This window comes from Amia ocellicauda, chromosome 14 (genome assembly GCF_036373705.1).
Source record: "Amia ocellicauda isolate fAmiCal2 chromosome 14, fAmiCal2.hap1, whole genome shotgun sequence".
Taxonomy (NCBI): domain Eukaryota; kingdom Metazoa; phylum Chordata; class Actinopteri; order Amiiformes; family Amiidae; genus Amia; species Amia ocellicauda.
Window position 1 is genome coordinate 8,957,396 of NC_089863.1, and position 144,179 is coordinate 9,101,574.

At 44.4% G+C, this 144,179-nt stretch overlaps 11 protein-coding genes across 16 annotated transcripts; 5 read left to right on the forward strand and 6 right to left on the reverse strand.

Annotated features, from left to right (window-relative positions):
- Window positions 1–8,585: 8,585 nt before the first annotated feature.
- slc22a17 (solute carrier family 22 member 17) lies at window positions 8,586–16,405 on the reverse strand. Its single transcript, XM_066722840.1, has 10 exons — window positions 15,987–16,405; window positions 14,846–15,623; window positions 14,083–14,186; window positions 13,725–13,879; window positions 12,969–13,134; window positions 10,726–10,856; window positions 10,317–10,434; window positions 9,962–10,185; window positions 9,559–9,670; window positions 8,586–9,302 (listed from the first exon to the last, which is right to left on the reverse strand). The coding sequence occupies exons 2-10, from the start codon at window positions 15,437–15,439 to the stop codon at window positions 9,026–9,028; spliced, it is 1,881 nt and encodes a 626-aa protein (XP_066578937.1). The 5' UTR covers window positions 15,440–15,623; window positions 15,987–16,405; the 3' UTR covers window positions 8,586–9,025.
- A 474-nt stretch (window positions 16,406–16,879) lies between these two features.
- Window positions 16,880–29,343, reverse strand: tm9sf1 (transmembrane 9 superfamily member 1). 2 transcript variants are annotated; one of them, XM_066722837.1, is made up of 9 exons: window positions 28,956–29,343; window positions 28,252–28,469; window positions 21,680–21,811; window positions 20,475–20,597; window positions 19,948–20,291; window positions 19,429–19,583; window positions 19,156–19,341; window positions 18,551–18,824; window positions 16,880–17,953 (listed from the first exon to the last, which is right to left on the reverse strand). In XM_066722837.1, the coding sequence occupies exons 1-9, from the start codon at window positions 29,185–29,187 to the stop codon at window positions 17,560–17,562; spliced, it is 2,058 nt and encodes a 685-aa protein (XP_066578934.1). In that variant the 5' UTR covers window positions 29,188–29,343; the 3' UTR covers window positions 16,880–17,559. The 2 variants fall into 2 exon arrangements, with proteins under 2 accessions (XP_066578934.1, XP_066578935.1); XM_066722838.1 differs by having other exon boundaries at window positions 28,839–28,971.
- Window positions 29,344–29,371: 28 nt separating this feature from the next.
- fen1 (flap structure-specific endonuclease 1) lies at window positions 29,372–34,127 on the forward strand. Of its 2 annotated transcripts, none has more exons than XM_066722842.1 (12): window positions 29,372–29,503; window positions 30,605–30,725; window positions 31,076–31,178; window positions 31,276–31,378; window positions 31,563–31,626; window positions 31,759–31,868; window positions 31,962–32,098; window positions 32,602–32,668; window positions 32,812–32,943; window positions 33,030–33,181; window positions 33,446–33,560; window positions 33,709–34,127. In XM_066722842.1, the coding sequence occupies exons 2-12, from the start codon at window positions 30,644–30,646 to the stop codon at window positions 33,784–33,786; spliced, it is 1,143 nt and encodes a 380-aa protein (XP_066578939.1). In that variant the 5' UTR covers window positions 29,372–29,503; window positions 30,605–30,643; the 3' UTR covers window positions 33,787–34,127. The 2 variants fall into 2 exon arrangements, with proteins under 2 accessions (XP_066578939.1, XP_066578938.1); XM_066722841.1 differs by lacking the exon at window positions 29,372–29,503 and adding an exon at window positions 30,242–30,495.
- Window positions 34,046–42,005, reverse strand: pck2 (phosphoenolpyruvate carboxykinase 2 (mitochondrial)). Its single transcript, XM_066722839.1, has 10 exons — window positions 41,679–42,005; window positions 38,893–39,105; window positions 38,410–38,594; window positions 38,104–38,307; window positions 37,406–37,593; window positions 37,101–37,263; window positions 35,583–35,801; window positions 35,362–35,499; window positions 35,141–35,236; window positions 34,046–35,037 (listed from the first exon to the last, which is right to left on the reverse strand). The coding sequence occupies exons 1-10, from the start codon at window positions 41,708–41,710 to the stop codon at window positions 34,559–34,561; spliced, it is 1,917 nt and encodes a 638-aa protein (XP_066578936.1). The 5' UTR covers window positions 41,711–42,005; the 3' UTR covers window positions 34,046–34,558.
- A 3,508-nt stretch (window positions 42,006–45,513) lies between these two features.
- psme1 (proteasome activator subunit 1) lies at window positions 45,514–54,395 on the forward strand. The gene is made up of 11 exons (XM_066722847.1): window positions 45,514–45,830; window positions 48,601–48,633; window positions 48,741–48,803; window positions 50,480–50,584; window positions 50,683–50,740; window positions 50,853–50,950; window positions 51,062–51,130; window positions 53,255–53,322; window positions 53,521–53,575; window positions 53,916–54,002; window positions 54,166–54,395. Exons 1-11 carry the CDS (start codon window positions 45,792–45,794, stop codon window positions 54,244–54,246), a joined length of 756 nt encoding a protein of 251 aa, XP_066578944.1. The 5' UTR covers window positions 45,514–45,791; the 3' UTR covers window positions 54,247–54,395.
- Window positions 54,396–55,354: 959 nt separating this feature from the next.
- fitm1 (fat storage inducing transmembrane protein 1) lies at window positions 55,355–57,927 on the reverse strand. Its single transcript, XM_066722846.1, has 2 exons — window positions 57,260–57,927; window positions 55,355–56,387 (listed from the first exon to the last, which is right to left on the reverse strand). The coding sequence occupies exons 1-2, from the start codon at window positions 57,436–57,438 to the stop codon at window positions 55,610–55,612; spliced, it is 957 nt and encodes a 318-aa protein (XP_066578943.1). The 5' UTR covers window positions 57,439–57,927; the 3' UTR covers window positions 55,355–55,609.
- A 929-nt stretch (window positions 57,928–58,856) lies between these two features.
- On the reverse strand, window positions 58,857–65,375 carry dcaf11 (ddb1 and cul4 associated factor 11). The gene is made up of 15 exons (XM_066722848.1): window positions 65,181–65,375; window positions 62,497–62,756; window positions 62,267–62,391; window positions 61,931–62,049; window positions 61,709–61,773; window positions 61,366–61,466; window positions 61,094–61,240; window positions 60,941–60,995; window positions 60,773–60,841; window positions 60,592–60,649; window positions 60,309–60,494; window positions 60,012–60,165; window positions 59,757–59,909; window positions 59,544–59,650; window positions 58,857–59,318 (listed from the first exon to the last, which is right to left on the reverse strand). Exons 2-15 carry the CDS (start codon window positions 62,745–62,747, stop codon window positions 59,178–59,180), a joined length of 1,731 nt encoding a protein of 576 aa, XP_066578945.1. The 5' UTR covers window positions 62,748–62,756; window positions 65,181–65,375; the 3' UTR covers window positions 58,857–59,177.
- A 1,286-nt stretch (window positions 65,376–66,661) lies between these two features.
- On the forward strand, window positions 66,662–76,352 carry LOC136768579 (probable N-acetyltransferase CML1). Of its 2 annotated transcripts, XM_066722849.1 has the most exons (3): window positions 66,662–67,680; window positions 70,725–71,010; window positions 75,436–76,352. In XM_066722849.1, coding segments are annotated over exons 2-3 (777 nt in total). In that variant the 5' UTR covers window positions 66,662–67,680; window positions 70,725–71,009; the 3' UTR covers window positions 76,212–76,352. The 2 variants fall into 2 exon arrangements, with proteins under 2 accessions (XP_066578946.1, XP_066578947.1); XM_066722850.1 differs by lacking the exons at window positions 66,662–67,680; window positions 70,725–71,010 and adding an exon at window positions 74,758–75,300.
- A 5,814-nt stretch (window positions 76,353–82,166) lies between these two features.
- On the forward strand, window positions 82,167–88,358 carry LOC136768580 (N-acetyltransferase 8-like). Of its 2 annotated transcripts, none has more exons than XM_066722851.1 (3): window positions 82,167–82,527; window positions 85,665–85,808; window positions 85,998–88,358. In XM_066722851.1, coding segments are annotated over exons 2-3 (777 nt in total). In that variant the 5' UTR covers window positions 82,167–82,527; window positions 85,665–85,807; the 3' UTR covers window positions 86,774–88,358. The 2 variants fall into 2 exon arrangements, with proteins under 2 accessions (XP_066578948.1, XP_066578949.1); XM_066722852.1 differs by lacking the exon at window positions 82,167–82,527 and adding an exon at window positions 82,801–83,113.
- A 2,937-nt stretch (window positions 88,359–91,295) lies between these two features.
- LOC136768010 (N-acetyltransferase 8-like) lies at window positions 91,296–95,893 on the forward strand. The gene is made up of 2 exons (XM_066722070.1): window positions 91,296–91,518; window positions 94,603–95,893. Coding segments are annotated over exons 1-2 (777 nt in total). The 5' UTR covers window positions 91,296–91,517; the 3' UTR covers window positions 95,379–95,893.
- A 9,872-nt stretch (window positions 95,894–105,765) lies between these two features.
- Window positions 105,766–107,940, reverse strand: thtpa (thiamine triphosphatase). 2 transcript variants are annotated; one of them, XM_066722855.1, is made up of 4 exons: window positions 107,329–107,940; window positions 106,940–107,025; window positions 106,138–106,749; window positions 105,766–106,048 (listed from the first exon to the last, which is right to left on the reverse strand). In XM_066722855.1, the coding sequence occupies exons 2-4, from the start codon at window positions 107,007–107,009 to the stop codon at window positions 105,948–105,950; spliced, it is 783 nt and encodes a 260-aa protein (XP_066578952.1). In that variant the 5' UTR covers window positions 107,010–107,025; window positions 107,329–107,940; the 3' UTR covers window positions 105,766–105,947. The 2 variants fall into 2 exon arrangements, with proteins under 2 accessions (XP_066578952.1, XP_066578950.1); XM_066722853.1 differs by having other exon boundaries at window positions 106,138–106,752.
- Between the last annotated feature and the right edge of the window lie 36,239 nt (window positions 107,941–144,179).

The following is a 144,179-nucleotide window of genomic DNA, read 5'->3' on the forward strand; positions in this document are numbered from 1 at the left end:
TATTCACTCTCACTGACACACTGACACACTCGTATTCACTCACACTGACACACTCGTATTCACTCACACTGACGCACTGACACACTCGTATTCACTCTCACTGACAGACTCATATTGACTCACTGACTCACTCGTATTCACTCACACTGACGCACTGACACACTCGCATTCACTCACACTGACACACTGACTCACTCGTATTCACTCACACTGACGCACTGACACACTTGTATTCACTCACACTGACACACTCGTATTCACTCACACTGACACACTCGTATTCACTCACTGACGCACTGACACACTCGTATTCACTCTCACTGACAGACACTCATATTGACTCACTGACTCACTCGTATTCACTCACACTGACACACTCGTATTCACTCACACTGACATACTCGTATTCACTCACACTGAAACACTCGTATTCACTCACACTGACGCACTGACACACTCGTATTCACTCTCACTGACACACTCATATTCACTCACACTGACGCACTGACTCACTCGTATTCATTCACACTGACAGACACTCATATTGACTCACTGACTCACTCGTATTCATTCACACTGACGCACTGACACACTCGTATTCACTCACACTGACGCACTGACACACTCGTATTCACTCTCACTGACACACTCATATTGACTCACTGACTCACTCGTATTCATTCACACTGACGCACTGACACACTCGTATTCACTCACACTGACACACTCGTATTCACTCACACTGACGCACTGACACACTCGTATTCACTCTCACTGACAGACACTCATATTGACTCACTGACTCACTCGTATTCATTCACACTGACGCACTGACACACTCGTATTCACTCACACTGACACACTCGTATTCACTCACACTGACGCACTGACACTCGTATTCACTCACACTGACACATTCGTATTCACTCACACTGACACACTGACGCACTGACACACTCGTATTCACTCTCACTGACAGACACTCATATTGACTCACTGACTCACTCGTATTCACTCACACTGACGCACTGACACACTCGTATTCACTCTCACTGACACACTGACACACTCGTATTCACTCACACTGACACACTCGTATTCACTCACACTGACGCACTGACACACTCGTATTCACTCTCACTGACACACTGACACACTCGTATTCACTCACACTGACACACTCGTATTCACTCACACTGACGCACTGACACACTCGTATTCACTCTCACTGACAGACTCATATTGACTCACTGACTCACTCGTATTCACTCACACTGACGCACTGACACACTCGCATTCACTCACACTGACACACTGACTCACTCGTATTCACTCACACTGACGCACTGACACACTTGTATTCACTCACACTGACACACTCGTATTCACTCACACTGACACACTCGTATTCACTCACTGACGCACTGACACACTCGTATTCACTCTCATTGACAGACACTCATATTGACTCACTGACTCACTCGTATTCACTCACACTGACGCACTGACACACTCGTATTCACTCTCACTGACAGACACTCATATTGACTCACTGACTCACTCGTATTCACTCACACTGACACACTCGTATTCACTCACACTGACATACTCGTATTCACTCACACTGACGCACTGACACACTCGTATTCACTCTCACTGACGCACTGACTCACTCGTATTCATTCACACTGACAGACACTCATATTGACTCACTGACTCACTCGTATTCATTCACACTGACGCACTGACACACTCGTATTCACTCACACTGACACACTGACACACTCGTATTCACTCTCACTGACACACTCATATTCACTCAAACTGACGCACTGACTCACTCGTATTCACTCACACTGACAGACACTCATATTGACACACTGACTCACTCGTATTCACTCACACTGACGCACTGACACACTTGTATTCACTCTCACTGACAGACACTCGTATTCACTCACACTGACGCACTGACACACTTGTATTCACTCTCACTGACAGACACTCGTATTCACTCACACTGACACACTCGTATTCACTCTCACTAACAGACACTCATATTGACTCACTGACTCACTCGTATTCACTCACACTGACGCACTGACACACTCGTATTCACTCACACTGACACACTGACACACTCGTATTCACTCACACTGACACTGACGCACTGACACACTCGTATTCACTCTCACTGACAGACACTCATATTGACTCACTGACTCACTCGTATTCACTCACACTGACAGACACTCGTAATCACTCACACTGACGCACTGACACACTCGTATTCACTCACACTGACACACTCGTAATCACTCACACTGACGCACTGACACACTCGTATTCACTCACACTGACACACTCGTATTCACTCACACTGACACACACTGATTCTCACTCATATTCACTCACTGACAGACACTCGTATTTACTCACACTGACACACACTGACTCTCACTCATATTCACACACTGACACACTCGTATTCACTCACACTGACACCCTCGTATTCACTCACAGTGACTCACACTCGTATTCACTCACACTGACACACTGACACACTCGTATTCACTCACACTGACACACTGACACCCTCGTATTCACTCACACTGACACACACTGACTCTCACTCATATTCACTCACTGACAGACACTCGTAATCACTCACACTGACGCACTGACACACTCGTATTCACTCACACTGACACACTCGTATTCACTCACACTGACTCACACTCGTATTCACTCACACTGACACACACTGATTCTCACTCATATTCACTCACTGACAGACACTCGTATTTACTCACACTGACACACACTGACTCTCACTCATATTCACACACTGACACACTCGTATTCACTCACACTGACACACTGACACACTCGTATTCACTCACACTGACACACTGACACCCTCGTATTCACTCACAGTGACTCACACTCGTATTCACTCACACTGACACACTGACACACTCGTATTCACTCACACTGACATACTGACACCCTCGTATTCACTCACAGTGACTCACACTCGTATTCACTCACACTGACACACTGACACACTCGTATTCACTCACACTAACACACTCGTATTCACTCTCACTGACACACTCATATTCACTCACACTGACGCACTGACTCACTCGTATTCATTCACACTGACAGACACTCATATTGACTCACTGACTCACTCGTATTCATTCACACTGACGCACTGACACACTCGTATTCACTCACACTGACACACTCGTATTCACTCTCACTGACACACTCATATTCACTCAAACTGACGCACTGACTCACTCGTATTCACTCACACTGACAGACACTCATATTGACACACTGACTCACTCGTATTCACTCACACTGACGCACTGACACACTTGTATTCACTCTCACTGACAGACACTCGTATTCACTCACACTGACGCACTGACACACTTGTATTCACTCTCACTGACAGACACTCGTATTCACTCACACTGACACACTCGTATTCACTCTCACTGACAGACACTCATATTGACTCACTGACTCACTCGTATTCACTCACACTGACGCACTGACACACTCGTATTCACTCACACTGACACACTGACACACTCGTATTCACTCACACTGACACTGACGCACTGACACACTCGTATTCACTCTCACTGACAGACACTCATATTGACTCACTGACTCACTCGTATTCACTCACACTGACAGACACTCGTAATCACTCACACTGACGCACTGACACACTCGTATTCACTCACACTGACGCACTGACACACTCGTATTCACTCACACTGACACACTCGTATTCACTCACACTGACACACACTGATTCTCACTCATATTCACTCACTGACAGACACTCGTATTCACTCACACTGACACACTCGTATTCACTCACACTGACACCCTCGTATTCACTCACAGTGACTCACACTCGTATTCACTCACACTGACACACTGACACACTCGTATTCACTCACACTGACACCCTCGTATTCACTCACACTGACACACACTGACTCTCACTCATATTCACTCACTGACAGACACTCGTAATCACTCACACTGACGCACTGACACACTCGTATTCACTTACACTGACACACTCGTATTCACTCACACTGACTCACACTCGTATTCACTCACACTGACACACACTGATTCTCACTCATATTCACTCACTGACAGACACTCGTATTTACTCACACTGACACACACTGACTCTCACTCATATTCACACACTCGTATTCACTCACACTGACACACTGACACACTCGTATTCACTCACACTGACACACTGACACCCTCGTATTCACTCACAGTGACTCACACTCGTATTCACTCACACTGACACACTGACACACTCGTATTCACTCACACTGACATACTGACACCCTCGTATTCACTCACAGTGACTCACACTCGTATTCACTCACACTGACACACTCGTATTCACTCACACTGACACACTCGTATTTACTCACACTGACACACACTGACTCTCACTCATATTCACACACTGACACACTCGTATTCACTCACACTGACACACTCGTATTCACTCACACTGACACCCTCGTATTCACTCACAGTGACTCACACTCGTATTCACTCACACTGACACACTGACACACTCGTATTCACTCACACTGACACACTGACACCCTCGTATTCACTCACACTGACACACACTGACTCTCACTCATATTCACTCACTGACAGACACTCGTAATCACTCACACTGACGCACTGACACACTCGTATTCACTCACACTGACACACTCGTATTCACTCACACTGACTCACACTCGTATTCACTCACACTGACACACACTGATTCTCACTCATATTCACTCACTGACAGACACTCGTATTTACTCACACTGACACACACTGACTCTCACTCATATTCACACACTCGTATTCACTCACACTGACACACTGACACACTCGTATTCACTCACACTGACACACTGACACCCTCGTATTCACTCACAGTGACTCACACTCGTATTCACTCACACTGACACACTGACACACTCGTATTCACTCACACTGACATACTGACACCCTCGTATTCACTCACAGTGACTCACACTCGTATTCACTCACACTGACACACTCGTATTCACTCACACTAACACACTCGTATTCACTCACACTGACTCTCACTCATATTCACTCACACTGACACACACTGACTCTCACTCATATTCACTCACTGACAGACACTCGTATTCACTCACACTGACACACTGACACCCTCGTATTCACTCACACTGACACACTGACACACTCGTATTCACTCACACTGACACACTGACGCACTGACACACTCGTATTCACTCACACCGACACACTGACACCCTCGTATTCACTCACACTGACTCACACTGATTCTCACTCATATTCACTCACTGACAGACACTCGTATTTACTCACACTGACACACTGACACACACTGATTCTCACTCATATTCACTCACTGACAGACACTCGTATTCACTCACACTGACACACTGACACACACTGATTCTCACTCATATTCACTCACTGACAGACACTCGTATTTACTCACACTGACACACACTGACTCTCACTCATATTCACACACTGACACACTCGTATTCACTCACACTGACACACTGACACACTCGTATTCACTCACACTGACACACTGACACCCTCGTATTCACTCACAGTGACTCACACTCGTATTCACTCACACTGACACACTGACACACTCGTATTCACTCACACTGACACACTGACACCCTCGTATTCACTCACAGTGACTCACACTCGTATTCACTCACACTGACACACTGACACACTCGTATTCACTCACACTGACACACTGACACACTCGTATTCACTCACACTGACACACACTGACTCTCTCATATTCACTCACTGACAGACACTCGTATTCACTCACACTGACACACTGACACCCTCGTATTCACTCACACTGACACACTGACACACTCGTATTCACTCACACTGACACACTGACGCACTGACACACTCGTATTCACTCACACCGACACACTGACACCCTCGTATTCACTCACACTGACTCACACTGATTCTCACTCATATTCACTCACTGACAGACACTCGTATTTACTCACACTGACACACACTGATTCTCACTCATATTCACTCACTGACAGACACTCGTATTTACTCACACTGACACACACTGACTCTCACTCATATTCACACACTGACACACTCGTATTCACTCACACTGACACACTGACACACTCGTATTCACTCACACTGACACACTGACACCCTCGTATTCACTCACAGTGACTCACACTCGTATTCACTCACACTGACACACTCGTATTCACTCACACTAACACACTCGTATTCACTCACACTGACTCTCACTCATATTCACTCACACTGACACACACTGACTCTCACTCATATTCACTCACTGACAGACACTCGTATTCACTCACACTGACACACTGACACCCTCGTATTCACTCACACTGACACACTGACACACTCGTATTCACTCACACTGACACACTGACGCACTGACACACTCGTATTCACTCACACCGACACACTGACACCCTCGTATTCACTCACACTGACTCACACTGATTCTCACTCATATTCACTCACTGACAGACACTCGTATTTACTCACACTGACACACACTGACTCTCACTCATATTCACTCACTGACAGACACTCGTATTTACTCACACTGACACACACTGATTCTCACTCATATTCACTCACTGACAGACACTCGTATTCACTCACACTGACACACTGACACCCTCGTATTCACTCACACTGACACACTGACACACTCGTATTCACTCACACTGACACACTGACGCACTGACACACTCGTATTCACTCACACCGACACACTGACACCCTCGTATTCACTCACACTGATTCTCACTCATATTCACTCACTGACAGACACTCGTATTTACTCACACTGACACACACTGACTCTCACTCATATTCACTCACTGACAGACACTCGTATTCACTCACACTGACACACTGACACACACTGATTCTCACTCATATTCACTCACTGACAGACACTCGTATTCACTCACACTGACACACTGACACCCTCGTATTCACTCACACTGACACACTCATATTCACTCACACACTCCTGGCCTGGTGAGGGATGAGGAAGCTCAGTGAAGTCTCTGTCTGCTGTGCTGTGGGGAGAGTCAGTGTCATTGTGGCCATGGGGTCACACACACACACACACACACACACTGACACACAGAGGGAAGTTCTGTGATGTCTCTGCCCAGGTGACCACAGGGGGATCCCTGGTCCGTGATCCCTTCACACAGACACCCCAATCCCTTCTGATCCCTCTCAGAGAACCCACACTGAGAAGGAGAGAGAGAGAGAGAGGTAGGCACTACAGAGCTGCAACAATGGGGAACGAGGGGATCAGTAATGTGGAAAATGGGCAGTGGAACAGGGTCACTACTCACTGAAGTACACTGGTGTGGGTGTGTGTGTGTGTTCCTGGGGGGGAAGTTCTCTCTCTCTATGGGTATTCCTGTAGGGTTGGGGTTGTTAAGGGTGGTGCAGCTCAGGGGATAATGAGGCTCCGGTCTGATTAACGATCAGTGACAGCTGGGGTCCAGATTCGGCTGCCTGTCTATCACAGCAGCTATCTTGATCACTTTCCCTCTCTCTCTCTCTCTCTCCCTCCCTCCCTCCCTCCCTATTTCCCTGTACCAGTTTCTGACTTGTTATCACTCTCCTTATTCCCCCCATCTCTTTCCTGTCATTCTCACTGCCTTCTGCTGCACTCTTTATTATTGATTTCTTCATTTCTTCGCTCTACGACTTGTTTACACAAGCAGCATTTGAAAGCATTACAAAATTACTCTTGCCCCACTGTTCTCATCCACCGTCTGTCTTTCACAGGAGCAAACTGACATCGATACAGACAGACTGAGAGACGTTCACACGGCACAGAGAGAGGGGGAGCTGGGGGGGGTAGACAAAGAAGGAGAGCGACAGTGAGATAAATAGAGAGGATATTTAAAGAAACAATGACAGCTGAGTAACACGTGGCGTTCCGGACATACTGTAGCGCTGACACAATCACACACACACACACACATACATACCAATACACAAACACACACACAGAGACACAGACACTGTCACACACTTTGATAAACTTAGTAACATCAATACACACACACACTCGAGATAAATAAACATATTTTAAGCGATACACAGGTATATACATGGATACATAAACACTGATATACATACTCCCATAACAGAAACACACACACACTGATTCGCGGCACTACAGTACCTGATCCAGTTGGCAGGGCGGGGAACTACGCCCACTGGTGGTGACACTGGCTGTGGTACAATAACACACAAACCCATAGCAGTGTTGTGTCCATTGCCCTAATGTGGACACAGCTGGTAACTGCAGCAGATCGCTGGAGAGCAGTGAACGCAACAAGGACAGCGGTAGACTGATAGATAGAGACACTGACTGACAGACAGATAAGGAACGACTGACCGACCAGAACTGGGTTTTCTACAGATTTTTATTGTCATTTTCAAATCAGTTGAGAATCAGTAACATTGTAACTACACCCCTGTCACACGCCTCCATCACAGAATTATATTATTATTATTATTATCAATATTATTATTACTATTATCTCCATCCTCATCAATATTATGCTGATGGATGCTGCTGCTCTCGCTGTGAGGAGGGACAGAAACTGTCTGCGAGAGAGGGGGAGGAAGCAGTGACAGAGTGAGGAAGCAGAGAGAGAGGAGGGAGGAGAGAGGGAGGAAGCAGAGGGAGAGAGCAGATGGAGAGGAAGGAGTGAGAAGGAGGAGAGGTGGAGAAGGGGTCATGGGCGTGACCAATATGAGAAGGGTACGGAGAAAATAGAGAAAGAGAGAGAGGACCTCTCTATCTCTCTGCCTCTTCCCCCCCCTCACTCTCTCCCCCTCTCTCTCAGATGGAGGGGTTGGGGGTGGACAGCAGGGGCACGTTGTCCTTCCTGCGGCGGCCCAGCGGGGGGCGCCGGTACGCCTCCCCGTCCGCCAGCGTCTCGGGCAGCGGCTTCCTCTTGCTCTCGGGCAGCAGCAGGATGGAGAGGACACAGAGCAGCGCCAGGGACGAGTAAACCACGTGGTGCAGGAAGTAGCCGTAGTGGTTGTGCAGGTCCATGAAGGGGGCGCTGAGACGGCCCACCCAACCCAGCGCCACCACCACCCCCACGCCACAGCCCCTGGGAGAGAGAGGGAGAGATTAGTACACAAACACACACAGAGAGGGAGAGAGAGAGAGGGAGGGGGAGAGATTAATACACTAACACACTGACAGAGAGAGGGAGATGGAGAGAGCGAGAGTGAGAGAGGGAGAGCGGTTAATGTACTGACACACTCACTGACTGCAGGAGAAATAAAGGCACAAAGAGACAGAGAGGAGGAGGAGGAGGAAGAGAGAAAGGGAGAGGGGGATGATGGGAAGAGAGGGGGCAGTACCGGATGACTGTGGGGACGATCTCGGCGGTGAAGAAGATGCAGAGCGACGCTGCAGCCTGAGAGGAGAAGAGCCCCAGCACTGAGAACACCGTGATGGCTGCCTCACTGAGGTCTGAGAGAGAGAGAGAGAGAGAAGGGAGTAAACGATGCAGTAAATGACTGCATTCACACTGCAGTGAGAATCACACTGTAGTTCATAAAAGCAGCCACAGGAGGGCAGGATAGGGCAGTGGATTGTGTGCACTGTAATACATTAACACGACCACCAGGTGGGGCTATTCAACCTGCAGGAGTTTGAGAGACAGACTAAAATGTTACACTGTAAAACTAAACACTTACACTGTAACACACACACATACATTCACATGCACACACATACACACTCACTCTCACACGCACTCACACTCGATGAGGCCCAGCAGGATGAGGGAGGCCAGGCCCGTCATGGTCATGGCGAGGAGCAGGATGCCACGGCGTCCGCAGCGGTCCACGGTGACACACAGCACAGCGCAGGCCAAGCCCCCCGTGCCGCTCGACACCAGCCAGGACCAGTAGAGGCTGGGGGGGGTGCCTCGGACGTCACCGCGGAAAGAAGTGTAGCAGCGATGGATGCCGTGAGAGATGAACCTGAGAGGAGGAAAAGAGAGACGGGGTTCATATATGAGGACTGGATAGAGATAGAGAGAGAGAGAGAGTTTCTGTGTGAGTGTGTGTGTGTGTGTGTGTGTGTGTGTGTGAGTGAGGAGAGAGGTACTGACGAGGTGAATCCCAGCACGCAGATGTTCTTGGCGATGTTCCTGCAGTGCAGCAGCTCCCTCATCCCCAGCCATGGGGCACCGCGGGATGCCGGCTCGAACAGCGACACGGAGTCCAGCTCTGGAATGACAACAGTGTCACCGTTACACAACAACTACAGTGTCGCTGATACAACACTGTGCCACTGCTACACAACAACTACAGTGTCATTACTACAAACACCACCATGTCACTGCTACACAACAATTAGAGTCTCTACTGCACAATTAGTGTCACCGCTACAACACCGTGACACTGCTACAACAACAACTACAGTGTCACTGCGAAACAACAAGTGTCACTGCTAAACAACAGCTACTGTGTCACTGCTACGCAATAACTACAGTGTCACTGCATGACAACACATCTGACCTGTGAAGTTGTCTTCCTCCCTCTCTCTCTCTCTTTCCCTTTCTCTCCGCTCGGTGAAGGAGTGCACGTCGGGCTGCTGCCGGCCGGAGAGCAGTAGCCAGCGGGGAGACTCTGGAAACACCCCAGGAACCCTGAGAGAGAGAGATGTGAGGGGTCACTACCGACTGATTTATGTCCCTGATTTATTCAGGACAGGACAGCAGGAAGTGCAGCTCTCCATCTACCTCTCTAGTTAGAGCTCATCTGGATACTGTGGACAGTTCTGGGCTCCACACTTCAAGAAAGATATCGCTGCTCTAGAGGCAGTTCAGAGGAGAGCAACCAGACTTATTCCAGGTCTGAAGGGAAAGTCCTACTGAGAGACTGAGGAACTGAACCTTTTCACCCTGGAACAGAGGAGACTACGTGGGGACTTGATCCAAGTCTTCAAAATCATGAAAGGCATCGACCACATCAAACCAAAGGAGCTTTTCCAGATCAGCAGGGACACACGGATGTGTCCAGTGATTTTGAAGTTGAAAACTTGGGAACATTCAAAAATAGACTCGATAGGATCCTTGGATCAATTATGCTCCGTTTCCACTGGCCACGTTTAGCTGCACCTCAGCGTGGCCGTGCCGTGCCGGGGGGTTTCCACTGGGGCTCAGCTGCACCTCCGCCTGTGCCGGACCAGTTTCAGGAGCGCAGTTTCGTATATCGTATCGGCTGAGTCCCACACAGGTCCGGTCGGTACTGTGACGTCCTGACGCAACGCCACTGCTTTTGGAAATTGTAACTACAGTGATGGCGGCCGCTCTTGATGGGAGAGATGCGCTAGAAACTTTTCACAAGAAGGAATGTGTGTGTTTACCTTGGGAAAATGTTTCATCTGGAGCAGTTATTAATGCACGCTGGAAAAGTGCCACACAGGATTAATTGCTAGGCACAGAAAGACATTTAAGAGTGTTTGAAAAGATCGCAAAATCCTGCCAGAGAAAGGACTGCAGGACTGCAATACAATGTGCCCTGACGAAATACATTGCTTTTTTTTATAAATACATGCAAACATGAAATATTCGTCCTGGATTTACATTAAATGTCCCGATGTCTTGTAAATTCTCTCAAAATTATTTAAATGACATGGTTTTTAGCTTCCCCCTGTTTACACTCCATTAAAACTATTAAAATGTTTGAAACAGAGGGTCATTTTTATGTGATCAATCGCGTGTATTCGTAATCGTATATTTTAATTATATTTGTAATCCCTCATTATCGCTATAACTCTATGTTAATGGTAATCCAAATATAGACGCTTTACCGACTGCAGAAATACAAACCCTACAACCTCACAAAACTTAGCGATTAATACAGCTGATCATTACGGTGTCAATGTTTTTTTTAAAGGAATCCCATTCACAATAAAAGCTGATGCCCCATGATGTTATTGATGTGATTTTTATTTTGCACATTTATGAAGCTGCAGTTACACAGAGAAAACATGCTGACACTGAATCTGTGAAAAAACTGTTCAGTAAGTTATGGATGCCAGAGTGTTGTAGCCGTATTTATATACACATGTATGAGTTTTGCTTAAGAAACTGGCTGTGACTGTCATACTGTATATTTCATGATATAGATATGTAGTTTAAACCCAGCACACTGTATTTAATAATGCAACGCAGCTCATTCTCCCACAGATAAATAATAATGGACAATATGTAGGATTACTTACATTAGTATTGTCAATGTTAATCGGATGATACAGGGAGAAGCAACACGGTTATTTACGATGCGCTGGTAAACAAAATAAACATGCAATTTTAAGTGATGTCATTTGTTTTATATATTGTTTCAATGTGTCCCTGTTTCTACTTTTGAATATCTGGTATAACTTATACTATAAGACTGTTAGATATGGTAAAAACATTTCAGCCCAAAGTGTACTGCACTGTAATGTTACCGGTATTTAACCTCCAGTTTAAAACACTAAATCCCAGAGTGCCGAGTGTCCAGATGCGGTTTGACCTTCGTGTCTCAGTCTCTTCCCAGGGCAGCCGGACCCGCGACACTGAGTGGAAACGCTGCGGGACAGTGTAGGTGCGCAGACACAGCACGGCCGCGCTGAGGGGCAGCTGAACTGGCCAGTGGAAACGGGGTATCAGTTATTAATGGACACCAAACGAGCACGATGGGTCGAATGGCCTCCTCTCGTTTGGACACTTTCTCATGTTCTCCAGATATATATGTATAAATCTCTCTCTCACCCGTAGCTCAGGAACAGGGCGAGGGGGGCAGTGATCGCCCCCTGCAGGCCCCTCCAGGACTGGCACCCCAGAGCCACGCCTAGCAACAGGAACTCCCCGGCAACCATCACCAGCCCTGCTGCCATGGTGACCATCAGCCTGAGTGAGGGGTCACACAGCTCCACACCTGTCAATCAAACACACAGCTCCACACCTGTCAATCAAACACACAGCGCTGTCCCCGAAACACACACCCCACTCTCCAGCTTCCTCCGCCTCTCTCGCTATCCATCTCCCTTCCCCATACTCTCCTTCTCTCTTGCTCTCCCTCACTCCTTCCCTCCCTCCCTCTCACTCTGTGCCTCCCTCAGGCTGTACCTCCATCGATCCTTCCCTCACCCTTTCTATGCCTCCCCCCCTCACTCTGTGCCTCCCTCACTCTCTGCCTGCCTCATGTGCTCCCTCGCTCCCCCTCACTCCCTCTGTGCCTCCCTTGCTCCATCAATCACTCTGTCTCCCTCCCTCCCTCGCTCTCTGCCTGCCTCCCTCCATCCATCCCTCTCTCTTCCTCCATCCATCCCTCCCTCCATCAATCCCTCTCCCTCTGTGCCTCCCTCACTGCCTCCATCCATCCATCCGTCCGTCTCTCTCTGTGTGTCCGTCTCCCTCCCTCTCTTGCTCTATGCCTCCCTCTCCCTCTGTGGCTCCCTCCATCCATCCATCACTCTCCCTCTGTGCCTCCCTCTTTCCCTCTTGCTCTCCCCCTCTCCCACTCACGAGTGATGTACAGGGTTAGGTAGGCCCCAGCAGTGGCAGCGGCGAGCAGGAAGCGAGTGATGATGAAGATGGAGGGCGAGGGGGCGACGCACACGAGCACCCCGAACACGGCGGAGAGAGAGAGGGAGGAGAGGAGGGCCTTGAGCCGGCCACAGCTGAAAGACAGGGGGAGGGAGGGAGGGAGGGAGAGAGAGAGAGAGAGAGAGAGAGAGAGAGGTTAGTGTTCAGAGTATTTTAATCAGGGTGAATACGCTTCAGGGCATCTGCTAATAAATAATAATAATAATAATAATAATAATAATAATAAATAAAACAGTCACTGCTGTGCTCATACAGTCAGGAACCCCCCCACCCTCACCGGTCAGCAGTGTATCCCAGCAGCAGGCAGCCAGTCAGGACCCCCAGCATGAAGCACACCTCCTCCACCGGCACCATCCAGTAGCGCTCACACACCAGGTCCCACTAAGAGAGAGAGAGGGAGGGATGGAGAGAGGGAGAGAATTTTATTTTTATTGTATCTCTAATTGCTTTGGCAATACTTGTGTAAACATATCTTGCCAATAAAGCTCATTTTGAATTTGAATTTGAATTTGAGAGCAGGAGAGGGGAAAGAGAAAGAGGGAGAGGGTAAAGAGTGAGAGGGGGTAGGGGGGGAGGGAGAAGCCATTCATCAGGTCCCACCGAGAGGGGACCGGGCCTCACTGTCAGACACCACCCTGCTCAAACACCACCTTGCAATAGTGTACAGTGTGTAAATGTGTGGGGTACATCTCAGTGTACAGTGTGCAACAGTGTATGTTAGTGTGCAGTGTGTATCAATGTGAGACAGTGTGAATATCTGACATTTGCAGTGTGTGCAGTGAGATGCAGTGTCAGTGTGTTGCAGTGTGTGAGTGTATCAGTGTGCTGCAGTGTGTGACAGTGTATCAGTGTGTGTAGTGAATCAGTGTGTTAGTGTGCTGCAGTATGTGACAGTGAATTGTTGTGTATCAGTGAGATGCAGTGTCAGTGTGTTGCAATGTGTGACAGTGTATAGGTGTGTGACAGTGTGTCGCTCCTCTATCGCGCCTACGGTCACCCTCGTCTCATCACGGTATACTCGAGTGATTGTTCAGCGGTACCTCGGTGACCATGTTGTCACGCAGCCCCTCGGTGCGGTTGTAGACCCAGCCCCTCTGGCAGGCGACGGGCAGGGTGGGCGGCGCGGCGGGGGTGCCGTTCTGGAACGGGTACTGCTGGCACTGGGAGAGCGCGCCCCCCTCGCCGGGCAGGGACATGTTGAGCAGCTGGGGCAGGGGCAGCGGGCGCAGGGCGGGCGCCAGTGCGGCGGGAGGCGGCAGGGCGCAGCGGTGCGGGGGGGCGCGGGTCAGCAGCGTGTCGGAGGACAGGATGAAGGAGAGGAAGAGGCAGGGCAGCAGGGTCAGGGCCAGCAGGAGGCGCTGCCGGCGCCGGCCAAGGGACAGGACCACCCACTCCGCACGAGGGCAGGGAGGAGAGGAAGAGGAGGAGGAAGAAGAGGGTGGAGGGGGAGGAGGAGGTGGCGCCAGGGACGGTGAAGGCCGGGGGGCGGCATCCGGGAGTGAGGAGGACGAGGAGGAGGAAGGAGGGATGGGCCGGGGGGGCGCAGGAGCAGGAGGAGGAGAGGGAGAGGGAGCTGGCAGGGGGCTGGGGGAGTCCAGGCTGGGGCTGGGGAGGGAGTCCGAGAGAGAAGACATGTCCCTGAGGGAGGGGGGAGAGAGAGAGTGCAGTTTGTGTGTGTGTGTGTGTGTGTGTGCGCGTCACACTGTGAGAGTGTGTTTCTGCTCAGTGCAGAGAGGAGGAGGGAGAGAGAAAGACGGTCCGAGTCTCAGCCCCCTCCCTCCCTCTCTCCCTCCGTCCAGCGCCCAGCAGAGAGAGAATCTGTGAAAGAGAGAGAGACTCAGTATTCACCTGTCTCTGCCTAACCAACCACACAACGCAATGCACAACACAGTGCACCACTCCACATGATACAACTACACACGATACACCAGTCACAACAAAAGGCACAGCTCCACACACAACACTGCATAGCACATAACACATAACATGACCATGCAAATAGTACAATACACACACAGACCTCAGTACACATATAAACCACCACACATACACAACCAGCAACACAGACACACAGACACACAAACTTCTATAAGCACAGCCACAAACTTATCAACACACCGACACACACACAGAAACTCATTCCCAGTCTGACTGACAGATTGACACACAGCCCTGTCCTACCTGCTGCGGATGGGAGCCGCTGCGCCGTGCGGCCGGGCAGGGGGGTGCTGTGCACCGGCCGGGGAGGGACCCCCCACCCCCCTCGCCTCTCCGCGCTCCGGAGCGGACTGTGCTGTCCTAAGGCAGGGGCTCAGGAGGACATCTTCGCCGCATCTCTTTCTGCCTTTTCTCCGCCTCTCTTGGCCTTGGAATCGGCGGATCGACCGGGGTCGGAGTCCCCAACCGGGACAGACACACCGTCAGGATCCGAGACCGGCCGCGACAGGACCCCCCACTCCGCGTCTCCGTGTCTCGTCTCCGGGAGCCGGTCCGGTGCTTGCTAGGTTCTGGTTGCTCGGGCCCAATGTTTTTGTCTGCCGACAGTAAAAGCAGGTTGCGAATATATACGGCCGCCGAGCTCTTTAAAGGGGAGGGCGCTGGATGAAGTGGTTGGCTGGCAGTGGGAGGAAGGGACGGAGAGAGGGGGGTGAGAGAGAGAAGGGGATGGCACAGACAGACTGAAAGAAGTGAAATTAAAAGCTATGATAAATAATAGTATTATTATTAATAATAATAATAATAATAATAATAATAATACAACATGAGAGTTAGACAGTATGCGTCTTTGCTTTAAGACGAATTCGGAAACACTCGGGATTCCAGAACACGGAAAGGTGGGACAGTTCGGGCATTCTCGGAAAAATAACACGAATTTCCTTCACTTCTCCGACAAGGGCTCGGGAACGCTCGGCCTTTCATCTGTGTCGACCTTCGGACAGACTCGGATTTCTTCGGAAACAGTGGCGTGTCGTGACATCACCTTCCCGCAGGTACACCCGCAGCGCTTGGCCACACGGGGGAGACAGAGGCGCTGTACTACACAATTATTCAACAATAAAAAAAATACAATTGGATTCAATTAACTGTAGAGATTTATTTAAAGGATTATTTATAACTGTCCCCTCTTCCCCCCCCCTCTTCAATCATCTATTAACTTATGGCACAGTAGTGTCAGTTCGGGACTGACAGACCCCTATCCATCACCACACTGATGTACTGTAAGAAAAAGGACCCACTTTATTGAAAACAGCCTGTATATTTACATCAGTAAAGTCACTGCTAGTCGATGGAAGTTGAGAATTGTACACAGTGTTGCGCCCCCTACCCACCCGCCCGGACCCCGACACTGACTGACTGACACTCCCACACACCCTCACCCACTCACAAACACTGACACTCTCACTCACAAACCCACTGACACTCTCACTCACCCACTCACAAACACACTGACACACCCCATCTCCAACACCCTCCTCTCCCACACACTCTCTGTCCGTCTGTCCGTCCATCCCTCTCTCTCGCTCCCCCGTCCCCCTCCCTCTCTAGATTTTTCAATTAACTGCTAATAAAGTGCAGTTAAAAGTAAAAGTCTCCCCTCCCCCACTCTCTTGGCTCCAGCCACAGATGCAGCAGGAACTTCTCCATCTCCGTCTTTTTCCATAACTCTAAATCCCCTCCCCTTCTTTGCTGCTTCTGCTCCTCCTCCTCTCCATCCCTCCCTCTCTCCCCCAGGTCCGCTCTCCTCTCCCCCCCATCAGTCCATCTTGAGGTTGCGGTAGATGTAGCGGATGAAGGCCAGGGAGGCGTAGAAGGACACGGTGCCGAGCATCAGCGTGAACACCAGCGCGGTGAGGAAGGAGTAGCCGAAGAACTCGGCGCCCTGCACCAGGCCGCTCATGCTGGAGCGGTGCCGGTAGTAGAACAGGCAGTACAGGAAGATGAAGAGGCCGGTGGAGCCGGTGCTCAGCACGCTGCGCCACCACCAGCGGTGGTCCTCACCCGACAGCAAGAAGTAGGTGAGCGCCACGGAGATGCAGGCGCCCACGGACAGCAGGATGGCGAACACCACCAGCAGGATGCCGTACAGGGTGTAGTGCTCCCGGCCCCACACCGTGGCAAAGATGTAGTACAGCTCCACGGAGATGGCACTGAGGCGCGGGGGGGAAAGGGGAAAGAGATCAATACAGGCACGGTGATGTCATTGTTCTCTGTGACACGTTTCTACGGTTCCATTCTGCGCTCGTTCAGTGTTGTTTTCACATTTGCAGTTTTGTCAAAATTATTTTTGACTCTTTTCTGACCGACAAAGCATAGATCAGGCATCCTAGATTATCATCAGCACGATCGATCTCCATTCTCATCACACACGGCCCCCAGGAGGGGGAGAGTGTAAAACGTGGCTTAACACTAGAAGCGCCGAGCCGGTCAATTTGACCGATTTGGTTATTACAATTTTAATTAATCTGTGTTCCTAAATACACTGCGCATACCCATTCATGACGCAGGTGTAGAAAGTTTAGTCTTACATGTACAAGTTGTATTTCTGCACTCTCGAATTTTGACTATCAATTCACTCCATACATCTCTCTCCTGAACACAGAATAATCTGGGAATTTAATATCAATACAGTGTGTGATCACAATATACTGATTGACTGACTGACTGACTGTATGCTACAGCACAAACACACCCTTAGGCCCCCCTCTTTCCCTCCCTCCCTCTGTCCCTCTCTCCATCTCTCTCACCTGAAGGGCAGAAAGCCCCCGATGGCCATGTGCACGGCCGTGTGTTTGTACCAGGGCTGCGCCGGCACCTGGCGGGGGATGTTGCGGGTGCGGCAGGGCGCCTGGAATGGCCCGGCCCGGTTCTTGCCCAGGATGCCCCCGATCACGGCCAGTGGGAAGCCCACCAGTGCCCACACCGCCAGCAGCAGCAGCACAGTGGTGACGGGCAGGGCCTGCGTGGAGCCACTCAGCCAGTGAACGGTGTTCACCACACTCCACGTCACGAACAGGGGGCCTGAGAGAGGGAGAGGAGGGTCAACAGACTGACAGAGAGAGAGACACAGAGACCAAGCGAGACACCCACACAGAGACCGAGCGAGACACCCACACAGAGAGACCGAGCGAGACACCCACACAGAGAGACCGAGCGAGACACCCACACAGAGAGACCGAGCGAGACACCCACACAGAGAGACCGAGCGAGACACCCGCAGAGACACCGAGCGAGACACCCGCAGAGACACAGAGCGAGACACCCGCAGAGACACAGAGCGAGACACCCGCAGAGACACAGAGCGAGACACCCGCAGAGACACCGAGCAGTCCAGTGCGGGGCTGTACAGTACCTGAGAAGAGGCTGGAGGTGAGGATGATGTTCCAGACCCAGCGCTGGCCCTCGATCTGCCGGTAGAAGTTGGAGGACACGTAGCCGGCCACACCGCTGGTCAGGGCGTACAGCGCGATGGCCGCCGAGTTGATGGCACCGTGGCGGTGGACGTTAAACATGCCCAGTAGCGCCATGACAATGATCGCTGTGGGAAGAAGACAACAGGACAGAACCAGTCAGCCCCTGGACAGGCTGCAGTGAGAGAGAGTGTGAAAGAGGAGAGTGCGCTCACCAGTGGCCAGAGTGAGGAACTGCGCCCCCACACCCAGCACGGCGCACAGCAGGCTGCGGTGGGGGGGGAAGCGGAACACGTCGGTGTGGATGATCTTCCAGCCGTTGTCGCCCTGATCCACGTCGTCGCAGCCCGCCTCCTCCTCCACATTGTACCTGGCATGCGGGGCAGAGGTGGGTCAGTATAGACCAGGACTGCTTTCATCTCTCCACTCCCTCTCCCGCCCACTCTCCGCCTCTCCCTCCAACCTCCCGCTTTTCCATGTAAATGTGTGAAACTGGATTAGTGCTTGGGAGGGATATGGGAATGTGGTACCTGGTATATACATATACACAGACACACTATACTTACACAATAGGTATATATTTATTGAGTAATTGATAATGACATTTGACTGATGTTAAATGCTGTTCTTTCCACACTCCCTCCTTCCTTCCTTCCTCCCTCCCTCTCCTCTTCCAACACACCCTCTCCCCACACTCCCTCTCCTCCCTCCTCTTCCCACCCTCCCTCTCTCACCGAGCAAAGTCGTTCTTCAGGACCCTCATCAGGATGATGATGACGAAGCCCAGCAGCAGCACCACCAGCACCAGGGAGTTGATGATGGACAGCCAGTGGATCTCCAGGGTCTTGGGGAAGAAGCTGTAGTCCCGCAGCCTCTCGGCCCGCCGGGCAGCCGGCAGGGAGCTCTCGAACCAGCGCACGCTGTAGGTGTGCATGACAGCCAGGCCCCGCCCACCATCCGTCCCGCCGCCCCCGGCCTCCAGCGGCACGGGCTTCACGTCACGCACCGACACGTTGGCGAACACTACCGCCTCGCCACTGTACTCGATGTTGAAGTCCAGGTGCGTCCACAGGCCCACCTGAGAGAGGGAGGAAGAGGAGGGAGGTGGAGAGAAGGGGAGAGAGGGTGGAGGGGGAGGCGATGGGGTCAGTGGTGCTATATGAAAAGTATGATTCCTTAATGGAATGCATGGTGTCCCTCTGCCTCCACCTAGTGGTCCAGCAGCAGTATTATAGCATGTGTCCCAGGCGGTCTGTGGCACCTTGTGGCTGTGTGGCAGGAAGCCGCTCTCCTCCATGTATCCCACGAAGCCCCAGATGGGGATCTCATCCAGAACGAACTCGAAATAATACAGCTCCTCCACGGCCTCCCTCAATTGCTCCACCTGAGAGAGAGAGAGAGAGAGAGAGAGAGAGAGAGAGACGGTGTATCAGACAGTCAATATTAACCCCCCAACAACCTCTCTCTATCTGTCAAACTGGTTTTATTGTCCTGACAGGAGGATGGTTTCCAAAACCGGGAGAAAATTCCAGGCCCAGGTTTTTGGAGTTTAAAATTCATAAACCCAGGGTCCCCGGGGCACCCGGGCTTGAAGCCAAATTATTTAATAGGCATATAAATGGAAAAAAATATCCATATGGAAACAAAATTAAATAAATAAAAAACACTAAGATCACTCTAAACTTTTCCGATTGCGCCTCTCTCTTTCGCTTCACCCTGTCACACACTGTTAGACACATCAAACGTATGTCTGAACTCCTCAAATCTTACTTTTTCACCCTTCTTTTATTGATTAAACTAGAACCCCTGGCCATATCAAGGAAATACTACATAAGTAAAATAATAAATGCCATTTTTGTGGAGCTGAAATTAAACACAAACTCAGTTATACTGCATTATTATTATTATTTATTTATTCACATAGTTATTATGTATAGATCATTTGTATAAACTGAAGTGACCTTGTAGAACCCCCAGCTGTTTGTAATACCTTGTTTGCATACTTTTTGCATTTGGCTGATTGGCCATGCACTTCTTGTAGGAAGTAGAACCAAACCAAGCTTGGATCGCAACATTTTTCTTGAACTCCTTGTATTTTGCAACGGTGCTCAATTAAATTGTAGGTTTTGCCGCCAGGTTACTGAATGAACATCATTCTTCTCACCAAATGAAAAAATACATGAAAGCATACAAGAGTGCACTGTTGCACTGTGCACGTAAGTATGTTTTTTGTTTGGTTTTTTTCCCCCGTCAACCCCGGTTTTAAACCCATGTCAAACCCAGGCTTGTGGGTTTGAGAAATCGTCCGGGTTGGAAACACTAGACGGGAGTGATCCAGTGTTGCCAAAGCATTTAAGCAACACAGCGGTTAATTTCATATAATATTAATAACAGACAACATTAATGCAATGACATGATATAATACCCCCCTCCCCCTTAACACAATCCCACTCTCTCTCTCAGTACCTCAGTGTCGGTGAGTGTGAGTTGGCACAGAGTGCGTCTCTCAGTGTTCTGTCTGAAGTGGATCTCATAGAGACTCTCGGCCATGCGGTCCCCATCCAGCACCTCCCCCAAGCTCAGCGACTTGTGATGCACCTGACAAACACAAGTACATGGTCACACAACTGCACAGTCAAACCACAACACCAGCACAGAGTCACACAACTGCACAGTCACACCACAACACCAGCACAGTCACACAACTGCACAGTCAAACCACAACACCAGCACAGAGTCACACAACTGCACAGTCAAACCACAACACCAGCACAGAGTCACACAACTGCAGTCACACAACACCAGCACAGAGTCACACAACTGCACAGTCACACCACAACACCAGCACAGTCACACAACTGCACAGTCAAACCACAACACCAGCACAGAGTCACACAACTGCACAGTCAAACCACAACACCAGCACAGAGTCACACAACTGCAGTCACACAACACCAGCACAGAGTCACACAACTGCACAGTCAAACCACAACACCAGCACAGTCACACAACTGCACAGTCAAACCACAACACCAGCACAGAGTCACACAACTGCACAGTCAAACCACAACACCAGCACAGAGTCACACAACTGCACAGTCACACAACACCAGCACAGAGTCACACAACTGCACAGTCAAACCACAACACCAGCACAGAGTCACACAACTGCACAGTCACACAACACCAGCACAGAGTCAAACAACTGCACAGTCAAACCACAACACCAGCACAGTGTCACACAACTGCACAGTCACACAACACCAGTACAGAGTCACACAACTGCACAGTCACACAACACCAGCACAGTGTCACACAACTGCACAGTCAAACCACAACACCAGCACAGTGTCACACAACTGCACAGTCAAACCACAACACCAGCACAGTCACACAACTGCACAGTCAAACCACAACACCAGCACAGTCACACAACTGCACAGTCAAACCACAACACCAGCACAGTCACACAACTGCACAGTCAAACCACAACACCAGCACAGAGTCACACAACTGCAGTCACACCACAACACCACCACAGTGTCACACAACTGCACATTCAAACCACAACACCAGCACAGAGTCACACAACTGCAGTCAAACCACAACACCAGCACAGAGTCACAACACCAGCGCAGAGTCACACAACTGCAGTCAAACCACAACACCAGCACAGTCACACAACTGCACAGTCAAACCACAACACCAGCACAGTGTCACACAACTGCACAGTCAAACCACAACACCAGCACAGTCACACAACTGCACAGTCAAACCACAACACCAGCACAGTCACACAACTGCACAGTCAAACCACAACACCAGCACAGTCACACAACTGCACAGTCAAACCACAACACCAGCACAGAGTCACACAACTGCAGTCACACCACAACACCACCACAGTGTCACACAACTGCACATTCAAACCACAACACCAGCACAGAGTCACACAACTGCAGTCAAACCACAACACCAGCACAGAGTCACAACACCAGCGCAGAGTCACACAACTGCAGTCAAACCACAACACCAGCAGAGTCACACAACTGCACAGTCAAACCACAACACCAGCACAGTCACACAACTGCAGTCAAACCACAACACCAGCAGAGTCACACAACTGCACAGTCAAACCACAACACCAGCACAGAGTCACACAACTGCAGTCACACAACACCAGCACAGAGTCACACAACTGCAGTCAAACCACAACACCAGCACAGAGTCACACAACTGCAGTCACACAACACCAGCACAGTCACACAACTGCACAGTCAAACCACAACACCAGCACAGAGTCACACAACTGCACAGTCAAACCACAACACCAGCAGAGAGCCACAACACCAGCACAGAGCCACACAACTGCACAGTCAAACTACAACACCAGCACAGAGTCACACAACTGCACAGTCACACCACAACACCAGCACAGTCACACAACTGCACAGTCAAACCACAACACCAGCACAGAGTCACACAACTGCAGTCAAACCACAACACAAGCACAGTCACACCACCACAGTGTCACACAACTGCACATTCAAACCACAACACCAGCACAGAGTCACACAACTGCAGTCAAACCACAACACCAGCACAGAGTCACACAACTGCAGTCACACAACACCAGTACAGAGTCACACAACTGCACAGTCAAACCACAACACCAGCACAGAGTCACACAACTGCACAGTCAAACCACAACACCAGCACAGAGTCACACAACTGCACCTTCAAACCACAACACCAGCACAGTCACACAACTGCACAGTCAAACCACAACACCAGCACAGAGTCACACAACTGCACAGTCACACAACACCAGCACAGAGTCACACAACTGCACAGTCAAACCACAACACCAGCACAGAGTCACACAACTGCACAGTCACACAACACCAGCACAGAGTCAAACAACTGCACAGTCAAACCACAACACCAGCACAGTGTCACACAACTGCACAGTCACACAACACCAGTACAGAGTCACACAACTGCACAGTCACACAACACCAGCACAGTGTCACACAACTGCACAGTCAAACCACAACACCAGCACAGTGTCACACAACTGCACAGTCAAACCACAACACCAGCACAGTCACACAACTGCACAGTCAAACCACAACACCAGCACAGTCACACAACTGCACAGTCAAACCACAACACCAGCACAGTCACACAACTGCACAGTCAAACCACAACACCAGCACAGAGTCACACAACTGCAGTCACACCACAACACCACCACAGTGTCACACAACTGCACATTCAAACCACAACACCAGCACAGAGTCACACAACTGCAGTCAAACCACAACACCAGCACAGAGTCACAACACCAGCGCAGAGTCACACAACTGCACAGTGAAACCATAACACCAGCACAGAGTCAAACAACTGCAGTCACACCACAACACCAGCACAGTGTCACACAACTGCACAGTCAAACCACAACATCAGCACAGTGTCACACAACTGCAGTCAAACCACAACACCAGCACAGAGTCACACAACTGCAGTCACACCACAACACCAGCAGTGTCACACAACTGCACAGTCAAACCACAACACCAGCACAGAGCCACAATACCAGCACAGAGTCACACAACTGCAGTCAAACCACAACACCAGCAGAGTCACACAACTGCACAGTCAAACCACAACACCAGCACAGAGTCACACAACTGCAGTCACACAACACCAGCACAGAGTCACACAACTGCAGTCAAACCACAACACCAGCACAGAGTCACACAACTGCAGTCACACAACACCAGCACAGTCACACAACTGCACAGTCAAACCACAACACCAGCACAGAGTCACACAACTGCAGTCACACCACAACACAAGCAGTGTCACACAACTGCACAGTCAAACCACAACACCAGCACAGAGTCACACAACTGCACAGTCAAACCACAAGACCAGCAGAGTCACACAACTGCACATTCAAACCACAACACCAGCACAGTGTCACACAACTGCAGTCAAACCACAACACCAGCACAGAGTCACACAACTGCACAGTCAAACCACAACACCAGCACAGTGTCACACAACTGCACATTCAAACCACACCAGCACAGAGTCACAAAACTGCACAGTCAAACCACAACACCAGCACAGAGTCACACAACTGCACAGTCAAACCACAACACCAGCACAGAGTCACACAACTGCAGTCACACAACACCAGCACAGTGTCACACAACTGCACAGTCAAACCATAACACCAGCACAGAGTCACACAACTGCACAGTCACACAACACCAGCACAGTCACACAACTGCACAGTCAAACCACAACACCAGCACATAGTCACACAACTGCACAGTCAAACCATAACACCAGCACAGTCACACAACACCAGCACAGAGTCACACAACTGCAGTCAAACCACAACACCAGCACAGAGTCACACAACTGCACAGTCAAACCACAACACCAGCACAGAGTCACACAACTGCAGTCACACCACAACACCAGCACAGTGTCACACAACTGCAGTCAAATCACAACACCAGCACAGAGTCACACAACTGCAGTCACACCACAACACCAGCAGTGTCACACAACTGCACAGTCAAACCACAACACCAGCACAGAGCCACAATACCAGCACAGAGCCACACAACTGCACAGTCAAACCATAACACCAGCACAGTCACACAACACCAGCACAGGGTCACACAACTGCACAGTCAAACTACAACACCAGCACAGTGTCACACAACTGCACAGTCAAACCACAACACCAGCGCAGTGTCACACAACTGCACAGTCAAACCACAACACCAGCACAGTGTCCCACAACTGCAGTCAAACCACAACACCAGCACAGAGCCACAACACCAGCGCAGAGTCACACAACTGCAGTCAAACCACAACACCAGCAGAGTCACACAACTGCACAGTCAAACCACAGCACCAGCACAGAGCCACAACACCAGCACAGAGTCACACAACTGCACAGTCAAACCACAACACCAGCACAGAATCACACAACTGCAGTCACACCACAACACCAGCACAGTGTCACACAACTGCACAGTCAAACCACAACACCAGCACAGTGTCACACAACTGCACAGTGAAACCATAACACCAGCACAGAGTCAAACAACTGCAGTCACACCACAACACCAGCACAGTGTCACACAACTGCACAGTCAAACCACAACACCAGCACAGTGTCACACAACTGCAGTCAAACCACAACACCAGCACAGAGTCACACAACTGCAGTCACACCACAACACCAGCAGTGTCACACAACTGCACAGTCAAACCACAACACCAGCACAGAGCCACAATACCAGCACAGAGCCACACAACTGCAGTCACACCACAACACCAGCACAGAGTCACACAACTGCACAGTCAAACCACAACACCAGCACAGTGTCACACAACTGCACAGTCAAACCACAACACCAGCACAGAGTCACACAACTGCACAGTCAAACCACAACACCAGCACAGAGTCACACAACTGCACAGTCAAACCACAACACCAGCACAGAGTCACACAACTGCAGTCACACAACACCAGCACAGAGTCACACAACTGCACAGTCAAACCACAACACCAGCACAGTCACACAACTGCAGTCACACAACACCAGCACAGAGTCACACAACTGCACAGTCAAACCACAACAATAGCAGTGTCACACAACTGCACATTCAAACCACAACACCAGCACAGAGTCACACAACTGCAGTCACACCACAACACCAGCACAGTGTCACACAACTGCACAGTCAAACCACAACACCAGCACAGAGCCACAATACCAGCACAGAGCCACACAACTGCAGTCACACTACAACACCAGCACAGAGTCACACAACTGCACAGTCAAACTACAACACCAGCACAGTGTCACACAACTGCACAGTCACACCACAACACCAGCACAGAGTCACACAACTGCACAGTCACACCACAACACCAGCACAGAGTCACACAACTGCACATTCAAACCACAACACCAGCACAGAGTCACACAACTGCAGTCACACCACAACACCAGCACAGAGCCACAACACCAGCGCAGTCACACAACTGCACAGTCAAACCACAACACCAGCACAGAGTCACACAACTGCACAGTCAAACCACAACACCAGCACAGAATCACACAACTGCAGTCAAACCACAACACCAGCACAGTGTCACACAACTGCACATTCAAACCACAACACCAGCACAGAGTCACACAACTGCACAGTCAAACCACAACACCAGCACAGTCACACAACTGCAGTCAAACCATAACACCAGCAGTGTCACACAACTGCACATTCAAACCACAACACCAGCACAGAGTCACAACACCAGCACAGAGTCACACAACTGCAGTCACACCACAACACCAGCACAGTGTCACACAACTGCACAGTCAAACCACAACACCAGCACAGAGCCACAATACCAGCACAGAGCCACACAACTGCAGTCACACCACAACACCAGCACAGAGTCACACAACTGCACAGTCAAACTACAACACCAGCACAGTGTCACACAACTGCACAGTCAAACCACAACACCAGCACAGAGTCACACAACTGCACAGTCAAACCACAACACCAGCACAGAGTCACACAACTGCACAGTCACACCACAACACCAGCGCAGAGTCACACAACTGCACAGTCAAACCACAACACCAGCACAGTCACACAACTGCAGTCAAACCACAACACCAGCACAGAGTCACACAACTGCACAGTCAAACCACAACACCGGCACAGAGTCACACAGTCACACCACAATTACTTCAGCATCCTCAAAACCTTGTGTGGGAGATGGTATGTGGGTGGATAGTGTGTGTGTGTGTGTGTGTGTGTAGGAACAGCACATGTGGACAGTGTGTGGGTGGACGATGTGTGAGGACATTGGGTGTGTGCGGACAGCGTGTGTGCAGATGGTGGGTTTGTGGGGACAGCGGCAGTGGGGACGGCAGGTGCGCGGGGACAACTGGTGGGTGGACAGCGTATAGGCGGACGGCGGGTCTGACCTCCTTGGGCCGGCACACGGGCAGGGTGTAGTAGTGGTAGGTCTCCTGGGGGTTGTGGTACGGCCCGACCTTGTTGACATACAGAGTCACGGGGTCACCGGTGCGATAGGTAGCCCCACCGCTGCCCAGGGGCAGGAGCAGGAGCCCCCCAGTCACGACACACCACCACAGTCCCCCGCCAGCCAGTCGCAGGCCCTGCCTCGTCAACATGACAACCTCTGAGGAGAGAGAGAGAGAGAGAGAGAGAGAGAGAGAGAGAGAGTGTTAAAACACACTGACTGACTGGGCAATACAGTACATTACCACTGCTCGGGAAGAGAGAATGGGGGGTAAAGAGGGATGGATAGAAAGAGGGAAAGGGAAAAAGAGAGAGAAAGAGAGGGGCAGGTTGTGGAGAATGTGGTTGAACTAGTTCTGCAGGCAGACACCCCACACACACTCATATTAACACACAGATACAATGTGTTTGTCTGTGTCTCTGTGTTAATTACTGCATAATTACAGACAAACACACACTGAAAGGGACACACATATAGTAGCACAACGTCATACACAACGAACTCACAGGACAAAGACTGGAATCATACCAGAGTATTTCCTTATTGCTCCCTCGCTCCCTCCCTCCCTCTCTGTCTCTCTCTGTCTCTCTCTCTCTCTCTCTCCTCAGGTATGTAAATGTGTGCTGCGTGTTTACATATCAATACCCTGCAGCTCCAGCTCCTGGACGAGCGATAAAAGTGAGAGCTGTCCCGCCGCAGCCGCCTCCCGCTCCCGGGGCGGTCCGTGTGCGATGCCGGAGAAGGGATCCCCGTGTCCGGCTACAACTATCTCTCCCAGCCCGACAGAGACCTCTCCGGCGGCGGCGGCGGCCCAGTCCTGCGTCCACTTTTTTTGTATGTTAATGATGTATATATGTGACTGTGTATATCTCCACATATAGATATCCCCTTCTGAGTCGGTGGCTTGGTTCTCGTCCCGGGGAAGCGAGAGCCCGGACTGCAGGAAATCCGTCCCGGTACTGCGACGTGTGCTCCGGCTGCAGAGAAGCGGGCCACCGCTCCGGTTCAGGCGCTGCTAGGGACACCTACTCCACGTCAACTTCCAAACAAACACCCCGACGGCAGTTCCGGGGTGGGCGGGGCTCCGGCGCTGACAGACCGCGTTGGAAGAGGCCACGCCCCCTGTAGCAGAGCGGCCATCTTGAGTGATAATAAAGTCACTATACCCCAGACACACAAACATGACACGAAAGGTAGCCTGTGAATCTAAATGCGAGATATAGAAAGATATAATAACCCGGAAATCCTGTTTACCGAGGCATACGCTTCTTAAAAAGTGTTTAGAAAATATCTAAGATAAATACTTCTAATCCTAGTATACATATAATTGTCTCCAAATAGTTTCACACCTTTCTAGAAGTGTAAGTTCAATGTATCATTATAAGACTTATATATCCTGTATTAAGTTTTACATTATTGCCCATATTTATAGAAAATTAGCGACCTATATCACATACAAGCCATATTATATATTAATTCATATTTGTATTATATAGTATTATAATGGACATCAAATAATCTGCGAGACAATTAGTCTGTATGTGACAACTAATACTATGTACTGCCTTAATTAATATATTGCCCTTATCTAAATATGAGATATGCATTAGACAGCTTACATATTTTGAGTGTTATCATATGTTTGCTATTGATTTTAGTTTGATCTCATGCAACTGAGTTGTGCAGTGTGTGTGTGTTTGTCACGACACAAACAGTGTGTCAAAGTTTAAACGCTCTCCCAGATGGCAGGCAGCCTCCGGGCCATTACACCTGCATCGCGTAGGCCCGCTCAATCAAACCCCGAGCCGCGGCTCTCGATGGTGCACGGCCATCGATTTCCCCACATCGATGACTTCTCCCTGGCAGGGGCAAAAGCAATCGATCCAGACCGACGGATAGCCCGCACTTGTCGGGTGTCTGACTCGACTGTAGACTGGTGATGCCTAGTTGGCCGGTTTCGCGCGAAATAACCCCATCGTGCTGTGTTGAGCGGTTTGCAGAGGATAAAACTTCCGTGCAACACAGACAGACAGACACACGACTGCAGTATTATTGATAATAATACATTAAAACGCTTCTGCCGGTTGAAATATCCTACAGCGAGGGAGAGAGATCTGTGATCAGCACTTAGTAAACATTTATCAGAGAGAGAGACGGTGGCCGAGGTGATCCGAAAAGTGCGGAGGTACTTCGTGTGTGGTGTGTGTGTGTGTTGTGTCATCTTTCTGGCTCCACATCTCGTCTGACAGTTGTTGTTGTTGTTGTTGTTGTGGTTGTTGTGGTGGTGGTGGTAGGAGACATTGCGGCTGCTGGGCTGTTCTTGAGCGCTTGCCATGGGAATTCACGGGCTGGCCAAGCTGATTGCGGACCAGGCGCCCGGGGCCATCAAGGAGAACGACTTCAAGAGCTACTTCGGTAATACTGTCATCATTATCATAGTATTATAGTTATATACAGCTCTGGACATTTTTTTTCTTTAATCAGCATCTCTACATGTATGGCAGCCATTCCATTCCATTCATATTTGTATTTGGAATTTGGGAGACATGTTGTCAGAAGTTTATAGAATAAAACAAATGTTCATTTTACCCAAACACATACCTATAAATAGTAAAACCAGAGAAACTGATCAAATTGAGAGACCTCTGCAAAAGTTTCCAGAGCTGTAGGCCTATATGTATTTGTATTGTTATTGTTTGTCAGTGAAGGTAAAAGGTTGTGTACAGTGTGTCAATTCTTCTCTGCTCTCTCTCTCTCTCTCTCAGGTCGTAAGATCGCTATTGATGCCTCCATGAGTATCTATCAGTTCCTGATCGCTGTGCGGCAGGACGGCAACGTGCTTCAGAACGAGGATGGAGAGACGACCAGGTATCCTGTCTCTCACCGCCTGACACACACTGCTGTGAAGGGTTCATGTACTGTAGTGAAGTCAGTGTATCATTGTATCCATCTCTCTCTCTTTCAGTCACCTGATGGGGATGTTCTACAGGACCATTCGGATGCTGGAGAGCGGGATCAAGCCGGTGTACGTGTTTGACGGGAAGCCACCGCAGCTCAAATCAGGAGAGGTCAGGGTCACTGCTTTGTTGATCTGTCTCTCTTTGTCTGTGTACCAATAGATACTGTTTATTTGGTTAAGTATTTCACATTTTACAAAATTAAAAACAATTCCAATTTTAATACCAATAGATAGTGTACCAATAGATAGATATAGCAATCACCCTCTCTTTTTCTCTCTCTGTCTCTATCCAGTTAGTGAAACGAGGGGAGAGGAGAGCCGAGGCAGAGAAGCTGTTGGCTCAGGCCCAGGAAGCAGGTAATGGACTGCAGCACAGTGCATTATGGGTGGCAGAATTATGACACAGGGCGCTGTGGGTCCCGGGACTGTGCAGCAGAGTCATGCTGTCAGGTGACTGGTGTAGCAGCGGTGTGTGTTTTGTGTTTGCAGGGGAGCAGGAGAACATCGAGAAGTTCAACAAGCGGCTGGTGAAGGTCACTCCGCAGCACAACGCAGAGTGCAAGGCCCTGCTGACTCTGATGGGGGTGCCCTACGTCGAGGTACTGAGTCTGTTACACTAAAACACTGATTATCCGACCGCTGGGGTGGGTGGGTGTGTGGTCAGGGCAGTGACCGACCCGTGTCTCTCTCAGGCGCCCTGCGAGGCGGAGGCCAGCTGCGCGGCGCTGGTCCGGGCGGGGAAGGTGTTCGCCACAGCAACCGAAGACATGGACGGGCTGACCTTCGGCACCACGGTGATGCTGAGACACCTGACCGCCAGCGAGGCCAAGTAACCCATCAGTTCCCTCTTTCTGTCAGCTCTTATCTATCGTCTATACCAGGGGTTTTCAAACCGGTCCTGGAGTACCCCCTGCCCTGCTGGTTTTTGTTCCAACCTAGGTCTTAATTACTTAATTGACTGGCATATTGCTTTGTTAGGTCAATTAAGGATTCAATTAAGCAATTAAGACCTCAGTTGGAACAAAAACCAGCAGGGCAGGGGCTACTCCCGGACTGGTTTGAAAACCCCTGGTCTATAACTTTCGGCTATTATGTATACTGTACAATACAAGTAATGGTATATACTGTACACCGGGGGTCCCCAATAGGTCGATCGCGAGCTACCAGTCTCTGGGGGGCTGGCCAAACGATTTAGAAAATGCAAGCAAAATAGCGGCTCCCCCCGAACCCAGAAGAAAGTACTGTCAGCAGAGATCCTTACACAGAGTAGCTCTCTCGTGATAAGAAAGGTTTGGGGACCCCTGGTGTTCACGGACTGTAACTCTTCCTCAGGAAGTTGCCGATCCAGGAGTTCCATTTCAACCGTATCTTGGAGGAAATGGGGCTGACGCACGAACAGGTACAGTCCCTCTGTCCCTCTCTTTCCCTCTCTCTCCTCCGTGCACGGTGAAGGAGCTGTGTTGTACTGTCCCCTCTCTGTGTGTCGTTGCCCCTGTCTCCGTGACACGACTGTGTTGCTGACCCGCTCTGTGCGTCTCTCAGTTTATAGACCTGTGTATCCTGCTGGGCTGCGATTACTGTGGCACCATCAAGGGCATCGGGCCCAAGAGAGCCATGGACCTGATCCGGCAGCACCGCTCCATCGAGGAGATCCTGGATAACATCGACCTGGCCGTAAGCACAGCCTGCAGCACGGCAGTCATAGTAGTGGTGTTGTGTGTTGCAGTGTGTTAGTGTTGCTGTGGTTGTGTGTTGTGCAGAAGCACCCTGTGCCCGAGGGCTGGCTGTTTCGAGAGGCGCGCGCCCTGTTCCTGAAGCCCGAGGTGGTGGACTGCGACACCGTGGACCTGCGCTGGACCGAGCCGGACCAGGAGGGACTGGTGCAGTTCATGTGCAATGAGAAGAACTTCAGGTGCGGAGAGACACTGAGGGACACAGAGAGAGAGAGAAAGACACACAGTGAGGAAACAGACACACTGGGAGGAGAGAGATGCACACTGAGGGACAGAGACACACTGAGGGACACAGAGAGAGAGAGAGACCCTGAGGACACAGACACTGAGGGACACAGAGAGAGAGAGAGACACTGAGGACACTGTGTTAGAAGTGTTGTGGTATTTTTTGCAAATGGATGTGATACTGATGCTGTGTTGTGTGTTCTTTTGTGCGTATACAGTGAGGACAGGATCAGGAATGGCTGTAAGAAGATCCTGAAGAGCCGTCAGGGCAGCACACAGGGCCGGCTGGACACCTTCTTCAGCGTGACTGGCTCCCTATCCTCCAAGCGCAAGGTACACACACACACTCACAAACCCTCTCCCCCTCAACCCCACACAGACAACACACTTCCTGTCCTCCAAACGCCAGGTACTCTCCCACTCAACCACCCACACATACACACGCCGTCTTGTACTGACTCACTTCCCTCTCTTTTCTCAGGAGCCCGAGATCAAAGGATCGGCCAAGAAGAAGCAGAAGACAAGTGCGACTCCGGGGAAGATGAAGAGGGGCAAATAGAGAGTGGGGCAACACAGGGAGATTAATTCAGGGGGATGGGATGGGATGGGGTGTGTGGGGCAGAGAAATGTACAAACAACAGAGTGGGAGGGAGAGAGTGGGAGAGACTGAGATGCAGCTGGTGATGCCCAGTGACTCTTAGTGTTTGTTTCTTTTAATGAAATAAAGAGATTTTGATAATCTGAGCCTGGATTCCATTAATCACATGACTCTTGTGTGTGTGTGAGTGAGTGCTGAGGCTTTTCAAAGACACGCAGACTGTAGTTTAGTCTTTATTTGGATGTTGTTACAGCAAACTGTCCTTCATGTTTAAAAACAAAATTAAACAAATCTCAAAATCACCTGCAATAAAGCTTTTCATTTTTTGGTATGGTTTCTAAACAAAAAAAAAAAAGCCTTTGGTTCTACTATTGCCTCCTGAGCCAATCATAAGACTGGGATTGCCCAGGTCCCTGAGCTCTGGACCAATCAGCGTCCAGTCTTCCCTGGCTGGGCGGGGCTCGCAAAGCCGAGACCTAATCAATGTGGCCGACCGACCAAGATGGCTGCCGCACGTACTCGCTACCAAATAAAGAGTAAAGCCCTGCAGTGTGGCTCCTGAGCGATCACCTGTAAACTGATGCTCCATACACGATTCCTTGCATAGATACATTAAGGCACTAGTGAGGACTCCCTCCCCAGCCCGTCCCTGTCCCATCTCGTTACTGTCCTGTAGTGTCTGTCGGTCAGTCCCTCCAATTCATCCCCCCTCCCCCCGGTTTCTCTCTCTTTCTCAGTCCCTCATGGCCTTCACTCTCTCCTCCAGGCCCCTCAGCTCCTCCTCTACGGGGCCAGGTAGGTCCTCGCCCACCTGCTGGGTGAGGTACTGCCGGACCTCCGCCGCCTCCTTCTCCCAGAAGCCCCGGGGCAGGGAGAAGAGCGCGGCCATGTCCACGGGCTGGGGCAGGCCGGACAGGTCCAGGGCGCCCTCCGCCGGCAGCCAGCCCACTGCGCTGCTTGCCGCGCCGCCAGCCGAGCCCTCCTGCTCCCCGCAGCGCTGGAAGATCCACTTCAGCACGCGGGCGTTCTCACCGAACCCGGGCCACAGGAAGCCGCCAGTCGCCGTGTCGCGGCGGAACCAGTTGACGTGGAAGATGCGGGGCAGCCGGCGCCCGGGTGTGGCGGCCATGGACAGCCAGTGCGACAGGTAGTGGCCGAAGTTGTAGCCGAAGAACGGGCGCATGGCGAAGGGGTCGTGCATGATGACCTTGCCTGCAGAAAGAGGGAAGAGAGGGGTCAGTCTGGAGTACGGGACAAAAACACAGCACTGGGAGAGTCAGTCAGTTGGACAGCGGTCAGTAGGTCAGTCTCTTACCCTTGTGCTCAGCGGCCGCAGTGGACTCTGACCTCATGGCAGCGCCAACGAAAACACCATGACGCCAACTAAACGACTCGTACACCAGAGGAACACCTGAGAGAGGGAGAGAAAGAGAGTTAGAGACAAGGACAGACAGACAGTGATAAACAGACAGAGACAGATGTCCAGTGTGTCAGAGACAGGGACGGACAGACAACGATAAACAGACAGAGCCCCACCTTCAGGCCGGCGTCCCCCAAAGATGATGGCGTCGATGGGCACACCCTCGGGACTCTCCCACTGCGGGTCCATGCTGGGGCACTGGGCCGCCGGGGCACAGAACCGCGAGTTGGGGTGGGCACAGAGCCGGGAATCACCTGCGGGCATCAGCACAGTTGGCATCACACACTGCTCAGTCTTACTCGCTGCACCGCAGCATCACACAGTACAGCGCAGTCACCTAGTTTCCAGGGCTGGCCCAGCCAGTCGGTGAGGGTGACCCCGGGGGCCGGGATCTGGTCGATGCCCTCCCACCACACTCCGCCATCGCTGGTCTCCCCCACGTTGGTGAAGATGGTGTTGCTCTGGATGGTGGCCATGGCGTTAGGGTTGGTCTTCATGGAGGTGCCGGGGGCCACGCCGAAAAAGCCATTCTCTGGATTGATCGCCCGCAGACGCCCTGAGAGGAGGAAGGGTTTCACAAGAAGAACAGTTCAAGACATGGACAGAGACGGTTAACTATCTGCTGCCAGACGTGGCCATAAGGCCACTGAGGAAATACTTCTCTTTCAGAAGAGAGATGTGCACTGGACTTGAGACAGACAGGGAAGAGATCAGATACATTGTGTTGAAACATATAATCTCAAATGCCGTGTGCGATCACGAAGAAATTAGTTTTATTAGCAGCATGGAGTGAAATTCACGGCAAGAAACAATGACTGATACAGTTAATATCCGAGTGCATTAAACACTGTGATTTCACAGACCGGTACAGCACCTGACTAGTTACAATAAACTGAAGGATAATAACCGGATCGTAGCAGCCGACGTTATTAATATTTTATGAACAGCTGGCCGGTGTTTCAGGGTGTGTTTTGTGAATGGTGTGCAGGTCTGTTGAGCCCCGCAGAGACTATCAGTGTGAAGGCGAACACGATTTAGTTAACGTGTGTCCATTTACAAGTTAAATAAATGAATACATAAATACAGCAGATCTGGGTTTCCCTCTAAAACATTAAGGACTGGTTTAATAAATGCGTCCATAAACGCCATGACTGAGACACGCGCTTTAGTTCAATCAAAGCTGCTATATTGTATCCGGATGATTAATGTGAAACGTGTGTGTTTTGTTTCACCTGTAACTTGCCCTGGTTAAGGACGTCTGAGAAGTAAATTATAAATAATACGGCAAATAGTATAATTTGCAGTTACAAATCTGTAGAAAGTGTAATAAAAGGGAGTCACGTTGTCCCGTTTAAAATATACTAGCACAAATGATGACGATAATAATAATACTAAATAGCAAATATATATTGTTATTGTTGCACATGGAAACGTTTTCTTACGGTAAAGTAATGCATGTCTGAATATAATGTTGTCTATACATGTGTAGCTCTTCCTAATATCTCTTAACAGAAACGTGTATTTATTACTCTGTTTACAATCATGTAAAGCAGAAAGAATAAAACAGACACAGAAGTCTTCTCCTCGTCAGGCTCTATCGCTCGTAGTGTTGCTCTCTGTTTCCATTTTTAAAACGAAACACAAACCAAACCCACAGTCGCTGCTCCTCCCATAAGAGGGACGGACTTCACAACGGCCTGGTTTTACAAAAAAAGCTCTGGGACTACGGCACGGCATGACATGACATAACATGACACTTAAGCCAGTGGAACTAAAGCAATAGAGAGAGAAAGAGAGGGGCAGAGAGAGAGAAAGGGACACAGAGAGAGAGAGAGAAGGGGAGTGGGTGATCTACCCTGGCTGTCGAACTTCATCCAGGCGATGTCGTCGCCCACGCACTCCACCTTCCAGCCGGGCAGCGCTGGCTGCATCATGGCCAGGTTGGTCTTGCCGCAGGCGCTGGGGAAGGCCGCCGCCACGTAGCGCTTCTCTCCCGCTGGGCTCGTCAGGCCCAAGATCTGCACACAGGGGCTGCGTTACTTGCCAGGCAGGGTGCCAGCATGTCAGTCAGCACGTCAGACAGTGTGCCAGTCAGTGCGTCAGTCTGTCGGTGCGTGTGTCAGTCAGTGTGTCGGTCTCGGTCCGCTCGGTCTCGCTGACCAGCATGTGCTCCGCCAGCCAGCCCTCATCCCTGGCGATGGTGGAGGCGATGCGCAGGGCGAAGCACTTCTTCCCCAGCAGGGAGTTGCCGCCGTACCCGCTGCCGTAGGACTCGATTTGCCGCGCCGAGGGCAGGTGGGCCACCAGCGTCCGGGCCGGGTCACATGGCCACGAGCTCACCAGAGGGGCTGCAGTGGGGGAGAGGAACACACCGAGCTGACAGGCATGTACAGGTACCGACATACTCACACTCACACACTCACAGAGGAATACAGAGAATACAATCAATGTATCAGTCAGTCAGTGTGTGTCTCAGTGTCTCAGTGTACTGGACTGTGCTTCTCAGCAGGTCAGTGTACTGGACAGTGCGTCTCACTGGGTCAGTGTACTGGACAAGCGTGTCTCACTGGGTCAGGGTACTGGACTGCGTGTCTCACTGGGTCAGGGTACTGGACTGCGCGTCTCACTGGGTCAGGGTACTGGACAAGCGTGTCTCACTGGGTCAGGGTACTGGACAAGCGTGTCTCACTGGGTCAGGGTACTGGACAAGCGTGTCTCACTGGGTCAGGGTACTGGACTGCGCGTCTCACTGGGTCAGGGTACTGGACAGTGTGTCTCACTGGGTCAGGGTATGGCATCAGCCAGTGTGTTAGTGCACTGGTCCAGTACAGTGGACAGTTTCAGCTGGTCAGTCTGACCTTTCAGCGGCAGAGGTCGCCCCACGGAGTGCAGGCAGCGCACGAAGTCCCCGTCAGCCAGCCGCTCCATGACCTCTGGCCCCATGCGGGTCATGATACCCATGCTAGCCACCACATAGGGCGAGTCTGTGAGCTGCACGCCCAGCTTCGCCAGCGGAGAGCCAACGGGACCCATGCTGAAGGGAATCACATACATCTTCCTCCCTGTTGGAGAGAGAGAGAGAGAGGAGGGTTATTACAAACATTATCACTGCATTGACACAGAGAGAGAGAGAGAGAGAGAGAGAGACTTGAGGGAGCGCTCACCTGCCATGCAGCCGGGGAAGCGCTCTGCCCTGGCCTTGGCGAACTCGCTCTCGCTCATCCAGTTGCCCAGCTGGCTCTTGGCGCCCGCTGCTGTCGGAGGCAGGGCATCACGCTGCTGCGGCGTCACCATCACAGTCTTACTCTCCACACGAGCCACATCCTTGGGGTCTGTACGAGCCAGCCAGCTGGGGAGGGTAGAGGAGAGAGGGTCAGGAGGTGGGATGACAATACAGATCGACTGACTGAACATTCACCGACACACAGAGACACACACAGATGCACACAGGGACATGGAGACATACACAGGGACACAGGGAGACACAGAGACACCGGTATAAAACCAGAGACACACAGGGACATAGGGACATACACAGAGATACACACAGGGACACGGAGGCACACAGAGACACCTGCAAACAGACAGAGACACACACAGGGACACTGTAGTGACATAGGGAGACACACAGGGTCACAGAGACTGACCAGTTGTTGTATTTCCTCAGTCTCCTGATCACTCCGTCTCTCTCCAAGACGCCTAGGATCTCGGCTGTCTCCTCGGGCTTCCCGGTCATCACGGAGATGCCCGCTGGCCGGCACATCTCCACGGCCCCGCCCACATACTCCTGCACGGAGCGAGGGAGCGAGGAGAGAGAGAGCGAGAGACAGCGTACACCCCCCCCACCCAGAGCCCAGTGCCTGAGAGAGAGAGAGAGAGAGAGAGAGAGAGAGAGAGGTGTTGGGTTAATATAGACAGTGTTGTCATTGTTCTGTGACCCATCTCTCTCCTGAACACAGAGTATAATCTGGGAATTTAATATCAATACAGTGATCACAATCTTAACACCGATACACTGACTTTCGGACTAGACACTGCAGTACAATAACAATACACTGACGGAAAGAGAAGAAGAAAGAGGGGGATGGAGGGAGACAGGGGGGGGGGGGGGGTCAGTGAGTGCCGTTAAGGGGCAGGGGAGGGGGCTGATGTACACAATCCAGGTCACATTGCTGGCATTACTGCTGTGTTGTTGTAGCTTTTATGTGGTTGTTGCGTTCATTTTTGTGGTTATTGCATTTATTATTACGGTTGTTGTGGTTGTGGCATTTGTTTTTGGGGTTGCGGTCTCTGCAGGGGTAACTGTGTGTGGGAGTGCAGGGTGACTCTGCTAGTGCTGATCGGCTGAGTGCAACAGGTGATCAACACAGCTCGGACTGTCACTCCCCCAGAAAGCATGTCAGGAATGAACAGAACGGAACAGAGAGAGAGAGGTAGCGGGGGAGGGTGGATCTCTGCATGACTCTTCACCCAGTTTCCCTGACAGAGCAGCAAGGCACACTGGCTGAACCAGCTCACACCCTCCCTTCCTCTCTCTCTCTCTCTCTCATGTTCCTGGTGACTTTTGCCCTATCCTGTTCTGAGGAACTGTATGAAGGCACATCCCCAATGCCCTGGCCAATCACAGAGCACCGCCCCGGGACACGCCCACCACCCTCTCTCCCCCCCGACACAAAAAAAAAAAAAACACTGATTTACACACGTACGACATGCACTCTCACTCACACGTAGGCACACACTAACAAAAAACACAATCACTTTGAGAGAGAGAGATTGAACATTGAATTGCACCACAACGCACAACATGTCCAGTGTTTTTGCACTACAGTGGTGTGTCAGTCAGTCGCTGTGTCAGGCCCAGTCAGTGTGTCAGGCCCAGTCAGTGTGTCAGGCCCAGTCAGTGTGTCAGGCTCAGTCAGTGTGTCAGGCTCAGTCAGTGTGTCAGGCCCAGTCATTCGGTGTGGTGGTGCCGGGAGACAGTCAGGTGACAGACAGCGAACACGTTGCTAGGATGCCTGCGGCCCGCTGCCATAGTGCCCTGTAACCCGACACCCAGAGTTTCCAGACTGACCTGCAACACACACTGAGCATTGCATCATGGAGAGAGGGGGCTGTGTGCTTCTCATTTACTGCACATTTGTACGGTACACTCTGTTACACGGCACTGCAACACAGTACACACACTCTAGTCTACAACACATGGCACTACAACACTATACACTCTGAAATACAATAAAATGTTATACTATACTGCAATCCACCACCACATTATTATACTACACTGCAATAAACTGCACTATACTACTGTACAATACACTACACTGCACTATACTACAGACAGTACCATGCATTACATTAAATAAATATAGGTCAGTGAGCGAGTCGTCCGTGGAGACTGGGCCAGAGGTGAAGAGTCAACTAATTAGTGAAAGTGTGCCACATCACACACACACACACACACACACACACACACACACACAGTGATAGACACTGTGTACACATTACACACACTGTGCAAACTCTGCTATCCTACTGAACACACAATACACTGTGCAAACCGCAGACACACACAGCGTATATCCTGTACAAATGGCACACACACACACAACTCATATCCTGTACAAACTGCACACACACAGCGTATACACTGCAAACTGCACACACATAGCTCATACCATGTACAAATTACACATACACAGCATATACCTTGTACAAACTACACACACACACAGCGTATACACTGCACAAACAATACACTGCAAACTGCACACACAGCTCATACCCTGTATGTACCCTACACACTATAAACACTACACACTATAAATACTGCATACACACTGTACAATACACTACAACCAAACAGTACACACTATATCCTACACACGCTGTACACAGATGTGACAAGGAGCACCCAACTCCCTATACACACACTATACTACACCACAGTGCACTACACACACTGTACACTACACACTACACTACACACAGTGCACTACACACTCTATACTACACAGTACACTACACACTGCACACTACACTACACACTACGTACACTATACTACACACACTGCACACTACACTACACACAGTGCACTACACACACAGTACACTACACACTGCACACTACACACACTATACTACACACACTGCACACTACACTACACACAGTGCACTACACACACAGTACACTACACACTGCACACACTATACTACACACCACACAGTGCACTACACACACAGTACACTACACACTGCACACTACACACACTACACACTACACACACTATACTACACACACTGCACACACTGTACACTACACACACTATACTACACACACTGCACACTACACTACACACAGTGCGCTACACACTGCACACTACACTCACTACACAAACTACACACACACTACACACCGCGCCCGGGCGGGACTCACCTCCGGGACAGCGCGGACAGACAGGCAGACATCGCCGCAGAGCCGCCTGTCACTCACCGCCGCTGGCCGTCTGGATGTGCGGTAAGGTCTGCGGCGGCGACACACCGTGCAAAACTGCAGACAGATGTTGTTATTAAGATTATGATTAATTATTCTTATTGTAAAGGCGAGATTGCTACAGTATTAATAATACCGCTAATAATAACAAGCGCAACAGTAACTAGTTAGTGAAAACAACCCGAGAGAGAGACACTGGGTGGCTGGCAGACTTCTCTCTCCTCTCATCCCTCTCTCTCTCTCTCTCCTTCCCTCCTTCTCTTATTGCTCGACGTGAACTTTGACTCTCAGTCTCTGCTCGGAAAGAGAAAGTAGTCCCCCTGCGGGCAGAGCACACCCCGACCAGGAAGCACCGCAGGCGGCCGCCGGGGGGGGGGTCGCCGTGTGTCTTCCGCGTCCATTGTGTTATAATTATTTTTTATTAATTTTGACATTGTTCGTCTCGTTATGATTATGGATAAAAATGCTGATTCCTGGTCGCTTATTGAAACGGACACAGTCAGCACTTCTCGCTGAAGCGCGGGGCGCAGGGATACCTCCAGGTGACGTGTGTTTCGGTGGCAGCGGCGCTCGCCAGGACCGGTCGGCCGGGACCGCTTGCTAATTTGAATACTGGGCGGGAACGGAGGCCAGTGAGCGCCACGTGTTTCTATATATATAGCTGTAATGCAGAGACTTAACAGGGCAATTAAATAGTAACAGGAATGATGATACCACGCCGGTCTGTGCCAGCAGCGCCCACAGTGTTCAGCACAGCGCCGGTATAGCAGGATGTCTGAGCCCTGATATTGGTCCAGTCCAATCATTAACTGCAGTATTACAGTCCAGTCCAATCAGTGACTGCAGCAGTAGAGTCCAGTCCAGTCAAGTCAGTGACTCTGCAGCAGTCCAGTGTAGTCCAGTTAGTGACAACAGTTCAGTAAGAAGTCTGCTAAAGGCATACACATACATACGTATATATATATATTTATATGCTCAGCAAAAAAAGAAATGTCCTCTCACTTTCAACTGCTTTTATTTTCAGCAAACTTAACATATTTCTAAGACATAAACTGAACATGTTTCACAGACATGTGACTGACAGAAATGGAATAATGTGTCCCTGAACAAAGGGGGGTCAAAATCAAAAGTAACAGTCAGTATCTGGTGTGGCCACCAGCTGCATTAAGTCCTGCAGCGCATCTCCTCCTCATGGACTGACCCAGATCTGCCAGTTCTTGCTGTGAGATGTTACCCCACTCTTCCACCAAGGCACTTGCAAGTTCCCAGACATTTCTGGGGGGAATGGCCCTAGCCCTCACCCTCCGATCCAACAGGTCCCAGACGTGCTCAATGGGATTGAGATCCGGGCTCCTAGCTGGCCATGGCAGAACACTGACATTCCTGTCTTGCAGTAAATCGCGTCCAGCGAAGGCGGGTTTGTGCCCAGAGGCGACGTTGTTGCAGGTGATGTCTGGTAAAGACCTGCCTTACAACAGGCCTACAAGCCCTCAGTCCAGCCTCTCAGCCTATTGCACACAGTCTGAGCACTGATGGAGGGATTGTGCGTTCCTGGTGTGACTCTGGCAGTTGTTGTTGCCATCCTGTACCTGTACCAGGTGTGATATTCCGATGTACTGATCCTGTGCAGGTGTTGTTACACGTGGTTTGCCACTGCAAGGACGATCAGCTGTCCTTCCTGTCCCTCTTTCTTAGGCGTCTCACAGTACGGACATTGCAATTTATTGCCCTGGCCACATCTGCAGTCCTCATGCCTCCTTGCAGCATGCCTAAGGCACGTTCACGCAGATGAGTAGGGACCCTGGCCATCTTTCTTTTGGTGTTTTTCAGAGTCAGTAGAAAGTTCTCTTTAGTGTCCTAAGTTTTTATAACTGTGACCTTAATTGCCTACCATCTGTAAGCTGTTGGTGTCTTAATGACTGTTCCACAGGTCCATTAATTGTTTATGGTTCATTGAACAAGCATGGAAAACATTGTTTAAACCCTTTACAATAAAGATCTGTAAAGTTATTTGGATTTTTACAAAATTATCTGTAAAATACAGTGTCCTGAAAAGGGACATTTATTTTTTTACTGAGTTATATATATATATGATATATATACATTACTGTGCTGTAATAACATAAGTGTATCTGAGTGGGTGTTTAATAACAGGCCTGTGAAGGAGAGGACACACATAATGCACATAGATAGCATTACGCAAGAGAGGGGGAGGGAAGGAGAGATACATTCGGTTAAACTTCACCCCCAAGATTACAATAGTGCTTAGATCAGCACTCACACACTATTGCAACAAATACACAATCACCGCCACTATACACACACAGGTCTCACTCTTTCTCATACTCTCTCTCTCTCTCTCACACACAGCATGCCAGACTGGATTGGTCTCTAATGAGTCATTAATTAACCCCCCCGCCCCCCCAGTGTGATAGGCAGGGGTCAGAGTCGACAAAAACAATGGCACCTTTGGCCTTTGAACTCCAGAATCAGAATGTCATTATCTGGCAGGAAAAAAGAGGAGCTAGCAATTTATAACAAAACAAGAAGCATGGATGTGGAGAGGGGCAGAGAAAGAGAAAGAGCACAAGGAGGCCTGATTGTTGAACGTTTAAAATTGATTATATACTTTTCTGTGTGTGTCTGTGTGTATGATTCTGTGTGTCTCTACGTGTGTGTGTGTGAGTGTGTATCTCTGTGAGTGTGTGTTTGTGCAAGAATGCGAACAGTAGGTGTGAGTGAGTAAGTGCATAGGCAGACTGGCCATCGGGCAATTCCAGAAGGGCTGGTCAATTTTTTAGTTTGGTGGACTGGTTGATTCTTGTGTGTGCCAGCCTCTACCCCCTTCCTGCTCTCCTCAGTGAGGGTTAAAGTCCAGGGACAATTTTTGGTCCCAGTCCGCCCCTGAGTTTGTGTCTCTGTGCGTGCCTGTGTGTGTGAGACTGATTGTGTCTCTGTGTGTCCTTGTGTGTGTGAGAGAGACTGATTGTGTCTCTGTGAGTTCCTGTGTGTGCCTGTGGCTGTCTGTGTGTCTCTCTGTACTTCCACTTACTGTACAGACTGAAATGACAACGTCATACTCCCATAACCTCAGATACCCACTGCAACAACAATAAAAATAATCACAAGATTTATTTAAACGTGATTTATGTAAATATATTTACTGCTACCTTATTAAATATGTAAATTGGTGTTAAATAATATGCAGAATAAAAAGAAAGAAATACCTGCACACTTACTACAGCTCCAAAAAATAAAAAATATTTATTTAGCCCGTGCTTCACATGTTTTTATGACAACATTTCCATCTACCAGAGATCATCAGGATATAGAAATAATAAGCAGCCCACATATGCTGAATGTTAACGTGTCCTTCCTGCAGTTTCTGGCTGTGACACTCAGTCAGTGGACTCTGTTCAGGGTTTATATCAGGGCAGTATATCGGGGACCGCTAGAGGGCGCCCCGTCTCCAGCTGGAGCTCGCCGCTGTCGGGGGCAGTTTTAATCAGCCCCGGGGAGGGACTGAGTGGGCTATTGAGAACAGTACAGTACAGTACAGTACAGGAAACGGGTTGGGGATGAATACGGGTGTGTCACAACAAAATGAGCAGTAGCACTAGTTAGAAACTTCTCTGTTCTCCATTGTTCCGTAACACACTACAATCACAACACTCTTAGCGAGGTGCTTGCTGGGAGTTGTAGTTCTTTCGACCCGCTCCACCGCGGCCGGCCCTGCCTCGGAGACTACAGCTCCCGGCAGGCTGTGCGGCGCTAGGGGGCGGGGAGCCGCCAGCACCGGGGAGATTCCCCATAACTCCGGCCGTTTCACACTGTGACTGCTTTTAATTTTACTTTCAATTTCGCTTTTGCACCGAGAGGAAGAAAGCAGGCCCCGACATCTCGCTCCCCGCATCCCTGCGCCCCGCCTCGCACACCGCAGCGCAGCCGACCCCTGCAAGGGACCCGCAGACAGACAGGCTCAGTCGTGACAGCAGCGACACAGACAGAGACAGAGCCGGCATAAGTTGTGACAAAGTCCCTTCGACAGGCGCGACGATGACTACGCTGGAAATGAGACCCGAGGCCAAGAAACAGGTGAAACACACATTTGCACTACCACCACTACTACTACTAGTCTACTACTACTTCTACTGCAACTACTAGTTCTACTACTATTGATTTGTTTATTGTTTTTTATATTGTTATACTGTTGTAGAGATGCAACAGTGCGTCATGTTCAGTGTTTAAAAGATGGACAAGGGAAGGAGTGAGAGACAGGCAAGGAGACGCAGAGAGAGGCAGTGGGAGGGAGTCAAAAAGAGAGAGAGAGGCAGGGAGACACAGAGAGAGGCAGAGGGAGGGAGTCAAAAAGAGAGAGAGAGGCAGGGAGACACAGAGAGAGGCAGAGGGAGGGAGTCAAAAAGAGAGAGAGGCAAGGAGACACAAAGAGAGGCAGAGGGAGGGAGTCAAAAAGAGAGAGAGAGGCAGGGAGACACAGAGAGAGGCAGAGGGAGGGAGTCAAAAAGAGAGAGAGAGGCAGGGAGACACAGAGAGAGGCAGAGGGAGGGAGTCAAAAAGAGAGAGAGGCAGGGAGACACAGAGAGAGGCAGAGGGAGGGAGTCAAAAAGAGAGAGAGGCAGGGAGACGCAAAGAGAGGCAGAGGGAGGGAGTCAAAAAGAGAGAGAGAGGCAGGGAGACGCAAAGAGAGGCAGAGGGAGGGGGTCAAAAAGAGAGAGAGGCAGGGAGACGCAAAGAGAGGCAGAGGGAGGGAGCCAAAAAGAGAGAGAGGCAGGGAGACGCAAAGAGAGGCAGAGGGAGGGAGTCAAAAAGAGAGAGAGGCAGGGAGACACAGAGAGAGGCAGAGGGAGGGAGTCAAAAAGAGAGAGAGGCAGGGAGACGCAAAGAGAGGCAGAGGGAGGGAGTCAAAAAGAGAGAGGCAGGGAGACGCAAAGAGAGGCAGAGGGAGGGGGTCAAAAAGAGAGAGAGAGGCAGGGAGACGCAAAGAGAGGCAGAGGGAGGGAGTCAAAAAGAGAGAGGCAGGGAGACGCAAAGAGAGGCAGAGGGAGGGGGTCAAAAAGAGAGAGAGAGGCAGGGAGACACAGAGAGAGGCAGAGGGAGGGAGTCAAAAAGAGAGAGAGAGGCAGGGAGACACAAAGAGAGGCAGAGGGAGGGAGTCAAAAAGAGAGAGAGAGGCAGGGAGACGCAAAGAGAGGCAGAGGGAGTCAAAAAGAGAGAGAGGCAGGGAGACACAGAGAGAGGCAGAGGGAGGGAGTCAAAAAGAGAGAGAGGCAGGGAGACGCAAAGAGAGGCAGAGGGAGGGAGTCAAAAAGAGAGAGGCAGGGAGACGCAAAGAGAGGCAGAGGGAGGGGGTCAAAAAGAGAGAGGCAGGGAGACGCAAAGAGAGGCAGAGGGAGGGGGTCAAAAAGAGAGAGAGAGGCAGGGAGACGCAAAGAGAGGCAGAGGGAGGGAGTCAAAAAGAGAGAGAGAGGCAGGGAGACGCAAAGAGAGGCAGAGGGAGGGAGTCAAAAAGAGAGAGAGAGGCAGGGAGACGCAAAGAGAGGCAGAGGGAGGGGGTCAAAAAGAGAGAGAGGCAGGGAGACGCAAAGAGAGGCAGAGGGAGGGAGCCAAAAAGAGAGAGAGAGGCAGGGAGACGCAAAGAGAGGCAGAGGGAGGGAGTCAAAAAGAGAGAGAGAGGCAGGGAGACGCAAAGAGAGGCAGAGGGAGGGAGTCAAAAAGAGAGAGAGGCAGGGAGACGCAAAGAGAGGCAGAGGGAGGGAGTCAAAAAGAGAGAGAGAGGCAGGGAGACGCAAAGAGAGGCAGAGGGAGGGAGTCAAAAAGAGAGAGAGAGGCAGGGAGACGCAAAGAGAGGCAGAGGGAGGGAGTCAAAAAGAGAGAGAGAGGCAGGGAGACAGAGAGAGGCAGAGGGAGGGAGTCAAAAAGAGAGAGAGGCAGGGAGACACAGAGAGAGGCAGAGGGAGGGAGTCAAAAAGAGAGAGGCAGGGAGACGCAAAGAGAGGCAGAGGGAGGGAGTCAAAAAGAGAGAGGCAGGGAGACGCAAAGAGAGGCAGAGGGAGGGAGTCAAAAAGAGAGAGAGAGGCAGGGAGACACAGAGAGAGGCAGAGGGAGGGAGTCAAAAAGAGAGAGAGGCAGGGAGATGCAAAGAGAGGCAGAGGGAGGGAGTCAAAAAGAGAGAGAGAGGCAGGGAGACGCAAAGAGAGGCAGAGGGAGGGGGTCAAAAAGAGAGAGAGGCAGGGAGACGCAAAGAGAGGCAGAGGGAGGGAGCCAAAAAGAGAGAGAGAGGCAGGGAGACGCAAAGAGAGGCAGAGGGAGGGAGTCAAAAAGACAGAGAGGCAGGGAGACGCAAAGAGAGGCAGAGGGAGGGAGACGCAAAGAGAGGCAGAGGGAGGGAGTCAAAAAGAGAGAGAGGCAGGGAGACACAGAGAGAGGCAGAGGGAGGGAGTCAAAAAGAGAGAGAGGCAGGGAGACACAGAGAGAGGCAGAGGGAGGGAGACGCAAAGAGAGGCAGAGGGAGGGAGTCAAAAAGAGAGAGAGGCAGGGAGATGCAAAGAGAGGCAGAGGGAGGGAGTCAAAAAGAGAGAGAGAGGCAGGGAGACGCAAAGAGAGGCAGAGGGAGGGAGTCAAAAAGAGAGAGAGAGATGCAGTGTTGGGAGCTCTGCTGTAACCTAACTCTCTCCCTCTCTGGCTCTCTCAGTGAAGTGTGAATAACACCTGTCACAACAACACAACACTGGGGGAATGAGAGAGAGAGAGAGAGAGAGAGAGAGAGAGAGAGAGAGAGGTGTGTGTGTGTGTCAGACGCAGGCTGTGTAGCTCTGATTGTCACTGATCGTTCTGTGTGTTTCAGGTGGACGCCTTCTGCAAACAGCTCAGCAAAGAGGTGAGTGACTGAGTGTGTTGAGCGCGGCTGCTGAATCGATGTGTGTCGAGTTGTGCTGTTGTACTGATGTCGTGTATTGATCGTTAATTGTCTGTCGGCTCTTCCAGGCGGAGACCCTCGTTGCCTCTTTCTTCCCTCAGAAGATCGCAGAGATGGAGGAACTGCTACAGGTACAGAGAGAGAGAGGGGACAGAGGGATAAGGATGGATGGAGAGGGATGGAGGAATAGGGATGGAGAGGGTTGGAGAAAGGGACGGAGGGATAGGGATGGAGAAAAAGGGATGGAGAGGGACAGGGATGACGAAGCACAGAGGGATGGAGGGATAGGGATGACGAAGCACAGGGACGGATGGATAGGGATGGAGAGAGGGACAGGGATGGAGAACGGGACAGAGGGATGGAGGAATAGGGATGGAGAGGGTTGGAGAAAGGGACGGAGGGATAGGGATGGAGAAAAAGGGATGGAGAGGGACAGGGATGACGAAGCACAGAGGGACGGAGGGATAGGGATGACGAAGCACAGGGACGGATGGATAGGGATGGAGAACGGGACAGAGGGATGGAGGAATAGGGATGGAGAGGGTTGGAGAAAGGGATGGAGAAAAAGGGATAGAGGGATGGAGAGGGACAGGGATGACGAAGCACAGAGGGACGGAGGGATAGGGATGGAGACGGACAGAGGGATGGAGAGGGACAGTGATGGAGAAAGGGACAGGGATGAAGAAGCACAGAGGGATGAAGGGATAGGGATGGAGAGGGACGGAGGGATGGAGGAATAGGGATGGAGAGGGTTGGAGAAAGGGACGGAGGGATAGGGATGGAGAAAAAGGGATAGAGGGATGGAGAGGGACAGGGATGACGAAGCACAGAGGGACGGAGGGATAGGGATGGAGAAAGAGGGATGGATAGGGATGGAGAGCGGGACAGGGATGGAGGAATAGGGATGGTGAGGGTTGGAGAAAGGAATGGAGGGATAGGGATGTAGACAGGGACAGAGGGATGGAGAGGGACAGTGATGGAGAAAGGGACAGGGATGAAGAAGCACAGAGGGATGAAGGGATAGGGATGGAGAGAGGGACAGGGATGACGAAGCACAGAGGGACGGAGGGATAGGGATGGAGAAAGAGGGATGGATAGGGATGGAGAGAGGGACAGGGATAGCGATGGAGAGAGGGACAGGGATGCATAGAGGGTTGGAGTAAGAGGGATAGGGATGGAGGCAGGGACAGAGGGATGGAGACGGAGGGATGGAGGCAGGGACAGAGGGATGGAGAGAGAGGGATGGGTGGAGATGTACAGCAGTGTACTTGCACAGTAGAGTCCTGTATTATCAGTGCATTGCGCTGTATGCAGTTTTACTGTGCAGTTTACTATACTGTGGCCCTGCACTGCATGATCTATATTGTCATTATAGTACACTGTAGTGTAGCAATGAACGCTGCAGCTCCCACAGGGTCTCAGTGTTTCTGTTTACATTTGCCATTAACGATATGTTTACGATATCACTTGGTCAACAATTTCGGCCAATCGGAGCTCTTCTAAGGGGACTCGCCAGGCGTCAGCCAATCAGCGACAGCCTTTTGTGAATGTTTCTCTTCACTGTGATGTGCGTTGCCTGCCTATTAATGGTTTAATATGTTCTTACCACGTTATAACTGCGTGTTTAACGTTTTTTGGGAGAAAAGGCTCAACTACCGATTGTCTTGAAAGTAATTAAGCCTTAAACATGTATTTCCTATATTCGATTAACGACCATTTCAATTAAGTTCAGTTAGGCTATTATCGCTACCCGCCGGACCACGGTCCTGTAACGCTGGCCTGTGTTGCTGTGTGTCCTCCCGTCCAGGAGGAGGCACTGAATGTGAAGGACCTGTCGTCTCTGAAGGCTGAGCTGGACATCCCCATCCCCGACCCGGCCAAGGAGGAGCTGAAGAGGAAGAAGAAGGAGGAGGTTGGGCTCCATCTTTTCAGTCGTCCACACCTGTATCAACATACCAGTCACCCTCTCCCTCTCTGTGTCTCATTGCTGTTTCTCTGTTCTTCCTTCAGAAGGAAGCGAAGGAGGGAAAGGACGAGAAGAAGAAGGATAAGGACGAGGAAGACGAGGGTGAGGAGCAGTAACCCTGTGGTGGCTGTGGATGAAGGCCTGTGTGTTGAGCTGTGTAACAGAGTTGCGGTGGTGTAACCGTGTTGTTGTTGTTGTGTGGTGGTGAGTGCAGGCCCGCCCTGCGGCCCGGTGAGCTGCAATGCCAAAGTGGAGTCCCTGCTGAAAAGAGTGAAGCCAGAGATTCAGACGCTGAAGGAGAAGCTCAACACGGTCAGTCTCTTAACACACTGATCACTGTGCTGAACACTGACTGACACACCATCTCCCACGACCTTTCCTTACTCTCCATCTCCCACACTCGCACCCCTCTCTCTCTCTCAGGTATCTATGTGGGTGCAGCTCCAGATCCCCAAGATTGAGGATGGCAACAACTTTGGTGTCGCTGTGCAGGTCAGTGTGTGTGTGTGCAGTGCTGTGCAGTGCTGTGTGTGTGTGTGTGCAGTGCTGTGCAGTGCTGTGTGTGTGTGTGTGCAGTGCTGTGCAGTGCTGTGTGTGTGTGTGTGCAGTGCTGTGCGTGAGTGCAGTGCTGTGTGTGTGTGTGTGCAGTGCAGTGCAGTGTGTGTGTGAGTGCAGTGCAGTGTGTGTGTGAGTGCAGTGCAGTGTGTGTGTGAGTGCAGTGCAGTGCAGTGCAGTGTGTGTGTGAGTGCAGTGTGTGTGTGAGTGCAGTGCAGTGTGTGTGTGAGTGCAGTGTGTGTGTGAGTGCAGTGCAGTGTGTGTGTGAGTGCAGTGTGTGTGTGTGTGAGTGCAGTGTGTGTGTGAGTGCAGTGCAGTGTGTGTGAGTGCAGTGCAGTGCAGTGTGTGTGTGAGTGCAGTGCAGTGTGTGTGTGTGAGTGCAGTGCAGTGTGTGTGTGAGTGCAGTGCAGTGCAGTGTGTGTGTGAGTGCAGTGCAGTGTGTGTGTGTGAGTGCAGTGCAGTGTGTGTGTGTGTGTGTGCAGTGCAGTGCAGTGCAGTGTGTGAGTGCAGTGCAGTGTGTGTGTGGTGCGGTGCTGTGTGAGTGCAGTGCAGTGTGTGTGTGTGTGCAGTGCAGTGCAGTGTGTGTGAGTGCAGTGCAGTGTGTGTGTGAGTGCAGTGTGTGTGTGAGTGCGGTGCAGTGCAGTGTGAGTGCAGTGCAGTGTGTGTGTGTGCAGTGCAGTGCAGTGCAGTGCAGTGCAGTGTGTGTGTGGTGCGGTGCTGTGTGTGAGTGCAGTGCAGTGTGTGTGTGAGTGCAGTGTGTGTGTGTGTGAGTGCAGTGCGGTGCTGTGTGTGTGCAGTGCAGTGCAGTGTGTGAGTGCAGTGTGTGTGTGGTGCGGTGCTGTGTGTGAGTGCAGTGCAGTGTGTGTGTGAGTGCAGTGTGTGTGTGTGTGAGTGCAGTGCAGTGTGTGTGTGAGTGCGGTGCAGTGCAGTGTGTGTGTGAGTGCAGTGCAGTGTGTGTGTGTGTGCAGTGCAGTGCAGTGTGTGTGTGTGTGAGTGCAGTGCAGTGTGTGTGAGTGCAGTGTGTGTGTGGTGCGGTGCTGTGTGTGTGCAGTGCAGTGTGTGTGTGAGTGCAGTGCAGTGTGTGTGTGAGTGCGGTGCAGTGCAGTGTGTGTGTGAGTGCAGTGCAGTGTGTGTGTGTGTGCAGTGCAGTGCAGTGTGTGTGTGTGTGAGTGCAGTGCAGTGTGTGTGAGTGCAGTGTGTGTGTGAGTGCGGTGCAGTGTGTGTGTGAGTGCAGTGCAGTGTGTGTGTGTGCAGTGCAGTGTGTGTGTGTGTGAGTGCAGTGCAGTGTGTGTGAGTGCAGTGTGTGTGTGGTGCGGTGCGGTGCTGTGTGTGTGCAGTGCAGTGCAGTGTGTGAGTGCAGTGTGTGTGTGGTGCGGTGCTGTGTGTGAGTGCAGTGCAGTGTGTGTGTGAGTGCAGTGCAGTGTGTGTGTGAGTGCGGTGCAGTGCAGTGTGTGTGTGAGTGCAGTGCAGTGTGTGTGTGTGTGCAGTGCAGTGCAGTGTGTGTGTGTGTGAGTGCAGTGCAGTGTGTGTGAGTGCAGTGTGTGTGTGAGTGCGGTGCAGTGTGTGTGTGAGTGCAGTGCAGTGTGTGTGTGTGCAGTGCAGTGTGTGTGCAGTGCAGTGCAGTGCAGTGTGTGTGTGTGAGTGCAGTGCAGTGTGTGTGTGTGTGAGTTCAGTGCAGTGCAGTGTGTGTGTGAGTGCAGTGCAGTGTGTGTGTGTGTGCAGTGCAGTGTGTGTGTGAGTGCGGTGCAGTGCAGTGTGTGTGTGAGTGCAGTGCAGTGTGTGTGTGTGTGTGAGTGCAGTGCAGTGTGTGTGTGAGTGCAGTGCAGTGTGTGTGTGAGTGCGGTGCAGTGTGTGTGTGTGTGTGTGTGTGTGTGAGTGCAGTGCAGTGTGTGTGTGTGTGTGCAGTGCAGTGCAGTGCAGTGCAGTGCTGTGCAGTGCTGTGGGTGTGAGTGCAGTGCAGTGCAGTGTGTGAGTGCAGTGCAGTGCTGTGTGTGCAGTGCAGTGTGTGTGTGGTGCGGTGCAGTGCAGTGTGTGTGTATTAACAGTGTGTTTGTGTTTCAGGAGAAGGTGTTTGAGCTGATGACTGGCACTCGCACAAAGATCGAGGCGTTCCAGACACAGATAAACAAGTAAGTACACAGAGCACTACACAACTCACAAAACCCTGCACGGCACACACAACACTGCACAACATTCACAACAAACAAAGCACACAATACTACACAACACACTACTCCTAATATTTAATAACACATATTATAGTCAGTAATAACAATAACGCTAACATTAAAAGCAGGAACAGTAATGTGTGTGTTTGTGTGTTTCAGGTATTTCAGTGAGAGAGGAGACGCCGTCGCCAAGGCCTCCAAACAGACGCATGTGGTGTGTGTCTGTGTGTCTATCTTTGTGTGTGTCTGTGCGTGTGTGTGTGTGTGTGTGTGTGTATGTGTCTGTCTGTGTGTCTGTTTGTTTGCAGTGTGCGACTGTTGTTTAGCTGTGTGTTTTCAGTACAGTGTTTTCCAGTACATGTGACAGTAGTTGTGTTGCACCGTGTATGAGGGTGTTGCTGTGCTGTTGCAGTTGCAGTGTGTGTGACTGTGTCTTGCAGTGTATGTGAGTGTTTTGTGTTGCAGTGTTTTCCTTTACATGTGACTGCAGTTGTGTTGTTGTCATGCTGTTGCAGAGTGTGTGACTGTAGGGTTGTGTTGCTGTGTTGTTGCAGGGGGACTACAGGCAGCTGGTGCACGAGCTGGACCAGAACCAGTACTGCGAGATCCGCATCATGGTGCTGGAGATCAGGAACACCTACGTGAGTCCGCGGTCATCTGCAGTTCCCCTCGGAGCCTGATCAGCGAGGGGGCGCTGTTTCTCACCATTACATATTATTGTTTTTCCTACATCCCATCTCGTTAGTGTGATGATGATGCTGTATTCCGTCATGCGCTGTGATGTAATGGTGTCTCTCCCCGCAGGCGGTGCTCTATGACATCATCAGCAAGAACTTCGACAAGATCAAGAAACCCAGAGGAGACTCCAAAGCCCTCATCTACTGAGACCCGGACGCACCGATGCCCTGACTGACGCACTGACTGACCGACTGACACCCTGACTGACCGGCTAATAGAAGCTCATAGACAGACTGTAGCGTATGGCTTGACTCGATCCACTTCCCATAAATTTACAATAAAACGAATTCACCACACTGTGCGTCAGCGTGGTCACTGTGTAGTTTCAAACAAGTTATCTCGACCAGTCATTTATTTTTACAAGCACACAGTTTATGTAGGTATTGATTTTACTCGCATGAAACATGTTAACCTTCCAGTAAAGCGCCTTACTCATAATAAACTGTATGCTTGTGTCAGAAATCGCAAATAGTGTAAACCCCTTGATGAATATACCCTGGTGTTCAGTTACATTAAAAACTATACTGAAAGTAGGAAATACTAAAGACACCGGAACACAGTAACCTTAACATTTGGGTTAACTATAATAGAAAGACTGCCTTCTACAGTTCAGAGTTTGTGTCAACATTATATATTTTTCGGTACGTAATAATAATAATGTTAATAATAAGTAAATTGCATCAAACTTGCAGAGTTTGTGTGAAGCTGCGTACTAAATGGGATGATCTTTGCTGCGCTGCTTTCAGTTTATTGCAATTGACCCATTAAGCATAATAAAAAATGTATAATAATCAAAACTTGCCTTATTGGTTAAATGATCCCGGAGATTGCTCGTTCCTCTGTGATTTACCAGTTTTCAGTTGTGTTGCATTAACCCTTTATTGGTGTGCTGGCATGCTACAGTATTCAAAAGCAATGTGATTGTAACGTGACGAACCTTCGAAGGTTTGTAAGAACCTCTGAAGGTCTGGAGACCGAACGTTCAAACCTTCAGAGACAGCCCTAGTAGTGTGTGTGTGTGTGTGTGTTCAGTGTGTACGGTGTTTAGTGTGTAGTGTGTACTATGTTGATGGTGGACTGTGCAGTGTGAGCAGTATTCAGTGTACTGGTCATTGTCGTGTGTTGAGTGTGTAGTGTGTTGAGTGTGCACAGCGCAGTTTGTTCAGTTTGTACTGTGCAGTGTGTATAGTGTGTTCAGTTTGTACTGTGCAGTGTGTACAGTGTAGTGTGCAGTGCAAACAGCTGTGAGGCAGGGTTGCTGCTGTATCCATACTTTATTGCAGATGCTCAGTGCTACAATCAGTGGTCAATAATCGATCAGAGACAGCGGCAGAACACAGACTGGACTGGACCCCCTGTCCCTGTCCCCAAGTCCCTATGTGCCCCTGTCCCTCCGTCCCTCTGTCCCTGCCCCCATCCCTCTTCAGTCCCTCTGCTCCTCCCTCCCGCTCTCCCTTCCACCTCCTCCTCTCCATCTCTCTCCCTCTCCCACCCCCCACTCCCCCATCTCTCAATCTGGGATAAACAGTCCCACTCCGGGCCGGCCGGGGCAGAGCCAGCCTGGGGTCTGGCGGAACCAGCCCTGGTACAGCGCCCGCCAGGCCAGGCAGCCCAGCGCACCGCCCAGCAGCTGGGAGGGGAAGGAGGGCCGGTAGGCCAGCAGGCACAGCAGCAGGAACAGCCACAGCAGCAGGAGGGTGACGCAGAGCAGGAACAGCAGCCGCAGGGGGCCGCACACGCCCACCGAGCCCAGCGCCGACCACACCCGGGCCACGGGTGACCCGACCGCCGCCCCGTCCCTCTCCGGCCCCGCCCGCCCCCCCGCCAGGGCCAGGTAGGGGGCGAACACGGCCATCTCTTCGGCCAGCAGGAGGCAGCACAGCACCAACAGGAAGGTCTCGTCCGACACCTCGTACCCGCGCCACTGCAGCCCAGCACCCACGCAGCCCGCCTTGCCCTGGCCCTCCCGCAGCAGCAGCAGCGTGGGGGGCTCCGGCTGGGGGGCCGCCGAGGAGGAGCGGAAGTCCGAGCCCAGCCCCAGCCCCGCCAGAGAGGAGGCGGCGGGGTCAGAGGAGGAGGGCGGCGCCAGCGGCTGGTAGCAGCTGCCCGTGGCGTTTTCCAGCACCGCCAGGCCCCGGCGCACCCCCCACCACAGCGCCGCGGCCACGGCCAGCCGGGACAGGTGGCGCAGGGACAGGGACGGGCGGCCCCGGCAGCTGTAGGACAGGAGTAGCACGAAGGAGCCACACAGGACACAGGTCCAGCCGCAGCCCGAGCTCAGAAACGCACTGAGAGAGAGGGGGGGGAGGGAGAGAGAAGGATGGAGAGGGAGAGATGGAGATGGAGATGGAGGGGGAGATGGGGGTAGAGAGATGGAGAGGGAGAGGGAGATGGAGAAGGAAGGAAGGAGGGAGGGAGGGAGTAAGGTGGAGAAGAAGGAGGGAAAGAAGGAATGGAGGTATAAGGAGGTAGGAGAGAGAGAGGGAGGGAGGGGGAGCAGAAAGGAGGGAGAAGAAGAAGGTGGGATAGATTGAGCAGGAGAAGGAGGGAGAGCGAGGGGGAGAAGAAGGATGGAGAGGGAGGCAGTAGAGAGGGAAAGGGGGAGAAGGAAGTAGGGAGAGAGGGAGGGAGGGGAGAGATGGAGTGGGAGAAGGAAAGGGAGGAGGAGGGGTCAAGAAAGAGGGAGGGGAGAAGAAGGAGGGATAGAGGGAAGGAGGAATGGAGGTATAAGGAGGGAGGCAGTAGAGAGAGGTGGAGAAGGAAAGAGGGAGGGGAAAGATGGAGGGGGAGAAGGAAGTAGGGAGAGAGGGAGGGAGGGAGGGAGGGAGGGAGGGGAGAGATGGAGTGGGAGAAGGAAAGGGAGGAGGAGGGGTGAAGAAAGAGGGAGGGGAGAAGAAGGAGGGATAGAGGGAAGGAGGAATGGAGGTATAAGGAGGGAGGCAGTAGAGAGAGGTGGAGAAGGAAAGAGGGAGGGGAAAGATGGAGGGGGAGAATGAAAGAGGGAGGGAGGGAGGAGAAAGAGGGAGGGAGGGGGAGATAGAGGGAGGGGGGTTGAGGGAAGGAGAGAGGGGTAGAGGGATGGAGAGAGGGAGACAGTCAGGCAGTGTGTCAGTCAGTCAGAGAGTCAGGGTGTCCGTGTGTCCGGGTGTCGGTGACTCACCGGTACAGGTAATGCCTCTTGTTGGCGAACACGCTGTGCTGAGACGCCCACAGGCTCAGCGCCGGGCCCAGCAGAACCAGCGCCGACAGCATCAGGTGGAAGTGCCGGCGGAAGGACGCATGGCCAAGGAGGTAGGCGGCTCCGTCCGTCACCAGCGCCAGAACCGTGTACAGAATCATCCGGACTGGACTGGAGTGCAGCACTTCACCAGTCTATTACACTGCGCCGGCCCGGCCCGGCTCTGTGCTGCCCAGTAGCGATCCAGCGAGAACAAGCCCAGTGTGAGCGGTTTGGCGGGGATCCAGTGAAGATCGAGGGAGAATTCTCTCTCTCTCTCTCTGTCTCACGTTCTGTCTATACCATGCAGACTCTCAAGCGTCCTGTGAGAGCAGAGGGCTCTCTGTGTCTCTGCCTCTCTCCGTCAATCCCTCTCTCTGTTTACCACCTTGCCCTTGACCACCCCTCCCTCTCTCCCTCTTTTTTCCCCCTTTTTCTCTACTTCTCTTTCTCTCTCTCCCTCCTTGTACCAAATAATGCACAGAAGTTTCTAATGACGTTTAGGAAAGGACACGCTCTCGCTCTCTCTCTCTCTCTCTCTCTCTCTCTGTCCGACACTGAGGAAGTTATTAAAAGTAATATGTAACCCTCCCTCTCTCTCTCGCTCTATCTCTCTCTCAGGGGGAGTTACAGAAAAAGACACATGCTCAGGCCCCTGCCCCCTCTGCCCGTCCCTCCGCTCCTCTGTTAAAAGTTCAGAGGTCAGAGGTGGGTGGGGGGGTGGACACTGAACCACACAGAAATCACAACACACACACTGTGCTCTGATACTTTACTGTATTATACTGCACTACACGTACTGTAAAGCACTGTGCTGTGCCGACACAGTGAGTATAGTGCACAGTACACACTTTACTGTAGTATACCACACTATACCAGACTTGCTGTTGTATGGTAATATTATACTGTAGTGTAATATACTGGAGTCTACTGTAGTACACAACACTGGGCCCAGTGAGAGTACTGTAGTATACTGTGCTGTATGTAGTATTTTAGTATATTGCACTATATTGAATTTAGTGGTGTACAATACTGTACTGTAATATATTGTAATATACTGCACTGTAGTGCAATATACTGTATTGTACTATAATATACTGTATTGTAGTGTAATATACTGTACTATTTTGTATTATATTTCACAGTACTGTCCACCTGTAGCTGTAACTGTAGCTTTAAACATTGACCCCCTCCTCTCGCTCTCCCTAATCCCCAGATCGACTGTACCTCCTTCCCTCTCTCTCTCTCCATTCTTAGGCACACAGCTGTCTGTCCTGGCCTCTGTCTCTGTCAATCACCCCCTCTCTCCCTCTGTTCTAGCTCACAGCACTGTCCGTCATCTCAATCCTCACATTCCCGTCGTTCCTCCACACACTCCCCCTCCCTCTCTCTCTATCCCCCTTCTCTCCACTGTCACAATGCATACTGAATTGGAGCTGCAGTTCCCATTTCTGCCTGTGCCATACGAGGGGCGCTGTTTCTCCCACACCATATTGGCAGTGTATGAATGATATTGTTTATTGACAAAGCCCACAAGGAATTTCTTGTCAATTTTATTATTATTGTACAACTGAACACACTGACCCCCGATACACACACTCACATACACACATTCACACTGACACGCGCACACACATTCACACACTTACGCAACCTCTTATACCCACCCACCCCCAGATACACGCTCCAACACTGCCCCTCCCCACTCTGAATATTAATTTGAAGAATTTACACCTTTACAAAATAATAAGAACAATAATAATAATGATGTTGAAGATGATGACGGTGATCATTTTGATGGGCAGAAAAGCGGAGAAGAGGAGGAGAAAGCTGCCTCCAGGACTCTCTCTCGCTCTTTCCTTCACTCCACCGTCCCCTCCTCCCCACACTCCTCCTCTTCAGGTTTCACCCCTCTCTCTCTCTCCCGCTCCCTCTCACTCTCTCGCTCCTCGTCGAAAAGGTGACTCTGTCGGTGCTCCCAGAGTCTCACCCCTCCATCCCACTGAGGGAGAGAGAGAGAGAGGGAGGAGAGAGAGAGAGAGTATTAACAATTACAAAAAACAGTACAGACACACACTACAGTACAGTAGACACACAGTACAGTATGCTACAACACAAACAGTGCAGACAGACACACAGGCACAGACAGACGGAAGAACAGACACCCAGACAGACGGACAGGCAGACAAACAGACAGACAGGCAGGCAGGCAGGCAGACAGACTCACAGAGCTGCTGACAATGCTGTCCTCGTATGGGTGCCAGCTGACGTCCCTCACACAAGCGTCGTGGTCCGACAGCCGAGACACCACACAGCCCGTCAGCACATCATAGACTGGGAGAGACAGAGAGAGGGGTTAATATACACAGACACTCTCTCACTCACACACACAGAGAAACTCCTCTCTCGCTCTCTCTCGCTCTCTCTCTCATGGACTCACTGACGACCCGGCCCGTGGAGCAGCCGGTGTAGATGTATCTCTGGCCGGTGCTGAACTCCGGGGAGAAGCGGCATCGGATCAGAGTGTGCAGGACCCCGTGGCCCCGGTACGTCATCACGGACGTGTCCCCCGCCAGCTTGTGCCTCTTCAGAGCTGAGGGGGGGGGTGGGGGGAGAGAGAGACGGCATGTGAGGAGTGTCTCTTGAGGTGCGGATCGGGGTCCGTCTCAGCGCCGGGCCCCCCGGCCCCGCTCACCTCTCTGGGGGACCTGCTGCCAGCGGTAGTCCCAGTTCTGCTGCGTGACGGCGAGCCGTGAGGCTGCCAGCCCCTCCTTGGGCGAGAAGCGCCGCACGTCCCAAAGCTTGATGGACTGGTCCTTCGAGTTACTGATCAGGTACCGGCCATCTCCCTGACAAAGGGGACACAGGTTCAGTGTGTCAGTCAGTCAGTGTGTCAGTCAGTCTCTCAGTCAGTCAGTGTGTCAGTCAGTCCGTCAGTCAGTGTGTCAGTCAGTAAGTCAATCATTCAGTCAATCAGTCAGTGTGTCAGTACCTTGCTGTGGATGAAGGTCAGCCCATCCCTGTGTCCGGCCAGCTGTCCCACAGGCTGAGGCCTGTCCTCCCTCAGCGTGCGTCTGTCCCAGACTTTACAGAGCGCGTCGTCGCTGCCTGACAGCACGATCTGACACGAGCTGTCGGCAAACTGCACTGCGTTCACATCGTCCTCGTGAGCGTCAATCTGAGAGAGAAAAAGAAGGGGTGCGGGGTAAATACACACCCTGACTGACAATGAAAGAGAAAATAATAATAACAATGTCGATCATAATAATAAATACCTTCAGTGTTCGTTTGTTCTGTTCGCGGTCGAATACGTAGAGACAGCCGTCATTCGCCCTGAGAGAGGGAGTTGTTTTTAAAACCACATGTAGATACACACACACTCTCACACACAGACACACACACTCACACAGATACACACTATCACACTTACACACACCCACACACTCACTTACTCACCCCCCTAGAATCTCTCGTCCATCTGACGACACTGTCAGAGAGAACACACAGAACCGCCTCTCATCTGGACTGAGAGAGAGAGAGAGCGAGAGAGGGAGAGAGGTGTTAATCTACACTGCTGTTACTATCAGCGTTACTAACGATCGATCAGTGTCGCCAGATACTCACTTGAGGTCGAGGGCAGTGTGTGTCTCACTGTCTCCATCCACGCTGCACAGGTGAACTGAGAGAGAGAGAGAGTGAGGGGTTGTCAAAGAAAGCGAGTGGCACAAAGAGACAGGCATCCTCCCTCTCTCCCTCCCTCCTTCCCTCCTCCCTTACTGTAGTCAGACCAGCTGGAGTAGAGGAGGGCCGAGCGGTCGGGGGTGAAGGTGGCGTCCAGCACACTCCAGCCCACGTCCCGCGCCTTCACTGTGCGCACCAGCCGGAACCGGCCCGCCCCGGTGTCGTACAGGCGCACGTTCTGATCTGAGGGAGAGGGAGGGAGATGGGGAAGAGGTTAATACAGAGATACACTACAGTAGAAAGAGAGAGAGATGGGGAAGAGGTTAATACAGAGATACACTACAGTAGAAAGAGAGAGAGAGACTGACCCTGGCAGGCAGACAGGAAGAGCTGGCCATCCTCAGAGTAGACGCCACAGAACGCCTTCTGGTGGAAAACCTCCTTGTGGGTCACCTGGTTGGGCAGGAAGCTGCAGCAACACAGAGGCAGTGTCAACCACAGTGAGCATGACAATAACCGCCATCTTGACAAGAAGAACGACAACCATAAAAAATAACCACCGAGTGTGTCACGTTGGGTAGTGCGGTGCTGTGCTCTTCTGCAGTGTGGTGTTCGGTTATATGGTACCGTTGTGCGGTTCGGTGCGTCGTGGTGTTCGGTCATGTGGTACTGTTGTAGTGTTTGCTGTGTCGTGCCATGTTGTGTACTCACTGTGCACGGATGTTGCTGCACTCTCCATGGGAGAAACTGGTGCCCCGACAGCGACCGCGCTCCCTCTGAAACACAACCACATGATCACAACTACACAATCGCCCAACCGCACAACCACAGCCGCACGACCTCGCTTTGGTACAGTTACGACATCGCACGACCACAAACACAAAGCTACACCGCCTGTTCTTCCCCCTCAGCCCCTGCCCTCTGACCTCTCACCTCCTGCAGCATCTGTGCGAAGCTGGGCATGCCCTTTGACCCAGAGGAGGCGGTGGCCAATAGGATCTGAGTCTTAATCTCACTACTGTCGACATCCTGTGTGTCAGGATGAGCGTCCACTGAGAGAGAGAGAGAGAGAGAGAGGGAGAGAGAAAGAGATGGGGGGAGGGGGGGGAGGGAGGGAGAGAGAGAGGGAGGGAGGGAGGGGGACGGAGGGAGGGAGAGAAGGAGAGAGAGAGGGAGAGAGAGATGGAAAGGGAGTGAGAGGGAGATGGTAAACATAAATACTTGGACAGACCCAGACAGAAGCTGCTCTGTGATTGGTCAGATAGGTACCGGGGGGATTGTAGCGGTCTCCTAGACGACCCTCCCAGGCACCGTCGCTGTCATCGTCAGAGTCCGAATACGATTGGACGAGCTGCACTCTGGCCCCGCCCCCATGGACCAGTCGCACCTGTCCCCTCCAGTCAGAGAGAGAGAGAGAGAGGGACACACCCACTAAACACCATGGCAAACAGTGTATCAGTACATCAGTCAGTGTGTCGGTGTGTCACGGTGTCCCTTACCTCCTCAGTAAGTAAGCCAGCACTTGCGCTAAGTCGACGTCCTCCTCTCCAGCTGTTCCCTGCCTCTCTGTCCCCCTGTTCCCCTGTCTCTCTGTCTGTCTCTCCCCTCCTCTGTCCGCCTGCCTCTCCGTCCCCCGGTCCGTCTGTCTGCGGCTGCGTTGGCTTGGGTTCTGGCTGCGTTCGGGTTCCGACTCGTCTGGGTCGCCACTGGAGCCCCGGCCGGACATCCCAGAACTGGACTGAGAGCCCATAGACTGACACTGAGAGAGAGAGGGTTAATACAGACATACTGACTGAACACTACAGCACATTAACACTGCACTGAGAGAGAGAGGGTTAATACAGACACACTGACTGACTGAACACTACAGCACATTAACACTGCACTGAGAGAGAGAGGGTTAATACAGACACACTGACTGGACACTACAGCACATTAACACTGCACTGAGAGAGAGAGAGGGTTAATACAGACACACTGAACACTACAGCACATTAACACTGCACTGAGAGAGAGAGAGGGTTAATACAGACACACTGACTGAACACTACAGCACATTAACACTGCACTGAGAGAGAGGGTTAATACAGACACACTGACTGACTGGACACTACAGCACATTAACACTGCACTGAGAGAGAGAGGGTTAATACAGACACACTGACTGACTGGACACTACAGCACATTAACACTGCACTGAGAGAGAGAGGGTTAATACAGACACTGACTGACTGAACACTACAGCACATTAACACTGCACTGAGAGAGAGAGGGTTAATACAGACACACTGACTGGACACTACAGCACATTAACACTGCACTGAGAGAGAGGGTTAATACAGACACACTGACTGAACACTACAGCACATTAACACTGCACTGAGAGAGAGAGGGTTAATACAGACACACTGAACACTACAGCACATTAACACTGCACTGAGAGAGAGAGGGTTAATACAGACACACTGACTGAACACTACAGCACATTAACACTGCACTGAGAGAGAGAGGGTGAAGGTTCAGAAACACTGGTAATAATCCTAATGGATTATACACGAACAGACCAGTAATCCCTCGGGAGACGTAAGACTTGGTTTCCTGGAAAGCTTCATGTAGGTGAGAATCACAAAACACAAGGCTGACATCACACAGCGAACGATGGAAATGGGACAATATGCGTTCCTCTGTTTCACTGTTGTGTAATTATATTAGTCATACCTTTTAGGATTCTAAATATCATATTAAATCCTATTTAATCAACTGAACTCTTCGCATTAATTGTACAAATGTATGTATGAACTTTATATTAAACTAAATGTGAAGATGGTTGTCCCAGTAAGCATATTTCTGGTTTAATATTAGATTTATTACAAGTCTCAAATGAAATAATCTCTTGCCCTCTGCTCTCGCTCTGGAATTGACTTCTGTAAACAGTAACACTGAGAGCAAACACGCAGTCACGTATACACGGGAACGCCACGCATTTCAAAACTGATTCTCCTGCTTGGATGTCCATTTCTAAATTGCGAAACTCGTATCTCGGGGGATTTCTGTACTGCATTGTGTTCCCTCCCCTCCTCCTTTCACTTTCTCCATCTCTCTCACTCTCTCTCCCTCTTCCTCTCACTTTCTCCTTCCCATGTCCTCTCTCCATCTCCCTCTCCCACTTCTCTCTCTCCATCTCCCTCTCCCACTTCTCTCTCTCTCCATCTCCCTCTCCCACTTCTCTCTCTCTCCCTCTTCCTCTCACTTTCTCCTTCCCATGTCCTCTCTCAATCTCCCTCTCCCACTTCTCTCTCTCTCCCTCTTCCTCTCACTTTCTCCTTCCCATGTCCTCTCTCAATCTCCCTCTCCCACTTCTCTCTCTCTCCCTCTTCCTCTCACTTTCTCCTTCCCATGTCCTCTCTCAATCTCCCTCTCCCACTTCTCTCTCTCTCCCTCTTCCTCTCACTTTCTCCTTCCCATGTCCTCTCTCAATCTCCCTCTCCCACTTCTCTCTCACTTTCTCCTTCCCATGTCCTCTCTCAATCTCCCTCTCCCACGTCTCTCTCTCTCTCTCTCTCTCCCTCTTCCTCTCACTTTCTCCTTCCCATGTCCTCTCTCAATCTCCCTCTCCCACTTCTCTATCTTCCTCTCTGTCTCTGTAAGCCCTGGCTGTAATAGCGAGCTCTCCTGCTCTCTGCCACTCTGTGACTGTTGTCATTTCACCGCTCCCCTCTTCCTCAATTATACCAACATGTACCTATTCCCCATCTCTCTTCCTCTTCCTCTCCGCCAGGCTTACTGTACCACCCACCTTCGCTCACACACCCACACACTCATATACACATACACCCACCTTCCCACTTACACCACCCCCCCAACACACACACACAAATGTACACACTGACTGACACACACACTCATTTACACACTGAAACATGCACATCCACCCACCTTCCCACTTTACAGCACACACAAACTGACACACTGACAAACAAACACACACACACACACACACACACACACACACTCATTTACACACTGAAACATCCACATCCACCCAACTTCCCACTTACCCACCCACACTGACCGACACACTCACACTGATAACAACAGACGGACACACTTCCAGACACACTGACAGGGAGCAAAACAAAACCGATAAATAAATAAATAAATAAATAAATAACGCGGCTCTTACATAATTTAGTGTTCGGTGTTGTCAGTCAGCGGATCGGCGCCGTCGCTCTCACTGCGTATTGATCACCGATCCTTATTAAAATATGTCTAATTATTGCTGTTGTGACTATTAACGTTGCACTTCGGCTCTCCCCCTGCACTCCCCGCTAGGCCGGGCCCTCCGTCCGAGCCGCCATGTTGTTTACATTGTCAAACTATGCCCTTTCTGCCGTCACATGACTGCACCCTCCTCCCTGTGCCCCGTCGGTGCCTCCATGAGCGCCATTTTGGCTCTGACATTGCGTGTAGTTGCAAGCGCTGCAGGACTGTTACTAGATCCAAAATGGCGGCAGCCGGAGAGGCGTGTTTAGACGGTCGCTCGGTGGGCGGGGCTTCCGTAGGACGTGGTGGGGGGCCGACAGAGGGGAGGGGAGATCTGATTGGATGGGAGGATTTTGGATGCAATAACAAGGGTGTCTGTCTTTACGGTGCAGAGCAAATAAATAAATATATAACAGTGGCATCTGTGGGCTGCCTCCCTTCGATAAGAGTACACTTAGTATGACGTTTTACTGACGTCACAGATCACTGGCAGCTCAGTGAACGAGGGAGTAGGGAACTGTATCCTTTAAAATAATCTATAAATATTATCCTGAAAACAATTTAGGAACAAAAAAGAAAAAGGATATCAATGTAAACCCTGTGAGACTGTTTTGCACTTATTTCAGCGTTTCACTTATTCCTGGAAACTATGGCAAGACATTTAAAATGTATTATATTTGTACTGACTTTATCTTGTTGTGGGAAGTTTTAGGTAAATACAGTAAATATGAGGAACAACTATACGTTATTATTAATCTCATTATACCTTTAGCTAAATCCCGTTTCCATAAATGCAAAATATGTAAACAACAATCTTTGTTTCCTTGTTTTTCAGAGTGAAATTAATATATAAACACTATTTTTGCACTCAAGTAATAAGGAAACTAAACTATGAATTGGTGCTTATTCATTACATGATTTATATAAGTACAACCCCATGGTTCTGTTGTTTAGTACTGTGATATACACCTCTAACCCATTCCATATAACCCGAATTCGGTAAATAAAAAATGGTTTCAAAAGTAGCATTTACAGCAATTTAAAACTTTCTCAACGATCCACGACGCATAAAAAATAGTAGTCATCTGCAAATCGTAAGAAACGTTATAACATAACATGATTACCTAACCATTTTAAGCTTAATTAAAAAAAGAATGCAAAACTATTTAATCTACGTATTACATTTATACCATAAATACCATAATCCTTTCCTACAACAACTTAAAGGGATGTGTAATTAAAAGCGTTTTCTGAAATTGTCTGATATTTACAGAATGAACCCTGCTAACACACAACTAATTAACTTAATTAGATATTGTTTGTTAACTGGGAAGAGCCCTCGCCAAGGTGAAAAAAACAAAACCCCGGGATGTCTAGTTTTAAAGTCGAAATTCTAAAGATTGTTTTTCTTTCACATGGCCAGGATCTTCCGTAGATATTTTATGTGAATTTTGCATTTTCCTTTACACAGTCCAAAAGATGGATGTGATAAAACCTAGCAGTGGGCAATGTGGATCCATTGCAGGGAGGGAGACGGATAATACAACATCAGACTTGTGCTAACTAAAGGTTAATAATCGGATCGGTAACAGCCGATTTTATTAATATTTATTAATATTTTAACTGGATGGTGTCTCTAGGCTGTCGTTTTGTGGATGGTGTTGTATAACAGCCCTGCAGAAACAATCAGTATGAAGGCGAACACGATTCAGTGAACGTGTGCACATTTACAAGTTAAATTAATGAATAAATACAGTCAGTTCAATTGTAACCTGCTATATTATAGCTGGATAATTAATCGTGAAACGTGTGTATTTTGTCTCAACTGTAATTTACCCTGGTTAAGGACGTAAATAATACGGCAAATAGTATCGTTTGCAGTTATACATCTGCAGTAAGAGTAAGTTAAGGGACTCAGGTTGTGCCGTTTAAAATGCATCTATACTAGCACAAATCTCGATGATGATTACAATGATTACAATGGAAACGTATTCGTATGGGGACGTGCTTGTCTTGGACGGAGTTATATCCGGGTAGAAATGTATATACCTTGCTGTGCGATCCTCTTAACGTATGATCCGTGTATCTGTTATTTGCAATACAAAGATAAAAAGAGGGAGCAGGGGACGTGAAGGGACGAACCAGCTGAGCACACATCTGTGACGTGCTGTTCCTCCAATCAGCGCGCAGCTGTGTCTATGTCTAATGTGATGATTTCCGATTTGCTATTGAGTTCGAGGATACTGCTACTAATTATATGAAATATAGTAGCAATATTAGTAGTGTCTGTGAGTGTTCCTTAAGTGTATCAGAGAGCCTGAAGGTCTTCTGAATAATGTGAGTCAAGTTCAAAACTGAGAGGAATAGAGAGAGAAGGAAAGGAAGGAAAACAGAACAGGAAGAGAAGGGAAAGAGAAACAGTAAGTTTATTTTCTGTCTGTACTGTACTGTTTCTGTACTGTATCTACTGTACTGCGTCCCGCTCTCAGGGCTGGTTTAACACATTCTGGGGCCCTTGAAATGCATTTCAAGATACCTCTAAATGATTTGCAGATCTCTCTAAGTAATGTAACTTCAGATATCTTGAAATATTTGCAGATAGCTTTAAATGAATTAAAGATCTTGATAACTGATTTAGAGAGATCTTGAAATATTTGAACTTTGAATATTGAAATGAATTAAAGAAATCTCTAAATGATCATTTGGCTTGCCTTATGGGTCCCCCTCCCACCAACTCCACCACATTATTATTTTTTAAATATAGTGGAAAAGCAACACAGTAAAAAACACAAAAGTGGGGCTGAATTGTTAAGGGAGAAATAAGTGAAGTGCCTTGAGTCAGATGCAGCCAAATGCAGGACGTTAGCAGACAGATTTGGACACCATTCTACATGTTGCTAGAAAACATTTAGAAAGTGAGTTTTTTCTTGTAGAAATTGCATGGATCAACATTTTTGAGCACCTTTGTTGCTTCAACATTTTCAAATCAGTTTTAATTTTGTAGAAGCAAACTTACGTATTAGAATTTGTAACCAATCAACGTTGTGAGAAAAGTCATGTGACTATCTGCTTCACCACAAGAAAAAATGAATAAAAAGAAGTAGTAGCTGGCCAGTCAATAATGATTAAAATGACATGATTTTAATTAAACTGGATTCAATATTGTCGCTAATCATATATTTGGGATATGTTAATTATCCCAATTCTGGTCTCTGCTGGTTTTTGATCCAACCAAGCTCTCAATTAGCCACATGTTGCCCAGTCTGGAGAGTCGAAATACTGATCATTTTACAGCTGAGAGGGAGGGAGAAATAGGGAGAGAGATGTGGGGGGTTAATACAGACACAGTGATGTCATTGTCATTGTTACCCACAGAGTCCCAGTATTAACACTGAGGCACTGATATACTGACAGTAGAGAATACACACAGAGATACACAGTTAAGGTCCATAAATATTGGGACAGTCTCATAATTGTTGTAATATTGGATCTGTAACTCCCCAAGAACAAGCAGGAACTAAAGACAGCTGCAGTGCAGGCTGGCAGAGCATCACCAGGGAAGAAACCCAGCATCTGGTGATGTCTATGGGTTCCAGACTTCAGGCAGTCATTGACTGCAAAGGATTTGCATCCAAGTATTGAAACTCACAATTTAATTCATGATTATGTTAGTTTGTCCAAATACTTTTGAGCCCCTAAAATTGGGGGGACCACATATAAAAATGGGTGTAATTCCTACACCGTTCACCCAATTTGGATGTAACTACCCTCAAATTTAACATGAAATTCTACACTTACAGCACATATTGATTGTGGTGGCCTACAGGGTCTAAATGATGACAATTGTGTCACTGTCCAAATATTTATGGACCTAACTGTATAAGATGATGACTCTGCTCTGATCTCACCTCCCAGATCGCTGAGTTTGGTCTGGATGTCTGGACTGCACAGGAACTTCCTCTCCACCTCTACATTCATTTCTGACAGACACTCCCTGTCAGCCACACAGCACAGTACAGCACAGAATCAAACAGTATACACTCACCTAAAGGATTATTAGGAACACCTGTTCAATTTCTCATTAATGCAATTATCTAACCAACCAATCACATGGCAGTTGCTTCAATGCATTTAGGGGTGTGGTCCTGGTCAAGACAATCTCCTGAACTCCAAACTGAATGTCTGAATGGGAAAGAAAGGTGATTTAAGCAATTTTGAGCGTGGCATGGTTGTTGGTGCCAGACGGGCCGGTCTGAGTATTTCACAATCTGCTCAGTTACTGGGATTTTCACGCACAACCATTTCTAGGGTTTACAAAGAATGGTGTGAAAAGGGAAAAACATCCAGTATGCGGCAGTCCTGTGGGCGAAAATGCCATGTTGATGCTAGAGGTCAGAGGAGAATGGGCCGACTGATTCAAGCTGATAGAAGAGCAACTTTGACTGAAATAACCACTCGTTACAACCGAGGTATGCAGCAAAGCATTTGTGAAGCCACAACACGTACAAGCTTGAGGCGGATGGGCTACAACAGCAGAAGACCCCACCGGGTACCACTCATCTCCACTACAAATAGGAAAAAGAGGCTAGAATTTGCACAAGCTCACCAAAATTGGACAGTTGAAGACTGGAAAAATGTTGCCTGGTCTGATGAGTCTCGATTTCTGTTGAGACATTCAGATGGTAGAGTCAGAATTTGGCGTAAACAGAATGAGAACATGGATCCATCATGCCTTGTTACCACTGTGCAGGCTGGTGGTGGTGGTGTAATGGTGTGGGGGATGTTTTCTTGGCACACTTTAGGCCCCTTAGTGCCAATTGGGCATCGTTTAAATGCCACGGCCTACCTGAGCATTGTTTCTGACCATGTCCATCCCTTTATGACCACCATGTACCCATCCTCTGATGGCTACTTCCAGCAGGATAATGCACCATGTCACAAAGGTCGAATCATTTCAAATTGGTTTCTTGAACATGACAATGAGTTCACTGTACTAAACTGGCCCCCACAGTCACCAGATCTCAACCCAATAGAGCATCTTTGGGATGTGGTGGAACGGGAGCTTCGTGCCCTGGATGTGCATCCCACAAATCTCCATCAACTGCAAGATGCTATCCTATCAATATGGGCCAACATTTCTAAAGAATGCTTTCAGCACCTTGTTGAATCAATGCCACGTAGAATGAAGGCAGTTCTGAAGGCGAAAGGGGGTCAAACACAGTATTAGTATGGTGTTCCTAATAATCCTTTAGGTGAGTGTATATTGTACATGACAATATAGCACAGTGTAGTCCAGTATAACACATTCCAGTGTAATACAGTACAGTAATATCTGCTGTAGTACTGTGTAGTCAGTGCAGTCCAGTGCACACAAGCCTATTGAATGCTTCGTCTGATTTTTATTGATCCGCTTTATTATTTAATGGAATAAATTAATGTTATTGTATCTCTCTTACCCCCACAGGATGACTCTACGTACCAAACACACAGCCAGGGAACCCAACACACCTAAATATATTATTGTTGTTATTATGTTTAGTGTTAGTAGCAGTAGTATGTGAGTGTTCGTTAAGTGTATCAGTGAGGGTGACTGTCTAGGCTCAGTCAGAGACACACCTACTGTATCAATCGGTCACTCTCTGGCTTGTGAGAGCCTGAAGTTCATCTGACTACTGTGAGTAAAGTTCAAAGCCGAGGATCTCAGAGGAACAGAGGGAGAGAAGGACAAGAAGAGAAGGGAGAGAGAAACAGTAAGTTTGAAATTTTGTATCTTCACTGTAAGATGTGATATTTGTGTGTCTGTACTGTACTGTATTCTTTTACACTCCTCCCTCTCTCTCTCCCTCCCTCTTTCCTCTCTCCTCTTCTCCCTGCCCTTTCTCCTCCCCTCTCTCTCATCCCTCCCCCTCAGTGGTGCAGGATCAGGGCATAGTGATCAGGCGCTATCGGGGGGGTGACCAGGTGGAGGTGCTCTCTCTATTCCGGAGCTGCACCCTGGAGCACATCTGCCCTGCTTTCCTGCACGCGCTCTGTCACCCCGACAAAGTGGGCCTGGCCCTGGGCGTGGCCGTGGCGGCGGCGGTGCTGAGCGGGGGCTCCCTCTGGGCGGTGGCGGGGGCGTGTGCTGCGTGGGTGGGGTTGCTGCTCTTCCTCTGCTGGATGATCTATACTGGTTACATCAGAAAGATGCTGCGCAGCAACATGGCTGACATCGAGGCTCACTTCCTGTCCCACCCTGACAAGTGCTTCTGGGTCGCAGAGGCTGAGGTCGCCGGGGGGTCGAAGGTCATCGTGGGGACGGTGGCCGTTACCAGGTGGAGTGAGGAAGTGGCAGGGGCTGAGGTCAGGGGTCACGGAGAGGAGGAGGGAGTGCAGGAGAGATGTAGGGAGGGGGAGAGTGAGCGAGAGAGGCCGGAGCAGGAGGAGGGGAGGGTGGCAGAGCTGTTGAAGATGCTGGTGCTGCCAGGCTGGCGGCGGGGGGGGCTGGGGAAGCGGCTGGCACAGACCGCCCTGGCCTTCTGCTCAGAGAGGGGCTACAGCCGCGTCATCCTGCAGACCACCACCACTCGGGTGGCTGCGCTGGCGCTGTACCGCACCCTGGGTTTCCAGGACACACTCACCAGTGTCCCGTCCCTCGCCTTGCTCCCTATTCGCATCTCTGTGCTGCGCCTGGAGAAACCACTGTGATGCCCACACTGGCCCCTGGGGGCACCAGAGACAGCACTGAGAACAGAGCACCGCTCACTACAGTGCAGCGCAATACAGCACAGCACAGCACCGCTCACTACATCACAGCACTATGCAATATAGTACAATGCAGCATTGATCTATTGTATGCTACACAGCTACTTCACTATTCTACTTCTCTGTAACCCCCACATTGTAACAGCACTGCTCTACTACACTGTTACTACAGCACTGCCTCCTGCTTTAACAGTTGTTGTGTCAGTGTGAGAGGGCGCTGCTCCGGGGGAGATTTTTCTGTACAATAAACACAATTTACTTGTAAACCAGTGAGGTTAATTGGTCCTCATTATTAAATGCAGCTGGTGCAGGTAACTTCACTAACGGGTTTCCACGGGTACGGGATATATATAAATGAGCTCCCTAGCGTGGGCAGCGAGTCTCTGCCTTCCCTTACGCCAGGGCGCTTGAGCTGTTTTCAGTTTGCTTAGCGGTTCTTCTGTGACGCAGGACGTTGCGGTACTGTGAGGAGAGTGTCAGCTGCTGTTTTCTACGCATTTTCTTTTAATTTGTTTTTTTGTGTGTGTGTGTGGATGTATGTAATCAAGAGGGGCGATAGAACGTATCCAGCTCTAGTGGTTACAGTGGACAAATGATTGGGTTATGTTTTTTTTTATATATATTCTCCTGATTTTATTTATTTTATTTGTTTTAACTATATAATTAGTGGTTCTTTTTAGAAAGTATGTGCACAGTGACTTTCTTATAGTTCATACATTGTAGAACCCAGGTAAAGAATTGAAGTCTTCAAGCACAGAGGATAATGTATTTATTTAACATGCCAGGCCTGGGAGGCCCTGACATGGAAGTTCTCCACCTGAGTGGAGTCTCTTTGATCTGCAAATGTTAACAGCTTTTATATAATGCATGACATGTGGTTCTGTGGGCAGGGTCAGTCACATGATTTCCAAGAAGTGTTATCTTGTAATGTTCATGGTTGTCTTCCTGAGGGAAGGTGTGGGATGCGGAAACCTGATGGCTTCCTTGGATATACTGGGAGAGGTCCAGTTCCATGGTCATCATAGCAGCTGTTAATCAATAACCATGATGTGACCTCTCCAGCTTTAAGATAAGCCACAGAGCACCTTGAAGCAAATGCTGGGAGGGACTTCTGCAGCGTCAGCACTCGTAAAAACAGCCTTGCTAACATTTGCTTGCTTGACAATTAATACCAGTGGTCTCAAACTCAATTCCTGGGGGGCCGTGTGTATGCTGGTTTTCGTTCCAACTGAATCCTCAATCACTTAATTGGTCTAATTGTTTAATTAGCTAGATACATTTAAACACCTATCCAGGCCCCAGGGTATTTTATAAGCAACTGTACCTTGAATCAAATGCACTTTTAGATCATCAACTGTAAAATACCTCGCAATATATTTTTTAAATATGTCAAATTGAAAAAATAATTGGACAAATTAAGTAACTGACTTCTTGGTTGGAACGAAAACCAGCATACACACGGCCCTCCAGGAGTTGAGTTTGAGACCACTGATTAATACAGTTGGCTCTGTTGACACATTAGTATTTCAAACATTAATATAAAACATTATACAGTTTATACAAAACATTATTACCGGCTCCTCATAAATCTATATGTATACACTGTTTTGGGGATTTATGATTAATGTAATTGCACTTGTAATGTATTACTCGGGTTAGGCTGAAGCAAGTGTTGGTTGCCCCCTGGTGGTGATTGTTCAATTGTGCCTATATGTATTGTAATCGGTTTTGAATCATTATAACTAGTTTTATTATTCTATACAAAATAAACAGTTACCCCATGTCTTTTATTTCACGTCTCTGCTTAATCTTATTTGGTTAGGAGGGGCCTGCATTGGGGAACTGGTCCTTAGTTCTAAGTACTTCTTTGGGTGAAATTTCCAAAGTGGCGTAGTCGACAATTACTGGGTAGAAGAGAATTCGTGTGCATCACGCCACAGGTTGGCTTTGTATGGTTACAAACATACTTAATGACTGATGCTGAAATTATGAGGAATGCTGTCGTGCTTTGTGAGTGTTGCGTAATGTAGTGCATGTCTGTGGTTTGTGTGTGTTGTATACTGTATGTCACTTATGTAGTAACACGCCAGTGGAATCAAGTGTGTTTATTCCACTGAGATTGATCACACTGGCCTTCTCTGTCGATCTGTCTATCTGTGCTCCAGGGCTCCTTAAAGCATCTCGCATCCTCCCTGTGTTTCTCTGTCGCAGTACGTGATTGGCCAGCAGTCTCTGGTAGTGCGCTGGGTCTCAGTGTCGCAGTATGTGATTGGCCAGCAGTCTCTGGTAGTGCTCTGGGTCTCAGTGTCGCAGTATGTGATTGGCCAGCAGTCTCTGGTAGTGCTCTGGGTCTCAGTGTCGCAGTATGTGATTGGCCAGCAGTCTCTGGTAGTGCTCTGGGTGGAAGCTCTGCAGGTAAACTTCCATCTTTCCTGTAACCTTCTACCCAGTGGACAGACCTGCAACAGATATACTCAGTACACACACAGTCATTAGTGTATCAATGTTTCATTGTGCCTGTGTGTCAGTGTCTTACCCAGTGACAGTGCGTTGGTGTTGAGAGCGATATCAGCTTTTCCCTGGGCCGAGGTCATGACTTGGATCTCACCCACCCAGTAGCCAAAGTCCGCGCTGTCCAGGTCCACTCAGGCTCCCCACCCTGTAGGAGCGGCGCTGCGTAGTGAACTTAGCAAAAGACTGCAGCCCCAGGGTCCTTGCCCACGCCACCCCACTGCCCTCCCTCTCGCCATCCTTCTCTCCCCCGTCTCTCTTTCAAGCTTTATACTTTTGTTTCCTTTTGCCAACCCATCTTCCTTCATTTCTTTCTCTCCCTCACTCTGGCCATGATCTCAGGCAGCTCAGTGATTTCTCTGTCACAGGTGCACTGCCTGGTCTCCCTCCCTATCTCGTCCTCCTCTCTCAGTCTTTCCCTTCCTCTCTCCTCCTCCCTTGCTGCCTGCATCTAAACACTTCAGGGAGGAAGAAATAGGTAGAGAGAGAGAGATAAGTGTGGGGGGTTAATACAGACACAGTGATGTCTTTATTCTCTTTGACCCATTTCTCTCCTGAACACAGAGTATCATCTGAGATTGTAATATCAATACACTGACTGGGTGATTGACATAATGGCATAAGTGACTGTCTAAACTCAGTCAGAGACACACCTACTGTATCAATCTGTCTCCCTTTGACACGTGAGAGCCTGTAGTTCATCTGATTACTGTGAGTAAAGTTCAAAGCCGAGGAACTCAGAGGAATAGAGAGAGAAGGACAAGAAGAGAAGGGAGAGAGAAACAGTAACTTTGATATTTTGTTTGTACTGTACTGTGTGTGTCTGTATGGTGTGTGTCTGCACTGTATTGTCCTGTATGCTTTTACAATCATCTCTCTCTCTCCTTTCTCCTCCCCTCTCTCTCCCCGCCCCCCCTCAGTGGCGCAGGATCAGGGCATAGTGATCAGGCGCTATCGGGGGGGTGACCAGGTGGAGGTGCTGTCTCTGTTCCGCTGCTGCACCCTGGGGCACATCCGCCCCGCCTTCCTGCACGCACTCCGTCACCCCGACAATGTGGGCCTGGCCCTGGGCGTGGCCGTGGCGGCGGCGGTGCTGAGCGGGGGCTCCCTCTGGGTGGTGGCGGGGGCGTGTGCCGCGTGGGTGGGGCTGCTGCTCTTCCTTTGCTGGGAGGTCTATGGTGGTTACGTCAGAGAGAGGCTGCGCAGCGACATGGCTGACATCGAGGCTCACTTCCTGTCCCACCCCGACAAGTGCTTCTGGGTCGCAGAGGCTGAGGTCGCAGAGGGGTCGAAGGTCATCGTGGGGACAGTGGCCGTTACCAGGTGGAGTGGTGGGGTGGCAGAGGGAGAGGTCAGGGGTCATGGAGAGAAGGAGGGAGTGCAGGAGAGATGTAGGGAGGGGGAGAGTGAGAGAGAGAGGCCGGAGCAGGAGGAGGGGAGGGTGGCAGAGCTGTTCCGGATGCTGGTGCTGCCAGGCTGGCGGCGGGGGGGGCTGGGGAGGCGGCTGGCACAGACCGCCCTGGTCTTCTGCTCAGAGAGGGGCTACAGCCGCGTCATCCTGCAGACCACCAGCACTCAGGTGGCTGCGCTGGCGCTGTACCGCGCCATGGGTTTCCAGGACACACTCACCAGGGCACTGCCCCTCACCATGCGCCCCGCTCGCATCTCTGTGCTGCGCCTGGAGAAACCAATGTGATGCCCACACTGGCCCCTGGGGGCACCAGAGACAGCAATCTACGACACTGTTACTACAGCACACCCCCTACAGTTGTGTCAGTTTGAGAGGATGCTGCTCTCATGGGAGATTTGTCTGTACAATAAACACCAATTTACTCAATGACTGAGTGATGCTGAAATTGAGAAATGTTGTGTCATGCTATATGAGTGTTGTATAATGTAGTGTATGTCTATGGTTTGTGTGTGTTGTATACTGTATGTCACTGTTATGTAGTAACACTCCAGTGGAATCAAGTGTGTTTGTTCCACTGAGATTTATGTGAAGAACCAACTTCCAACTGAACATGTGATGCATTCATTACTCAGTGTGGTCTTTTAATGTGGTCGAGCGCCATGTTAGTAGAGTCACTATTCAAAAAGACAAGGATGGTAGTAGATTCATAAACCAGGAACTGTTTATTGGACTGTAGCTGGTCAGATACAGATTCAGTTGAAAATGGATGGTTATATTTTAAGAATATACTACTTGAGGCTCAGGAGAAATTTGTACCAAAACTTAGCAAATTGAGGACCAGAAAACATTGGCCAAAATGGTTTAACAGAAGTATGCAAAACAATATCAAGAGGAAGAAAATGTTGTATAGCGCATACAAAAGGGATAGAGACAAAACAAAATATGAAAAATATGTAAAAAGGTCTTAGATGGATATAGAAAGAAACAGCTATTTGAGCTAAAACTAATACAAAGAGCTTTTTTCAATATTACAACAGCAAGAGGTCAATAAAGGAGGAAGTGAAACAAATAAAGGGCAAAAATGGAAGTATCTTGGAAAATGAACAAGATGTGGCAAATGTTCTAAATGAGTATTTCACAGAGGTTTATACAAAAGAAAAGACAGATAGCATGCCACAGGTTAACAATCAGTCCAGCCAAATCCTAAGGGAGATCAGGATAAATGAGGAGGAGGTACTAAAGGGACTAGCAGAATTAAAAACCAACAGATCACCTGAGCCAGATGGGATATTTCCAACAGTACTTAAAGAAATGAGGGAAATTATTTATAGGCCGCTAACTCAAATATTCCAAATGACACTTAGAACAGGGGATGTGCCAACTGACTGGAAGACAGCAAATGTCAAACCAATCCACAAGAAAGGGGACAAAACTGAGCCAGGAAATTACAGACCAATCAGTCTCACCTGCATCACCTGTAAAATGTTGGGAAAAATGATTAGACAGAAAATAGAGGAGCATCTTAATGAAAACCATATTCTTGGAGATAGTCAACATGGGTTTAGACGAGGCAGATCATGTCTTACTAATTTATTAGAGTTTTTTGAACATGCAACTGCAGCTGTAGATCATGTGAAAGCATATGATATGATATACTTAGATTTTGAACAAGCTTTTGATAAGGTTCCACACCAAAGACTGATCCTCAAATTGGAAGCTGTAGGCATTCAGGGTAATGTAAGTAGATGGATTATGAACTGGCTGATATAAAGGAAATAGAGGGTGTCGATTAGAGGAGTCACTTCTAACTGGAGTGAGGTTGTTAGTGGAGATCCACAGGGATCAGTACTAGGGCCTTTGCTTTTTCTAATCTATATTAATGATCTGGACTCTGGGATAGTTAGCAAACTTGTCAAATTTACAGATGATACTAAAATAAGTGGCTGAGCAGATACATGAGAAAGACCTAGGAGTCTATGTGGACTCCTCACTTTCTCCATCCAAACAATGTGGGGAAGCAATAAAAAAGACAAACAGGATGTTAGGGTATATTGTCAAAAGTGTAGAATTGAGAACAAGGGCAGTGATGTTCAGACTGTACAATGCACTAGTTAGAGCTCATCTGGATACTGTGTGCAGTTCTGGGCTCCACACTTCAAGAAAGATATCGCTGCTCTAGAGGCAGTTCAGAGGAGAGCAACCAGACTTATTCCAGGTCTGAAGGGAAAGTCCTACTGAGAGACTGAGGAACTGAACCTTTTCACCCTGGAACAGAGGAGACTACGTCAAGTCTTCAAAATCATGAAAGGCATCGATCACATCAAACCAGAGGAGCTTTTCCAGATCAGCAGGGACACACGCACCCGGGACACAAATGGAAATTGGGCTTCAAGGCATTCGAGACAGAAAACAGGAGACACTTCTTCACACAGAGAGGCGTCACAATCTGAACAAACTCCCCAGCGATGTGGTAGAAGCTGAAAGTTTGGGAACATTTAAAAATAGCAACTTACACTTTCTAGGATATTCAATCAGCTGAAACAGTTAAACAGTATAGAGATTGTGTGTTTTGGGGCACAGGTGTTTGATTAAGGACTGCCTGAAGAATGCTGACCTGCACCAATCAACACTTCAACAACAGCAACAAACTCAGGTCCGTTTTAATTATTATGTATGTGGTAAATCTAATTTGTACAGCTATTTTAATGAGATGTAATCACTTCTGATAGATAAGACTAAACTATTGTCTATCTGAAGATCCAAAAAAGCTTCTCTGAACTCACATCCCTAGTTATTTTCTTCATGTCATGTGAGAGGAGGGTTTCGGGTTAACCTGTATCTATGTTTTATATAATAAACTTGTTACTTCTTCATCAGTGTATCCTGGGACTAAAACCACTACAATTCCTAAACTACACCATGAAGAAACCTTGTAAAGATACACTCTTAAAAATTGCTGTTAATTTACTTCAAAATATCAACAGTATAATCCTGTTATATTTAAATGCAGTACATTACTGTTAATTTTGGTTTGTTAAATGACTTAGACATAATATTATGGTATTTTACAGTGTTGATTGCTCAAAGGAAAGGAAACAGTACTTTACAGTATTTCTTGCATTGCATTTTGGGAATACAAAACTACAGTGAGCCCACACGTGTTTAAGTGCTGAGTTTTTCACTTATCGTCATCTTCTGAATTAATAGGCGAGTACCCTTTTTCTTTGCTTTTTAGCACAGCCATAATACATCCCCTCACTCAAGCGGTCAGTGTGCTCAGCTAACGTTAACAACTTCAAAGTTCAGATCTGGACTGCAAATCGCAAAAGCATTGTAATAGGTTGCAGAAACCATTGGTGGCAATAATTTCTACAATCTATTTACGACGCATATGAAGCATACAACACTTTTGGGAAATGCAGCTGTGCAGTTGCTAATGTTAAGTTTTATGCAGGGATGCATATTCCTTCTCTTTTAATCAGAAAACGTTGGTGAAACTGGAATGGTACCTAACTTTTTAAACACTTGTTTCGGTGGGAAGCCAAGTGCAGCTGTGACACCGTAGAGTGCAGCTGGATTTCTGAATCGGATCTTCCATATTGCAGGGGGAGTTTCATAAAAACGTCAATTCTTTTTATTCTGCAAAGTGCAGCCTTCAAACAACGTTGCAAATTTTATTTAAATAATGTGCCATTGCTGTCCCTGAAATGACAGGCAGCTTGTTTGCTAATATTATCTCGCTAGTTTAACTAACTAAACAATTACAGTCATTTACCAAAACCTGCATCGTTTGTCAAAACGTTAAATTTCTGTGCCCTTGTGCTTAATAATTTGGGTAAGCTTTTTCTAATTTGTACATATCTCTGTTTGCAGGGGAAATCTTTTCTGTAAGAGTGTTATGAGTGTTTTGCTTCTTTAATGTTGGCTGTATTTTGAATTGTGTCGGTCCAAGTTGGTGATAGAATATTCAAACAGGATAATTAATATTAGCAGTTTAACTGTTGCTGATTTGTATTCTAATGTTATATTGCTCATATTTGAGCAGGTGGAGTTTTTTTTTTATGAGATTGAGTTTTTCTTCATACCCAAGGATTGCCCAGATTGACTTGTTCTTCAGTGTTGTGGCCAGGACTGCAATAGGACTTCCAAAAATGTGCACCTTTGTTTTTCAGGCATTTCATTGGGATAAATCCTGAGAGAGGCACCCAGGCTGGACGAGACAAAGTCCTGTCAAAGTGTACGGGGAAGCTAGGTCACCCAGAAAAAGATGACATCACTCAACCCTCGTGTCTCCAGTCTACTAAAGAAACTAATGGACTGTAAGGAATAATGCAATTGCTGAAGCTGGGTAAATTCCACCCTGATAAACTTCCACAGTTTAAAGTAATTTCCTGAAATATTCTTGGGTATTGTCCTCATTCACAGGAGGTAAATGAATATGGCTGAGCAAGGTGGGGTCCCTAGTATCAATAGGAACAAAATACTATTTATTAGGTTAAAGTATTTTACAATTACAAAATAAAAACAAACAAACAAAATTGTAATACTTTTGATTAAAATGTTAAAAGAAACAACTCTAAATCACTTTTTAAAATCTTAATGTGAGTCAAAGAAAACTTAAAAACCAACTAACTCAAAATATAAATGTGCAACAATTCAATCAAAACAATCAACTCGTGATTAAATGGCAAACTGCCAAACCAACAAAACAGTCAAATGCATTAAAGTAAACGGGAATTGCATCAGATAAATCAATAAAATAACAAAAACATCAAAGAAACAAAAACAAAACAATCTGATGCATTTAAATGATAATCATAATGGTAAATGCATTTGACAAAGAAAATAAAATAAAATAAACAACAAGTGAATTTAAAATCAATACATTTCATTAAAACCAATTAAAAATCATTTTTAAAAACAAATGAATCATCAATAAAAGCAATAAAATATCTCAGACTTGAACTCCAGCAGGGGGAGAGGTGGGGTCCCATCATGGGACCCTAAGCTCCCCCAGATCTTGAAGATGCCAGATCTTGAAGGCTTCTTCCTTGCCCCTCTGATGGACCTCCAGATTGAGATAATCTCAGACTAAAACCATACCCCAGATTAGTAAAAAGACAGCCTGTCTCTGTTGGGAGGGGTGAGTTAATCACCTCTGAGAAAGGTATGGGTGAGGGGAACGGGTGAGCCATTACCCTGGAATGTGGGAGAGCGAGGTGAGGGCTCCATTGTCACTTGATTTGCTAATAGGCAGCTGCCATTGGATACTCTGGTGTGTGGGGTTCAACTCATAAAAGCTGACTTGTCCATAAAGTCTTTGTATCAGTTTTGCCTTGCGGTACCCGGTGTACTTGTATACTGTGATCTATATTCTGGACTCTGTAATAAAACACATTGAACCTGAACCGTCTTAGTTCCAGTCACTTGTACAGGAGGTTCCATTTTCTTACAGGACTTTGAGTGGGACTTTATATAAGTCAGTGAATCCAGTCAGTCATTCATTCATTCATTCACAGACACTTTCTTAGACACTCACACACTGTTTTAGTCATTCATTCAGCCACTTTCTCAGTTATTTACTAACTTACTCAGTCTTTGTGTCCAGAGTTCAGTGTTTGGACAGACTGTGAGATTTGTTATTATTTGTTATAATATGTATTTATTATTTATATGGCTGAAATGTAAGTTTATTTACCCGAATCAGCTTGGGCTTTGTTTTACCAAATGCCTTCTAATTTTGTACAGACGTTTTGCAAGAATGGGTTTTTGCAAATAAAGAGACAAGAAGACACTTTGAAGCTGTATTATTTGTGTTAAAAGTTTAAGTCACTAGTTCAAAGGCTACATTTATACACTGTATTAAAACATGGTATTTTGTTATAGCAGGACTAAGGAATAATGTATTAAATCACAAGGTTTAGGAAAAAAAAAAAGTTAACGCATTGTAGTCCTTTTTGCTAGCAGTCCATTACTCAATAGCTCATACAGTAGCATGTAGTGTATTTGTACAGTAAAATCCTGCAAATATACCTCTTGTGAAAAAGTGCTAATAAACATTTAACTGCTGATCCTTTTGTCCATATTTTACGTTTAAGGTAGTAAAATAACAGCTGTATGCTGTATTTGCAAAAACAGTAGCAAACTGTACATTTCAGCTACAGCAAGATACCGTTAATTGCTGCCAGTTCTTTACTGTTTTTCTACGGGAAAAGTGTTAACAGTGTAGAGGGCAAAATAGATGCAGCAAAGTACAGAGAAATCCTGGAAGAAAACCTGCTGAAGTCTGCAAGAGACCTGGGACTTGGGAGAAGATTAATCTTCCAGCAGGACAATGAGCCCAAACACACAGCCAAAGCCACACAGGAGTGTAGATAGCATTCACTATGTTCCAGTTTATTGGATCACATCAAGGTTTACCTGTAAGAAACATTATAAACCTATTTCCCCTTTAACGTTGCCTTAGTGCAACCGCAGCCCGCATTAGCAGGGCGGAGACGTCGGGTTAAGACTATAATTGCGGCTTCTGTCCTAGCGAGCCAGAGAAGCACGATCCACAGCACAGCACAGCACAGCACAGCACAGCACACAAAGGAAACAGGTAGGCTATGGATACTTTTCCTTTTAACGTCAAACCCGTGTGACTTCCACATCCCAAGTTATTTCAGTTGGATCATCACACACAGCAATGATGCATACAGAAAGACGCACTGGTGCTATAGATCATATTACTGCTATTGATAGGCAGGGGGAAAGAAAACGGCGGGTACAGGATGCTGGAAGTGCATCACTGTCTATTCATTTTTGGGGCATAAATAGGCGCAAACATGAAAGACTATGATGACCACACATCCTGGATTGACATTAAAACTGGTTTCAATGTCCCGGTTTTTAGTTTCCCAGTTTACACTCTTAAAACTATTCAAGTGTTAAAAAGAGAGGCTTGTTTTTATGTGATCAATCACATGAAGAAGCAAAAAGTGTAATGATCTTTGTGAGACTGTAAAACCCGGAACACACTAAGCTCCCCTTAGGATCAGGATGATCTGCCCGGTAGTGTGAAACAAATGGGCTGACTGGTCATATTGGTAATCTCACCCTGTCTGAATGGGCTACCAGCTGCTTCCCAACACCCGCCCTGTATTAAAACCCTGCAAACCCGAGGCAGCCCATCCTGTCATCTATGCGTAAGTAGCAAATGGGTCACTATGAGACAGAATCATGTGAAGTGTGTGGAGCAGTGCAGGAGGGAAACGGTTAAAGACGGTGTAGCCCCCTGCTTTAAAGGGCCAGCGGACCCCAGGCAGACGAGCTGGGGGTCTCAGTGTGAGGGTCTGTTTGGAAACGAAGTATAAGCTGTATTGTTTCGATGTCTTTGATGCTGGTGGCTGAGGAGTTCATTTTCACACAGAGGGGCGCAGACTGGCGCAGACTGGCGCAGCAGCACCAGCTGCGTGTGGGGAGGTCAGTTCATGCGGGTTGGGACTGGGGTAGGTGTAGATTTGTTTTTAAGATTTCAGATATTTTTAGGATTGTCGTTTTAAATGGATTTTAAAACGGGAGCAGTTTTTGTAGCTTGTTTCTGTTGCAGTTTAGATTAGTTTAGGTGGTTTCATGGTTTGGGTTAGTGCTCTTTTTGTTTTCTTTCAGAATGAAGTGTCACGGTTGTCATCTGCTGGCTTGTGTTTTTGGGTTGATTTCGTTTTATTTCTCTAGATGTGCACCTTGTCTTTGTTTTCTACTTTGTTTAGCTTGAAAGTGGCTTTTTGTTCTTATGTTCTGGATGATGTAAAGGGCAACAGCCGCATCCAACAACTGTCCTGAAGCAAGAAAAGAAACGATTTAATTGCCCCCTAATTGCTGCTTTACAAAGACGTCCAAAACAGAAAAATACTTTTTCTTGGCTTTCAGAAACTTGTTTGAATTGAAAATATTGTATTACATAGTGTAACTATTAATTAACTTTACTATTAATAATAATAACAATGTTTACACATTTTCAAGAGCAAATGCAAACACTAAGGCCCACCTTTTATTTGGGGGGGTTGTCTATTCCCAGTTAGAAATAGTTCCCCAGCATGAAACTATATAGCAGAACTATTGTACCTTAATGCCACTATTACTGTTACAAATCTGTTCAGTGTAACACATTGTAGAAAATACAATATTAGTAGTAGTAGTAGTATTAAAGTGATGTATTATTATTTACACTACAGTATTTTCAATTCAAACAAGTTTCTGAAAGCCCAGAATAAGTCTGGCATAATGGTATAATAGCATAATGGTAATCCTATAGACACTTTACCGACTGCAGAAATACATCACTACCTTGAAAACTTAGCGATTAATACAGTCCCCACCTGATGCATTAATTAGGGTTTCAGGACAAGGTGTTTTTTAAAAGTTGATGCCGCGCATGTTATTGATGCGATTCATTTATTTAGCCACAGTGATTAAGCTTATGTAGGTTATACAGAGAAAAAATGCTACATATGTAGGCTGCGACTGTGTATTTCATGATATGCTGAGTGAGACGGATTTAAACACAAGTGCACTTTAATAATGCAACCCAGTTTAATTCTCTTTAAATAAGAAGCGATAATATCTAGGATACGTTTAGCTATGTTGTCAGTGTTAATCTGATCATGATACATTGAGTAATACACGGTTCATTTTTAAATGGGCTGCTCAACAAAGTAAACTAGATGAAATGGGAGCAGATACGTCAAATTTTACAATTCATTTTCTAACAAGTCGAAATACTGATCACTGAACAGCATCTCCCCTACACTCACTGCTGAGAGGGAGGGAGGGAGAAATAGGGAGAGAGATGTGGGGGGTTAATACAGACACAGTGATGTCATTGTTCTCTGTGACCCATTTCTCTCCTAAACCCAGATTATAATCTGGGAATGTAATATCAATACACTGATTGACTGACTAGATTAACTCGCCTCCCAGATCGTTGAGTTTGGTCCGGATGTCTGGGCTGCACAGGAACTTCCTCTACATTCATACCTGACAGACACACCCTTTCAACCATACAGGGAGGGGGGGGCACCGATGTTGAGAGAACTTTAAATTGTCAAACCCAAAAATGTACGGACGGCTCAAATAAGTCACATGTATGTAACGCCCAGTCAGAAATGGTAGTTAGATTGTATGTTTTGCCCTTCCTCCTTATCTAATATCTAATAACTTTTATCAAAGTGGTGATGTAGGAGAACATGTCAATCACAATTAGAATACTCTATTGGCTCGTGATGGAACACAAATTAATACTATTAATAATGGCAGATCAGAACAATAAGTTAACATACATTGCATTAAAATGTACGAGATTAATAACTAAATCAGTCTTATTAAACTGTATAGAGAACTCTAGTCGGAGTTAGCTATTTTACTGCGATGCTAACGTTAGCCAACTTAGATACCAGAACTATATTAAGTATAGGTCCTTTAGCATGTCACGGTCACCTCAAATGGAAAGTCGACATTCGAATGCTTAAAAATCGAGTTCCTGTCCAAGTATTCATCCAACTTTAGTGCGGAGGCCACAGATAAAACACAACAATGTTGGAGACAAACCTATGCCCATGAGTACACAGTACAGTACAATAGAGTCCTGTACAGGGACATCTGTACACAAGCCTACTGAACGGACAAATGCAATAATTTGTCATTTATGCACTTTATTAATGTATTGCATTAATGTTTCTGTATCTCTTACCCCCACAGGACACCTGTGTACCTACTGTGTCAATCTGTCTCTCTCTGACATGAGATTTACTGTCAGTGAAGTTCAAAACCGAGGTACCGAGGAATAAAGAGAGAGAGAGAGAAAGGAAAAAGCAGGACAAGAAGAGAAGGGAGAGAGAAACAGTAAGTTTGGTATTTTGTCTGTACAGTAGTGTTTGCACTGCAATGTAAAGTTGTCTATCTACTTTACTATGTAGTGTGTGTGTGTCTATACGGAAGTGCGTCAGAACTGGACTGTGTCTGCATGGTGATGTACTGTATGCTTTTTACACTCCTCCTTCTCCTCCCCTCTCTCTCCCCGCCCCCCCTCAGTGGCGCAGGATCAGGGCATAGTGATCAGGCGCTATCGGGGGGGTGACCAGGTGGAGGTGCTGTCTCTGTTCCGCCGCTGCACCCTGGGGCACATCTGCCCCGCCTTCCTGCACGCGCTCCGTCACCCCGACAATGTGGGCCTGGCCCTGGGCATGGCCGTGGCGGCGGCGGTGCTGAGCGGGGGCTCCCTCTGGGCGGTGGCGGGGGCGTGTGCCGCGTGGGTGGGGCTGCTGCTCTTCCTCTGCTGGGAGAACTATGCTAGTTACGTCAGAGAGAAGCTGTGCAGTGACATGGCTGACATCAAGGCTCACTTCCTGTCCCACCCCGACAAGTGCTTCTGGGTCGCAGAGGCCGAGGTCGACGGTGGGTCAAAGGTCATCGTGGGGACGGTGGCTGTTACTATGAGGAGTGGCGAGGTGGCAGAGGGAAAAGTCAGGGGTCACGGAGAGGAGGGAGTGCAGGAGAGATGTAGGGAGGAGGAGGAGAGTGAGAGAGAGAGGCTGGAGCAGGAGGAGGGGAAGGTGGCGCAGCTGTTCAGGATGCTGGTGTTGCCAGGCTGGCGGCGAAGAGGCCTGGGGAGGCGGCTAGCACAGACCGCCCTGGCCTTCTGCTCAGAGAGGGGCTACAGCCGCGTCATCCTGCAGACCAGCAGCACTCAGGTGGCTGCACTGGCACTGTACCGCGCCCTGGGTTTCCAGAACACACTCATCATCATCTCGTCCCTCGCCATGCGCCCTATTCGTGTCTCTGTGCTGCGCCTGGAGAAACCACTGTGATGCCCACACTGGCCCCTGGGGGCACCAGAGACAGCACTGAGAACAGAGCACCGCTCAATACAGTGCAGCACAATATAGCACAATGCAGAGCCGATCTATTGTATGCAACACGGCTACTTCACTATTCTACTTCTCTGTATTTTTGCACTTTGTTTGCACTTATGTTGTAAGTCGCCCTGGATAAGGGCATCTGCCAAGAAATAATAATAATAATAATAATAATAATAATAATAATAATAATAATCCTCCTATTTATCAGCACTTCTCTACTACTATTTTACTACAGCACAGCCATCTACTTCACTATCAAAAAGATTTGTAAAAAGAATTTGTACTTGTAAATGCAAAATGTGACCTTTGTGACATTTTTGACAGTGATTAAATGCTCGATCCAACTTACAAATTGTAATTTTGTGAGTTACCACTCACATATTTGTGAGTTGGAAAGAGCATTGAATCACTGTCAAAAGTCAAGAGTTTGTGGAACAATCGATTAGGATTTAACAGAGCATGCGTTCAGCTACGGAATGCAGGTGTTGAGACGCGAATGTGCTGATGCTAATGAGGATTTATTTTGCCTTTTTGTTTCTTAATTTTTCAATTTTGTCAAAATGCTTATTGTAAAAACTAAGTTTTCAGTTTATCCAGCAGAAATAAATCACTACCTTGAAAAATGTGCAGTTAATACAACGACTAACTGATCCACTGACAATGGTTTATATATATATTTTTTTTAAGGAATCCCATACAAAATAATTGCCGCACATAATGTTATAGTGGGATTAATTGATTTAGCAGACACTTCATTGAATTGATTAAGCTTATGTGGAGGTCATCCATGGACAAATGTTGATGCTGAATTTGTGAAAAACAGTTTGAGTAAGTTACGGATCCCAGAGTGTTGTAGGCGTATTCATAATTCTATATAACAGACACAGGACAGGTTTCTACTTTCAGACAGTCTTAGCATTCCTAATCTTGTTTTCAGTTTTGCCTTCATTTAAATTAGTCTTATTCCTAGTTTGTCTTAATTGTAGTTCATTCAATCCAGCTGCCGTGTTGTTTAGAGTAACTAGATTGAAGGAAAGGTGAGCTAGTTAAGGAATTTGGAGGTAGAGTCAGTGAGGTGTCAAATGGTCAGTGCTGTAGACCACTATATCCGAGTCCAAGCCGAGACCAGGACTGTCCGAGGGGCTTGCACGTGCACGTCAGTGATATTAGGTAAATAAAGTCTACAAGAGAATTAAGATAATAAATAATATAGTAATAGTCTGCTTTTTAAAATTATGACTCTTGCTTGTCACATCGATCTCAGGCGTTGACAATTACACACCACATAGGCTACTTAACACAAAGGATAACAGAATAAATCACTAAAGATACAACGTAAAAAGTAGAGTGACTTACCGACTCTGTCTATAATGGATGTAATCACATGATCTTCTGGCAGAGGAATCACTTGGCTTCTGTCCAGAAATGGACGACAGGGCGCCAATTCCTGTACCGTGTGACAGCGTGCTGCACTTCTGTAACATCTACACCTTCACATTGTTCTGTCGGTGTGGACGATGATTTTTGCTCATCTTTAGACAGTTCAGATTGCTTTGGAAGGCTATAAAATAAACTTACACTGGTTTGTATTTTCCCTCATTTCAATTTCATAGCAATTGTATGTATATTCAATTAATTCAGATGAAAATGTTGTATAGTACATCCAAAAAAGATTAAAGGGAAAAAAAAGGGACTAGCAGAATTGAAAAGAAATCACTTGGGCCAGATGGTATATTTCCAACAGTACTTAAAGCAATCGGGGAAATTATTTATAGACTGCTAACACAAATATTCCAAATGACACTTAGAACAGGGGATGTGCCAACTGACTGGAAGACAGCAAATGTCAAACCAATCCACAAGAAAGGGGACAAAACTGAGCCAGGAAATTACAGACCAATCAATCAGTCTCACCTGTATTATTTGATTAAACAGAAAATATAATCTTAATGAAAACCATGTTCTTGATGATAGTCATGTAATCATAGTCATCCCAAAGTCAGACAGTTACGAACAAGGATAGCAAGGCTTCAAAAACAGGGACATTTATGGTCTTTCAGTCAAAACACCAGAGCAAAAGCAGTGTAGTCACTGCCAAGACACTGACTAAATAATTTCAGCCAAACGAAAATAAAACAAAGAAATCCACAAAACAGGACCACAAACAGGCAGGTGCTCACCACCACACAGCTCTCTCCTACTGAACTCCTTGACCCAGCTCTTATACTGTTGGAAGCTTAGCCCCGCCCCCTCAACCCAACCATTAGAGAATAAGGGTAACAAAAGAACCATTAAAAACATACATTCCCAAAATAAGGTTACATAAACATAACAAACTTATAATAAAAGTTTATATTTAATTAGAAAACAAATCTAAACTATAAACCAAGGAAGTAACACTCCACACAATAACCTTAACCCCCTCCCCATGTCAGCGATAAGGTGACCCAGGTCTCTAAAGTCCCTTCCCAAGATGGCCTCTGTAACCTTCCCCTACTTTCCCCAAGATGGCTGCTCCACAACCCCACCCCAGATAAGCCTTTGTTTGGAAGGTTTTACAAACAGCTTAACAGAGGGATGGGCGTATTCCTTCACAATAGTCAACATGCAACTGCAGCTGTAGATCATGTGAAAGCATATGATATGATATACTTAGATTTTCTAAAAGCTTTTGATAAGGTTCCACACCAAAGACTGATCCTCAAATTGGAAGCTATAGGTAAGTAGATGGATTATGAACTGGTTGATGTCTAGGAAACAGAGGGTGTCGATTAGAGGAGTCACTTCTAACTGGAGTGAGGTTGTTAGTGGAGTTCCACAGGGATCAGTATTAGGGCCTTTGCTGTTTCTAATCTATACTAATGATCTGGACTCTGGGATAGTTAGCAAACTTGTCAAATTTGCAGATGATACTAAAATAGGTGGCTCAGCAGATACAATCTCGGCAGCACAGGCTATTCAAAGGAACTTAGATAATATTCAGTTGTGGGCCGACACCTGGCAGATGAAATTCAATGTGGACAAGTGCAAGGTAATACATGCAGGTAACAAAAATGTCCACTATAATTACACTATGGGAGGAATAGAACTAGATGAAGTAACGCATGAGAAAGACCTAGGAGTCTATGTGGACTCCTCACTTTCTCCATCCAAACAATGTGGGGAAGCAATAAAAAAGACAAACAGGATGTTAGGGTATATTGTCAAAAGTGTAGAATTGAGAACAAGGGCAGTGATGTTCAGACTGTACAATGCACTAGTTAGAGCTCATCTGGATACTGTGTACAGTTCTGGGCTCCACACTTCAAGAAAGATATCACTGCTCTAGAGGCAGTTCAGAGGAGAGCAACCAGACTTATTCCAGGTCTGAAGGGAATGTCCTACTGAGAGACTGAGGAACTGAACCTTTTCACCCTGGGACAGAGGAGACTACGTGGGGACTTGATCCAAGTCTTCAAAATCATGAAAGGCATCGACCACATCAAACCAGAGGAGCTTTTCCAGATCAGCAGGGACACACGCACTTGGGGACACAAATGGAAATTGGGCTTCAAGGCATTCAAGACAGAAAACAGGAGACACTTCTTCACACAGAAGGGCGTCACAATCTGAACAAACTCCCCAGTGATGTTGTAGAAGACTGGCTAGGATCCTTGGATCACTCAGTTATTAATGGACACCAAACGAGCACGATGGGTCGAATGGCCTCCTCTCATTTGTAAACTTTCTTATGTTCTGATGTAGTAACACTCCAGTGGAATCAAGTGTGTTAATTCCACTGAAGTCACACTGACCTTCTCTGTCTGTCTGTCTGTCTGTCTATCTGTGTTCCAGGGCTCCTTAAAGTATCTCACATCCTCCCTGTATTTCTCTCTCTTAGTGTCACAGTATGTGATTGGCCAGAAGTCTCTGGTAGTTCTGTAAACTTCCATCTTTCCTGAGACCTTCTGACCAGTGGACAGTCCTGCAAATACACAATACACACATACAGTCAGTACACACAACACAAACTGTCCGTGCACACACATCCACACAGTCAGTACAGCGTATGAATGTGTCGGTGTCTCTTACCCGGTGACAGTGCACTCCAATATATTGTGGAGATAGGTGAGAAGTATACGTTCAGGCTAATGTGTTTTAAGCGCAGTCCCTCCCACCGCATACACTCTTCTTTATTTTCTTGTTTTTAAAGTGTTGATGCATATGCCTTGTGTATACTCTCTTTTTTTATAGATTGCTATAACTAGAACTCTGCAGGGAACTGACTGAAGTCCCTCACCCCAGAGAGAGGGTGGCATTGTCACAATTGTTAGCGGGGCGGTTTCTCGTATATCTCACCCCTTACAGGTGCACAGCGCCTGCATCTAAACACTTCAGCTCCCAGCACACAGAACACACAGCCAGAGACCCCAGCACACCTAAATATATTATTGTTGTTTTTATTTTTGTGGTAGTAGTATAGCAGTACATCTGTGAGTGTTTCTTGAGTGTATCAGTGAGTGTGACTGTCTAGGCTCAGTCAGAGACACACCTATTGTCTAACTACCTACATACCTATCACATCTGTCTGTCTCTGACATGTGAGAGCCTGAGGTTCATCTGATTACTCTGAGTAAAGTTCAAAACCGAGGAACTCAGAGGAATAGAGGGAGAGAAGGAAAGAGTACGACAAGAAGAGAAGGGAGATAGAAACAGTAAGTTTGATATTCTGTCCATACTGCACTATGTATCTGTATAGTGCGTGTCAGATCTGTACTGTGTGTCTGTATAGTGCGTGTCAGATCTGTACTGTGTGTCTGTATAGTGCGTGTCAGTACTGCACTGTGTGTCTGTATAGTGCATGTCAGATCTGTACTGTGTGTCTGTATAGTGCGTGTCAGTACTGCACTGTCTGTATAGTGCGTGTCAGATCTGTACTGTGTGTCTGTATATTGCGTGTCAGTACTGCACTGTGTGTCTGTATAGTGCGTGTCAGTACTGCACTGTGTCTGTATAGTGCGTGTCAGTACTGCACTGTGTGTCTGTATAGTGCGTTTCAGTACTGTACTGTGTGTCTGTATAGTGCGTGTCAGTACTGCACTGTGTGTCTGTATAGTGCGTGTCAGTACTGCACTGTGTCTGTATAGTGCGTGTCAGTACTGCACTGTGTGTCTGTATAGTGCGTGTCAGTACTGCACTGTGTGTCTGTATAGTGCATGTCAGATCTGTATTGTGTGTCTGTATAGTGCGTGTCAGATCTGTACTGTGTGTCTGTATATTGCGTGTCAGTACTGCACTGTGTGTCTGTATAGTGCGTGTCAGTACTGCACTGTGTCTGTATAGTGCGTGTCAGTACTGCACTGTGTGTCTGTATAGTGCGTTTCAGTACTGTACTGTGTGTCTGTATAGTGCGTGTCAGTACTGCACTGTGTGTCTGTATAGTGCGTGTCAGTACTGCACTGTGTCTGTATAGTGCGTGTCAGTACTGCACTGTGTGTCTGTATAGTGCGTGTCAGTACTGCACTGTGTGTCTGTATAGTGCATGTCAGATCTGTATTGTGTGTCTGTATAGTGCATGTCAGTACTGCACTGTGTGTCTGTATAGTGCGTGTCAGTACTGCACTGTGTCTGTATAGTGCGTTTCAGTACTGTACTGTGTGTCTGTATAGTGCGTTTCAGTACTGTACTGTGTGTCTGTATAGTGCGTGTCAGTACTGCACTGTGTGTCTGTATAGTGCGTGTCAGTACTGCACTGTGTGTCTGTATAGTGCGTTTCAGTACTGCACTGTGTCTGTATAGTGCGTGTCAGATCTGTACTGTGTGTCTGTATATTGCGTGTCAGTACTGCACTGTGTGTCTGTATAGTGCGTGTCAGATCTGTACTGTGTGTCTGTATAGTGCGTTTCAGTACTGCACTGTGTGTCTGTATAGTGTGTTTCAGTACTGTACTGTGTGTCTGTATAGTGCGTTTCAGTACTGTACTGTGTGTCTGTATAGTGCGTGTCAGTACTGCACTGTGTGTCTGTATAGTGCGTGTCAGTACTGCACTGTGCGTCTGTATAGTGCGTTTCAGTACTGCACTGTGTGTCTGTATAGTGCGTGTCAGTACTGCACTGTCTGTATAGTGCGTGTCAGATCTGTACTGTGTGTCTGTATATTGCGTGTCAGTACTGCACTGTGTGTCTGTATAGTGAGTGTCAGTACTGTACTGTGTCTGTAAAGTGCGTGTCAGTACAGTACTGTGTCTGTATAGTGTGTGTCTGTATAGTGTCCGTACTGCACTGTGTGTCTGTATAGTGCGTGTCCGTACTGCACTGTGTGTCTGTATAGTGCGTGTCCGTACTGCACTGTGTGTCTGTATAGTGCATGTCCGTACTGCACTGTGTGTCTGTATAGTGTCCGTACTGCACTGTGTGTCTGCATAGTGTCCGTACTGCACTGTGTGTCTGCATAGTGCGTGTCCGTACTGCACTGCACTGTGTCTGTATAGTGTGCGTGTCAGATCTGTACTGTAGGGTTGGCCATAGACCCAGAGCCTGGAGCCAGAGCTGAGGTCATGTAGCTGCTCCACTCTCTCCCCCTCCATTAAACTCTCCCATATATGAATTCCAGTTTTCTTGAATTGTTGTGTGTTGGGGTTTATAAAATAGGTTCAGGGCCTGTATGCCTAAAACATCTCAGAATTACTCCTAGTAATCACGCTGAAAGTTCGTTTAGGAGTAAAATTACTCCTCGTTCAGAGTAGGAGGTAGAAGTTACTCAGAAAGTCTCTTACACCTACTTTTAGCTGGGAGTAAGATCCAGTCCTAGGAATAACTTCTAGCAAATTTTCATGACAGTTTAGGTTAAAACACGGCTCACTGTGATGTATTTTCTTCATTTTGGAAAAACAAAACCCGCGAGATCACATGTAGACGAGCAGAAGCGAAAGGACAACTATATGAACATGCTAAGCTAACTCAGCCTTTTGTTTGTTTATAATTTGACACACAATAATAAGTGTTTTCCCCTCATTCCTTCACTACAAGGACATTAAGATGCTACATAGAATTAAAATGCTAGATTAATTTCACATTCATAATCACAATCATAAAATATAGGCTACATTAAACACCTTACATTTAACACTATCTATTCAGGTGTATAAAATCACCCACACAGCCTTCTCCAATCTCCTTAAACAAACATTGGCAGTAGAATGGGCCGTACTGAAGAGCTCAGTGACTTTCAGCGTGGCACCATCATAGGATGCCACCTTTCCAACAAGTCAGTTGGTGAAATTTTTGCCCTGCTAGAGCGTATTAATGATTTTGGAATGAGATGTTCAACGAGCAGCTGTGCACATACTTTTGGCATCTCCAAATGATTTAATTTCAAACAAATTCTTCATCTACCTAAATTCACCTCATTTTACAGTGATCTGTTGGTCGCCAGGGAGTTAAGGTCACATACTGGAGTCATGCCCCCTGCACCTGGACTTCCACTAGGGCTGCCCCTTTTGAGGGGGGTTGTTGGCGATTTGACTACATTTTTTTACGACATATCCAATAGATCACAGTGCTTAAAGTAACTGGACATCATCCAAAAAAAAAAACAGGGGGTCAAAACACACAAAAAAAAGGATCCAATCCAAGTTTGCACAGATTTTGCACAGCCAGCAAACCCAGAGCATTGCCAACCCTACTGTACTGTGTGTGTCTGCACTGTACTGTACTGTATACCTTTATGCTCCTCCCACTCGCTCTCACACCCTCTCTCTCCCTCCCTCCCTCTTTCCTCTTCTCCCCGCCCCCCCTCAGTGGCGCAGGATCAGGGCATAGTGATCAGGCGCTATCGGGGGGGTGACCAGGTGGAGGTGCTGTCTCTGTTCAGCCGCTGCACCCTGGGGCACATCCGCCCTGCCTTCCTGCGTGGGCTCCGCCAAACCGACAATGTGGGCCTGGCCCTGGGCGTGGCCGTGGCTGCGGCGGTGCTGAGCGGGGGCTCCCTCTGGGCGGTGGCGGGGGCGTGTGCTGCGTGGGTGGGGCTGCTGCTCTTCCTCTGCTGGGAGGTCTATGCTGGATACGTCAGAGAGAGGCTGCGCAGCGACATGGGTGACATCGAGGCTCACTTCCTGTCCCATCCCGACGACTGCTTCTGGGTCGCAGAGGCTGAGGTCGCCAGTGGGTCGAAGGTCATCGTGGGGATGGTGGCCGTTACCAGGTGGAGTGGTGAGGTGGCAGAGGGAGAGGTCAGGGGTCACGGAGAGGATGAGGGAGTACAGGAGAGATGTAGGGAGGGGGAGAGTGAGAGAGAGAGGCCGGAGCAGGAGGAGGGGAAGGTGGCGCAGCTGTTCAGGATGCTGGTGCTGCCAGGCTGGCGGCGGAGGGGCCTGGGGAGGCGGCTGGCACAGACCGCCCTGGCCTTCTGCTCAGAGAGGGGCTACAGCCGCGTCATCCTGGAGACCACCACCACTCAGGTGGCTGCGCTGGCGCTGTACAGCACCCTGGGTTTCCAGAAAACGGCCACCAGCGTCCCGTACCTCGCCATGCACCCTGCCCGCATCTCTGTGCTGCGCCTGGAGAAGCCACTGTGATGCCCACACTGGCCCCAGGGACGCCAGAGACAGCACTGAGAACAGAGCACCGCTCACTACAACACAATATAGCACAACACAGTATACTGTGTTGTATACTTTACTATCCTCTCTGTACACCCGCTATTGTAACAGCACTGCTCTACTACACTGTTACTACAGCACAGCCCCCTATTGTAACAGCACTGCTCTACTACACTGTTACTACAGCACAGCCCCCTATTGTAACAGCACTGCTCTACTACACTGTTACTACAGCACAGCCCCCTATTGTAACAGCACTGCTCTACTACACTGTTACTACAGCACAGCCCCCTATTGTAACAGCACTGCTCTACTACACTGTTACTACAGCACAGCCCCCTATTGTAACAGCACTGCTCTACTACACTGTTACTACAGCACTGTCTTTGGTAATGCTCTACTACACGGTTACTACAAAACAGCCCCCTACTTCGTCGCGTCAGTGTGAATGGAAGCTACTCCACGTAGATTTGTCTGTACAATAAACACAAATTTACTCACTGACTGAGTGATGCTGAATTAATGTGAAAATGTTGTGGAGAGCTTTGTGTGTGTTGTGTGGTGCAGTGTGGATGTAGTAACACCCCAACACTACACTCCAGTTTAATTGTGTTTAATCCACTGAGATGCACCACACTGGATTTCTCTGGCTGCCTGTGTTCCAATTGCATAAAACTATATTAGACTGGTCTAAAACATTAGACTGGTCTTAATTTGACAGTTAGACTAGTCTAAGCAAGTTAGCCAGTTGCATAAGAATTAAGACTCACTAAGACTTAGCCTGAAAAGTTAGCTGCCTGAGGCTAAGTTAGAATTTAAATCTATCTTTCCAGTAACACTGATGGCCTGAGTTTACACTGACACGGTCACTGAGACTGAGTGGCGGAGTCTCCCACTGGCTCACACACACTCCACTGTCCCGCTCACCGGCAATCCCCCACAACATCGAGACTCCTCCCCAGATATTTAAATAACCAACTGTGCATTTTACCTGCACTTCTGTCCTTTTGAAACTAATTTATATTTGTACTTTTGTACTGTATTTTAGCACTTTTATTTTCCTCTTGTATTCTGTATGTCACCCTGGATAAGGGCATCTGGCAAGAAAGAAATAATAATTATAATAATACTTAGCATAATAATAATTAACTCTGTGCGGCATTTAGTACAAGGCTGTTTCCTTTTCAAATAGCATATTCTTCCATTGTTTCTACCCGTCCTTTACAGACCGCACAGCACACACACAGCAGCTTGATGCTGTTAACTCTTTTTTTCATTTTTTCCCCCACGCCTTGTGTTTGAGTGCATTAGTGCAAGTTTCAGAAAATCACGCTCAAAGTATATATTTTTCTGCATTATATTTCAATAACGGTTTTACACAAGTGTCCGCCATGTTGTTTTTTCTTTAGGTGTCTTAAAATTCCCGGAATGCATTGTTGTGATAGACTAATTAAGACCAGTCTAAGGAAAGACTGTTTTAAGCAATGGTCTTAACTGAGTGTCTACCGTTAGTACGATTTAAAATTATACTAAGACAAACACTTAGGCTATGTTATGCAACTGGCACCAGGGCTCCATAAAGCATCTCACATCTTCCTTGTGTTTTTCTCTCTCAGTGTCACAGTATGTGATTGGCCAGCAGCCTCTGGAAGTTCTCTAGGGATTTGCTTTTTACTTTTATTTATTTGAAAACAGAACAAGTGAAAAACAGACAGATCAGAAACAGTATAAAAAGTCTAGATGAGGTTCGAAACCCAAAAGGGCTTATATTATAACGAATAACTAATAAATAATATATATACAGCTCTGGAAAAAATTGAGACCACTCCAAGTTCAGAAATCAATGTTAAGTGGTCTCAATTTTTTCCAGAGCTGTAAATATACAGTGAGGGAAAAAAGTATGATCAGTCTATAATTTTAATGGTAGGTGTATTTTAACAGTGAGAGACAGAATAACAGCAAAAAAATCCAGAAAAACGCATTTCAAAAAAAGTTATAAATTGATTTGCATGTTAATGAGGGAAATAAGTATTTGATCCCCTATCAATCAGCAAGATTTCTGGCTCCCAGGTGTCTTTTATACAGGTAACGAGCTGAGACTCTCTTAAAGGGAATGCTCCTAATCTCAGCTCGTTACCTGTATAAAAGACACCTGTCCACAGAAGCAATCAATCAATCAGATTCCAAACTCTCCAACACGGCCAAGACCAAAGAGCTGTCCAAGGATGTCAGGGACAAGATTGTAGACCTACACAAGGCTGGAATGGGCTACAAGACCATCGCCAAGCAGCTTGGTGAGAAGGTGACAACAGTTGGTGCGATTATTCGCAAATGGAAGAAACACAAAATAACTGTCAGTCTCCCTCAGTCTGGGGCTCCATGCAAGATCTCACCTCGTGGAGTTTCAATGATCATGAGAACGGTGAGGAATCAGCCCAGAACTACACGGGAGGATCTTGTTAATGATCTCAAGGCAGCTGGGACCATAGTCACCAAGAAAACAATTGGTAACACACTACGCCATGAAGGACTGAAATCCTGCAGCGCCCGCAAGGTCCCCCTGCTCAAGAAAGCACATGTACAGGCCCGTCTGAAGTTTGCCAATGAACATCTGAATGATTCAGAGGAGAACTGGGTGAAAGTGTTGTGGTCAGATGAGACCAAAATCGAGCTCTTTGGCATCAACTCAACTCGCCGTGTTTGGAGGAAGAGGAATGACCCCAAGAACACCATCCCCACCGACAAACATGGAGGTGGAAACATTATGCTTTGGGGGTGTTTTTCTGCTAAGGGGACAGGACAACTGCACCGCATCAAAGGGATGATGGACGGGGCCATGTACCATCAAATCTTGGGTGAGAACCTCCTTCCCTCAGCCAGGGCTTTGAAAATGGGTCGTGGATGGGTATTCCAGCATGACAATGACCCAAAACACACAGCCAAGGCAACAAAGGAGTGGCTCAAGAAGAAGCACATTAAGGTCCTGGAGTGGCCTAGCCAGTCTCCAGACCTTAATCCCATAGAAAATCTGTGGAGGGAGCTGAAGGTTCGAGTTGCCAAACGTCAGCCTCGAAACCTTAATGACTTGGAGAGGATCTGCAAAGAGGAGTGGGACAAAATCCCTCCTGAGATGTGTGCAAACCTGGTGGCCAACTACAAGAAACGTCTGACCTCTGTGATTGCCAACAAGGGTTTTGCCACCAAGTACCAAGTCGAAGGGGTCAAATACTTATTTCCCTCATTAACATGCAAATCAATTCATAACTTTTTTGAAATTCATTTTTCTTGATTTTTTTGTTGTTATTCTGTCTCTCACTGTTAAAATACACCTACCATTAAAATTATAGACTGATCATTTCTTTGTCAGTGGGCAAACGTACAAAATCAGCAGGGGATCAAATACTTTTTTCCCTCACTGTATATAATATATGATAATAACATTTACAAAACAGACAACAGGCTGTGTGTGTATTCATGCATGTGTGTGCGTAACGTGTATTACATGGCTGAGTCTATTGGGTAATTTGGATAATCAGACTAACTCCCAATCTAGGCTTGAAATGTTTGAGGGATGATGATGTTTTGACTGTGAAAATTAGAATTCCAAAGTATGGATCCTCTGTATGTAATAGAGAATTGACTATGGATGGAGCGACAGTAGGGAAAATGAAGATGATCTTGTGTTATGTTCATGAATTTGAGAATTTACCTGAAAGACGCCTGTGAAGGGTTTGGGTATAATAAATGCTTAATTCCTTGAAAGTCTGTTATTACAACATAGTTAACTGTAGCGCTTTTAGCTATAATTCTTTATTAATTTGTAACTTATTACTTTCTTAGTCTTATGCCGGGCTACGAAAACATTTTAAAATACATACAAAATACGGATATTTACCTTGCGCAAACTTCAAACATGCAAAGAAACACATACTAATTGGTATCCAAAGTCAATTCAGATACCAGTTTCTTTTGTTGTTTTGTTTGCCCGCAGTGTGCACCACACTTCCCCTGTTCACCACCAGAGGTCATCATCACCTGAATACTAAACCCTGTCTCTCACATTGCTCAGCACCATGTGCACTTGCACCATCAACTCTCTGCTCCCATTGGACCAGCACTACACGTCCCTGTACCCTGCTTGCCTCTGGTCTGCATTTAAACCCCCTGCTACTGCAATTCAATGCTCAGTCTTGTTTGTTTCCAACAGCATTTATAAGTGATATTCCCACCTACCAGAGATACACCTGTGTTCCTGACCATTGCTAGTTCTTCCATACTCTGACCTCTGGATTGCCTCTGACTACTTGTACACCCGACTGACCAACCGACCGAGCCTTTGCCTGAATACCCAACTACGCCTCTTGCCTTGTCCCCATTGCACTGTTTGCCGGCCCTTTGACCTGTGACAAAGACAGAAAACAGGAGACACTTCTTCACACAGAGAGTCGTCACAATCTGGAACAAACTCCCAAGCGATGTGGTAGAAGCTGAACATTTGGGAACATTTAAAGTCAGACTGGATAGGATCCTTGGATCACTCAGTTATTAATGGACACCAAACGAGCACGATGGGTTGAATGGCCTCCTCTCGATTGGACACTTTCTTATGTTCTAGTGACTGTTACCTACCTGCTTCGTCCCGCACTTGAGTTCTCCACGTCCCTGGCTGTCTGTCTAGACAGTCATTATCTCAAACTACCCTTCTTTGTTAGGCTATTACTTACCTATTAATATCCCTTCAATATCTTGTGGGCTTTATCACAGTAAGTCATGACCAGAGACTGTGATTGTTTCCTTTCCATGAGACTAAACGGCAATTGGCTTTTCAGTTTTACTTAGGAGTCCTAAATCACACAGTTTGACATTGTTTCCCAGATGCACATAAATAATTCAAACAGAGGGCAATGGCCTTACCCTAATCTTGACCTATCATCTTTAAGTATACAAGCAGTAAAGTCTTGCTAGAGAGAAATTTAAACTTTCCTTCCACAATACCAAAACATTTCATAACTTTACAGGAGACACATAAAATACACTCTTTCCAGCTCAGTTTTTCATCAACCAGAACCCCAATGAATCTGGTTGATGAAACCTGAGCCATTTTATTTGAACTAATAGAAATGCTGGCCTTATTTTTACAATATCACTGGTTCTTGCCAGTAAATACAATACAATCGTTTTTTTAACATTCAAAGACAATGTGTTTATTTCTAAGCCTATATTGTCTTAATCGATCAGAGAATCAAAGTTCTTGTGAGACAAAATTAAGTTGTTATCATCAGCAAAAAGTGTAGGAAGTAAGACAGAAGACACAGCAGCAAGGTCATTAATATGGATTATAAAGAATCCCCAAAGGAGGAGAGGGAGGGAGGAAGAAAGAAGGACAGGGAGAGGTGTAGGGGGTTAATACAGACACAGTGATGTCCTTATTCTCTGTGACCCATTTCTCTTCTGAAAACGGATTATAATCTGGGAATGTAATATCAATACACTGACTGACTGATTGACTAGATCAACTCACCTCCCAGATCGCTGAGTTTGGTCTGGATGTCTGGGCTGCACAGGAACTTCCTCTCCACCTCTACATTCATTTCTGACAGACACTCCCTGTCAGCCACACAGCACAGTACAGCACAGAATCAAACAGTATATATTGTACAATACAGTATATTGTTCCAGGTGTTAAGAAACTGCTTATTACAGGTAACCTATAAAAGCTGTGGGTTAAATGCCCTGGAGGACTGGGTTTGGGCAGCACTGCTCTAGGCTCAGTCAGAGACACACCTACTGTGTCAATCGGTCACTCTCTGACATGTGAGAGCCTGAAGTTAATCTGATTACTGTGACTAAAGTTCAAAACCGAGGAACTCAGTGGAATAGAGAGAGAGAAGGATAAAGCAGCACAAGAAGAGAAGTGAGAGAGAAACAGCAAGTCTGCTATTTTGTGTCACTAACACTGAGACTCGAGTCGAGACTTTTTTTGCAGGGACACGAGTACAGTCAAGTCTGACTTGAGTCATTACAACTCTGCTGTATGGTGTGTGTCTGCATTGTACTGTGTCTGTACAATAGTATGTGTTTGCACTGTATTGTACTGGTGTCAGTGTTTCCTGCAGGAGTCTGTGTTTATAGCGGGTCCACTTTGTAAAACAGCTGTCAGATGGTCACCTGGTGACTTTTTGACTCACAAGGAAGTCATTTAGCTTTATTTCTCTTTAGTGTGACAACAAATCAAGAGTAGAATGTTTAGCTTGTGTGCAATGATGCATTTGTATTCTAGTTTATCCACTGGGTCTAAATGTTGATAGAAAGAGAAATCTAGTCAACAAATAGGTAGTAAGACATGTTTATTATAATAAATGCGCTATAGATGTGCTATGAATGCAAAAACAATAATAACTAGAAAAATATCTCATTCCCACTATCCAAAGTAGGGAAGAGAAGTGAATATAACATTTGATAGTAAAAAAAAGAAAAAAAAAAAAAACAGTATTGATATTTTAATATTGATTTTATTTTAAACCCTGTACTGTTGGTTGGCTCTCTATGTAGCTGATGAGGATTGAGGGGAATAGGATTTGTTAGTTCTTGTCTGTGATTGGCTAACAATGGTTGCGTGCAATTCTGCGCAGATTTGCGCGGCTTCGCCAATGAGATCTGTGGAATTCTGCAGATATGCGCATATCTGCGGAAATATGCGCCACAAGAACGCAACCGATGACTTCCTCACAAATACGTTTTTCATGGAAATACTTTGGCAAAGTAAATTAAAACACTGTTAAATGTATAATATGTGCAGTGCAATTAATCTGCCCCAAATCTACAGCTGGTGTGTTAACCCACCTAAACGCAAAACACTCTTCTGCGAAACTAGCAAAGACAGAAAAGGAAAGAAGAGCCACAGACAAATGAAGATTATTAAGCTGCACAGACAGACAGCTACTGTGTTTCTGAACGCAGAGCGGCCATCTGTGGAGTCTGGTTGGAAACGTGGGAAAGTAAATATTTTACTTAAGTAGATCCATTAAATAGATAGTCAAATACATTTTGTATTTCGCTGTTATGACCGGAAAACATTGCCATAAGGACGCTAATGTATTTTCAACTATTATTGAATGAAAATTAAATTAATAAAAATTGGAAAAGAAAAACATTTTGGTCTGTCAGTTACACAGGTAATTGCAAAATATTCCTTCATAAACAAACAGTCACAAGCTTTATAGTTAATTTGAAATTGTAACAATAGGAAGTAGTGATAATGTCAGGAAACAATAATAATACGAGATGCGTGAGAGTTGGCAGGTGCTTATTGCTGCTGTTATTATTATACGTCTTCTAATAGGAAGGTTGTTTTACATGTTTATTGAATGTGTCATGTTTATTTAACAAAGTAGTGTTAGATAAGTATTTTAAAATAAAGTTCACAACGTTTTGCAATTGCAAACATTGTCACAATGCATTATTTCGCATGTAATGTATGTCGCGTTTTGAATGGGTGGCGGGCGACTATTCGAGTAGTTGACGAGAACAGCTGTGGATCTATCGATATCGATATTGTAACTGTTCTCAGTCCCACAGACACTGCCCCAGCATGAAACTGCTGTAGGTTTAAAGGGACCCGTAATACTATCAATAGGAGCAGAAATAATTTTAGGGCCGTTCTTCTAAATATTAGAAATGCAGCCTCTGAACACTCACAATGCACTTAAAAATACCACAGAGTGGCATGGGGGTCACCAGTTTGGGTGTCTATTCCCAGTTCCAGAAATAGTTCCCCAGCATGAAACTATATAGCAGAACTATTGTATCTTAATGCCACTATTACTGTTACAAATCTGTTCAGTGTAACACATTGTAGAAAATGTGTATACAATATTGTTGTTATTGTTGTTTTTATTAGTAGTAAAGTATTTTATATTATTTGCGCTATGACATACAATATTTTCAATAAAAACAATCTTCTGAAAGCCCAGAATACGTAATTTTCAGTTTTGGACGTCTTTGTAAATCTTTCCACTGTTCCTGGTCTTACCCAGTCCATTTACAGTCTGCTGTGAGCTGCGATACAGAAGCACTGATGAAAGCCTCACAGATGAGACGTGCTGCGACCTGACTCCAAATTAAATCAAATTGGTTTCAGTTCAAACATATTTTCTTTTCCAGAAACTGTGTGCGAACAGGATTTCTCCATTTCTACATTATATTCTTCCTCCACGCACCTGTAATACAGGATGAACTTCTTCTGTTTTTTTTATTTTGTACATTTTGAGCCCTTATTTAAATTTTTAAACCACAATAATACCAAACTGCGGAGTGGCATCTTTTTAATTGAGGTGCTAGTTGCAATTCTTCTGTTACTTGTGCAGCTGCAGGTGGTGGGGACTCTGCAGACAATTTGGTCGCGTTCGTGTAGCGTAGATTTGTGCAGATCTGCGCGGCTCCACCAATGGCATCGGTGGGATTCTGCAGATCTGCTCAGAACTGCGAAAATCTGCGCAACACGTACGCGACCACTGTGACTCTCTCCTTCAGTATGTCTCCATGCTGTATTTTCGTTGAGTATGAAAAGCAGTGGGGTGGTGTGACCTACAGATCAAGGTCAATTAAAATCTCACCAGATTTAAAATAAAATTCCAAATTTGTAGGAAAGGTTTTCTAGTTGTTTTTTTTAATTCCAAAACATACGATATTTTGAAAATACTAGTTGTATCGTAGTAATTCAATATCGTATATATTGTGGGTAACGATAACCGTGGCAACCCTACTCTGGAGCTGGAGCATTAATTGAATAGTATATTGCTTTGTTAGGTCAATTAAGCAATTAAGACCTTAGTTGGAACAAAAACCAGCAGGGCAGGGGGTACTCCAGGACCGGTTTGAAAACCACTGCACTAGATGTTGGAACATTGCTTTGGGGATTTGCTTCCATTCAGTCACAAGAGCATTAGTGAGGTCGGGCGATCAGGCTCGGCTCAATTCATCACAAAGGTGTTCGAGCTGAACCTCTGGAGTCACTCCAGAGCCAGCAAACCTGGAGCACTGCAAACACTACCCTATTGTACTGTGTGTGTCTCTAGTGCAGTGTGTGTCAGAACTGACCTGTGTGTCTGCACTGTACTGCATGCCCATACACTCCTCCTTCTCACTCACTCTCACACCCTCTCTCTCCCTCCCTCTTTCCTCTCTCCTCTTCTCCCTGCCCTCTCTCCTCCCCTCTCTCTCATCCCTCCACCTCAGTGGCGCAAGATCAGGGCATAGTGACCAGGTGGAGGTGCTGTCTCTATTCCGGAGCTGCATCCAGGAGCACATCCGCCCCACCTTCCTGCACGCGCTCTGTCACCCCGACAAGTGGGCCTGGCCCTGGGCGTGGCTGTGGCGGCAGCGGTGCTGAGCGGGGGCTCCCTCTGGGCGGTGGCGGAGGCTGCGCAGCGACATGGGTGACATCGAGGCTCACTTCCTGTCCCACCCCGACGACTGCTTCTGGGTCGCAGAGGCTGAGGTCGCCAGGGGGTCGAAGGTCATCGTGGGGACGGTGGCTGTTACCAGGTGGAGTGGTGAGGTGGCAGAGGAAGAAGTCAGGGGTCACGGAGAGAAGGAGGGAGTGCAGGAGAGATGTAGGGAGGGGGAGAGTGAGAGAGAGAGGCCGGAGCAGGAGGAGGGGAGGGTGGCAGAGCTGTTCCGGATGCTGGTGCTGCCAGGCTGGCGGCGGGGGGGGCTGGGGAGGTGGCTGGCACAGACCGCCTTGGCCTTCTGCTCAGAGAGGGGCTACAGCCGCGTCATCCTGGAGACCAGCACCACTCAAGATGGCTGCGCTGGCGCTATACCGCGCCCTGGGTTTCCAGGACACACTCACCAGGGCACTGCCCCTCACCATGCACCCCGCTCGCATCTCTGTGCTGCGCCTGGAGAAACCAATGTGATGCCCACACTGGCCCCCAGGGACACCAGAGACAGCACTGAGAGCACCGCTCACTACAGCACAACACAAAATATAGCACAACGCAGCTCAGACTATTGTTTGCAATACTGCTATTCTACTTAACTATCCTACTTCTATGCAGACCCCCCTATTGTAACAGCACTGCTCTACTACACTGTTACTACAACACAGCTTTACTACAGCAGTGTCTCTGGTACTACACTGTTATTACAGCACACACCACTACTTCAACAGTTGTTGTGTCAATGTGAGAGGAGACTTTCACTGAGATTTGCCTGTACAATAAACAATGATTTACTCACTGAGTGATGCTCAATTTTTGAAAATGTGTAGTGTGGTGCAGTGAATGTCTGTGGTTTGTGTGTGTTGCGTGGTGCAGAGTGTGTGTAGAAACATCCCAATGCTACACTTTTACTACACAGCTTAATTAATTGTGTTTATTCCAGTGAGATACACCACACTGACACTGACCTTCTCTGTCTGTCTGTCTGTCTATCTGTGTTCCAGGGCTCCTTAAAGCATCTCACATCCTCCCTGTATTTCTCTCTCAGTGTCACAGTATGTGATTGGCCAGCAGTCTCTGGTAGTTCTCTGGGATCTCAGTGTCATAGTATGTGTTTGGCCAGCAGTCTCTGGTAGTGCTCTGGGTGGAATCTCTGCAGGTAAACTTCCATCTTTCCTGGGACCTTCTTACCAGTAGACAGACCTGCAGGCACACAGAGATACTCAGTGCGTGCAGGCACACACACACACACACACACACAGCCAATCAGTCCAGTGTATAATGTGTCTTACCCAGCAACAGTGCAATGGTGTTGATTGTGTTGAGAGCGACGTCAATGTTTCCAGGGTTGGAGGTCATGACTTCGATCTCACCCACACAGTAGCCGAAGTCCGCACTGTCCAGGTCGACCCGAGCCACCCCACCCGGGCCCTCCAGCCTGTAGGAGTGGCGCTGCGTAATGAACTCGGCAAAGGGCTGCAGCCCCAGGGCCCTCACCCATGCCACCCCACTGCCCTCATTCTCACCCTCCTCCTCTGCCCCTGTCTCTCCCTCCATCTCACCATACACCTTTGACTCTTTGATTCCCTTTGCCACTCTAGCTTCCTGCGTTTCTCCTGCTTTCCCTCCTGCCCCCTCTCTCCCGCTCAGCTGCTCCCTCACTCTGGCCATGATCTCAGGCAGCTCAGTGATTTCTCTGTAGCAGGTGCACTGCCTGTCTCCCTCCCTATCTCCTCCTCCTCCTCCTCCTCCTCCTCCCTTCCTCTCTCCTCCCTCGCTGCCTGCATCGGAACACTTCAGCTCCCAGCAGTCCCGGCGGCGGCGCAGCCACATGTTGCCCAGAGTGAGGCGCCAGTCCGGGGAGTCGAAATACTGATCACTGAACAGCATCTCCCCTACACTCACTGCTGAGAGGGAGGGATGGAGAGAGAAGGAGGGAGGAAGAAATAGGGAGGGAGAGGGAGAAGTGTGGAGGGTTAATACAGACACAGTGATGTCCTTATTCTCTGTGACCCATTTCTCTTCTGAAAACGGATTATAATCTGGGAATTTAGTATGAATACACTGACTGACTGATTGACTAGATCAACTCACCTCCCAGATCGCTGAGTTTGGTCTGGATGTCTGGGCTGCACAGGAACTTCCTCTCCACCTCTACATTCATTTCTGACAGACACTCCCTGTCAGCCACACAGCACAGTACAGCACAGAATCAAACAGTATATATTGTACATGACAATATAGCACAGTGTAGTCCAGTATAACACATTCCAGTGTAATACAGTACAGTAATATCTGCTGTAGTACTGTGTAGTCACAGTCCTGTACAGGGCTATATTCACACTGTGATCAAAATGTACAGCTGTACACAAGCCTACTGAGTGCAAAACGCAATAAATAAGATCTGTCTGATTCTCATTCATTCATGGTCTTTATTAATTAGTTGAATAAATGAATGCTATCACGGTTGTGATCTTTCTTACCCGCACAGGACGCCTCACAAACACACTGAGAACCGGACAGGCGATCACCGGACACCCGTCTCGGGGGTCCTACTCCTTCACCGCCCCCTTGTGCATTCTGGGATTGTAGTCCGTTTCCCTGTGCGGCCTCCTCCTGCGGTGAGTTAATCGTTTTGGCCGCTTTGTTTTGAATAGATGACTCACATATGTATGGTACCATTTTAACACCGTTTAACGCCATTAAAATCGCACTGACGATTAAACTACCGCTACCCACAATGCAATGCCAGGAAGGCGACGTCTTCTTTTTCCGACCTGAGCTGAGGAATGCGTGCCGCGGTGCCTTCTGGGACTTGCAGTTCTTCCGTTACACCTGGTTAAAGCGGCATGGACCCAAACTGGCACAACACAACAAGACCCATATTCTTACGACATGAATGAGCTTTACAACAGCACAAAATAACACAACATGAATGAGCTTTACAACAGCACAAAATAACACAACATGAATGAGCTTTACAACAGCACAAAATAACAACATTAATGAGCTTCACAACAGCACAACATGAATGAGCTTTACAACAGCACAATATAACACAACATGAATGAGCTTTACAACAGCACAAAATAACACAAAATAACACAACATGAATGAGCTTCACAACAGGACAAAATAACACAAAATGAATGAGCTTTACAACAGCACAAAATAACACATTAATGAGCTTCACAACAGCACAACATGAATGAGCTTTAAAACAGCACAAAATAACACAAAATAACACATTAATGAGTTTCACAACAGCACAACATGAATGAGCTTTACAACAGCACAAAATAACACAACATGAATGAGCTTTACAACAGCACAAAATAACAACATTAATGAGCTTCACAACAGCACAATATAACACAACATGAATGAGCTTTACAACAGCACAATATAACACAACATGAATGAGCTTTACAACAGCACTATATAACAACATGAATGAGCTTTACAACAGCACAAAATAACACAACATGAATGACCTTTACAACAGCACAATATAACACAACATGAATGAGCTTTACAACAGCACAATATAACACAACATGAATGAGCTTTACAACAACACAATATAACAACATGAATGAGCTTTACAACAGCACAATATAACACAACATGAATGAGCTTCACAACAGCACAAAATAACACAACATGAATGAGCTTTAGAACAACACAAAATAACAACATTAATGAGCTTCACAACAGCACAATATAACACAACATGAATGACCTTCACAACAGCACAAAATAACACATTAATGAGCTTCACAACAGCACAATATAACACAACATGAATGAGCTTTACAACAGCACAATATAACACAACATGAATGAGCTTTACAACAGCAAAAAATAACACATTAATGAGATTCACAACAGCACAACATGAATGAGCTTTACAACAGCACAAAATAACACAACATGAATGAGCTTTACAACAGCACAAAATAACACAACATGAATGAGCTTCAAAACAGCACAATATAACAAAATGAATGAGCTTTACAACAACACAATATAACACAACATGAATGAGCTTAACAACAGCACAATATAACACAACATGAATGAGCTTTACAACAGCACAATATAACACAACATGAATGAGCTTTACAACAGCACAATATAACACAACATGAATGAGCTTCACAACAGCACAAAATAACATTAATGAGCTTCACAACAGCACAACATGAATGAGCTTTACAACAGCACAAAATAACACAACATGAATGAGCTTTACAACAGCACAATATAACACAACATGAATGAGCTTCACAACAGCACAAAATAACATTAATGAGCTTCACAACAGCACAACATGAATGAGCTTTACAACAGCACAAAATAACACAACATGAATGAGCTTTACAACAGCACAAAATAACACAACATGAATGAGCTTTACAACAGCACAATATAACACAACATGAATGAGCTTTACAACAGCACAATATAACACAACATGAATGAGCTTTACAACAGCACAATATAACACAACATTAAGGAGCTTTACAACAGCACAATATAACACAACATGAATGAGCTTCACAACAACACAACATGAATGAGCTTTACAACAGCACAAAATAACACATTAATGAGCTTCACAACAGCACAACATGAATGAGCTTTACAACAGCACAATATAACACAACATGAATGAGCTTTACAACAACACAAAATAACACAACATGAATGAGCTTCAAAACAGCACAATATAACACAACATGAATGAGCTTTACAACAGCACAACATAACATCATGAATGAGCTTTACAACAGCACAAAATAACACATTAATGAGCTTCAAAACAGCACAAAATAACACAACATGAATGAGCATCACAACAGCACAAAATAACACCACATGAATGAGCTTTACAACAGCACAAAATAACACATTAATGAGCTTCACAACAGCACAATATAACACAACATGAATGAGCTTTACAAGAGCACAAAATAACATTAATGAGCTTCACAACAGCACAATATAACACAACATGAATGAGCTTTACAACAGCACAATATAACACAAGATGAATGAGTTTTACAACAGCACAGCATAACACATTAATGAGCTTCACAACAGCACAACATGAATGAGCTTTACAACAGCACAAAAAAACACAACATGAATGAGCTTTACAACAACACAAAATAACACAACATGAATGAGCTTTACAACAACACAAAATAACACAACATGAATGAGCTTTACAACAACACAATATAACAACATGAATGAGCTTTACAACAGCACAAAATAACAACATTAATGAGCTTCACAACAGCACAACATGAATGAGCTTTACAACAGCACAAAATAACACAACATGAATGAGCTTTAGAAGAACACAAAATAACAACATTAATGAGCTTCACAACAGCACAATATAACACAACATGAATGAGCTTCACAACAGCACAAAATAACACATTAATGAGCTTCACAACAGCACAATATAACACAACATGAATGAGCTTTACAACAGCACAATATAACACAACATGAATGAGCTTTACAACAGCACAAAATAACACATTAATGAGCTTCACAACAGCACAACATGAATGAGCTTTACAACAGCACAAAATAACACAACATGAATGAGCTTTAAAACAGCACAATATAACAAAATGAATGAGCTTTACAACAACACAATATAACACAACATGAATGAGCTTAACAACAGGACAATATAACACAACATGAATGAGCTTTACAACACCACAATATAACACAACATGAATGAGCTTTACAACAGCACAATATAACACAACATGAATGAGCTTCACAACAGCACAACATGAATGATCTTTACAACAGCACAAAATAACACAACATGAATGAGCTTTACAACAGCACAATATAACACAACATGAATGAGCTTTACAACAGCACAATATAACACAACATGAATGAGCTTCACAACAGCACAAAATAACATTAATGAGCTTCACAACAGCACAACATGAATGAGCTTTACAACAGCACAAAATAACACAACATGAATGAGCTTTACAACAGCACAAAATAACACAACATGAATGAGCTTTAAAACAGCACAATATAACAAAATGAATGACCTTTACAACAACACAATATAACACAACATGAATGAGCTTAATAACAGCACAATATAACACAACATGAATGAGCTTTACAACAGCACAATATAACACAACATGAATGAGCTTTACAACAGCACAATATAACACAACATGAATGAGCTTCACAACAGCACAATATAACACACCATGAATGAGCTTTACAACAGCACAAAATAACACAACATGAATGAGATTTACAACAGCACAAAATAACACATTAATGAGCTTCACAACAGCACAACATGAATGAGCTTTACAACAGCACAATATAACACAACATGAATGAGCTTTACAACAACACAAAATAACACAACATGAATGAGCTTCACAACAGCACAATATAACACATGAATGAGCTTTAGAACAGCACAATATAACACACCATGAATGAGCTTTACAACAGCACAATATAACAACATGAATGAGCTTTACAACAGCACAATATAACAACATGAATGAGCTTTACAACAGCACAAAATAACACATTAATGAGCTTCACAACAGCACAACATGAATGAGCTCACAACAGCACAAAATAACACAACATGAATGAGCTTTACAACAGCACAATATAACAACATGAATGAGCTTTACAACAGCACAAAATAACACATTAATGAGCTTCACAACAGCACAACATGAATGAGCTTCACAACAGCACAAAATAACACAACATGAATGAGCTTTACAACAGCACAATATAACACAACATGAATGAGCTTCACAACAGCACAAAATAACATTAATGAGCTTCACAACAGCACAACATGAATGAGCTTTACAACAGCACAAAATAACACAACATGAATGAGCTTTACAACAGCACAAAATAACACAACATGAATGAGCTTTACAACAGCACAATATAACACAACATGAATGAGCTTTACAACAGCACAATATAACACAACATGAATGAGCTTTACAACAGCACAATATAACACAACATTAAGGAGCTTTACAACAGCACAATATAACACAACATGAATGATCTTCACAACAACACAACATGAATGAGCTTTACAACAGCACAAAATAACACATTAATGAGCTTCACAACAGCACAACATGAATGAGCTTTACAACAGCACAATATAACACAACATGAATGAGCTTTACAACAACACAAAATAACACAACATGAATGAGCTTCAAAACAGCACAATATAACACAACATGAATGAGCTTCACAACAGCACAACATAACATCATGAATGAGCTTTACAACAGCACAAAATAACACATTAATGAGCTTCAAAACAGCACAAAATAACACAACATGAATGAGCATCACAACAGCACAAAATAACACCACATGAATGAGCTTTACAACAGCACAAAATAACACATTAATGAGCTTCACAACAGCACAATATAACACAACATGAATGAGCTTTACAAGAGCACAAAATAACATTAATGAGCTTCACAACAGCACAATATAACACAACATGAATGAGCTTTACAACAGCACAATATAACACAAGATGAATGAGTTTTACAACAGCACAGAATAACACATTAATGAGCTTCACAACAGCACAACATGAATGAGCTTTACAACAGCACAAAAAAACACAACATGAATGAGCTTTACAACAACACAAAATAACACAACATGAATGAGCTTTACAACAACACAAAATAACACAACATGAATGAGCTTTACAACAACACAATATAACAACATGAATGAGCTTTACAACAGCACAATATAACACAACATGAATGAGCTTTACAACAGCACAAAATGACACAACATGAATGAGCTTTACAACAGCACAAAATAACAACATTAATGAGCTTCACAACAGCACAACATGAATGAGCTTTACAACAGCACAAAATAACACAACATGAATGAGCTTTAGAAGAACACAAAATAACAACATTAATGAGCTTCACAACAGCACAATATAACACAACATGAATGAGCTTCACAACAGCACAAAATAACACATTAATGAGCTTCACAACAGCACAATATAACACAACATGAATGAGCTTTACAACAGCACAATATAACACAACATGAATGAGCTTTACAACAGCACAAAATAACACATTAATGAGCTTCACAACAGCACAACATGAATGAGCTTTACAACAGCACAAAATAACACAACATGAATGAGCTTTAAAACAGCACAATATAACAAAATGAATGAGCTTTACAACAACACAATATAACACAACATGAATGAGCTTAACAACAGGACAATATAACACAACATGAATGAGCTTTACAACACCACAATATAACACAACATGAATGAGCTTTACAACAGCACAATATAACACAACATGAATGAGCTTCACAACAGCACAACATGAATGATCTTTACAACAGCACAAAATAACACAACATGAATGAGCTTTACAACAGCACAATATAACACAACATGAATGAGCTTTACAACAGCACAATATAACACAACATGAATGAGCTTCACAACAGCACAAAATAACATTAATGAGCTTCACAACAGCACAACATGAATGAGCTTTACAACAGCACAAAATAACACAACATGAATGAGCTTTACAACAGCACAAAATAACACAACATGAATGAGCTTTAAAACAGCACAATATAACAAAATGAATGACCTTTACAACAACACAATATAACACAACATGAATGAGCTTAATAACAGCACAATATAACACAACATGAATGAGCTTTACAACAGCACAATATAACACAACATGAATGAGCTTTACAACAGCACAATATAACACAACATGAATGAGCTTCACAACAGCACAATATAACACACCATGAATGAGCTTTACAACAGCACAAAATAACACAACATGAATGAGATTTACAACAGCACAAAATAACACATTAATGAGCTTCACAACAGCACAACATGAATGAGCTTTACAACAGCACAATATAACACAACATGAATGAGCTTTACAACAACACAAAATAACACAACATGAATGAGCTTCACAACAGCACAATATAACACAACATGAATGAGCTTTACAACAGCACAAAATAACACATTAATGAGCTTCACAACAGCACAACATGAATGAGCTTTACAACAGCACAAAATAACACATTAATGAGCTTCACAACAGCACAACATGAATGAGCTTTACAACAGAACAAAATAACACATGAATGAGCTTTAGAACAGCACAATATAACACACCATGAATGAGCTTTACAACAGCACAATATAACAACATGAATGAGCTTTACAACAGCACAATATAACAACATGAATGAGCTTTACAACAGCACAAAATAACACATTAATGAGCTTCACAACAGCACAACATGAATGAGCTTCACAACAGCACAAAATAACACAACATGAATGAGCTTTACAACAGCACAATATAACAACATGAATGAGCTTTACAACAGCACAAAATAACACATTAATGAGCTTCACAACAGCACAACATGAATGAGCTTCACAACAGCACAAAATAACACAACATGAATGAGCTTTACAACAGCACAAAATAACAACATTAATGAGATTTACAACAACACAAAATAACAACATGAATGAGCTTCACAACAGCACAATATAACAACATGAATGAGCTTCACAACAGCACAAAATAACACATTAATGAGCTTCACAACAGCACAAAATAACACAACATGAATGAGCTTAACAACAGCACAATATAACACAACATGAATGAGCTTTACAATAGCACAAAATAACAACATTAATGAGCTTCACAACAGCACAAAATAACACAACATGAATGAGCTTTACAACAGCACAATATAACAACATGAATGAGCTTTACAACAACACAAAATAACAACATGAATGAGCTTCACAACAGCACAAAAAAACACAACATGAATGAGCTTCACAACAGCACAATATAACACAACATGAATGAGCTTCACAACAGTACAAAATAACACATTAATGAGCTTCACAACAGCACAAAATAACACAACATGAATGAGCTTTACAACAGCACAAAATAACACATTAATGAGCTTCACAACAGCACAACATGAATGAGCTTTACAACAGCACAATATAACACAACATGAATGAGCTTCACAACAGCACAAAATAACACAACATGAATGAGCTTTACAACAGCACAATATAACAACATGAATGAGCTTTACAACAGCACAAAATAACACATTAATGAGCTTCACAACAGCACAACATGAATGAGCTTCACAACAGCACAAAATAACACAACATGAATGAGCTTTACAACAGCACAATATAACACAACATGAATGAGCTTCACAACAGCACAAAATAACATTAATGAGCTTCACAACAGCACAACATGAATGAGCTTTACAACAGCACAAAATAACACAACATGAATGAGCTTTACAACAGCACAAAATAACACAACATGAATGAGCTTTACAACAGCACAATATAACACAACATGAATGAGCTTTACAACAGCACAATATAACACAACATGAATGAGCTTTACAACAGCACAATATAACACAACATTAAGGAGCTTTACAACAGCACAATATAACACAACATGAATGATCTTCACAACAACACAACATGAATGAGCTTTACAACAGCACAAAATAACACATTAATGAGCTTCACAACAGCACAACATGAATGAGCTTTACAACAGCACAATATAACACAACATGAATGAGCTTTACAACAACACAAAATAACACAACATGAATGAGCTTCAAAACAGCACAATATAACACAACATGAATGAGCTTCACAACAGCACAACATAACATCATGAATGAGCTTTACAACAGCACAAAATAACACATTAATGAGCTTCAAAACAGCACAAAATAACACAACATGAATGAGCATCACAACAGCACAAAATAACACCACATGAATGAGCTTTACAACAGCACAAAATAACACATTAATGAGCTTCACAACAGCACAATATAACACAACAAGAATGAGCTTTACAAGAGCACAAAATAACATTAATGAGCTTCACAACAGCACAATATAACACAACATGAATGAGCTTTACAACAGCACAATATAACACAAGATGAATGAGTTTTACAACAGCACAGAATAACACATTAATGAGCTTCACAACAGCACAACATGAATGAGCTTTACAACAGCACAAAAAAACACAACATGAATGAGCTTTACAACAACACAAAATAACACAACATGAATGAGCTTTACAACAACACAAAATAACACAACATGAATGAGCTTTACAACAACACAATATAACAACATGAATGAGCTTTACAACAGCACAATAAAACACAACATGAATGAGCTTTACAACAGCACAAAATGACACAACATGAATGAGCTTTACAACAGCACAAAATAACAACATTAATGAGCTTCACAACAGCACAACATGAATGAGCTTTACAACAGCACAATATAACACAACATGAATGAGCTTTACAACAACACAAAATAACACAACATGAATGAGCTTCACAACAGCACAATATAACACAACATGAATGAGCTTTACAACAGCACAAAATAACACATTAATGAGCTTCACAACAGCACAACATGAATGAGCTTTACAACAGCACAAAATAACACATTAATGAGCTTCACAACAGCACAACATGAATGAGCTTTACAACAGCACAAAACACATGAATGAGCTTTAGAACAGCACAATATAACACACCATGAATGAGCTTTACAACAGCACAATATAACAACATGAATGAGCTTTACAACAGCACAATATAACAACATGAATGAGCTTTACAACAGCACAAAATAACACATTAATGAGCTTCACAACAGCACAACATGAATGAGCTTCACAACAGCACAAAATAACACAACATGAATGAGCTTTACAACAGCACAATATAACAACATGAATGAGCTTTACAACAGCACAAAATAACACATTAATGAGCTTCACAACAGCACAACATGAATGAGCTTCACAACAGCACAAAATAACACAACATGAATGAGCTTTACAACAGCACAAAATAACAACATTAATGAGATTTACAACAACACAAAATAACAACATGAATGAGCTTCACAACAGCACAATATAACAACATGAATGAGCTTCACAACAGCACAAAATAACACATTAATGAGCTTCACAACAGCACAAAATAACACAACATGAATGAGCTTAACAACAGCACAATATAACACAACATGAATGAGCTTTACAATAGCACAAAATAACAACATTAATGAGCTTCACAACAGCACAAAATAACACAACATGAATGAGCTTTACAACAGCACAATATAACAACATGAATGAGCTTTACAACAACACAAAATAACAACATGAATGAGCTTCACAACAGCACAAAAAAACACAACATGAATGAGCTTCACAACAGCACAATATAACACAACATGAATGAGCTTCACAACAGTACAAAATAACACATTAATGAGCTTCACAACAGCACAAAATAACACAACATGAATGAGATTTACAACAGCACAAAATAACACATTAATGAGCTTCACAACAGCACAACATGAATGAGCTTTACAACAGCACAATATAACACAACATGAATGAGCTTCACAACAGCACAAAATAACACAACATGAATGAGCTTTACAACAGCACAATATAACAACATGAATGAGCTTTACAACAGCACAAAATAACACATTAATGAGCTTCACAACAGCACAACATGAATGAGCTTCACAACAGCACAAAATAACACAACATGAATGAGCTTTACAACAGCACAATATAACACAACATGAATGAGCTTCACAACAGCACAAAATAACATTAATGAGCTTCACAACAGCACAACATGAATGAGCTTTACAACAGCACAAAATAACACAACATGAATGAGCTTTACAACAGCACAAAATAACACAACATGAATGAGCTTTACAACAGCACAATATAACACAACATGAATGAGCTTTACAACAGCACAATATAACAAAATGAATGACCTTTACAACAACACAATATAACACAACATGAATGAGCTTAATAACAGCACAATATAACACAACATGAATGAGCTTTACAACAGCACAATATAACACAACATGAATGAGCTTTACAACAGCACAATATAACACAACATGAATGAGCTTCACAACAGCACAATATAACACACCATGAATGAGCTTTACAACAGCACAAAATAACACAACATGAATGAGATTTACAACAGCACAAAATAACACATTAATGAGCTTCACAACAGCACAACATGAATGAGCTTTACAACAGCACAATATAACACAACATGAATGAGCTTTACAACAACACAAAATAACACAACATGAATGAGCTTCACAACAGCACAATATAACACAACATGAATGAGCTTTACAACAGCACAAAATAACACATTAATGAGCTTCACAACAGCACAACATGAATGAGCTTTACAACAGCACAAAATAACACATTAATGAGCTTCACAACAGCACAACATGAATGAGCTTTACAACAGAACAAAATAACACATGAATGAGCTTTAGAACAGCACAATATAACACATCATGAATGAGCTTTACAACAGCACAATATAACAACATGAATGAGCTTTACAACAGCACAATATAACAACATGAATGAGCTTTACAACAGCACAAAATAACACAACATGAATGAGCTTTACAACAGCACAATATAACACAACATGAATGAGCTTTACAACAGCACAATATAACACAACATGAATGAGCTTTACAACAGCACAATATAACACAACATTAAGGAGCTTTACAACAGCACAATATAACACAACATGAATGATCTTCACAACAACACAACATGAATGAGCTTTACAACAGCACAAAATAACACATTAATGAGCTTCACAACAGCACAACATGAATGAGCTTTACAACAGCACAATATAACACAACATGAATGAGCTTTACAACAACACAAAATAACACAACATGAATGAGCTTCAAAACAGCACAATATAACACAACATGAATGAGCTTCACAACAGCACAACATAACATCATGAATGAGCTTTACAACAGCACAAAATAACACATTAATGAGCTTCAAAACAGCACAAAATAACACAACATGAATGAGCATCACAACAGCACAAAATAACACCACATGAATGAGCTTTACAACAGCACAAAATAACACATTTATGAGCTTCACAACAGCACAATATAACACAACATGAATGAGCTTTACAAGAGCACAAAATAACATTAATGAGCTTCACAACAGCACAATATAACACAACATGAATGAGCTTTACAACAGCACAATATAACACAAGATGAATGAGTTTTACAACAGCACAGAATAACACATTAATGAGCTTCACAACAGCACAACATGAATGAGCTTTACAACAGCACAATATAACAACATGAATGAGCTTTACAACAACACAAAATAACAACATGAATGAGCTTCACAACAGCACAAAAAAACACAACATGAATGAGCTTCACAACAGCACAATATAACACAACATGAATGAGCTTCACAACAGTACAAAATAACACATTAATGAGCTTCACAACAGCACAAAATAACACAACATGAATGAGATTTACAACAGCACAAAATAACACATTAATGAGCTTCACAACAGCACAACATGAATGAGCTTTACAACAGCACAATATAACACAACATGAATGAGCTTCACAACAGCACAAAATAACACAACATGAATGAGCTTTACAACAGCACAATATAACAACATGAATGAGCTTTACAACAGCACAAAATAACACATTAATGAGCTTCACAACAGCACAACATGAATGAGCTTCACAACAGCACAAAATAACACAACATGAATGAGCTTTACAACAGCACAATATAACACAACATGAATGAGCTTCACAACAGCACAAAATAACATTAATGAGCTTCACAACAGCACAACATGAATGAGCTTTACAACAGCACAAAATAACACAACATGAATGAGCTTTACAACAGCACAAAATAACACAACATGAATGAGCTTTACAACAGCACAATATAACACAACATGAATGAGCTTTACAACAGCACAATATAACAAAATGAATGACCTTTACAACAACACAATATAACACAACATGAATGAGCTTAATAACAGCACAATATAACACAACATGAATGAGCTTTACAACAGCACAATATAACACAACATGAATGAGCTTTACAACAGCACAATATAACACAACATGAATGAGCTTCACAACAGCACAATATAACACACCATGAATGAGCTTTACAACAGCACAAAATAACACAACATGAATGAGATTTACAACAGCACAAAATAACACATTAATGAGCTTCACAACAGCACAACATGAATGAGCTTTACAACAGCACAATATAACACAACATGAATGAGCTTTACAACAACACAAAATAACACAACATGAATGAGCTTCACAACAGCACAATATAACACAACATGAATGAGCTTTACAACAGCACAAAATAACACATTAATGAGCTTCACAACAGCACAACATGAATGAGCTTTACAACAGCACAAAATAACACATTAATGAGCTTCACAACAGCACAACATGAATGAGCTTTACAACAGAACAAAATAACACATGAATGAGCTTTAGAACAGCACAATATAACACACCATGAATGAGCTTTACAACAGCACAATATAACAACATGAATGAGCTTTACAACAGCACAATATAACAACATGAATGAGCTTTACAACAGCACAAAATAACACAACATGAATGAGCTTTACAACAGCACAATATAACACAACATGAATGAGCTTTACAACAGCACAATATAACACAACATGAATGAGCTTTACAACAGCACAATATAACACAACATTAAGGAGCTTTACAACAGCACAATATAACACAACATGAATGATCTTCACAACAACACAACATGAATGAGCTTTACAACAGCACAAAATAACACATTAATGAGCTTCACAACAGCACAACATGAATGAGCTTTACAACAGCACAATATAACAACATGAATGAGCTTTACAACAGCACAAAATAACACATTAATGAGCTTCAAAACAGCACAAAATAACACAACATGAATGAGCATCACAACAGCACAAAATAACACCACATGAATGAGCTTTACAACAGCACAAAATAACACATTAATGAGCTTCACAACAGCACAATATAACACAACATGAATGAGCTTTACAAGAGCACAAAATAACATTAATGAGCTTCACAACAGCACAATATAACACAACATGAATGAGCTTTACAACAGCACAATATAACACAAGATGAATGAGTTTTACAACAGCACAGAATAACACATTAATGAGCTTCACAACAGCACAACATGAATGAGCTTTACAACAGCACAAAAAAACACAACATGAATGAGCTTTACAACAACACAAAATAACACAACATGAATGAGCTTTACAACAACACAAAATAACACAACATGAATGAGCTTTACAACAACACAATATAACAACATGAATGAGCTTTACAACAGCACAATATAACACAACATGAATGAGCTTTACAACAGCACAAAATGACACAACATGAATGAGCTTTACAACAGCACAAAATAACAACATTAATGAGCTTCACAACAGCACAACATGAATGAGCTTTACAACAGCACAAAATAACACAACATGAATGAGCTTTAGAAGAACACAAAATAACAACATTAATGAGCTTCACAACAGCACAATATAACACAACATGAAGGAGCTTCACAACAGCACAAAATAACACATTAATGAGCTTCACAACAGCACAATATAACACAACATGAATGAGCTTTACAACAGCACAATATAACACAACATGAATGAGCTTTACAACAGCACAAAATAACACATTAATGAGCTTCACAACAGCACAACATGAATGAGCTTTACAACAGCACAAAATAACACAACATGAATGAGCTTTAAAACAGCACAATATAACAAAATGAATGAGCTTTACAACAACACAATATAACACAACATGAATGAGCTTAACAACAGGACAATATAACACAACATGAATAAGCTTTACAACACCACAATATAACACAACATGAATGAGCTTTACAACAGCACAATATAACACAACATGAATGAGCTTCACAACAGCACAACATGAATGATCTTTACAACAGCACAAAATAACACAACATGAATGAGCTTTACAACAGCACAATATAACACAACATGAATGAGCTTTACAACAGCACAATATAACACAACATGAATGAGCTTCACAACAGCACAAAATAACATTAATGAGCTTCACAACAGCACAACATGAATGAGCTTTACAACAGCACAAAATAACACAACATGAATGAGCTTTACAACAGCACAAAATAACACAACATGAATGAGCTTTACAACAGCACAATATAACAAAATGAATGACCTTTACAACAACACAATATAACACAACATGAATGAGCTTAATAACAGCACAATATAACACAACATGAATGAGCTTTACAACAGCACAATATAACACAACATGAATGAGCTTTACAACAGCACAATATAACACAACATGAATGAGCTTCACAACAGCACAATATAACACACCATGAATGAGCTTTACAACAGCACAAAATAACACAACATGAATGAGATTTACAACAGCACAAAATAACACATTAATGAGCTTCACAACAGCACAACATGAATGAGCTTTACAACAGCACAATATAACACAACATGAATGAGCTTTACAACAACACAAAATAACACAACATGAATGAGCTTCACAACAGCACAATATAACACAACATGAATGAGCTTTACAACAGCACAAAATAACACATTAATGAGCTTCACAACAGCACAACATGAATGAGCTTTACAACAGCACAAAATAACACATTAATGAGCTTCACAACAGCACAACATGAATGAGCTTTACAACAGAACAAAATAACACATGAATGAGCTTTAGAACAGCACAATATAACACACCATGAATGAGCTTTACAACAGCACAATATAACAACATGAATGAGCTTTACAACAGCACAATATAACAACATGAATGAGCTTTACAACAGCACAAAATAACACATTAATGAGCTTCACAACAGCACAACATGAATGAGCTTCACAACAGCACAAAATAACACAACATGAATGAGCTTTACAACAGCACAATATAACAACATGAATGAGCTTTACAACAGCACAAAATAACACATTAATGAGCTTCACAACAGCACAACATGAATGAGCTTCACAACAGCACAAAATAACACAACATGAATGAGCTTTACAACAGCACAAAATAACAACATTAATGAGATTTACAACAACACAAAATAACAACATGAATGAGCTTCACAACAGCACAATATAACAACATGAATGAGCTTCACAACAGCACAAAATAACACATTAATGAGCTTCACAACAGCACAAAATAACACAACATGAATGAGCTTAACAACAGCACAATATAACACAACATGAATGAGCTTTACAATAGCACAAAATAACAACATTAATGAGCTTCACAACAGCACAAAATAACACAACATGAATGAGCTTTACAACAGCACAATATAACAACATGAATGAGCTTTACAACAACACAAAATAACAACATGAATGAGCTTCACAACAGCACAAAAAAACACAACATGAATGAGCTTCACAACAGCACAATATAACACAACATGAATGAGCTTCACAACAGTACAAAATAACACATTAATGAGCTTCACAACAGCACAAAATAACACAACATGAATGAGATTTACAACAGCACAAAATAACACATTAATGAGCTTCACAACAGCACAACATGAATGAGCTTTACAACAGCACAATATAACACAACATGAATGAGCTTCACAACAGCACAAAATAACACAACATGAATGAGCTTTACAACAGCACAATATAACAACATGAATGAGCTTTACAACAGCACAAAATAACACATTAATGAGCTTCACAACAGCACAACATGAATGAGCTTCACAACAGCACAAAATAACACAACATGAATGAGCTTTACAACAGCACAATATAACACAACATGAATGAGCTTCACAACAGCACAAAATAACATTAATGAGCTTCACAACAGCACAACATGAATGAGCTTTACAACAGCACAAAATAACACAACATGAATGAGCTTTACAACAGCACAAAATAACACAACATGAATGAGCTTTACAACAGCACAATATAACACAACATGAATGAGCTTTACAACAGCACAATATAACACAACATGAATGAGCTTTACAACAGCACAATATAACACAACATTAAGGAGCTTTACAACAGCACAATATAACACAACATGAATGATCTTCACAACAACACAACATGAATGAGCTTTACAACAGCACAAAATAACACATTAATGAGCTTCACAACAGCACAACATGAATGAGCTTTACAACAGCACAATATAACACAACATGAATGAGCTTTACAACAACACAAAATAACACAACATGAATGAGCTTCAAAACAGCACAATATAACACAACATGAATGAGCTTCACAACAGCACAACATAACATCATGAATGAGCTTTACAACAGCACAAAATAACACATTAATGAGCTTCAAAACAGCACAAAATAACACAACATGAATGAGCATCACAACAGCACAAAATAACACCACATGAATGAGCTTTACAACAGCACAAAATAACACATTAATGAGCTTCACAACAGCACAATATAACACAACATGAATGAGCTTTACAAGAGCACAAAATAACATTAATGAGCTTCACAACAGCACAATATAACACAACATGAATGAGCTTTACAACAGCACAATATAACACAAGATGAATGAGTTTTACAACAGCACAGAATAACACATTAATGAGCTTCACAACAGCACAACATGAATGAGCTTTACAACAGCACAAAAAAACACAACATGAATGAGCTTTACAACAACACAAAATAACACAACATGAATGAGCTTTACAACAACACAAAATAACACAACATGAATGAGCTTTACAACAACACAATATAACAACATGAATGAGCTTTACAACAGCACAATATAACACAACATGAATGAGCTTTACAACAGCACAAAATGACACAACATGAATGAGCTTTACAACAGCACAAAATAACAACATTAATGAGCTTCACAACAGCACAACATGAATGAGCTTTACAACAGCACAATATAACACAACATGAATGAGCTTTACAACAACACAAAATAACACAACATGAATGAGCTTCACAACAGCACAATATAACACAACATGAATGAGCTTTACAACAGCACAAAATAACACATTAATGAGCTTCACAACAGCACAACATGAATGAGCTTTACAACAGCACAAAATAACACATTAATGAGCTTCACAACAGCACAACATGAATGAGCTTTACAACAGCACAAAACACATGAATGAGCTTTAGAACAGCACAATATAACACACCATGAATGAGCTTTACAACAGCACAATATAACAACATGAATGAGCTTTACAACAGCACAATATAACAACATGAATGAGCTTTACAACAGCACAAAATAACACATTAATGAGCTTCACAACAGCACAACATGAATGAGCTTCACAACAGCACAAAATAACACAACATGAATGAGCTTTACAACAGCACAAAATAACACATTAATGAGCTTCACAACAGCACAACATGAATGAGCTTCACAACAGCACAAAATAACACATTAATGAGCTTCACAACAGCACAACATGAATGAGCTTCACAACAGCACAAAATAACACAACATGAATGAGCTTTACAACAGCACAAAATAACAACATTAATGAGATTTACAACAACACAAAATAACAACATGAATGAGCTTCACAACAGCACAATATAACAACATGAATGAGCTTCACAACAGCACAAAATAACACATTAATGAGCTTCACAACAGCACAAAATAACACAACATGAATGAGCTTAACAACAGCACAATATAACACAACATGAATGAGCTTTACAATAGCACAAAATAACAACATTAATGAGCTTCACAACAGCACAAAATAACACAACATGAATGAGCTTTACAACAGCACAATATAACAACATGAATGAGCTTTACAACAACACAAAATAACAACATGAATGAGCTTCACAACAGCACAAAAAAACACAACATGAATGAGCTTCACAACAGCACAATATAACACAACATGAATGAGCTTCACAACAGTACAAAATAACACATTAATGAGCTTCACAACAGCACAAAATAACACAACATGAATGAGATTTACAACAGCACAAAATAACACATTAATGAGCTTCACAACAGCACAACATGAATGAGCTTTACAACAGCACAATATAACACAACATGAATGAGCTTCACAACAGCACAAAATAACACAACATGAATGAGCTTTACAACAGCACAATATAACAACATGAATGAGCTTTACAACAGCACAAAATAACACATTAATGAGCTTCACAACAGCACAACATGAATGAGCTTCACAACAGCACAAAATAACACAACATGAATGAGCTTTACAACAGCACAATATAACACAACATGAATGAGCTTCACAACAGCACAAAATAACATTAATGAGCTTCACAACAGCACAACATGAATGAGCTTTACAACAGCACAAAATAACACAACATGAATGAGCTTTACAACAGCACAAAATAACACAACATGAATGAGCTTTACAACAGCACAATATAACACAACATGAATGAGCTTTACAACAGCACAATATAACAAAATGAATGACCTTTACAACAACACAATATAACACAACATGAATGAGCTTAATAACAGCACAATATAACACAACATGAATGAGCTTTACAACAGCACAATATAACACAACATGAATGAGCTTTACAACAGCACAATATAACACAACATGAATGAGCTTTACAACAGCACAATATAACAAAATGAATGACCTTTACAACAACACAATATAACACAACATGAATGAGCTTAATAACAGCACAATATAACACAACATGAATGAGCTTTACAACAGCACAATATAACACAACATGAATGAGCTTTACAACAGCACAATATAACACAACATGAATGAGCTTCACAACAGCACAATATAACACACCATGAATGAGCTTTACAACAGCACAAAATAACACAACATGAATGAGATTTACAACAGCACAAAATAACACATTAATGAGCTTCACAACAGCACAACATGAATGAGCTTTACAACAGCACAATATAACACAACATGAATGAGCTTTACAACAACACAAAATAACACAACATGAATGAGCTTCACAACAGCACAATATAACACAACATGAATGAGCTTTACAACAGCACAAAATAACACATTAATGAGCTTCACAACAGCACAACATGAATGAGCTTTACAACAGCACAAAATAACACAACATGAATGAGCTTTACAACAGCACAATATAACAACATGAATGAGCTTTACAACAGCACAAAATAACACATTAATGAGCTTCACAACAGCACAACATGAATGAGCTTCACAACAGCACAAAATAACACAACATGAATGAGCTTTACAACAGCACAAAATAACAACATTAATGAGATTTACAACAACACAAAATAACAACATGAATGAGCTTCACAACAGCACAATATAACAACATGAATGAGCTTCACAACAGCACAAAATAACACATTAATGAGCTTCACAACAGCACAAAATAACACAACATGAATGAGCTTAACAACAGCACAATATAACACAACATGAATGAGCTTTACAATAGCACAAAATAACAACATTAATGAGCTTCACAACAGCACAAAATAACACAACATGAATGAGCTTTACAACAGCACAATATAACAACATGAATGAGCTTTACAACAACACAAAATAACAACATGAATGAGCTTCACAACAGCACAAAAAAACACAACATGAATGAGCTTCACAACAGCACAATATAACACAACATGAATGAGCTTCACAACAGTACAAAATAACACATTAATGAGCTTCACAACAGCACAAAATAACACAACATGAATGAGATTTACAACAGCACAAAATAACACATTAATGAGCTTCACAACAGCACAACATGAATGAGCTTTACAACAGCACAATATAACACAACATGAATGAGCTTCACAACAGCACAAAATAACACAACATGAATGAGCTTTACAACAGCACAATATAACAACATGAATGAGCTTTACAACAGCACAAAATAACACATTAATGAGCTTCACAACAGCACAACATGAATGAGCTTCACAACAGCACAAAATAACACAACATGAATGAGCTTTACAACAGCACAATATAACACAACATGAATGAGCTTCACAACAGCACAAAATAACATTAATGAGCTTCACAACAGCACAACATGAATGAGCTTTACAACAGCACAAAATAACACAACATGAATGAGCTTTACAACAGCACAAAATAACACAACATGAATGAGCTTTACAACAGCACAATATAACACAACATGAATGAGCTTTACAACAGCACAATATAACACAACATGAATGAGCTTTACAACAGCACAATATAACACAACATTAAGGAGCTTTACAACAGCACAATATAACACAACATGAATGATCTTCACAACAACACAACATGAATGAGCTTTACAACAGCACAAAATAACACATTAATGAGCTTCACAACAGCACAACATGAATGAGCTTTACAACAGCACAATATAACACAACATGAATGAGCTTTACAACAACACAAAATAACACAACATGAATGATCTTCAAAACAGCACAATATAACACAACATGAATGAGCTTCACAACAGCACAACATAACATCATGAATGAGCTTTACAACAGCACAAAATAACACATTAATGAGCTTCAAAACAGCACAAAATAACACAACATGAATGAGCATCACAACAGCACAAAATAACACCACATGAATGAGCTTTACAACAGCACAAAATAACACATTAATGAGCTTCACAACAGCACAACATGAATGAGCTTCACAACAGCACAAAATAACACAACATGAATGAGCTTTACAACAGCACAATATAACACAAGATGAATGAGTTTTACAACAGCACAGAATAACACATTAATGAGCTTCACAACAGCACAACATGAATGAGCTTTACAACAGCACAATATAACACAACATGAATGAGCTTTACAACAGCACAATATAACACAACATGAATGAGCTTTACAAGAGCACAAAATAACATTAATGAGCTTCACAACAGCACAATATAACACAACATGAATGAGCTTTACAACAGCACAAAATAACACAAGATGAATGAGTTTTACAACAGCACAGAATAACACATTAATGAGCTTCACAACAGCACAACATGAATGAGCTTTACAACAGCACAAAAAAACACAACATGAATGAGCTTTACAACAACACAAAATAACACAACATGAATGAGCTTTACAACAACACAAAATAACACAACATGAATGAGCTTTACAACAACACAATATAACAACATGAATGAGCTTTACAACAGCACAATATAACACAACATGAATGAGCTTTACAACAGCACAAAATGACACAACATGAATGAGCTTTACAACAGCACAAAATAACAACATTAATGAGCTTCACAACAGCACAACATGAATGAGCTTTACAACAGCACAATATAACACAACATGAATGAGCTTTACAACAACACAAAATAACACAACATGAATGAGCTTCACAACAGCACAATATAACACAACATGAATGAGCTTTACAACAGCACAAAATAACACATTAATGAGCTTCACAACAGCACAACATGAATGAGCTTTACAACAGCACAAAATAACACATTAATGAGCTTCACAACAGCACAACATGAATGAGCTTTACAACAGCACAAAACACATGAATGAGCTTTAGAACAGCACAATATAACACACCATGAATGAGCTTTACAACAGCACAATATAACAACATGAATGAGCTTTACAACAGCACAATATAACAACATGAATGAGCTTTACAACAGCACAAAATAACACATTAATGAGCTTCACAACAGCACAACATGAATGAGCTTCACAACAGCACAAAATAACACAACATGAATGAGCTTTACAACAGCACAATATAACAACATGAATGAGCTTTACAACAGCACAAAATAACACATTAATGAGCTTCACAACAGCACAACATGAATGAGCTTCACAACAGCACAAAATAACACAACATGAATGAGCTTTACAACAGCACAAAATAACAACATTAATGAGATTTACAACAACACAAAATAACAACATGAATGAGCTTCACAACAGCACAATATAACAACATGAATGAGCTTCACAACAGCACAAAATAACACATTAATGAGCTTCACAACAGCACAAAATAACACAACATGAATGAGCTTAACAACAGCACAATATAACACAACATGAATGAGCTTTACAATAGCACAAAATAACAACATTAATGAGCTTCACAACAGCACAAAATAACACAACATGAATGAGCTTTACAACAGCACAATATAACAACATGAATGAGCTTTACAACAACACAAAATAACAACATGAATGAGCTTCACAACAGCACAAAATAACACAACATGAATGAGCTTCACAACAGCACAATATAACACAACATGAATGAGCTTCACAACAGTACAAAATAACACATTAATGAGCTTCACAACAGCACAAAATAACACAACATGAATGAGATTTACAACAGCACAAAATAACACATTAATGAGCTTCACAACAGCACAACATGAATGAGCTTTACAACAGCACAATATAACACAACATGAATGAGCTTCACAACAGCACAAAATAACACAACATGAATGAGCTTTACAACAGCACAATATAACAACATGAATGAGCTTTACAACAGCACAAAATAACACATTAATGAGCTTCACAACAGCACAACATGAATGAGCTTCACAACAGCACAAAATAACACAACATGAATGAGCTTTACAACAGCACAATATAACACAACATGAATGAGCTTCACAACAGCACAAAATAACATTAATGAGCTTCACAACAGCACAACATGAATGAGCTTTACAACAGCACAAAATAACACAACATGAATGAGCTTTACAACAGCACAAAATAACACAACATGAATGAGCTTTACAACAGCACAATATAACACAACATGAATGAGCTTTACAACAGCACAATATAACACAACATGAATGAGCTTTACAACAGCACAATATAACACAAGATTAAGGAGCTTTACAACAGCACAATATAACACAACATGAATGATCTTCACAACAACACAACATGAATGAGCTTTACAACAGCACAAAATAACACATTAATGAGCTTCACAACAGCACAACATGAATGAGCTTTACAACAGCACAATATAACACAACATGAATGAGCTTTACAACAACACAAAATAACACAACATGAATGAGCTTCAAAACAGCACAATATAACACAACATGAATGAGCTTCACAACAGCACAACATAACATCATGAATGAGCTTTACAACAGCACAAAATAACACATTAATGAGCTTCAAAACAGCACAAAATAACACAACATGAATGAGCATCACAACAGCACAAAATAACACCACATGAATGAGCTTTACAACAGCACAAAATAACACATTAATGAGCTTCACAACAGCACAATATAACACAACATGAATGAGCTTTACAAGAGCACAAAATAACATTAATGAGCTTCACAACAGCACAATATAACACAACATGAATGAGCTTTACAACAGCACAATATAACACAAGATGAATGAGTTTTACAACAGCACAGAATAACACATTAATGAGCTTCACAACAGCACAACATGAATGAGCTTTACAACAGCACAAAAAACACAACATGAATGAGCTTTACAACAACACAAAATAACACAACATGAATGAGCTTTACAACAACACAAAATAACACAACATGAATGAGCTTTACAACAACACAATATAACAACATGAATGAGCTTTACAACAGCACAATATAACACAACATGAATGAGCTTTACAACAGCACAAAATGACACAACATGAATGAGCTTTACAACAGCACAAAATAACAACATTAATGAGCTTCACAACAGCACAACATGAATGAGCTTTACAACAGCACAAAATAACACAACATGAATGAGCTTTAGAAGAACACAAAATAACAACATTAATGAGCTTCACAACAGCACAATATAAGACAACATGAATGAGCTTCACAACAGCACAAAATAACACATTAATGAGCTTCACAACAGCACAATATAACACAACATGAATGAGCTTTACAACAGCACAATATAACACAACATGAATGAGCTTTACAACAGCACAAAATAACACATTAATGAGCTTCACAACAGCACAACATGAATGAGCTTTACAACAGCACAAAATAACACAACATGAATGAGCTTTAAAACAGCACAATATAACAAAATGAATGAGCTTTACAACAACACAATATAACACAACATGAATGAGCTTAACAACAGGACAATATAACACAACATGAATGAGCTTTACAACACCACAATATAACACAACATGAATGAGCTTTACAACAGCACAAAATAACACAACATGAATGACCTTTACAACAGCACAAAATAACACATTAATGAGCTTCACAACAGCACAACATGAATGAGCTTCACAACAGCACAAAATAACACAACATGAATGAGCTTTACAACAGCACAAAATAACAACATTAATGAGATTTACAACAACACAAAATAACAACATGAATGAGCTTCACAACAGCACAATATAACAACATGAATGAGCTTCACAACAGCAGAAAATAACACAACATGAATGAGCTTAACAACAGCACAATATAACACAACATGAATGAGCTTTACAACAGCACAATATAACAACATGAATGAGCTTTACAACAGCACAAAATAACACATTAATGAGCTTCACAACAGCACAACATGAATGAGCTTCACAACAGCACAAAATAACACAACATGAATGAGCTTTACAACAGCACAATATAACAACATTAATGAGATTTACAACAACACAAAATAACAACATGAATGAGCTTCACAACAGCACAAAATAACACAACATGAATGAGCTTCACAACAGCACAAAATAACACATTAATGAGCTTTACAACAGCACAAAATAACACAACATGAATGAGCTTTAGAAGAACACAAAATAACAACATTAATGAGCTTCACAACAGCACAATATAACACAACATGAATGAGCTTCACAACAGCACAAAATAACACATTAATGAGCTTCACAACAGCACAATATAACACAACATGAATGAGCTTTACAACAGCACAATATAACACAACATGAATGAGCTTTACAACAGCACAAAATAACACATTAATGAGCTTCACAACAGCACAACATGAATGAGCTTTACAACAGCACAAAATAACACAACATGAATGAGCTTTAAAACAGCACAATATAACAAAATGAATGAGCTTTACAACAACACAATATAACACAACATGAATGAGCTTAACAACAGGACAATATAACACTACATGAATGAGCTTTACAACACCACAATATAACACAACATGAATGAGCTTTACAACAGCACAATATAACACAACATGAATGAGCTTCACAACAGCACAACATGAATGATCTTTACAACAGCACAAAATAACACAACATGAATGAGCTTTACAACAGCACAATATAACACAACATGAATGAGCTTTACAACAGCACAATATAACACAACATGAATGAGCTTCACAACAGCACAAAATAACATTAATGAGCTTCACAACAGCACAACATGAATGAGCTTTACAACAGCACAAAATAACACAACATGAATGAGCTTTACAACAGCACAAAATAACACAACATGAATGAGCTTTACAACAGCACAATATAACAAAATGAATGACCTTTACAACAACACAATATAACACAACATGAATGAGCTTAATAACAGCACAATATAACACAACATGAATGAGCTTTACAACAGCACAATATAACACAACATGAATGAGCTTTACAACAGCACAATATAACACAACATGAATGAGCTTCACAACAGCACAATATAACACACCATGAATGAGCTTTACAACAGCACAAAATAACACAACATGAATGAGATTTACAACAGCACAAAATAACACATTAATGAGCTTCACAACAGCACAACATGAATGAGCTTTACAACAGCACAATATAACACAACATGAATGAGCTTTACAACAACACAAAATAACACAACATGAATGAGCTTCACAACAGCACAATATAACACAACATGAATGAGCTTTACAACAGCACAAAATAACACATTAATGAGCTTCACAACAGCACAACATGAATGAGCTTCACAACAGCACAAAATAACACATGAATGAGCTTTAGAACAGCACAATATAACACACCATGAATGAGCTTTACAACAGCACAATATAACAACATGAATGAGCTTTACAACAGCACAATATAACAACATGAATGAGCTTTACAACAGCACAAAATAACACATTAATGAGCTTCACAACAGCACAACATGAATGAGCTTCACAACAGCACAAAATAACACAACATGAATGAGCTTTACAACAGCACAATATAACAACATGAATGAGCTTTACAACAGCACAAAATAACACATTAATGAGCTTCACAACAGCACAAAATAACACAACATGAATGAGCTTTACAACAGCACAAAATAACAACATTAATGAGATTTACAACAACACAAAATAACAACATGAATGAGCTTCACAACAGCACAATATAACAACATGAATGAGCTTCACAACAGCACAAAATAACACATTAATGAGCTTCACAACAGCACAAAATAACACAACATGAATGAGCTTAACAACAGCACAATATAACACAACATGAATGAGCTTTACAACAGCACAATATAACAACATGAATGAGCTTTACAACAGCACAAAATAACACATTAATGAGCTTCACAACAGCACAAAATAAGACAACATGAATGAGCTTTACAACAGCACAATATAACAACATTAATGAGATTTACAACAACACAAAATAACAACATGAATGAGCTTCACAACAGCACAAAATAACACAACATGAATGAGCTTCACAACAGCACAATATAACACAACATGAATGAGCTTCACAACAGTACAAAATAACACATTAATGAGCTTCACAACAGCACAAAATAACACAACATGAATGAGATTTACAACAGCACAAAATAACACATTAATGAGCTTCACAACAGCACAACATGAATGAGCTTTACAACAGCACAATATAACACAACATGAATGAGCTTTACAACAACACAAAATAACACAACATGAATGAGCTTCACAACAGCACAATATAACAACATGAATGAGCTTTACAACAGCACAAAATAACACATTAATGAGCTTCACAACAGCACAACATGAATGAGCTTCACAACAGCACAAAATAACACATGAATGAGCTTTAGAACAGCACAATATAACACACCATGAATGAGCTTTACAACAGCACAATATAACAACATGAATGAGCTTTACAACAGCACAAAATAACACATTAATTAGCTTCACAACAGCACAACATGAATGAGCTTCACAACAGCACAAAATAACACAACATGAATGAGCTTTACAACAGCACAATATAACAACATGAATGAGCTTTACAACAGCACAAAATAACACATTAATGAGCTTCACAACAGCACAACATGAATGAGCTTCACAACAGCACAAAATAACACAACATGAATGAGCTTTACAACAGCACAAAATAACAACATTAATGAGATTTACAACAACACAAAATAACAACATGAATGAGCTTTACAACAGCACAATATAACACAACATGAATGAGCTTCACAACAGCACAAAATAACACATTAATGAGCTTCACAACAGCACAAAATAACACAACATGAATGAGCTTAACAACAGCACAATATAACACAACATGAATGAGCTTTACAACAGCACAATATAACAACATGAATGAGCTTTACAACAGCACAAAATAACACATTAATGAGCTTCACAACAGCACAACATGAATGAGCTTCACAACAGCACAAAATAACACAACATGAATGACCTTTACAACAGCACAATATAACAACATTAATGAGATTTACAACAACACAAAATAACAACATGAATGAGCTTCACAACAGCACAAAATAACACAACATGAATGAGCTTCACAACAGCACAATATAACACAACATGAATGAGCTTCACAACAGTACAAAATAACACATTAATGAGCTTCACAACAGCACAAAATAACACAACATGAATGAGCTTCACAACAGCACAAAATAACACATTAATGAGCTTCACAACAGCACAACATGAATGAGCTTCACAACAGCACAATATAACACAACATGAATGAGCTTCACAACAGTACAAAATAACACATTAATGAGCTTCACAACAGCACAAAATAAGACATTAATGAGCTTCACAACAGCACAACATGAATGAGCTTCACAACAGCACAAAATAACACAACTTGAATGAGCTTTACAACAGCACAATATAACACAACATGAATGACCTTTACAACAGCACAATATAACACAACATGAATGAGCTTTACAACAGCACAATTTAACACAACATGAATGCGCTTCACAACATCACAATATAACACAACATGAATGACCTTTACAACAGCACAAAATAACATTAATGAGCTTCACAACAGCACAAAATAACACAACATGAATGAGCTTTACAACAGCACAATATAACACAACATGAATGAGCTTTACAACAGCACAAAATAACACATTAATGAGCTTCACAACAGCACAAAATAACACAACATGAATGAGCTTTACAACAGCACAAAATAACAACATTAATGAGCTTCACAAAAGCACAAAATAACACAACATGAATGACCTTTACAACAGCACAATATAACACAACATGAATGAGCTTTACAACAGCAAAAAATAACACATTAATGAGCTTCACAACAGCACAATATGAATGAGCTTTACAACAGCACAAAATAGCACAACATGAATGAGCTTTACAACAGCACAAAATAACACAACATGAATGAGCTTTACAATAGCACAAAATAACAACATTAATGAGCGTCACAACAGCACAACATGAATGAGCTTCACAACAGCACAAAATAACAACATTAATGAGCTTCACAACAACACAATATAACACAACATGAATGAGCTTCACAAAAGCACAAAGTAACACAACATGAATGACCTTTACAACAGCACAAAATAACACATTAATGAGCTTCACAACACCACAACATGAATGAGCTTCACAACAGCACAAAATAACACAACATGAATGAGCTTTACAACAGCACAAAATAACATTAATGAGCTTCACAACAGCACAACATGAATGAGCTTCACAACAGCACAAAATAACACAACATGAATGACCTTTACAACAGCACAAAATAACATTAATGAGCTTCACAACAGCACAACATGAATGAGCTTCACAACAGCACAATATAACAACATGAATGAGCTTTACAACAGCACAAAATAACACATTAATGAGCTTCACAACAGCACAACATGAATGAGCTTTACAACAGCACAATATAACAACATTAATGAGATTTACAACAGCACAACATGAATGAGCTTCACAACAGCACAAAATAACACAACATGAATGAGCTTCACAACAGCACAATATAACACAACATGAATGAGCTTCACAACAGTACAAAATAACACATTAATGAGCTTCACAACAGCACAAAATAACACAACATGAATGAGCTTCACAACAGCACAAAATAACACATTAATGAGCTTCACAACAGCACAACATGAATGAGCTTCACAACAGCACAATATAACACAACATGAATGAGCTTCACAACAGTACAAAATAACACATTAATGAGCTTCACAACAGCACAATATAACACATTAATGAGCTTCACAACAGCACAACATGAATGAGCTTCACAACAGCACAAAATAACACAACTTGAATGAGCTTCACAACAGCACAATATAACACAACATGAATGAGCTTTACAACAGCACAATATAACACAACATGAATGAGCTTTACAACAGCACAATTTAACACAACATGAATGCGCTTCACAACATCACAATATAACACAACATGAATGACCTTTACAACAGCACAAAATAACATTAATGAGCTTCACAACAGCACAAAATAACACAACATGAATGAGCTTTACAACAGCACAATATAACACAACATGAATGAGCTTTACAACAGCACAAAATAACACATTAATGAGCTTCACAACAGCACAAAATAACACAACATGAATGAGCTTTACAACAGCACAAAATAACAACATTAATGAGCTTCACAAAAGCACAAAATAACACAACATGAATGACCTTTACAACAGCACAAAATAACACATTAATGAGCTTCACAACACCACAACATGAATGAGCTTCACAACAGCACAAAATAACACAACATGAATGAGCTTTACAACAGCACAAAATAACATTAATGAGCTTCACAACAGCACAACATGAATGAGCTTCACAACAGCACAAAATAACACAACATGAATGACCTTTACAACAGCACAAAATAACATTAATGAGCTTCACAACAGCACAACATGAATGAGCTTCACAACAGCACAAAATAACACAACATGAATGACCTTTACAACAGCACAAAATAACATTAATGAGCTTCACAACAGCACAACATGAATGAGCTTCACAACAGCACAATATAACAACATGAATGAGCTTTACAACAGCACAAAATAACACATTAATGAGCTTCACAACAGCACAACATGAATGAGCTTTACAACAGCACAATATAACAACATTAATGAGATTTACAACAACACAAAATAACAACATGAATGAGCTTCACAACAGCACAAAATAACACAACATGAATGAGCTTCACAACAGCACAATATAACACAACATGAATGAGCTTCACAACAGTACAAAATAACACATTAATGAGCTTCACAACAGCACAAAATAACACAACATGAATGAGCTTCACAACAGCACAAAATAACACATTAATGAGCTTCACAACAGCACAACATGAATGAGCTTCACAACAGCACAATATAACACAACATGAATGAGCTTCACAACAGTACAAAATAACACATTAATGAGCTTCACAACAGCACAATATAACACATTAATGAGCTTCACAACAGCACAACATGAATGAGCTTCACAACAGCACAAAATAACACAACTTGAATGAGCTTCACAACAGCACAATATAACACAACATGAATGAGCTTTACAACAGCACAATATAACACAACATGAATGAGCTTTACAACAGCACAATTTAACACAACATGAATGCGCTTCACAACATCACAATATAACACAACATGAATGACCTTTACAACAGCACAAAATAACATTAATGAGCTTCACAACAGCACAAAATAACACAACATGAATGAGCTTTACAACAGCACAATATAACACAACATGAATGAGCTTTACAACAGCACAAAATAACACATTAATGAGCTTCACAACAGCACAAAATAACACAACATGAATGAGCTTTACAACAGCACAAAATAACAACATTAATGAGCTTCACAAAAGCACAAAATAACACAACATGAATGACCTTTACAACAGCACAATATAACACAACATGAATGAGCTTTACAACAGCAAAAAATAACACATTAATGAGCTTCACAACAGCACAATATGAATGAGCTTTACAACAGCACAAAATAGCACAACATGAATGAGCTTTACAACAGCACAAAATAACACAACATGAATGAGCTTTACAATAGCACAAAATAACAACATTAATGAGCGTCACAACAGCACAACATGAATGAGCTTCACAACAGCACAAAATAACAACATTAATGAGCTTCACAACAACACAATATAACACAACATGAATGAGCTTCACAAAAGCACAAAGTAACACAACATGAATGACCTTTACAACAGCACAAAATAACACATTAATGAGCTTCACAACACCACAACATGAATGAGCTTCACAACAGCACAAAATAACACAACATGAATGACCTTTACAACAGCACAAAATAACATTAATGAGCTTCACAACAGCACAACATGAATGAGCTTCACAACAGCACAAAATAACACAACATGAATGACCTTTACAACAGCACAAAATAACATTAATGAGCTTCACAACAGCACAACATGAATGAGCTTCACAACAGCACAATATAACAACATGAATGAGCTTTACAACAGCACAAAATAACACATTAATGAGCTTCACAACAGCACAACATGAATGAGCTTCACAACAGCACAAAATAACACATGAATGAGCTTTAGAACAGCACAATATAACACAACATGAATGAGCTTCACAACAGCACAAAATAACACAACATGAATGAGCTTTACAACAGCACAATATAACAACATTAATGAGATTTACAACAACACAAAATAACAACATGAATGAGCTTCACAACAGCACAAAATAACACAACATGAATGAGCTTCACAACAGCACAATATAACACAACATGAATGAGCTTCACAACAGTACAAAATAACACATTAATGAGCTTCACAACAGCACAAAATAACACAACATGAATGAGCTTCACAACAGCACAAAATAACACATTAATGAGCTTCACAACAGCACAACATGAATGAGCTTCACAACAGCACAATATAACACAACATGAATGAGCTTCACAACAGTACAAAATAACACATTAATGAGCTTCACAACAGCACAAAATAACACATTAATGAGCTTCACAACAGCACAACATGAATGAGCTTCACAACAGCACAAAATAACACAACTTGAATGAGCTTTACAACAGCACAATATAACACAACATGAATGAGCTTCACAACAGTACAAAATAACACATTAATGAGCTTCACAACAGCACAAAATAACACATTAATGAGCTTCACAACAGCACAACATGAATGAGCTTCACAACAGCACAAAATAACACAACTTGAATGAGCTTTACAACAGCACAATATAACACAACATGAATGAGCTTTACAACAGCACAATATAACACAACATGAATGAGCTTTACAACAGCACAATTTAACACAACATGAATGCGCTTCACAACATCACAATATAACACAACATGAATGACCTTTACAACAGCACAAAATAACATTAATGAGCTTCACAACAGCACAACATGAATGAGCTTCACAACAGCACAAAATAACACAACATGAATGAGCTTTACAACAGCACAATATAACACAACATGAATGAGCTTTACAACAGCACAAAATAACACATTAATGAGCTTCACAACAGCACAAAATAACACAACATGAATGAGCTTTACAACAGCACAAAATAACAACATTAATGAGCTTCACAAAAGCACAAAATAACACAACATGAATGACCTTTACAACAGCACAATATAACACAACATGAATGAGCTTTACAACAGCAAAAAATAACACATTAATGAGCTTCACAACAGCACAATATGAATGAGCTTTACAACAGCACAAAATAGCACAACATGAATGAGCTTTACAACAGCACAAAATAACACAACATGAATGAGCTTTACAATAGCACAAAATAACAACATTAATGAGCGTCACAACAGCACAACATGAATGAGCTTCACAACAGCACAAAATAACAACATTAATGAGCTTCACAACAACACAATATAACACAACATGAATGAGCTTCACAAAAGCACAAAATAACACAACATGAATGACCTTTACAACAGCACAAAATAACACATTAATGAGCTTCACAACACCACAACATGAATGAGCTTCACAACAGCACAAAATAACACAACATGAATGACCTTTACAACAGCACAAAATAACATTAATGAGCTTCACAACAGCACAACATGAATGAGCTTCACAACAGCACAAAATAACACAACATGAATGACCTTTACAACAGCACAAAATAACATTAATGAGTTTCACAACAGTACAACATGAATGAGCTTCACAACAGCACAATATAACACAACATGAATGAGCTTTACAACAGCACAATATAACACAACATGAATGAGCTTTACAACAGCACAAAATAACACATTAATGAGCTTCACAACAGCACAAAATAACACAACATGAATGACCTTTACAACAGCACAAAATAACATTAATGATTTTCACAACAGCACAACATGAATGAGCTTCACAACAGCACAATATAACACACCATGAATGAGCTTTACAACAGCACAATATAACACAACATGAATGAGCTTTACAACAGCACAATATAACACAACATGAATGAGCTTCACAACAGCAAGAAATAACACAACATGAATGAGCTTTACAACAGCACAAAATAACACATTAATGAGCTTCACAACAGCACAACATGAATGAGCTTTACAACAGCACAAAATAACACAACATGAATGAGCTTTAGAACAACACAAAATAACACAACATTAATGAGCTTCACAACAACATGAATGAGCTTCACAACAGCACAATATAACACAACATGAATGAGCTTTACAACAGCACAATATAACACAACATGAATGAGCTTTACAACAGCACAAAATAACACATTAATGAGCTTCACAACAGCACAACATGAATGAGCTTCACAACAGCACAAAATAACACATTAATGAGCATCACAACAGCACAACATGAATGAGCTTCACAACAACACAACATAACACAACATGAATGACCTTTACAACAGCACAAAATAACACATTAATGAGCTTCACAACAGCACAACATGAATGAGCTTTACAACAGCACAATATAACACAACATGAATGAGCTTTACAACAGCACAATATAACACAACATGAATGAGCTTTACAACAGCACAATATAACACAACATGAATGAGCTTTACAACAGCACAAAATAACACATTAATGAGCTTCACAACAGCACAACATGAATGACCTTTACAACAGCACAAAATAACACATTAATGAGCTTCACAACAGCACAACATGAATGAGCTTCACAACAGCACAATATAACACAACATGAATGAGCTTTACAACAGCACAATATAACACAACATGAATGAGCTTTACAACAGCACAATATAACACAACATGAATGAGCTTCACAACAGCACAAAATAACATTAATGAGCTTCACAACAGCACAACATGAATGAGCTTTACAACAGCACAAAATAACACAACATGAATGAGCTTTACAACAGCACAAAATAACACAACATGAATGAGCTTTACAACAGCACAATATAACACAACATGAATGAGCTTTACAACAGCACAATATAACACAACATGAATGAGCTTCACAACAGCACAATATAACACACCATGAATGAGATTTACAACAGCACAAAATAACACATTAATGAGCTTCACAACAGCACAACATGAATGACCTTTACAACAGCACAAAATAACACATTAATGAGCTTCACAACAGCACAACATGAATGAGCTTCACAACAGCACAATATAACACAACATGAATGAGCTTTACAACAGCACAATATAACACAACATGAATGAGCTTTACAACAGCACAATATAACACAACATGAATGAGCTTCACAACAGCACAAAATAACATTAATGAGCTTCACAACAGCACAACATGAATGAGCTTTACAACAGCACAAAATAACACAACATGAATGAGCTTTACAACAGCACAAAATAACACAACATGAATGAGCTTTACAACAGCACAATATAACACAACATGAATGAGCTTTACAACAGCACAATATAACACAACATGAATGAGCTTCACAACAGCACAATATAACACACCATGAATGAGATTTACAACAGCACAAAATAACAACATTAATGAGCTTTACAACAGCACAATATAACACAACATGAATGAGCTTCACAACAACACAACGTGAATGAGCTTTACAACAGCACAAAATAACACATTAATGAGCTTCACAACAGCACAACATGAATGAGCTTTACAACAGCACAATATAACACAACATGAATGAGCTTTACAACAGCACAAAATAACACAACATGAATGAGCTTCACAAAAGCACAATATAACACAACATGAATGAGCTTTACAACAACACAAAATAACACAACATGAATGAGCTTCACAACAGCACAAAATAACACATTAATGAGCTTCACAACAGCACAACATGAATGAGCTTCACAACAGCACAAAATAACACAACATGAATGAGCTTTACAACAGCACAAAATAACACATTAATGAGCTTCACAACAGCACAACATGAATGAGCTTCACAACAGCAC

Excerpts from the sequence above, each read along its gene's own strand:
- fitm1 (XM_066722846.1), bottom strand. The coding sequence starts at position 57,438 with ATGATTCTGTACACGGTTCTGGCGCTGGTGACGGACGGAGCCGCCTAC. Across the intron at positions 56,388-57,259 it reads AAGAGGCATTACCTGTACCG|TGCGTTTCTGAGCTCGGGCT; the intron begins GTGAGTCACCGA and ends CCTCTCTCTCAG.
- thtpa (XM_066722853.1), bottom strand. The coding sequence starts at position 107,009 with ATGAATGTAGAGGTGGAGAGGAAGTTCCTGTGCAGCCCAGACATCCAG. Across the intron at positions 106,753-106,939 it reads CAAACTCAGCGATCTGGGAG|CAGTGAGTGTAGGGGAGATG; the intron begins GTGAGTTGATCT and ends CCTCCCTCTCAG. Across the intron at positions 106,049-106,137 it reads CACCATTGCACTGTTGCTGG|GTCTGTCTACTGGTAAGAAG; the intron begins GTAAGACACATT and ends GTGTGCCTGCAG.
- psme1 (XM_066722847.1), top strand. The coding sequence starts at position 45,792 with ATGACTACGCTGGAAATGAGACCCGAGGCCAAGAAACAG. Across the intron at positions 45,831-48,600 it reads GACCCGAGGCCAAGAAACAG|GTGGACGCCTTCTGCAAACA; the intron begins GTGAAACACACA and ends TGTGTGTTTCAG. Across the intron at positions 53,323-53,520 it reads TTCCAGACACAGATAAACAA|GTATTTCAGTGAGAGAGGAG; the intron begins GTAAGTACACAG and ends TGTGTGTTTCAG.
- pck2 (XM_066722839.1), bottom strand. The coding sequence starts at position 41,710 with ATGTCTGCCTGTCTGTCCGCGCTGTCCCGGAG. Across the intron at positions 38,308-38,409 it reads CTTCCCCGGCTGCATGGCAG|GGAGGAAGATGTATGTGATT; the intron begins GTGAGCGCTCCC and ends TCTCTCCAACAG. Across the intron at positions 37,264-37,405 it reads GGCTGGCGGAGCACATGCTG|ATCTTGGGCCTGACGAGCCC; the intron begins GTCAGCGAGACC and ends CCCTGTGTGCAG.
- dcaf11 (XM_066722848.1), bottom strand. The coding sequence starts at position 62,747 with ATGGGCTCTCAGTCCAGTTCTGGGATGTCCGGCCGGGGCTCCAGTGGC. Across the intron at positions 60,842-60,940 it reads CACACTGCCCTCGACCTCAA|TCCAGATGAGAGGCGGTTCT; the intron begins GTGAGTATCTGG and ends TCTCTCTCTCAG. Across the intron at positions 59,319-59,543 it reads ACAGCATTGTCAGCAGCTCT|TGGGATGGAGGGGTGAGACT; the intron begins GTGAGTCTGTCT and ends TCTCTCCCTCAG.
- tm9sf1 (XM_066722837.1), bottom strand. The coding sequence starts at position 29,187 with ATGTGGAGATATACACAGTCACATATATACATCATTAACATACAAAAA. Across the intron at positions 20,598-21,679 it reads TCACACTCACCGACACTGAG|GTGGAGCAATTGAGGGAGGC; the intron begins GTACTGAGAGAG and ends TCTCTCTCTCAG. Across the intron at positions 20,292-20,474 it reads TCCTGCCACACAGCCACAAG|GTGGGCCTGTGGACGCACCT; the intron begins GTGCCACAGACC and ends TCCCTCTCTCAG.
- fen1 (XM_066722842.1), top strand. The coding sequence starts at position 30,644 with ATGGGAATTCACGGGCTGGCCAAGCTGATTGCGGACCAGGCGCCCGGG. Across the intron at positions 31,179-31,275 it reads GAGGATGGAGAGACGACCAG|TCACCTGATGGGGATGTTCT; the intron begins GTATCCTGTCTC and ends TCTCTCTTTCAG. Across the intron at positions 31,869-31,961 it reads TGGGGGTGCCCTACGTCGAG|GCGCCCTGCGAGGCGGAGGC; the intron begins GTACTGAGTCTG and ends TGTCTCTCTCAG.
- slc22a17 (XM_066722840.1), bottom strand. The coding sequence starts at position 15,439 with ATGTCTTCTCTCTCGGACTCCCTCCCCAGCCCCAGCCTGGACTCCCCC. Across the intron at positions 13,135-13,724 it reads CCTAACCCTGTACATCACTC|GTGTGGAGCTGTGTGACCCC; the intron begins GTGAGTGGGAGA and ends TTTGATTGACAG. Across the intron at positions 9,671-9,961 it reads CCTGCTGGGCCTCATCGAGT|ACCTCAGTGAGGCAGCCATC; the intron begins GTGAGTGCGTGT and ends TCTCTCTCTCAG.